This window comes from Anomalospiza imberbis, chromosome Z, assembly GCF_031753505.1.
Source record: "Anomalospiza imberbis isolate Cuckoo-Finch-1a 21T00152 chromosome Z, ASM3175350v1, whole genome shotgun sequence".
In the NCBI taxonomy this organism is placed as follows: Eukaryota; Metazoa; Chordata; class Aves; order Passeriformes; family Viduidae; genus Anomalospiza; species Anomalospiza imberbis.
In genome coordinates, this window is record NC_089721.1 from 21175855 (window position 1) to 21320033 (window position 144179).

At 39.1% G+C, this 144179-nt stretch overlaps 1 protein-coding gene across 4 annotated transcripts; it reads left to right on the forward strand.

Annotated features, from left to right (window-relative positions):
- The first annotated feature begins 34092 nt into the window (after positions 1 to 34092).
- On the forward strand, positions 34093 to 102416 carry PIK3R1 (phosphoinositide-3-kinase regulatory subunit 1). Of its 4 annotated transcripts, none has more exons than XM_068176122.1 (16): positions 34093 to 34316; positions 38858 to 39609; positions 65380 to 65472; positions 66851 to 66925; positions 69734 to 69865; positions 70753 to 70954; positions 71150 to 71229; positions 89991 to 90093; positions 90774 to 90872; positions 90998 to 91178; positions 91641 to 91766; positions 92762 to 92904; positions 93174 to 93350; positions 93448 to 93516; positions 97207 to 97377; positions 97836 to 102416. In XM_068176122.1, exons 2-16 carry the CDS (start codon positions 39276 to 39278, stop codon positions 98023 to 98025), a joined length of 2175 nt encoding a protein of 724 aa, XP_068032223.1. In that variant the 5' UTR covers positions 34093 to 34316; positions 38858 to 39275; the 3' UTR covers positions 98026 to 102416. The 4 variants fall into 4 exon arrangements, with proteins under 4 accessions (XP_068032223.1, XP_068032224.1, XP_068032226.1 ...); XM_068176123.1 differs by lacking the exon at positions 34093 to 34316 and adding an exon at positions 38521 to 38592; XM_068176125.1 differs by lacking the exons at positions 34093 to 34316; positions 38858 to 39609; positions 65380 to 65472; ... (2 more) ...; positions 70753 to 70954; positions 71150 to 71229 and adding an exon at positions 77445 to 77732.
- The last annotated feature ends 41763 nt before the right edge of the window (positions 102417 to 144179 follow it).

A 144179-nucleotide genomic window follows, 5' to 3' on the forward strand; every position in this document is an offset into this window, starting at 1 on the left:
CTAGAGATTGTATTTTGAAGAAACGTGTGAAGAAATGTCTCTGTGAAGGAAGCTGGCTAGCCATATGTATTCATAACATGTATACAAAGCTCAAACACCTGCAACTCAGATACTTAAGGTTTTTCAAAAATCCCTTAGTGAATCTGATTCCATGGGGTAAAGCTGAGTTACATTGAGTCCAACTTCCATATGCTGTCTGACAATACTGCTTCAAGAGAAACTCTTCTCACATGTCTTAAATCAACACAGAGAAGAAGTTCAACAGGAATCTGTAAGATCAGAAGAATAATTTGGTGTCACCTTGAGTGCTGTCAAGCACAAAGGATGACCAAAATAGATACAGCTCTGTTCCAGTACATTATGGTTACCATATGTGACTTAGGAAGTATATCATAATATCTCATGACAATGTCTACCAAAGCACAAACAACAGGAACCTTTCCCACCAATATATTATTACAACTCATGAGCTGATTTCTTAGCTGCAACTGCAACCATTGCATGTTCTTACTCCATGAATAACCAAACTCTTGCCTGTAAAAATACAGGTATTAATTAAAAGTGAATCTACAGTTCATTCGCTGTTGGTGCTGGTTTTAATGCTGTTATCTAATAATGGGATTTCAAATACAGGATAGGGATGATGAGTTAACTACATGTGGCAAGGTCTATTGCCAGGTCACAGCCAGGGTGAAAGGTTTTGGGGCTACAGTCTGGAGAGACAAAGGTCAGCCAGCAAAGGGCATGGTTACACGCAGCTCATTAGCCTCCTAGGAAGCAGCCTGCAGCAGCAGAGAAGGAGAAAAAGAGGAAGGGAGCTCCTCGTGAAATTCATAGGGTAAGGTTTGATCTTAAACTGTAACGAAGAGTTTCTAAAGATTTGTTGTTGTTGTTGTTTCATGCTATTCCTAAATTAAAAATATGCTTAAACAATGTTCCTATCTTGCTGTGGCTTTCTAAGAACTTGTGGCAAAAATCACAGAGAACTATTTTTCCATATGGATAGGAAACTATATGGGATGTTACAGGTTTCAGATCATTACTTTGAAATTTTAGTCTTCCCAAACTGGATATTTACAATTATGATTTAAAAGATAGGGGAAGTATTGTATAGAAATCATGTCTTCAAGACTTGTTTGTTACAGTGGAGATTCTGCAGGTCTTCAAAGAAGCAGATTTTATTTTCACCAAAGACCAAAGGTATTAGTAGACTGCAACTAGATTTGTCTTATAGGCCGAGTTCTGGGTGTGGTTTCTTCAAAGGATAATGGATTCAGACATTTCCTAGCAAGAGCAGATGAAGGAACTTGCAGAGATTGTGCAGCAACTTGCTTTTAGTTAGTATGTAGCACAGATCTGTAGCAAGTCACATCATACTATCATTGCAAGCAGAAGTCTGATAAATGCTGTAGCATGATGGCTGTAATGCATCCAGCATCTTGGGAGCCTGCTTGAGCTAACCCTGTGCATGGCTGGAGTATAGGCATATCATGCTTGTTGTTCAACTATGCCATTGCCACCAAGTAAAATACAAGGGAACACTTCAATAAATGTCAGAGTTTGGCATCTACAAAACTAGCACAGCATTGTCAGGAACGGGACCACACTCCCGGTACTAAAAGTGATTTCAGCATTTATTGTAATAAAAAAGAAAGGCCTAAAGCATGGGGGCCCGCGGGCTGAGCAGGAGCGTTCCCATCGAGGATGCTGCAGCTCTGGCACTGAGTCTTCTGAGCAACAATGTCCCCGGTGTTCCACGTGAAGCGGCACGGCTTCAGTGGTGAGAAGCCCCTTTTTTATCCTGTTTTTTTTTCCGTTTGGATTGGTTTCTTTTTGGATCCTTCATTTGCATGAAGGTTTAAGGCGCGTGATTGGCCCATTACAGTTCTGTCCAGTGGGGGGTGGTGCACTTAAGTACGGTATGTTGAGTACCATATTTCTTACAACTACCCCTTCAAACCCCTTTTACCATAACCAAACTAAAAGTACATGCTTAACAACTATCAGCTATTTTACAATAGTTTCTAACCTATTTTTAACAGCATGAAGTATACTGTAAGAACGGGAAGATAAAAGAAAAGGAGCTGTTTTCATAAAAGTCTGTGTCTTGTCTTGGCATGGGATTAAAACAGGTAGACAGAGGTACATATTGAAAATTGCTCCCAGCCATGCTGGTACAGACACAGTTGTAGAAAATATCTGCAACTATACCTGTAAAAGAGATTATAATTTTGTTAGGAATATGATTTTATTGCAATTCTGCTGAAATTAGTGTGCGAGTTTATCAAAGACAAAACACCTCACATATGTAGTCTGCACCCACTTCATAAATACAGGTCCGTTTTACTCAATCCCTTAGAAATTCAGTCTGTTTTTCTAGCTTTAAGTTACCTTTTGCTAAGCAAAGACTCGCACAAAAACTTCAGTGGTCATCTCAAGTCGTTTGCACATGCTTCCGTAGACATGTGAAACAAGATCAGAGCCAATTTACAAAACAAAGTGGGGGACATATTTGAAAGATAAGAAGTAAGAACCAAAAGATTTTGTTTTCTTGCTCACAGACAAGAAAAAGCTGTGAATTATCTGGGGCCTGGTTTAGAGCCCTCAGGCTATAGCAGCGAAAATACAGGTTTTTTTGTCTGCAAACTGTGAACCTGGACAGAAGAGTAGTACAGAAAAATTCACACAGTTTACGTGAAACCCAAAATGATAGACAAATTTTAGTCAGGTAAGAAAGCCTGATCTCCATGCTTAACTTAAAGGCATTAAGGGCTTCTTATTTACAGATCAGACTGCTCAGGAAAATAATTGCTCACCCTTTAATGACAAACTCAGAGAGATATATTCAATTCTACAGGAATCTTTCAAGGAACAAGAACAGCTGAAGAAAAGGATAAAGGAATAACTCTGGTTGGTATGGAACAAGAGCAAAGGTAAGCAGGGGAAGAAGGAAGAAGCATGAGGTAAAGAAAGCAGGATGGAGATGTGGTGATCCACAGTGTTTGGAGGAAAAAATCACCTTGCCCTGTGGCACAGGAAAAAAGGAGCAGCATCTGCAGTGTCTGCCAGCCTTAACTGCCATATTTATGATTATAACACCTGATCAGCAAACTATTTGATTGCAGCTGGATTGGGAAACCAGCTGCCGTTACTGCTGAGATAAGCAGCAGTATTCATGTGGTGGCATGTGGCTGAGAACTGGTGAGGTGTGTTCTGAGGCCAGTGGGCAACTGCTAGCTATTGATAGGAAACCCGCAAAATGAGAAGTGTTGCTGCAGATACCATCATAGCTGGCACACAGAGAGTTTCCTTCTGTGCTGAGCAGCAGTGCAGTGTGAACTCTGATCACAGCAGAACACCAAAACATCCTAGGGAGTATTGCTTTAGTTTCTGAGTAGTATGCTGCCAAATAGAAAACAAAATTTTAGAGGGAATGATTCAATCCAGAATTGCCTTAGCTTTGGCAGATACACCTGAGGCTAGTTTCAGCTGCAGTTCTGACTCTGTAGAGGTTTTAATCTTACACATCCAAGCCCGTGATGAAGGCACTTCTTGTAATTTGTATTCTTGAACTACATGAAGACTGATTCTTGGGTTATTAAGTCCCATTTAAAACTGTCTGCTTAACTACACTGCATGCAGTTAGCATTATCACCTCAACAGCAGTATGGAAAACTCCAGGTCAGGTAAGTGCTGACTTAAACACATCACTGAACTGAGCGTGGAAGACAGTTGCTAGTTCAGGACAGAAGCACTGACAGTGCAATGGCAAATGGTTTATACACTCTGTTTTGCAAGTGCCACTGGGTACACTGCCAGCTTGGAGACCCTTGCCATACAAGAGGTACCTGCTCAGCTACATGGATCTGTCACTTGGAGGACAAGTAACTGGCATCCAGTACTAGGCTAACATTTGTCTACATAAGAGGATGTCAAGGGGTAATGATGCACATGCTTATCACAAGTGTCTGCTGATGATGGAGAAGCAGTAATATGTCTTTCCCTTTTTTTTTTTTTTTTTTTTCAGGAGGTGGGCAGAAAGAGAAGAAAACAGGACAGTGGGACAGTGTAGCTTATGATTTAGATGAAATTTCACTATAAGGGCATGGTTTTTACTTCCTGAATTGCATCCTGAGTTGTTTACTGGAATCAACAATATAGAAGAGGTTGGAGAACTTGGGTTATTCTTCAAATGAAGAAACTTTATTGTACTTGCATTTTTGCTGGCGCAATTCTGCCATTTTGTCAGCTAAGTCTCCTACTGTGGACTGTAGAAAAAAGGAAAGCATTAGAAAAAAGTTGACTCTTCATGCATAACAGGAGGTGACTGAGGGGGAGAGAAATTTTTAGGAATGTTAATAATTTATATGTGACATGAAGTGAGGAAGAACATTTTGTATTCCATCCATTTCTGCCTGAACAAGCCTCAAGTTGTCACCCTGCTCTCTGCTAAAATAAATGCTAAGCATTACTAATGATCAATGAACTTCATTGCTCAGAGCATTTGTGAAATCCAGTTTTTGGATCCACTGAGAAGTGAAGCTGTATTTGTTTCCCAGAAAAAATTCCAAAGTTTTTCACCAAAAGAAGACTCAAAATCCTACTGTTTCTACAATGAAAACAAAGCTAAAGAATTTAAGTAGCTAATGAATTGTATTAATAAGTAACCAAGAGATTATAACATTATGACTGGCTTATGTGGTAAGAAAGAGTTAATGCTGTTTCTGCAATTCTGCATTAAAAATTACACAGCAGCCAAGGAATGGTAAAAAGCTGACAATACTGAGTTACTAAAGGTTTATTAACCTTTTCAACAGAAATAAAAATGAGTCAAATATTGGGAAGAAGGAATAGAAATATCAGTGTTGGTATAGAAGTATGATAAGCAAATTGTATTTAAATGCTGGCCTTATTTTATCATTGAAGATCGTGTTAAAATGTCATAGCATGAAAAAAACTCCAAAGAATTTGGAAATTTCAAGTATAATTTCTTATAGTTACCTTTCAAAATTTCTTGTAGCTGAGTAAATTATAGTAGTCACAATACCTCTTTAATAAGAGATATTGAGAAAAGCACATGAAAACAATATGAATAGAAAACTTTAAACTAGGTTCTCTCTTGGTGAATGTGTCTCTGGGCTTTGAAAACTTAAGACCTTCTCCTTTTTTAGGCAATGAACATCTTTGGTGAATGGTTCTATTGAAAGATCCAAAAGTGTTTCAAAGAACTTTTAATTTGAGTATTAAAAAGATTAAAAATACTTCAGCTCAAGCCACTTACAGTTACAGCTTAAAACACCCAAGAATGCACAGAGACTAACATCTGGGCTAGGGTAAATGTGGTACTTTCAAAGAAACTAGCTAAGGGCTCTATACCCTGACTTCACATCTCTTAATTAGCATTGCCTCTGTCCAGGGACAGAGTAATTGATGTGGATTTGCCTTGTGTCAACAAAGCAATTCATAGGTCATGCTGCAAGATGGATTCAGTTATGTCCACACAATTTTAAAAGGGTGTTTCTTTTGATTTCAATCAAGAGAAAGATGTGCAAATACTTATGTCAGTTGTACACTTCACACAGTGTGGAGGTGTAATAACCTACTGAGCATAGGTTCTCTGTCTTAGCTACATATGCAAAGTTTGCTGCAACTCCCAGTTTAGATAACTTAGGCCCAGATGCCCAGAGCTGGAAGTACTTTACACTCTTAGAGGTGATGAGAACTTATATAAATATCTGCAATCCATGTTTATTGTCGAGATGCATAGCCAGATTCATCCACTTAGGTCCTGCAGATTCAATCCCAAGCTTTTCATGGGGACTAGATTTGATGTGGCTGTCCTTTAATTATTTATGGATATGCAGGAAAATGAAGCTAATTTTGGACAATACCTCAGAACGGACTAAGCCAGGGACTCAAGCCATTCATTGTTACTCATTCATTTGGGCAAGTTAAATGCAATACAAAGTGTGCTAGATAGTGTCTTTTTGTATGCTCTCTAACAGCAATGGGATATGTGCCAATGACTTCAGTGGGTGGGGAATGCACCCCAAATCCCCATTTTCCAGTTTCAATTTCTTCAGTTGAATTTGTGAGCTTTACCTAGAAATGAGAACTCATGTTCTCATTGCAACTCTTTTTTCCATATAATGGAAATTATATATTTTAAATCCACCATTCAGATTAATATGCAAAGGGAGGATAAATGTATCACACTTTGCAGATAATGAGAGTTGCCTTGCCTTTTACAAACAGGGTTCCAGCTACTGGAAGCATCCATAACTACAAAGAGATATTTGCTGTAGAACAACTTAACTGTTCTGAGAGCAATTACTTCTGATAGCTGATGCCATATAGGACAGCTCACTGATACAAAAATCATTCAATTTGGGAGACCAAGGTACCAAGAAGACCAACAGGTTTAGTATTGCCAAGGGAATATGCTGCCTTCTGCCTCACTTTGCTCTTCTGTTAGTGATATCAGTAAGCGCTCAGTGATGGAAGACCTTTCAAAAGCCTAGAGAGATTGACTTTCAAAAGTTATTTCAGCTAAAGTAGAAATGAATTTATTAAATGGAACTAAAGAACTTCTTTTGGAACTTGCTGTTCACTGATGCCAAGGTTTCCAAGTAGTTTGATCCAGAAAAAAAAAAAAAAATGTTAAATAGGAGGTCACATTTGAACCTTCTGTCTTTTAGGGTACGTAAGACAAAAATTATTCCTAGTATAGTGATATAAGATGTGAAGCTTCCTCACTGACTTATGCTGTGTCAAAATATGCTGATTCAATTAAAGCAAGATATTTTATTTGGATTTCATTGTGCTTCTGCAGTTTTCTACTCTAACAATTGGATTTTGTACTAAGCATTTAATATTTACTATTTTCTATTTACAAAAAAAATATCCAAATTATAATAAATGATTGTCACAACACCAAAATTTACACAGTGATAGAAGCAATCATCTGGGGTTTAAGACTTCATTCCACGAGAAATTTAAAGTATTTTACCTTATTTCCTTCTACAGTCTGATTCTCACCTCTCTTGATGAGCTGTGCTTCTGGCCTCTGGCCATCATTTTTTTACTGGGGATGTTTCCAAACTCACTTTGAGTCAGCACTTAAAAAGCCATCTTCTAGTTGGTTGCTTAGTACATCTTGTTTTGTCATCTGTTTCTGTAGTGAATAAAACTCCGTAATCTTACAGTTACCCTGTTGCAGAAAGGAACAGGCAAAAGTTCATTTTGGTTTGAAATTGTAAAGCTCCATTAATTTAATTTTTTAGTGCCAGTAAATCATAGGCATTTTTCAAACAGACTTTTTAAATAACAGCAGCTTATTTTATAAGGGGTATTTATAGCATCTATCAAAACTATTGAAGTCACATTCTTCCATCTGACAAGCTCAACATTCAATGTGTTCTGAAAACTGAACATATTTTGTAGCAGCTTTCTTCTACAGACTGAAAATGGAAACTCCTGATGATGGAGCCAAATGAGAAAAAAATCTAAACAGAGGAGTATCTGCTCAAGAAGCAATAGTAAATCTGAGGCAGAAATACAGCCAGCAGTGGACTGAGATGTAAAATGCTCTGCAGTGGGAGCTGAGATTTAGTGTCATTTCATTGTATCTGAAAAAAAACCTTACCTTTGAAGATGGGGTTGAACAATCCAGGTTAGAGCCAACATCTACTCCTTATAAAGATCCAGCTCTCTATGCACAAATCCTGAGTGAACATGCATAGGATTGACCTTCTCTATGCCTTGAAACCTGCCTGGACTACAACCTGCCCAGTGGGGCACAGGTACAGTTAATCAGTCTCCCAGGTCCAGAGGCTTCATTCTGCTTTACCTATGACCGTACAACAGGATCACAAAGATCTGATACAATAGAAACTATAAACATATTTAGAAAATCAAATCGAGTATACTGATCATTTGACATTTCTGACTTAGAACAGAAAAAATGAAACCAAACAAAAAACCCAGCCTTGGCACAAATTTTGGTACTAAAAAAGAGAGTCTTTTATGTGAGAGGAAGAGAGGCTTTCTCTTTATCCAGCATTGATGTATTAATAACATTTGTTTATTACTCAGTGATTACTGTATCTGCAATTTGACCTATTTTTTTCCCAGAGCCATAAATAGGCTTATAAGACTGAAGTAGTTGTGGGATAGCAATTAGAAGATGAAGTATATAACACTCCCTAAATGACAGTTCTTGTTCCATGGTTGAAAGATTTGCATAGATTTAACTGTATGTGCTTGACTGGGATTGGATAAGTGTATTTCTTTTAGTTCTCTTTTACTGAAATACTCTTAACACTAGACAGGGAAGTTACATATGACTCCCTACCTGAAAGTTGTAATATTCTTTGGAGAAGTTGAAGTATACTGTAGGAATTTTCTTGCTTATGTGGCTCTAGAAGCATCTTCCAATGGGATTCTAAATGGTGTTTGCTAAAATGCAGAGCAAAGCATGCTGTGAAGAGAGGTGTTTTACACATGTATACCAGTGGGTGGATGAACTGTTTAAAGTCAACAAGAGATAAAAAGTGAGGGTATATATCTGTGCATGCATACAGTTAATATTCACAAATACCCTTCTAAGTGTTTCAGATGAGAGTACTTTAATTTATTTATAAACCTCATGTACTCTGGAATTTTATTAGTCTGCATTCCACTCCCAGGAATGAGTTCCAAAGAGCTCCAGGAGTACAGAAAAATATGAAGGAGGCCGTTGTTTAAGACTGACCACGGAGGCTATGAAGTCATGCCACTGAATGTGTGGTGCTACCCTCTGAAAGAGGATACGGCGTCAAGTACCGGAGAGAACTGTTCACTTTGCAGTTAGAGGCACAATGCAGAAAAACATATATGAGAGAAAGGACCAAAGCAGTTGTTAAAACTAGGGTCTGAATAAGAGATACAAGTCACTAAAGTTAGGTAGTAGAAGTGGGTGGTAAAACATTAAGTGGCATCTGTGACCACTTGTATGGAGTGAGCCCAACCCCAGTTAAGAACCTAAACATTCTGCCTGCTGCCTCTCTCATCCATATGCAGAAATCCACCTAACAATTCAAGGACAAAACATGTCATTTTTCTTGGACCTTCTAGACCTATTTAAAATATTAAAAAACCAAAAACAAAAACCAAAACAAAACAAAAAAACCACAAGCACACAAACAAAAAACTCACCAAAACAAAAATAAACTCTAAACCAACAATCTCCATTCTGCCACATATCCATGCTTGAATTTTTCTCTAAGCAACTTAAAATTTCCATACCTGCATTTGTTTCTCAGTATACAGTCAAAAGAGTACAATGGTAGAATTCCTTATCCAACAAAGAAAAAAATAACTATTACTCTTTCTACTTAGCTCAAATTCTCAGGCTAAAGCTTTATTTTCGTTATCATATCTGAAGAGCAGTGACCTTTAAACAAACAACCTATAGACCCATTCTTCTGGAGCTATTTATCTCAAAATATTATTCTTCCTTACCTAACTACAAATGTTTTATTCTGAAACTCTTTTTAAGCCATTAATAACCACCTGTTGTGATGGCCAACAGCAGGCCTGGAGGCCTCACAGTCATAGGTAGCCCTAACTATAACTCAACCAGTCTATGCTGCTAAGGAAAAGAAGCAAACATTCCTAGGAGGAAAGCACTGAGAAGCCGGGAGATTCAGATTAAAACAACACTAGCCAATCCCTGACAAGCATGGATGCAGACAGCTGTTGGCCAGTGAGCTGGGTCGTAACCAAAATTTAGCCAATTGGGATTGACTGCAGGATTTTTTGAAAACTATATAAAAGAGATCTGCAATAAATAAAAATTCACTGTTGCCACATGAACCACAGAGTGTCGTGTTGTGTCCATCTCAACTGTGACAAGTGGTGATCCCAACATGACTGGCAGCAGCCTGCTACATGAAGAGCGGGAGATGGAGCCCATGGGAGAGGAAGCCTGGAGAGCTGCCGATGGTGTGTATAGCTGCAAGAGTGCAGACCACTGTAAATATCCACTGGGGACATGGGGACCAGAGTCCTGACAGAGGAAAAAGCCATAGTGCAGGCATGGACCCTCTTTTGATGCAAATGAGGGATAAAATATGATAAACATGCTCTGCAAACCTTACTGTCATGGTGTAAGAGCCATGGACTAGGCACAACCGCAGAAGTTGCTTTTAATGTGCAAACATGGGAGCAGGCTGGTGAACTGATATTTAAGTTGGCCTCTCAAGGTGACAACATGGGTAAAGACATTTTAATGACCTGGTGGCTGGTGTTGGACACTTTAAAACAGATAAAAGCTGACTGGAGTGTGAAAGCCACAACTGAGGTGCCATGGACACTGCCCACCAGAACATCGAGCAAGGATGGAGGCAGGGGGAAGCGATGTGGGGAGTGGATGCCACCTCAGGTGCATGGGTAGAATGGCCACACAAGAAGCTGGGGGGTAGCAGCCATTATCCAAGTTCCCTAACCCTGTGGCACCTTCCTGCCATGCTGCTGCCAGAGCTCTCCCACCTGGCATCGGGTGTGTCTGTGTCATGCGTGGGTTCACTCACGCTGCAGCCGCTCAAGCCATTGCTTTGTTCCAGGCCCCATATCGCCATTAGCCCGCTTGGCCTGGCGCTGCCTGTGGCTGGTTGGACAGCCCAGCCACCACTTGGCACGCCCACTCACACGTTTGGCATGCAAGCGAAAGCCAGAAGCCAAACAGGGGGCTGCTGGCGCACAGAGCCATGGAACACCACATTCTACTGCATCCACAGCCAGGGCTCAAAAAGCTTGAGGAATATACCAAGACCGTGCTTTGTGTTGATGCTACTGGTGATCTTCTTCTCACTCATCTACAGACCATACCTGTAAAGTCTGGAATCTGGTAACTGGACAAGGGATTATGTCTTTAGGGTGTCATCCAAATACTGTAGTAAATTAAATATTGCACCTACACTATCCTGGTCTTGACAATTTCAACCTCCTACATCAAGCTGCGAAACATACTCTCAATAACTGTGGAATTGTTGCCATCCCTCTTGGACTGCTTACTTCTCTTTATGTGGCTACACTGTATGAAAATGACCTGTGGTTTTCCAATATCAAGAGAAATTTCATTCAGAACCAACTCTGGACTTTATTATTCCTACTACAAACAGATGATTCAGGCTGCTTCCATACAACAAGGTTTACATGGTTTGGTATATGACAATAAAACTGAATCTGAGGACAATTAACATACTTGAAAGAATGAATGCTTACCAGAAAGTGTTTCTCAGCATTCTGTTTAGGATTCTTCCAATTCAGCAATACCTAGTGCCTGTTTACTTTTATATCTACACTTTGTTTGGACTCCAAGCAGTTTAGGTCATTGGTCTGTATGTAACAAGCTGGCTTCTTAGTAGAAGATGTCTTTCAGGGTTGGCAGCTTGTTGGTATATTACAAACAAATTTAGTGAAGCTGAAGTACATTATTTGAGATGGAGAAACAATGGATAACTTGCAGAATCTTCATAGTGATTTCTTTTCAAAGCCAGAGTAGATAATATAAGCAGTAGAATTCACCATCCCTTTAAGGGAAAACTGGGCACTGCCATTCTTTGCTGTTCAGCTAGCAGCCATCACATACTTACTCAGAACTTATTTACAGCCTACTCAAGAAAGGCTCACACTCATAGCTGTATTCATAGCAATGTTTCTCTTTAGTCTGACTTGGCAATTTAACCAGTTTATGATGGTGATACAAGCACTGGCATTGTTCATACTGGAATGGACTGAAAATGCATGAACTCTTCCACTGGACCTGCTGTCCTTGGAATGTGTGCTGTATTTAATAACCTCTTGGTGGCATGCTTAAGTCTCAACAGTCACATAAATGTCTATATATTATGGCTGAATTTATATAAGTATATATATACTTATATATATATATATATATACATATACTTTATATAAGTATATCTAATACTTACAGTTTAATTAACTAGAATTCAGTATTCTCTAATGACCACCTCAAAATTATAACCTGGTCATTTCAACATTTTCAAAAGAATTTCTCTCTGTGGGAACTTGAAAAGCATTTCTTGAAAATTTATTAAAGACCACAGTTTAAAATATTTTTCTGCCCAAAGAATCTCAGGTGATGCCATTAAGACAGCATAAAATACAACAAAATACCAGGAGAGCAAACGGACTAGCAATTATCAAATGCATTTTCCTGGTATCCAAATCTGCCTTTTGGTAGTGCTAACTCAATAAATAATTACTATACATAAACAAAGTATGAGCTGTAACTCTCAAAAAACTTAGAATTTTCTTCAAGGTGTTTTGCTTCATTTGAAGACGTTATGTGTGGGGTACAGAGTTTATATCTTACAGACTGCCTTAAAAATAAGAGATACTACTACCCCACAAAATCAGATCAACCAAGGCACTCCTAATCTATTAATAATAATTAACAAAGTCTGAAGTCATATTTTCTATCTCAAGGCTTTGTATATATATCCATCCACACAAAACCACTGTAATTAACTACAACTGACATGGGTGCAAACTGCATGTGCCTGAATGAGATACTCAGGTGCTCAGCCTGACAGTGAACCCTACACAGTGCACTGTATAAAACTGTCAAGCATGATGACCAATATAGAAACACTAACCAAAGCAAGCGACTAGTCATCTCTCCCTCCCTTTCGTCTCCTGACTAAATATGCTACCTCTTCTAAATTTCTGTGCAAGTATTCGAAGGGCAGCAAGTCTGAGCCAGTTGTGAGGGATTAACTGAATTTACAGGGGGATTGTGCTGTGTGCAACATTTCAATTAACTTACTTGTTGAACAGGTAATGGCACTTGACTGTTAAGTTGTTAAGGAACTTGTTAAATGGATATTGGTACTTATTTAAAGGATATGGTCTATGGTCTGGCTAAATAACTAGGACTCCGAAGTGTGTAGGAACCTAAACAGTATAATAGGCAAGGCTAGATGACAAAACAAGCCCTGCCACCTCGTTCAGATACTTTCATCTACTTCACAGTACTTGAATTAGACACCATTTTTTTCTCAGATTTGAAACGCTGTTGACCAAGGTTGTGCAGCTGTGTATACTGCTCAGGACTAGGATTCAAATACCTGATGTGATGGGTTAGCTAGTCTGGACAGCTCCACAACCAGACACATGCAGTACTGGAAAAACTACTTTCATCTTTGGGTAAGGCAGCTGGCACATATCTGTCACTATTATATCCATGGACCAACAGGAAATTAAGCTAATGCTGTAACAAAAGACAAAAGCCCTTTCAACAACATCGACATTCAGATTTCAATGTTTGAAAATGAAAAATATTCATTATTTGCACCGCTGCCATTGAATTATGATGTAAAGTATACTATTGAAAAAATAAAGAAGGGGGAGGGCGTGGATGGTATATACCTGCCACAAAAGCCTTGGATTTCTTAAAATTCTCAATCACATTCAACATGACCTAACAAACCAATAGTTATTGGATGTTGTCAACAACTGGAAGACAATTCACCCATTACTACACTTAAACTTGAAGAATCAAACAATTTAAGGACATTACTAGCAAAAGGACATGTAAATTTTAATTATACACCTGGACATGACCTGTAAGACCAAATTGAGACAAGACAATGAAATGTTACCTCTTACATTTTTGAATGTTACCTTTGACAGTTTTTTGAGTTGACTTGTTTGTAACTTCCTTTAGTTTGAGCAGTTCAGCCATAAATGTGAACAGTGTGCAGCATACCACCCTGTAAAACTGTGCTCATTTTTGATAGCTCCTGGACACGACTGTAAAAACTTTTGATGGCATGTGGGATAGAGCAATGGCTGGTAAGGCTAGGCTTGTCAAGTTGGGTGAAGAGCCTCCTTCAAACTAAGCTTATCATTTGTGCAATCATAATTATTTCACACATTGTGCTGTGTTCGTTATCCTGTCTGCAAGGGCCCTGCAGAGGGTGACAGACACTGCCCTTGTATTTAAAAACAAAAATGGAGAACTGTGACGGCCAACAGCAGGTCTGGAGGCCTCACAGTCATAGGTAGCCCTAACTATAACTCAACCAGTCTATGCTGTTAAGGAAAAGAAGTAAACATTCCTAGGAGGAAGGCACTGAGAAGCTGGGACATTCAAATTCAAACAACACTAGCCAATCCCTGACAAGCATGGATGCAGGCAGCTATTGGCCAGTGAGCTGAGTGGTCACCAACATTTAGTCAATGGGGATAAACTGCAAGATTATTTGAAAACCATATAAAAGAGAGCTATAATCAGTAAAAATTCACTGTCACTGCTTGAACAGAATATCATGTCATGTCCATCTCAACTGCAACAACTTGTGAGTCAAAGAACTTGAGTTTATGAAATCTGGATGGTTAAGTATTGATCAAGGATACCTGTCATTTTAAGAACTCTGTGTAAGAAACCTGGCACTCAGTATGTGGAAAGGCTATTGAAATGTGACAAAGAGTTCAGTGGCCCAATAACCACTATATGGAGCAACAGCAATGGAAAGAAGAGGAGCAGACTTTGCTTTTTGATATCATGTCTGCCCACAGAATGCTGTCTGGTTTTTGTTTATCACATGTATAAAGCATCCAAAAAATTTGGCAGGATTTATGATAACTTCTCTTGGCACTTGGTGACTTCAAAGTGAATTCATGTTAGTTTGTTGTCCATCCTGAATAGCTGTCAGTTCTTGGATACAGTTCCATCTTTTGTAGATACTTGACAGGAGGATGCCTAGAATTCATAAGTAAAAGGTACACTGAATAAAGTGAAATGAGTCGCCTATCTTGGAAATGTTATGCCCAGCACAGAATTCAGATCTGCTGCACAGTTCTGTGTTATTGGTAAAGACTGGTCTTGAATTTGCTTAGCTGCAAACATATCAAATATCAATTCATCAGACATCTATTATTGGCAAGGCAATACAAATCCTGAACTAGGATTTGCACTGAGGAAAGAAGAAAATGCATCTCTACATCAACGAATTAACTTGTTGGCAATAGAGTGACAGTGATCCAAGAAGAGACAAATACCATTTCCTTTCCTGCATTTTAATTTCCGATTAATGAATTTCTGACAGAAAATTAGACAGTACTTTAATTTTAATTAATTGTATTTTTGCTTTTTCATCAAAGAAAGATGTAGGAACACAGGGAAGCTGCCTCCAACAATATAATCAACATAAAGGAAATAGGAAAGGATTCTCAATATTCTTCAATATTTTGCTTCAAAGTAGGAGAAATATGATTTCATTGTTTATAAAAAATGTTTGCTTTCATGTTCAATAGAATGCATGGTGGGACTTAAAGGAGAATAGCAGAAAGAAATGCTCTTCTCAGATGCTGTCTAAGAACTGAATGAGATTATGAACTCCACTATAAATTTCTATCTTTGGAGATAACTATGTAGTAAAACATTAATCTCATGTCTTAACACTAATTCCTGTCATACTTCTTTGGTCCATTCCCTTCCCATTCAAAATTTTTCATTACTGAAGATGTGACTCAGTTTCTCAATTTCTTCGCACTTTTCTTAGCAGAGTTTATGTCATATTCACTCTACAGATGGCTACAGAAATTGACAGACAGAAAAAACAATTTAAGTTCAAAGGGGAAGAAGTCATAGGATACTTTATTTCTGAATCTGTTTGTGGACAGAAGAGGAAGGAAATATTAATGTTATGTAGCTATTGCTACACCCAGCTTGACATCTTGCTTTTTTATTGGTGTTACTACTTCTAGTAAAACTTCACCCACTGTCCACTATTTTGGGTCTTCTGGTCCTTCTCCCTGGACTCAGAAGATGTAGATTTTTCCCCAGTATCTTCTTACATTGTTTATTACCTTACATGGTTTAAGTGCTGTAAGTTCATCATTAAGCAAAAAAAAAAAAAAAAAAAAAAAAAAAAAAAAAAAAAAAACCATGATTTCTGAAAGCCTTTTGAAGCTCTCTTAAGTTAGCTATGCACATGCAAAGATCTAAAATCAGTTAAAAATTGTGTTGCCTTCCATTAGAAAGCTAACACTTATCTGAGCTGTACTCCCTACAGAATCCAAACAAAAATTGCACTCAATTCTTCTTCTTCTTCTTTATGGATGATTTATATAAGTCCTTGATTTTTTTATACATCTGAAAGCCCACAAACATGTTTATGGCTCACTATCCAAAATGTAGTACTGTAACAGTCAAATAGCTCATCGCATACAAAAAGGTTTACCTCTAGTAATAAAACCAAGCATGTCATGATAAGGTCCCCTTGTCATATAACCAGACCAACACCGAATGTGCTAAGCTGTCTGGCTTTTAGAAATACAATACTTTCCATGAACTTTATTTCACCTGTGTTAACACTATTGAAATCAAGTAGCTGACAAATGAGCTAATAAGGCACACTTAATTCAGTTCCTTAAAAAATATCACAAATACTGAAGCAAAGCCAACAATAAATATCTTCAGAAGCTTAAAATTATATGTTCGACCTCCCTTTCCTTCAGAATGATGGCATGGAAAGAATTGTGTTTAAGCAAGGAAAAGCTTTGTGATTTTTTTCTTTGAAATAGAAATACTATTTAAATCCTTCAGATAAAAAGTAATTTATTGCATGTTGCACATTTAAAATAGTACTATTTGGAGAACTGCTCCTACTCTCAGTAAAAGTAAAACCTCATTACTTCTGTAGCATTCAATGAAGCAGTAATAAAACTTTCAGTGATGATATATGATGCACATCCAGCTATCACATTTGTATTAGCACATCTATACATAGCATACTGTTAGCAATTTAACACCATTCCTAATTACTGTGAGTCTCAGTGAAGGTGTTTATTTCCAATTTATGACTAAATAATTGGTATAGAAGCCAATGGAATCAGCTTAGATTTGATGAGACCAAAATTTCTTAGTCTTAGCTATTCTGGTAAAAGATCTATTCTCACAAATAAATAGACTGGGAAAAGAAAAAAAGAAAACCTTTCACATGGCTAAATTTAATCAGAAGCATAAGTAGCACCTCAGCCAAAGAGGCGTCATTAATGACATGACAGATTAAAGACAGGAATATCACTTAAAAAAAAAAAAATCAGTCTTCTAATATTGACCTAGCATATTTTCTTTCCTTCATTTTTTGTGCAGAGGTAAGTGTGTAATTATTGACAGCCCTAGCCAATATTCATTTTAAAAATTTTTCTTCTTTTCTGCAGTGCACAGCCTCAGAAAATAGTACCATACCTTTGGAAAATAGGATTAATAAGAGCATATTCAGAGGATGAAAAAATTCTCTTAACAAAATTGTGTAGGAGTAACTGCTTACCTCAGCAACTGTATGTTCCTGGGAGTAGACAAACCAAGGGACTGCCTTTATAAAGGGATTTTAGCTTGCATTTCTTTGAATAAATATGATTCACACTGTATCTGTCCATCTGCAGGATAATGCCCAAAGATGATCTGTGCTTGATGTGCAAATACTAGGTCTATCATTTGCATGCATAAGTGATATGCAGGGACCCATTTTCACTTACATATGTAGAAGATGACATTTGAAAAACTGGCTTCTAGAATCATTCCTTCTGTGAATGTTATGCAGCCATCTGTACAAAAGTAGCAACCAAATACTTTGCCATCAGCAGAGTATTGGCCTTTCAGATATTACTGCTTGAGAGTGGTTTTTTTTGTGCAAACTTCATTTCAACAGAAAATTGTTTTTTCAACTACTTTTAAACACAGTGTTGATTTTCAGCTGAATATTTCTACTGTCAACATTGCCAAATTTGATTGATCTGATATATGCTAATGTTCATGTCCTGTGACTTCAGTTTTCTCCACAGTACTATGATCAGGGATTCTTGTAATACATTCTAGCAGCTCAGTGAGGGAAATAAGGGTCTGTAGCTTGTGATAGGACCTAAAATTTCCATTTGCAGGGAAAAGGCCCCACCACGTTTCTTTTTCTTACTCCACTTCAGAAAGCCTAAAAAATTCAACAAGGAAATAATTTCTCTCTAGTCCATCCAGTGAATCTGAAAATCCAAACTTGCCATATAATGGGACATCATTGTTCTAGGTGGGAATTGTCCCAGGACAAAAGTCCTATTCAGAGAAAGTTTTTGGGACAAATTGTCAAAAAGATTTCTTTGTCTTAAGATCAATATTAAGCCAGCTGCTCAAACCAGGTGCAAATTGGTCAGCACTGTTTTCAATGAAGCCCATTGCCACTTGATCAATGGAGTGGATGGACAAAGTACACAATGAGGGAGGCATGAAGGGCAAGACCTCAGATGATGAGAAGCACATATGGAATCCATGGGTCATGCACTATACAAAATATTCAGTATGTTAAATCTATCAGAGGCTATGCTGTTGAGACACTACAGTATGTCCAGTTACAGACATTAAAATACCTATGCTGCATGTTAGATTACATCTGACTCTAATAATATAAAACCAGGTGATAGCCAATGGGAGAACCCATAAAAGAGTCATGAAAACAAGCATGTGGCAATATTCCACAATCTGCTGAAATAGCATACATGCCAGGACATGTGTTCTGCCTTCACACACTGTGCCAGAGAAGTTAATTAAAAAGTGGAAGTGACTTGTATTCATTATATTACTCTGTGTAAATACTCATTCTGTGTTATCCTTCCTCACTCTTTTATATGAGACCAAGATCATGTGTACACATGCATATACAGATTGGAGACACGAATAAGATATTTTCAATGAAGTCTTTCGATCTTTTGCTGGGAAAAAGAAGAGGCTTTTAAGTTTTCCCTACATCTTTAGAAACAATTTTGCTCTCAGCTGTAAATACTACTATCTATTGAACCAACTGTAATTTTACCCATGAATCAGAAAAAACCTACACAACACCAATCTACTCAGCCTAAGGGAATGCTCCTGCAAAATGATAGCTTTCAGAGAGAAACGTTGCATTAGACCTTACTTGCGAAAACTCTATGGAGAGGCAATGTTCCCTTGGGAGAACAATGTCTATGCTCCCCTTAAGAGCAGATATTTGAAATTTGTCAGTTTTTTGCCCTTCTTTCCTTCTCACCTTGCCGGGTTGTTTACAGAGAACAATGACGCAATCTTGTCCCATTTTGATAATGCTTTATTCACCCATCCTACTTTCATAGCATTTGATATACTCTTTCTGATCTGGTGAATTGTTGCATTTGATGCAAGACAATAACCAAATCAGGATCAAGAAGCCAGTGAACCTGGGATTTTCTTCTGTATATACTTGAAAAATGTATTTTGGTAAATTTGGTCCTCAACAAGCAGAACCCATTCAGCAGTTCTTTTGTTTTGCTACCAAAAACCATTTTAAGTCAGATTTCAGTGATAAAGGACACCTGATAAGTAACAGCTTCCATGAAGAATATGTTTAAAATAATTCCCTGCTCTTCAGGTTGGCATCCATTTCCATGGAAAAAGAGGTGGACATGGACCATTAGCATCAATGAGTCAAATTAAACTACTAGTGGTCAGATTTTTTCACTTAAAAAAGGGTAGAATTAGCAAAAAAAAAAGGAGTTTTAAGATTACCTCTAAAAAAAGTCTTAACATATTCTTCTGCTCTTGTCATACTGGGTCTTTGTGGAATGCAGTCACAAATCATTCAGAGCCAGCAGGGAAGCAGAGAAGGAGGAGAACTCCAGATTACATGCAACAGCTGGAAGTAAAACGCAAAAAAAACCACAGATGAAACATTGGGGTTCTGAAGCCCCCAGAATTAAAATGTTAATTTAAAATTGCATGTTTTAAAACACTGACTTTTTTATACCCTTTAACAACTGCAAAGAGACTCTTCAGGAATTCACTTACCTTGGAGAGAAGTAGTTATCTCTAGGTCACAGGGATATGTAGTTACTAATCATATATTCTATGATATCTTGTTTTACCAGTGCACACTATATCCAAAGACATGAAATAAGGAAGTCCAAAGTATCTTTTCCTACATAATTGCAAAATGCTGAGCTAGGTTTAAAGTCTCTTGGGATTAGTGTTTAACAGCATGGTACAGATACTGACCCTCACATTTCTTTTATTGTGGTGAAGATCCTTTTCCATTAATGATATTCATCCAGTTTTCTAAGCATGAGAAGTTTCCTTTGTGGGAAATCAGGGCAACCAAAACCAGTTTTTCAGTGTCTGCTTTCAAGCCTAAGTGTGCATGTGCTCTGCTTTATTTGCACATTACATGAAAAACAATATTCGACTGTAATTTTTTGCTCCTTTGTCTTTATATGCAGTTGAAAATCTATCTACCTGTTCTTTCTAGAGTTCATACCCACTGCACAAGGCTTTAAAGGCTCCTCTAGGAGTTTGTGCTGCAAAATCATCCTTCTGTTTGAAGACAGAGCAGCAGCATTTCTTCACAGCAGTGTGGATGCCTAGGGCTCAGTAGCTTCTCCTCTCTTTGGATGAGTTTCATCCCCTCACAGATGGTTAAAGGATGAAAATTACATGCTTATTATTTTTTTTTCAGGAATTCTGCCTTATTTCTACAGTGCATTGATATAAAGGTCAAATTCCATCAGCTTCTGCCAGAGAATTTTCTGAATTTTTTTCTTTTCTTTCCAGAACACCCAATTAAGCAGTACGCTTGCCTTTAAAATATTTCGTCTTTTGGGGGTTTTGTTAATTTATTTTCTTCCAAAATAAATGTTACCTTTGTAAGTCTTTTGTTGATTTCTTTATTTAGCTCCATTATTTCAGCATTTAGTCTGCAGCAATGGGTTGAGTCCTTTCTTTCATTCTCCAAAGCTCTCAGGAGTGAAAAAGAACATCATGTTCCTGTGGACTGCCCAGGACACATGCTGCACAGCTGTGCCAAATTTGCAGCTGACCAATTGGCCTATGCTGCAAGAAGAGTCATTTTCAAAATTTACAATAGTTTATTTTAATGCGTGCCAGATAGGCCAATTCACTGTGAGAATTCTTTGATTTTATTGATGCTTAGAGACTCATCCAGTTCCCACTGAAGTCAAAGGATATCCTTCCAGTCCTTATAGCGGGACTTGGATGAATGTCTAAGCAGGCAGAACTGCTTCCTGTCACCTATTTTGCTCACTGAGACATACAAAAGCTTACCAATCCCCATTCTGTACCATCTTATAATGGCATTTATCCTGGAATTTGAAGGAATTGCATGGTTTTTAATGGTAGGTAGCAAATTCAAGGGGGTAACTGATTTAAACCAACAAAATCCCCAGTGATAAGCTTGTCTTGGAAAGAATAAAAATGGCATATTTTATTTGTTTTTTTTTTTCAAAAATAACATCCCTTTTCGAGTCCTAAGCCCTGCTCAACTGAATATGGTGGTTTGTCTATTTATATCTAAAATATAATGATGTGATTTCACTAGCAGAATTTTTAAAAGAGTAGAAGTAGGCATAACTCAACCATAAAATGTTTTGATTAGCATTTTATGTCTGAAACTATTTCAGACTGAATATTTCAGTTTACAGTGCATATAAACAGCCTTATGAAAACTAGAATTTACAGAGATGAAATCATAATCTGGAAGACTCCAAATCCAGATGACATTTGAGTCTGAAGCCAATAATAGCATCTCCTCTGCAGTGTAAAATCCACAGGGCAGTAGCAATGTTCATATACTTACTTGTATATTACTTTAGAAGTATAAAAAACATGTATACTCTACATGCTCTGATGCCATTTTCTGGTGCATGCAAAAAGAAAGAACATCTAGACTGTTCAGAGTTTTTATGCACCAATCTAGAAAGTTATTGGAATAAGACTCCATAAAACAAAAAGACAGAAAGTTGCCTATTGTAATTACAAAGGTAGGTGACTTGTCAGAACTGAATCTAAATTATTGCGACATATCAAGAAAGGTGTTTAGTGGGGAAGTGTACAGGAATGTAAATGCTACCTTCATAGAAGAGTGGGAGAACCACTGACAATGTTATTACTCAAGGAGCTTGAGAATATCTATATGCAACAATTTTGGTATGAAGAGCATCAACTAGAATTATAATGGGGCATTTCCATTCCAACTTTCACTACAATCTAACATAATTGAAAGCACATTGTTTGAAAAAGTACAAAATATTATTCTACATTTCTGTAAAAAAATGAAATTCTATGAAATCGGTAAAGGGAAACACTACATTTAAAGCCAAACAAATACAGAAGTAGTCATGTTAGGCCGCAAGAAGAAAGGAAGAATGGACTTTCCTCTAAAAAAGAAGAAAGGGAAGAATAAAAATCTATACCACTGTATATGTTAAAATTTGATACTTTTCTTACTAAAATGGTTTTAATTTCCAGTTGTATTATTTTCCAAAGAGAAAACAAAGTCAGTCATAAAGAGTTGACAAGATCGTGTGGGACAGGTTGACCCTGACTGGATGACAGGTACCACTCTATCACTCCTCTCCACAACTGGAAAGGGGAGAGAAAATATAACAAAGGCTTATGGGGTAAGAACTGAGAGAGATCACAAACAGATTACTGTCATAGGAAAAACAGGTTTGACTTGGGGAAATTAAATTAATTTATTACCAATCAAATTCAAAGCAGAATAATGAGAAGTAAAATAAATCTTAAAAACACCTTTCCCCCACCCCTTCCTGCAATCTACCTCCTCCCTGGGATCTACTTCCTCCCCTCCAGTGGTGCAGGGAGATGGAGAATGGGGGTTATGATCAGTTCATCACAGATTGTTTCTGATGCTTCTCAGGGAGAAGAGTCCTTCCCCTGCTACCGCATGGGGTCCCTCCACAGGAGACAGTTCTCCACAAACCTCTCCAGTATGAGTCATTGCCATGGGCTGCAGCTCTTTATGAAGGTGCAGCTGGCTCCAGTGCTAATGGTCAACAGGGTCGCAGCTACCAGCAAACCTGATGTGTGGGCTTCTCTATCCACAGGATCTGCCAGGAGCCTGTTACAGCACAGGCTTCCCACAGGGTCACAGCCTTCTTTTTGGCATTCCTCTGCTTCAGTGTAGGTCTCTCCAGGGGCTGCAGGTAGATCTCTGCATCCTCAGGGACCTTTGTGGACTGCAGAGGCACAGCTTCCTCACCATGGTCTCACTACAGGCTGCAAGGGAACCTCAGGTCTGGCACCTGGAGCACCTTCTGTCCCTCTTTCACCAACCTTGATGTCTGCAGGTTGCTCCTCTTACCTATTCTAACTCTGCTCTTCTCTGAGCCCAATTACATCTGCACTGTAACTTCTCTTTTGCTTCTTAAGTATGATATCACAGAGGCATTACAACCTCCTATGGCTAGTTTGGCTTTGGCCACCGGTGGGTCCATCACACTCCTCTTTGCAGCTCTTGCTGAACCACAAACAAAAGAAGACAGCTGTAATGAGAAGGACCAATAAACTACTTTTCATGAGTCGCTGTATCTGGGAATCTACAAACTCTAATTTTGTCACTATAGGAGGGATGCAAAGATAGGAAAAGAATGGAAATCTGCCTCAGCTACTGGAGTTAGTGCAGTGGCTAGCTAAGATAGCACTCACCACTTATTCATACTAAAACATCATTAAGAAGGTTTGAGTGGACAGAAGTTTCACAATCCTAGGTGCTATATAAGCACAAATAGAAGTATCCTCTTATTGGGGCAGGAATTGAAGGTAGAATGAATGCTCTGGAAATGTGAGGTGCAAGAGAAGAACAGAGACACCGCAGCTAGATCACACAAATGAAAGATGATGAGAAACAGTTCTTAAGTTGTTGCTTCTGCCTTAGAAAATAATGGCCACTTTTCTTATTGGAATTCCAATTGTAATAGAATTCTTAGTCTCATTATCTAAATGGGATTAGCAGCACATTTAGTCATTTCAGTTCTTGTCTGAACAAAAGAGTAACTTGTACAGGAGAAGATCATGAAAATGGCAGAGTGTGAAAATGATGTAGGTAATATGGATGAGTATGCATGTGCATAAGGGGCAAGTCTTGTCATTGTTCTTGGGTTTTGCTAGGAAGATTTCCTGACTATTTCTTTACTGACTACTATATCATCAACAGTAGTACCAAAAGACCTTGAGGGGTATTGCTTTAAATTAATTATCCTCTATAAGCTGTGATTCACTGAGTGAGATAGGTAGTAGATCCAATGTCAATGACTTTTAATTATTTCTTGGAAGTACACAGGTGGAAGAATGTTCCTGGACTACACATCTGACCAACAGAGCTGGGACTGCTGGAGATGACCAGGGCTTCATTCTTTATTCTGCCTACCTTCAACTAGACTGATTAAAAAGGAGACTGCATAAAAATATGCTTAAGGTATTGCAGCAGGCAGTGCTGGTGATGAGAACAGAACACTAATTTGCCCCTGCAATCACCAGGTCTGATTTTCAATCACATTGGTGAACTTTCAATGGAAGCATTAACCAAAGAGTAGGGCACAGGGAAATGGCCCCAGAATACAAAAAGACGACCACCTTTTCTGAAATCCTAATTAAAGTAGCAATGACTCTCATATTAGTCATTAAGTCAGCTTTTTGAGAATGTTGATTAAAAATGAGCCAAATTGCTCTTTTACCTTGTTTGTAACAATGGACTTTTGTGTCCTATAACAGAAGCAATTAATGTTCAATTAATAAATAAATGGTTTAGATCTGTTTCATATCAGCTAACAATTTGCTTAGAGAGTTCTTGATAAGGATCTTAGATACAGAAGAGGAAATTTTTACTAGATCCTTGTTCAATAATTTTTACTTTCAACGTTGCCTCAATAATATTCACAGACTGCCCACTGAAGAAGTCCAACTCTCTTTCTCAGAGATAAGCATACCAACACTCAAGATGTTCTCATAAGAGATTAAAATTCCTTCCCATATTAACAACAAATTAGTCATTCATTTTCACATTCTTGCACACTGGAATCAGAAAAAATAAATTATTAACTACTGTTACACTCCATTTAAAAGAGCAACTATTGGTGCTCTTTTAAATGGAGTGGATTATAAACAAATGAGTAAATGCACTGTAAATTTTAGCACTCAAGTACATAAAGTGGATTATACCAGGAACAATATTAGCACTTAGTCGGGAGATTTAGGGAATAATTATTTAAAGGAATAACTCTTAATATGAAAAAGATTTGCTGAAGACTTCATTTTCCTACATAGTAGTATAAAAATGGATCAACGTGTTTAGGATACTATTTCTGTGGTATTTAGTGCTTATAAGTATTTTCTTACCTCCTATAGTGGAGAGTACTTTTATTTGTAGATACAGGAATATGTTTACATGCATTTGTGAGTATTTAATAGGTCTGTGTGGTAATTTAATAATAAAATTCAATTAAATCTTGCCTATTGACTGGATGAATAATTATGCCAGGAATATTTAACACTTCAATTCATAACATTCCAGAAAGGGAATCCTTTAAACAGATTTTTCCGCATTGTTTTACTATCAATAAACTCAAATACATAAATAAAGTAATGGCTTCAATAAATATGTGCTGGTTCACCTCAGGTGAGAATCTACAAGTAAGCTTTCATGGGACTCAACACAAGGACATGGGACTATGTGGTTTGATTCCTTTGTGGGACAAAATATGACAATAATTCTCTAAGGAGTAAAATAACTTTTCACACAGGTAAAGTAGGTCCTGAAATTACAAGGAATGTTCAGTGAAATGTACTCCATCAAGAATTATCATGCAAGGTATTGGACATATGTAAATATATGTAAATATGCAAATAGAATCAGCTAGCAATTTTCTGGTATGACAGAGGGCTGCACCTGCTTCTTAGGGGTTTAGATCTATGAATTAAAAACTGTATTGGAACATTAAAGTTGGAGAATGTTCTTTTTTCTTTCTTTCACAAGGTCCTAATGGACTGAATTAGTGATACATCACAGTAACCCATCAGGATCTTGTTCACCTCTTCTGCAGATGAGAAGACTAGCATACAAGCAGTAGCCGGGTTTGTTGGACATGATGGACTGCAAGTACAGAACTTAAAGCTTTCTGCTCAGATTATAATAAAAATAAAGGCTGGTGAAACATTAGGACTGTTGAATTGGAAAAGCTGTAGACCTGCTAACTGTGGTCTATGTTCTGTGAGCACATATGGGAAGAAACATTTTGCAGACTTACTCTACTGCTATAAGATAAAGTTATTATGCAAACTGTGAACTCACTGGCCAAAGACCAGGCTCTGCAGAATCCTAGCAGGTTTCTCAGCATTGCACTACTCTTCTATATTGGATCTGTGTATTTCTTGATGCATTACGGAACAGAAGTAACTGCCACTAGCTGGAATCTGACTTCAGGGAAAGCACTGAGACTCAAGCTTTTCATTATGGAAGTCCCCAGCTTGATTCTAAGCCTGACTGTCCAGTCCGAGCAACAACCCTGAGGGATACCATGCTTCCCTGCCCTGCCACACAGCAACACTGAATCAAGGTCAAGGTGTGCAAGCCAACAGAGGAAGAATGAAGCCACAAAGAGAAGGAGCGCTCCAACAGTACTGAGCACAGAGGTAGGCACTGGTTGACCTAAGCCATTTACCTGCCTCTCACACAGCTCTCCAGAGTGGGCCTCTTTTCACGATGCCTGTTCAAAGATAAGCATAGCAGGGGCTTGGATCCCACTCATACATCTAACTACAGGATATAATCCAACAAAAATTAGGAGCTATGGATCACATATATTTCTGTGAAGACACCCCTGCAACAAAGCTACTATAAAGGTCTCTTTCATCTCGTTCACAATTTGTGAAAGAAAATTTTTTTCCTTTTCTATAAGCACTCTGGCCTCATCACCAGCATAAGTGACTTAATGATATGTCCTTTGACAGAGACAGTCATGGTAACAAACTGAATATCCTACTGTCTTCATGGAAGTAGGGTCAACTTTTCGAGAAATACTGAAGCTTCAGAATTAATACTCCTATTGAAAGGGATGTCTACCTCAGCCTACCTCCAAAAATTGCCTCCCCTTCTTGCCAAGGCTCACTGAGATTCCATGGAGTGGCCATAAAAATGAAATTAGCACTGTGCAGAAAACAAATTCACCAGGCTAAATGGAATTACTTCATTTCCATTTAATTTTTACATTAATGTATGGGACTGTGATACATAGATGATTCAGCCTGACCTCTACTACAAGTAGTGGAAGCAGATTAAGGTTGCATTGTATGAAAGCAGAGAATTGAAATGTTATTTTAAAAATTCAGTACACATGACACTGTCCAGCTTGAAATAAAGGAAGACTCCCAGCTCGCAGCAAAGACTCTAGCTCCTTGTAGACTATAAGCTCCTTGACTTTTCTTTTGAATAAGGTTTCTTCCTGCTCCTTTCTCTATCAAAGAAATGCTATTCTAGCATATTTGCAACATTTTGCAAACCATTTGCAACAACACATGCGCACACACACAGAAAAAAAATAGGGGAAGTTTTCAGTAAAACTGAGATATTTGATGGTGAAGTCAACAAGCCCCATATTTCCCCAGCTCTCCTGATTTTAACACTGTAGAGCAGTACATGAAACACTATACACAGTGTTCATTCAGACCTCCCTCTGTCTCTCTCTACTCAAAGAAGAAATGCTCTCCAAAGACAACTGCTTACAACTTTTTTTTCAGAGATCAATGTACCACACTTATCCCTGTACCTCAATTTTCCTGTGGACCTGTATAAGCCACAGTTTTGCTCTCCAGCTTCTTCCATTTTCTTTCCATTTTGAGAAACCATTGTGGCTACACTAAGGCACATAATTTGAGCAAGGCACACCATGGGCTCACTCATATTGGAGTTTCTCTGTGTGGCACTTTAGTTGTGAATCTATTAATGTATCTGTGCTGAGTGAGCACTGTGAAAAGACAACTCTGCAGAGATACTGGCCCTCCTTGGACCACCATTTTCTACTTCCTGACCTTCCAGAAAAATTGTAGACTGTGGTCCTCAGGTGCTGTGGCTCAATTTGAGACAAGAGATTATCTTCCCACAGTTCAGACCCTTGTCAGTAATTCAATTCAAACTCATGCAAGAATAGCGACAGTTTCAGAACATGTCACACTGTTTTAATAGCACTTCCTCTCATCATGTTCCAAGCAAATGTTTTGCTGCAGCAGCAATTCTTCTGTCCTGCATTTAACCATGATGTTTCCTATGGTTACCTCACCATATCTCTTTGTTCCCACAGCCTATACATTTAACATCGTTTTTCCCAAACTCAAGCCATCAGCATTTCTGCTTCTTTTAAGACTTTCTAGTATGACTCATAAATGTCAGGTTTTTTCTGTGTCACATTTTATGGTGGATATTGTCTCAATCCACTCCTGTACTGAGTTCAGCTAGTTCATACATCCTCAAGGCTATCACAAGATCCCTCTGAGATCTGATTTACGATATGACACAGATGATGAACTACAAGTTCCCAAAATTGCTTTGCTTTAGAAAACTAAGTTTAAGAAAACAGGCCATAGAGCAGTAGTGTCTCTTAAGAGGCTGGTGACCCTACCATAAGCTCCAGTTGCATAACATTGAGGGAGTACTTTTCAGCAGAAAGTTGCATGAATACATTGCCCTTTGTAACATAGATTCTGCTTCAGGCAGCTGGCACACTCAAACAAGGATGGTGAGAGCAACAACATAACCAATTTTCATCATGATTTGCAGAGGGTTATGGTGCCTTTGCACCAGACATTGATTTTTGTTTTCCATCTAAACCTATCCTTGTTCAAAACCAACAAATCAAACAAATCCCATACACCAGTAACAAATACTGCTGGAGACTACATGGCTTTGTTCAAGGTTCATTTTCCTGTCTTGTGAAGGTTATTGAGAAGTGCTTCTTTTCCCAAATACATTCTGTTTCCAAAATCATAGAGAAGTGAAATACTTGTTCTCATATGAAACACACAACAGCAATGTACAAATTGGTGGGTAATGGGTAGACAGTACCATCCTTATCTTCCAATTTCCATTATTTTTCTTAAACCCAAAACCTTGCTTTAAAACTGTGGTTTGCTCTCTCTCCCCCAAGGCTCCCCTCGCTTTTCTTTGTGGCTTAACAGATAAAGTCAGAACAGGAGGAGGTTTCACCACTTTCACTGCATGTAAAAAACATTAAATAATTCTGTTATTCTGAGGCTTGCTGATAGTATGAAAATGACAACTGAACAGCAAGGATAGCATTTTCTTTTTCTGCTAGCAACTGAGGGCTTCTCTGGTTGGGTTTTTCAGTTTAGTAAATTCTCGATAAAATTATCTTGATATGAGCCTTTCAAAAAAATATTTTTTCCCTATTTTTTACAATTTAAACATTTATTTAAACATTTATTCCATTTATATTGAAATATATTAGCTCCCATGCATTGTAAAATCCTATTTTTATCTCATTAAAAAGATTTCCTAGCAGTACATACTAAATAAATACTCTTCTAGACATGTTATATATAATATATTCACTCTACTACATTCCAAGTCAAAATGAAAGAAATTAAAATTTCATAGAATCACTGACTCACAGAATAATTTAGGTTGGAAAGGACCACTGGGGGCTATTCGGTCCATTCTTTGTAATTTGCTCCAAGCATGGCTAGCTTCAAATTTAGATCCTGTAAACAGAAAAAAAATCCAAACACCAATTGTTCTTATATTGTTTATTTTACAGTGACATTCATTTAATAGCTTTGTGACATTTTTACAGTAAGACATATCTTTTTTTAGTACAGTAACTATGCTGTTGCCATCAAATGACACAAATGCCCTACTCAGATGGCAGGCACAAATAATGATCAGTTATATGTGCATATGTGTTGGATGGTATGCATGTGCACTGAGGAGACCCATGATGAATCATCCTGTCCTATAGCTGAAAGGTAGGACTGAAAATCTTCTGTTTGCTGTTCCTTTGGAAGAGGACTAGGTAGGGGTAATAAAGGCAATTTGCTGCCATGCATTTTCCCACAAAAAAGTGAAAGGCAAATGCTCACCGCCTTTTCAACTGAGATTTAAGGAAGCCTAACTTTCTAAGGTGCAGCTCACGGCTCCTGCATTATCATTTTGAGCTTGCTCAGAGGACAGCTGTCATGTAGTGTGATAATATTTGCAATAAAAAGCTTGACATTTTGGACTGTACCCTTAGTTAGCAGTAGAATGCATTGACACATCTAATTAATCACATTGCAAATTTCTATCATAATTTAAAAATATGATAGCTCTGACCCATCAGTTTAAACACCAAGAAATCATTTATTAATTGCTGCAACAAAACAAACAAACCAACCGACCAAACAAAACCCCCCCAAAAACCAAACAAAAAACCCAACCAACCAAACAAAAAACCCACCTCCTTTCCTAGTCCAGGAAGCAAGAAGATACTAAATACTAAAGAGGATACTAAATACTTTTCTTTTGGCCCTGAACTCCTGAACTCCTACTAGCTTCACAGGATGAGCCCTAAATTTGTATTTGCTTCCTAGTACTGTAATTGCTGGATTTGTCACTTTAGATGCATTTTATGTAGGAGCAACAGCACATGTTCCCGCCTGGCAGAATCTGGATTATTCATGCACATATTGCAGTGGGTTTCACAAGCTCTACAAAAACACATCTAAATTGGCAAGCTTTCTGACGCTTGGTCTTGCATCTTATCCACTTTGAAAGAGAAGGGAGTGTACCACCTATCAAATATCCATACTGAGATGTACTGTGATGAGTGACTCCTCTGAGTAATTGATTTAAGAGGCCAGGATATCTCAGAAAATTGTAACAATATGTGACACCTTCCACCTTGACGTTATTGGAAGAAACTACACAACTTTTACTCTGTAAAAACTGATAAAAAATTACTAAATGGTCTCAACCCAAGCTGAGCATCATCCTTTTCTGAGTTTATTTCTGCAGAATTAAAATTGCCCTGCGATCAGTGTCAATACTGAAAACTACAAATAGCATTTTTAGGAAAACAGTCTCAATAGAAAATGCAGCTACAAATGACCCTAGATATTTAGATACATGGAGATCTTATTATTCCTAGCTGTCTTACTCAGACAGAGATGTTGGTGCCTGAGAAAATTCCTAACATTTTTGTTCACTCTGCATCACTTCTTGTCTACACAGAAGACATGAGTTTTACATGGCTGTCAAACCTGACTTTTCTATCATTGATCATACAAGCACTGAAAGAGCAGAGGAGGAATTACTCATAGATTTCATAAAAAGCTGAATCTTTGTTTATGTAATTTTATATGGTTGAAAGATAAACACAGATGTTGCATTTGCAGATATGATATTTATAACACTATTTTATCAATTATGCTGTGCTTCAGACATGGAAAAACACTATATAATTCTTAATTCTTACAGATTTTTAAAAGTTTCTTGACAAAATGCATATTTTCATACACTTAGTCAAAATTATGAGACTAAAGAAAAAAAATTAAATAAAAAGTCAATTTTCAGATAACTGAAAGTAGTTTGGGGTTTTTTTAAGCAAAATATTTTGAAGACTTTTCATGGACATAAAGTATTTCCTACATGTGATTAGCACACAAAAATCTTATTTTCCACTACTTTTGTGTTCTAAAAATGTGACCTAAAGCAGGCTGGTGAAACTCCTTGCTAAAAGATCTTATTGCTGAAAAAACAGCCCTATTTATTTTGCAACTGCAGTCATCTGTCTTTCAGATATCAGGTGGGAGCAGGGGGAGCAAATTTGGGCCGCTTTAATTCTCATGGGAAAATTTATTTAAGAGACAGTATAATTTCTCAGGGTTTGTGCCTCCTTCTCATAATTTGTATATATGTCCACTTACAGAATTGCAGAAGGCCTCCAGTGGCCACCTCTCTTTGGCTGAGTCAGGACAACCACTGTCTCAACCGGGCAGATATTTGACTACCTTTCTAAAAAACATTTAATGATAGAGATTCCATTGCCTCCTCAAGTGCCTTGTATCTTGAAGAGTGGAAAACAGCCTTAGATGTCAACCATGACATGAATATAAAGCAGAAATGTCTAAGGCAGATTTCTCTGATTAGCTGAGATATCAAAATTTATTGCTGATGTCAGAGTTTTGGTGAGAGAGAAACCATTCTATCCTTCCTACAGAACAGAAATAAATTCAAACCAAATCACATTGTGATGCCCAGCATGATTAGCATGCTGCTAATCAGCTTCCTCCCAGTTTTAAAATGAAAGTTGTCAGGCTTACTTCTCTGATTCGTAATGAGATAGCAAGTTTTGCTTCTTTATTTCCTGAATTTCTCTTATTTTTAGCTCATTCTTTTCCCCTACATGATAGAAAGCTTTTAAGCAGTGAAGGAACTTGCTTTTCATGCTGCTGTTTTGACTTCTGAAACACACTTAAAGCTACATTTCTGAAGAGCAATGTTTCTTTGTCCTGGCTATGACAGGAAAACGTCACCATTCACAGTCTTTGATGCTTGTCCTTCTCATGAGCCATTGTATTTATTTTGCATTTAATGCATGTCTGCAGTAACTGTGGATAGTTTTTCCTGTTGTTTTCGTGACTCCCGTTCCTTTGGGAATTTTACATGAGTCATTTAGTAATGTGTGCTAGTAGAACAGTACAACTACACTGTATGAAATAATTTTTATCTTTGGAAGTAAAATGGATGTATGCATTGATTCCCCTCCAATTCCTTCCCTGAAATCAGCTGCCTGAAAACCCCGTTGCTGCAGGATGGTATGATAATATGTCATAAATCACAGGACCCTCTTCTGAACTTAGCAAATGTGCCATTAGCACATTTACTCCTCTGCACAGTCTCTTCCACCTTTGTCTATCTGTTCCAGGAGATCAGATTCAGCACTGATAGAATCATAGAATTATTTAGATTGGAAAAGATGTTTAGGATCATTGAGTCCAACCATGAACTTAACACTGTCCATTAATCTAGGCATCTTACTTTACAAATGGATTTGCCTTGACATCCTATAAGAAACAGAAGGAAATTTTCCTGCTTAAAATGTGCCAGTAAAGAAAAAAAAAAAATTAAGTTAGTTGAAGTGGAAGAGATCTTATACTCTGGAAACTCTGCTTTCCCCACAAATCCTCTGATGAGCAAGTTTTTTCCTCTCAGTTTCCATACTTTAAAATTTCCTTTGTAAGATCTAGCTTAACTTTTTCCTAAGATGCAAAGGCTCATATCATTCAGCTGCTACTAGAAAAAAGGACCTGCCCACTTTTTATTGCATTGTCCTAAGCAGCTTCTAGCAGAAATGCTCAAAAGGTCTCCTGACAGATGGAGACTACAGTTGTCTTAGCAAAAACGTGTGTGTATGGCCTGTACCTTGATGATCCTGCCCTCTTACCCATATTTTACCCTTCTGTCTTCTGTTTTTCACTGACCATTGCCTTGGAAATCCCTCCTGTTTACATGCTGCCTCAATAACTTAACCTTTCAATTTCTCAAGAACATCCTTCTTAACAAACTTGGAACTAATCAAACACATGCATTAAAGCCCACTGAAAACTTAATATGCAAAAACTTTATGCAGTCCTTAAGACCCCCTGAAAAGTACCTGATAGTAGGAATATGGTTTTTAATTTGTGCATTGTCTTTTTTGTCTCCTGGGTACTGCTTTGCAACATTCCTAGGGCAAACCTTGATGTGTAATTTTCACCAACCAAGATTAAACATAGGAAATTATTCCTGGAAACACTGGGATACTGCTGGGATTTATGGAGAAAGAGGTGTGAAAGAACTGGAGTGACCTTGAGACCTTGAGGTGGGGCGGGAAAGAAAGGAGAGGAGGAAAATCCCCAACGAGGAACTAGGCAGAAGCACGTGCTCCTCTCGCTGCTGCCTCCCAGCCTGGACTGGCCTCCTCAGGCTGAGGCGGCGCCCGAGGTTTGCAGGCATCTCTGGGCGCCGCGCCCGAGGACGGCGACCCAAAGGCCACTGGCCACCGCGGGCAGCTGTGGGAAGGCCGACGGCACCCGAGCCCTGGACCGGGCTGTGCCGAGGTCCCGGCTGAGCGAGAGGCGGGCGGTGCCGCCGTCAGTCAGCGGCAGCGAAAGGCGGTGCCTGACTGGGTTGGCGGAGGCGCCGGGGGCGGGGCGGGGGCAGAGCCGGCGGCGGGCACGGCACCGCCGAGGAGCTGAGGCGGCGAGCGCGATCGGGAGCGCGGCGGGACAGGCGCACGACGGAGAGCGGGGTGTCGGGGCGGCAGCTGCTGTCCGGCGGTGAGAGGGAGGAGGTGACAGCCCCGCTGCTCTTGCTGCTGCTGCCACCGCTGCTGCCACCGCTGCTGCCACCGCTGCTGCCACCGCTGCTGCCACCGCTGCTGCCACCGCTGCTGCCGCAGAGGTAAAGCGAGTCCCGCTGCATCCGCTGCAGCTGATGCTGCCCCTCGGGCGGCTGCCGGGGCACGAGAGCGGGGCGGGAGGGGGCGGTGAGGGGCCGTGCCACCGCCCGGAGCCCGGGCACCGGCCGCTCCTGCGGGGTGACAGTCCGAGCGGCAGCGCCGCCCCGCGCAACTTTTTCGCCCGTGCCGGGGAGGGCCTTCCGCTGCGGCCGAGGCCGAGCCTCAGGATGGTGCAGCCTCTCCCCTCGCGGCCAGGGGCGGCTCGGCCCGGCGCTTCCTGTACGGGCACGGCGAGCGGCACGCCGCGGCCACCGCGGGGCTGCCCGGGAGCCCCCGCCCCGAGTGGCGTGGGGAGCCAGGCTGGTGCCCGCGCCGGGACACAGCCCCCAGGGCGGCGGAAGGGTGCCCATAGGGAGCGCTGGGGCGGGAGCTGTCGGCGCGGCGTCCTCCGTGCCCGGGGCTCTGCCATCGTCCCCGCGCTGCCGGGGAGCGCCAGCTCGGTGCAGCCCTGCCCCGGCGGTGGAGGGGCTGCAACCCCCTGGGCACCGTCCCCGGAGAGCGGCTGCTCTGCGGCGGGGACTGCATGTCGGCGCAGGGCTCCGGAGTGGTTAACCTGCCTAACCTGCCGGCCTCTTCAACGGGACGAAGTTCAGACTGTACTGCTTTCCTAAGTTTTTTAATTATCACCGGCCTTCGTCCATAGTTTGCAGCCTTTATAAGGTCTTTGAGATGTTTCAGAATGAGATATGGTGTACAGTGCTTAGAGTACTTATTGAATGTGTATATATTTGGATTCGTTCAAAGACTTGTGATAGAATCTCCACAGATTCAAAATAATTATTTCAGACTGGGAGCGGTATAAAGGCATTACTTCATGATACATCACGGACCTCACTTTCTTGCAGAAAATAATGTTCTAATGTGGTACTTGGTCGTCTCCACTTGGAGAGCATATTTCAGAGAAAGCTGCAGTTTGAGTTACAGGTGTGTAGACACCTAGTGGGGAGAAGACTTGGTCTCCAAGCAAATTCCCCTGTTTATCCCTCAGTTCTCATTATTTCAGTGTCCCCTTGAGTGTGTTAGTCAGCTCTTCGATCTATCAAGCTTATCCTGCAGTGGAAGGGAGCTTGTCTTAGGCACTATTTCTCTTGGGATTTTTGGAATTAGTATTAGAGAGATTGCAGTGCAAGGAAATATGGTTATTACATTTGTTAATAAAAAGGTGAAGAAAATCTTTGCATCATGTACTAGGCACGCTGTACCAGAAAACAGCCCACCCCTCTGGTATCACTGTGCATGTATATTCAGTGTAGAAGTTTTTATTCTCCAGCAGCAAAGTCATGATAGCTTGTGTGGGAGGAAACCCTTGGGTACCAGTGAAATGGGAGCCAGATGTCGTTTTTAACAGGGGAAGAAGGAGAGGGTGAAGGGAAAGATTTCACGTCCCCTTTGTTTTCCACCTAAATTTGTAGGAATGTCTTGAGTTTTTCTGATGAATTTTAAATTTTATTCCTGCTGAAATGCTCAATGTAAACCATTCTGCTGAGAGACTGGAATTCTGCCTGAACTCAGGAATCTTTTAGTGGCATCATGCTCTTAGACAGTAAATAAAAGACAAATGAAAATTTATTCACTTACAATACTTCTTCCTCCTTTTCCATTTGACCAGCCAAATGGAAATCCAGTAATAAAACCATCTCAAATATAAGAGTATTTTCTTCCCTGAAGTGTTTGGTTTGTTTGTTTTAATCTATTTATGATGGTGTCCAAGCTATATATTTTAGGACCAGTCAGCTTAAGTCAGTTTGAGTCAAAATACCTGAATGTAGAGCCTGTATAATTTCAGTGGGGGTAAAGGGAATTTTTTTATACAGGATCTTAACCAAGCACTCTAAGAGGGCATTTTGGATACACTGTGGCGATACTGAGCAGGTGTGGAAAACTGGTGTTTGTCCCTGTGTTAGATCTATCTGCAAGGTTCTTGAACTCTGAGTCTTAGTTCATCCCTGAACCTGACACATAGTAACAATAGAAAAAGGCATAAATCCAAGGAGTTCAGAATGGCTGACTCACAGGAGTGTCTCCAGGTACATGAACCATAGATCAGGAGGTCACATGCTGCTCAGTACTCTGTACTGAGGGTGGTGCTGATAAGTGAGTTTGAACAGCTACTGTAGCTCTGAGCCCCAGGGAAACTGGACCTAAGGAAACTTTGTTGAGTTTTTCTAAAGGTTTGAGTTTTTAAAATATGCTTTAAAATTTTCATAAGAAGTTGTACTACAGCATTTCCAGTTCTGTATTTTCAAGAGATGCATAAGAGACAGAAGTACTCATTTTAAATAGATGGCCATAAAGTTGCTATCATATGTTTAAAAATAAAAGATCAGAGGAGTAGGTCAAGTCAGTTGAATTATGCAGTGTTTAGAAGACTTCATTGGCTGCCAAAATGCCCATAGGCAGTAGGAGTTAAATAAGTAGTTGTAGCAGAGCACTTGTTGAACCCTCCTTAAAAAGAAAATAAATATTTCAAAGTATTTAAAGTAGTCAAAGTGGTAATTTTCTAGCAGGCTTTGCTGTGTGCATACTTGGTTTTGATTGGAAACATTTTTATTAATCATAACACTTGGATCAAAATTGTTTAAGTGCATTTTTTTTCTCTTGCTACATGAAACAGGAGAAATCCATGCTTTCATATGGCTTTTCTGCTATTTAGTTGATACAGCGATACTTGTACTTTTTCCCCGGTTTTTGTCAGTAGACTTTTCTCTGGTAGAAGAGGTAAAATTAAATATCAGTGAAACTATTCATGCTAATTACAAAGTCTGTGATATTTGGTAGCATCAGATAGGCAACATAGTTTGGTTTTTCAGAAGTGGCTGCAGAAATTTCTAATTAAAATTTTGGTGGGAGCTGGATGCTTAATACATCTGGATAGATTTGCAAGTTGTTAAAATAAATACTTATGTGCAAGCTTTTAAAATAGGAAGTCTATTTCAGGATCACATAATTCTTTCCTACAACAAAAACTGGTTGCAAGGGATGATAAGGAAGTTCTTCAAGAACTTAACAAAATTTTCTTCTGGGTTCTGTCACAAGAGATGTTGTGCAACATGCTGCAGGGACCTGATGGGCTGAAGAGGAGCCACAGACAAATTAGGGATCAGGTTCATTCACTGGCACAGAAAGCCCATATGCATTCTTATAAACACTTCTTAGTTTGTCAGTTAGCCACATTTCAAAGGACTTAATGACTGAGGCATTAGAAAAAATGGTGTGGAAAAGAACTGTCAGATGTTCCCTGTTCCAGCCCTGTCTACTGATGTCGCTTTACAGTGTAAAAAGGGAGTGTTTCACAAAAAAAAAAAAAAAAAAAAAAAAAAAAAAAAAAAAAAAAAAAAAATTAAAAAAAATTGAGCTTTCTACACATTGAATACGAAGTACATAGTCAATATTTACCTGCTGGTATTACACAGCTCTCTCAGGTCTTTTATTCAAATGTAGTTTAGGACTTTCAGTGCAGCTTTATGTAGTTAGTACTTTCTGGTTTCCAGTGTAGCATTTCAAATTATGATTTGGCTCGTCTTCTTAAGTAGATGAAAATGAGTAACAATTGAAATAATATTTAGAAAGTTTTCACTGTTCTGTATGTCTTCAAGTAACTGTTCTCTAAATAGATTTAGGTTTTAGTCATATTTTTGCTTTTACTTTATGGTTGAGCAACCTTGAGCTAAAAGTTCAGGCCTGTGTTCTCTTGCCTTTAATTTAATTTAAGCATGCACCCTGATATTTTACTCCTGCTAGGGCTGCTTAGGTGGTCTGGGTGTGCCTGTTTCAGTTGTTGATTGTTTTTCTCTAGTATTATACCATAAACACATTAAAAGACATGTGGAAAATGGGGGAGTGGTAAAGTCCCTCTTTTAAAAAGAAAAAGGGGAAACATGGTAGTCATCAAGTAAAAGTTCTTTTGAGTCTTTGGTTCTTCAACAGATTACAAGAAGACACATTCCTCCAAAAGGTTTTGAAATACAGGCTTTAGGATGGGGATTGTTGCCCATCCTCACCCTTGTCATGAACAGGAGGAGACTGGATACCCCTGTGGTTAATGCTAATTACAGTAAGCTCCTCCTCTGTCTTGACAGACTTTTTGTGGAGAAGGGGTGTGGCTGTCTGGCTTCAGGGAGATAATATATAAAATCTTGATGCCAGGTTAGATACTGCACCAGAGGAATAGCTCCAGGAATAGCTCCAGCCCTCTAACCCTGAGACTTTTCAGTAGCCGTAAGTCACAGAGGAGGAAGCGTGCCTCATACTGCAGGGGTACAAATTTGGTTCAAGTATTTTGACACATATCCTTTATAAAAATGCAACCACTAGCTGGAGATATTTTTTGTGCTCTTGCTTGATTTTATTGTCACATAGGATTCTTGTGTGGGACACAGTCTTTGCCATGGTTGCAGAAAGCTTAACTTGTAGGTAGAATACCAAGTTCACAATCATCAAGAGAATGTGAAATTATTTCATCAGATTTCTCTTCTCTTTCCAGGAAAAGCATGTGTGCAGAGTTTGGTGGCAGAATATTTAAGGTATGTGGGCAGTCTGTGGCAAATATATCTGAAGAAAGCGTTACTGGCTAAAGAGTCAGCTGAACTTGTGTATGGAGATAAAGAAGTGCTGGGAAGCCCAGAAAAAGAACTAATTGGAAGAATATTGCTAGACACGGAAGAATTGGAATGCTTAACTTCTGCAACAGACAGTGACTAAGAATAAATACATTGGTAAAAACATCAGCAGTGAAAAGGCAGACTGTGTTTTTTCATTCTCTGTTGGATTTTATTACTTAAGAGACATTTTTATCATCCCATTTAATTCATCTTGAATTTCTTTGTACATAAAACTATAACTGGACAATTGCATTTTAACACTGTTTAGTAACACTTTTGAATGTTAAATCATTTGCCAAGATGAGTGCTGAGGGATATCAATACAGAGCTTTATATGACTACAAAAAAGAGCGAGAAGAAGATATTGACTTGCACTTAGGAGATATATTAACTGTGAATAAAGGTACCTTACTAGCACTTGGATTCAGTGAAGGGGAAGAAGCAAAGCCTGAGGAAATTGGTTGGTTGAATGGCTTTAATGAAACCACAGGGGAGAGGGGGGATTTCCCAGGAACTTATGTAGAGTACATTGGAAGAAAAAAAATATCTCCCCCCACTCCAAAGCCTCGTCCTCCTCGGCCTCTTCCAGTAGCACCAAGTCCTGCAAAAGCTGAATCAGAGAGTGAGCAACAAGGTCAGTATTCAGAAGGTGCATGGTTTCAGGTATTTTTGTTTCACAGTCTTGTCTGAGCATACTTTCATGTATATAGCACCTGCTGGTCAGCTTTTTTAGTGTACAGCTCATTTCAGTCAATTAAGAATTGTTTCTACATAGTAATGTTTAGCTCACACCCTTTGCAGTTTAGTGTGGTTTGTCTCAGGCACAGGGACCAGTGACTTACTGTGAGGTACATCTCACAGGTCAGAAAGTATGTTTCTAATTCTCCACTGTAAAAACTTAAGTGGAAAATGAGCTGGTTAACATTTATTTTAGGTTTCTAAGAAACTGATGGAAATGTTTCCTTTTGTGGTTCATCAAACTCACTATCGAGAAAGTTCTCGGTGAGTCCAATACTATTCTAGATGTGCTTACCACAAATCTCTTGCCAGCAGCAAAATATATATTCTGGTCATGGGGGGTTACCTGTGGCATTAAAGGTAAAAATGAATATTTTAAAATTAACAATGAAATTATAATAAAGTGAAATTCAGATTTATCATTTTGAGGGTATGGCATGCGGTAGAAAAATATAGCCTTATATAAAAAAAGTTTAAACAGAGGAAATACCTTCCTAAGTTGCTTTTTAACCTGTATTTGCAACAGTATGTTAGGCACAAGTCAGAATTTTATCAGAGCTCTTCTGTTAAGATACAAGTCTTGTCTTTTATAATTAGAAAAGCTTTGGGGTAAAAAACCAAAAGAAACAAAAAAAACACCCCTTCCTCCAAGTAATTTTATCTTTTACCTACTCACATTCAGATAGTTGGGTTTTACAGATCAATAAGCCAAGTACATTTTAGAATAGACTTTACAGCTTATTGGAGAAGTCTAGAGTGGCTTATATTTCTTCAACTTATAATATTTCATAAATTCTCTGGGTTTCTAACTGTAAATAATAAGAGTTGTAGTATGTGGTCATGACTTTCGCAGTGACACCATAGTAATGAATAGTATCATCACACTGCCTACACAGAAATGTTTTCAGCATCACTTGCAAATTTGTAGTATCAGTTTATGAACTTTCATCCCTCTGTGCATATTATAAGTTTATATTCAGCTGTGCTGATAACCAGTAAAGATAAGGGCAGAAATATACAAAAATGTATGTGGCAACTAAGTTAACCTGGCAGAAGCATTTCTTGGGTTGTGGGGACTTAATAAAGAATGAATCTGCACTGGTTTATATAGCAGTATTCTGAAGCACTGTAGCAAGTGTTGCTTACAAGTCTGCAGTGCCTAGATGTAAATCATTGTTAGGATGAAGTTGAGGTCAGATGAAACTGTAGGGACATTTTAAGTTATACTGTCCCTATCTCTGAAGTCATTGAACTCTTAACTGCTAGTCATTAGAGCCTCATGTTTTCTCTTTCATTGGCATAGTTCTGAAAATGGAGTATTTCCTTTTAAAAGAAAAACTATTACATCTTTGGTAATTCCTTGTATCAGGTATTAATTTGGCTGCTCAGGTGACACTGGCTCTTTTCTTAACCCACCTGTGGAGACAGTTATCACCATCCTATGTAACTGCAGAAGAAACGTGTTTTTTTGGATAGACACCTCAATGCTGACAGGTCATTTTGAGCAGCAGAAAATGGAAAGAAAATCTCATTCTTTACATGTGCATGCTGTGGTGAAGCAACCAGCATCCTAGCTTTGATGTTTATTGGTTTAAAAAGGAGCACTTTGTAATGTCTTCGGTTTCTGTACGCATGCTTGCTCAATGCTTCTGTTCACAGCACCATGCTGTGAGCTGGCCACAGCACTGCGCTGGGAAGTCCTGGTGTTAATCTTGCTATTTCCAAGCCTGTGCCAGGACTGTGTTTGTAACAGACATTTATGGGAGTTTCAGCTGCTGGGAGTTACTTTGGGAAATTCTGCTGCAGATTTGGGGAGGCTCTGCTTGTATGTAACCTCCTATGTGAGATTTATTGCCTTTAGACAAAGTACTGTTTACATGCCATGTGCTTATTTTTAATACTGTGGGACTCTGGGAATTGGAAACAAGAAAATATTCTGATTAAACTGGAATCTTCATCTCAAAGCCCGCACACATAATCCTTCTGTGCTCTAAAATGTTTAAGAATCAGCTTGCAGTCTAACCTTGTTTTCTTCTGATCAAAAGAAAAAAAAAAAAAAGGAGTTCCCATAGCTGGTTTTGAATTAAAGATTTTAAGCTTCATATAAGAGGCTAGACACCTCCATAATGCCCTAAGACCAGGGATTAGACTCTTCTGAATGAAAATTTGAACTTCAGGCTTAATTACTGTTAAAATAAAGTATGCTTTCCTAAAAGAAATTAGGAAAAGTAATAAGTAGTCTCTTTACAGATCTTTTTTTCTGAAGAGATTTAAGCAGAGAGTGCTTTGAATCTTAGAAACAGATTTGGAAATGTACTGAAAGAATATTACAAAAATCAAAATGAAGGTGAAATTTTTAAGTTAGCAGAATGCTGCAAAAATTAGGGTAAAACCAGAGGTGAGGGCAGAAATCCAGTTCAGATAAAGAACAATGTAGCAATATATGTTTGACTTTCAGGTGGCTTCACTATTTTTGTGTGTGTTATTTGGGGCAAGGAATAGCACAGTTAACATTGTCCAGCAGCCAATGTAATGGGCAGTAGGCCAAAAGATTCTTGCCAAGAATCTTCTCTCTACACCCTTCGAGTGTATTTCAAATAAATTAATGTGTAGTGTGAAGCTTGCCTGGCCAAATGCATTCAAGTTTACATTTTCACTACTTGATTAATTGAAAGTACTGTGGATTAAAATGACAAATTAATGGGGAACTGTAACTTAAGACTTCTTAAACGTACCTCATTTATTTGTAATCTGTAAACTTTCTTAATTCTGTAAAGAGTCAATTCTGTATGTACTCCTGTTGCATATATGTTGAATAAGAGTATCAGAAACTTGTGGTTTCAAAGAATATATATGAATAGTCAAAGAAGTTCCTTTAATTTTCCATATACCTAGTTTTATTATTTGAAGAAAAAACTTTTTAATTCTTTCAATACTCTTTAATACTAAATTATTCACTCTGAATGGTTTTTTTCCCTCAGCTTTATTAAGCCTGATGACTTGCTCGTCAATGTCCGGACTGCTTTGTATTAGATCTAATTTGCAGTATTTAAGCACAATGCTGCCGTACTCACAATGGCATATTACTCATACACAAATAATCATAAACATCTGAACACACTTTGCAGTCAATGAGGTTGGTGACATGGGCAGAGCTGTTCATCAGGCCCATGTCTATGCAGTCAGTTTTAGAAACAGGGAGCTTCCTAAATGTTAAAAGCCAATCTGAAAACAAAACCCCCTTGCTGGTGGTCTTAAGTTCCATTAAAACACTTAACTCTTTTCCCATATTTTTATTTTATTCATCACTTATTCATTTATTTAAGTTTGTTGAACCATTGGTGAAGACAAGAATTGGTATTCCTTGGCTGAAATTTTAGGACTGTTACATTTTGCCTGTCTTCCCCTTGTCTTTGTCAATAAAGAACTGTATTTAGTAGATTTTCTGGGGATTTTTTTTTTTTTTTAATTGCATCTGAGAGGATATGAAAAGAAAAGAGAAACAAAAGCCCCAAGAAGTCTCTAGCAGCTTCCAGTCTCAGGCCTGATAAAATGTCAGAGCTATGGCAAGGCAGATGTAATTCCTCTAACTGTTGAGAGGTTCCAAGTGACCCAGCATTCCACATTTTTTTTCCCACTAGCCAAGGGTGCCTGGCTGCTCCTGGGAGGATTGAGGAGGATTGCAACAGTGGAGACACAGCATAGTTTCATCTTTATTCCCCCCATTAGATATCTGAGGTTTATGTGAAGCAGTAAATATTTTACATGACTGGGCTTTTTCTCTTGGAATGATTTTTTTTTTTTAATTGAAGCTGCATTAGGCTGGTTCTTCTTGCTTATCCCAGTTTTCCTCAAATCTTTGCAAATGGAAAGTGCATAAGCTGTACAAAGTCCAGATATGTTTTTCAAACTTTGATTCAACTCATCTGATATGGTCATATACATTTAGTTTTGATTCATACAGTATCATTTCCCCACCTGCTTTCTGAAGGCTGATCTTAAGCAGGCTTTGGAGCATAAAGCTTTGATTGATGGACTGAAATACTTACAGATTTAACTTGGAATGCTAAATTCTCACTTTGAAATGAAGATCAGATTACAGAAGGGCTGACCAGAATTTTATATGAATAATTTGTATGTTCTGATGTTTTGGCACTTCCTGCAACTTCCTGTGTAACTTAAAAGGGTTGTTTATGTTGACACTTGGTAATATTTCAGCTGATTTTGGGCCTAAAAATAATCTGAAGGTCTTCCTTCTTGTGATGAAGCTATAAAACGGATTTTTTTTTTTTTAAAGAAAAAGCCCAAACTTTTTTTCACTCTTGTCCTAGAACAGATACAGATCAGCAAGTTACACTAAGATAATGACACGTAACGTTTGGAAACCCTTTCCTTTCACCAACCAGGTTATGCAATATCTGATAGAGCTCCAAACTGACAGAGGGCATAAAACCTTTTGTGCATGGTTTAACTGAATGTGTTGTAGGATTTGTTTCTTTAATTTTGCTGTAAAGCCAGTGTAGCAATCCATTTATGAAAATTCTTTAGATTTGTCTATTGAGGGACATAAGAGTGAGTGAAATGCAGTGAACCTGGAGCCTCCATTGGCAAGAAAACAGTCATCTTGCCTGATTTAGGCAAATGGAAAGAGGAAATTATAGGATGAAGTGATGAGTCACTATCTTATGACAAATACTAATGGTAAATATATTTACTATTCAAGCCAGAGCCCTTGATTTTTTTCTTTTTAGAACCAGTCTAAGCCTTTGCCCTACTGCAGTTGTCAGACCTGCGTTGCAGTCATCAATTTTCATGTCAGTTGAGTTTGACTTGCACTGAGAAATGGGGCAATTTCCTGCCATAAAGCCTTGCTGGCTGCTTGTGATAGCATTTCTAGGCAAATTTCTAGCTGCCAGATAAGTGCATGCATCTGAAAACGGAGTTCTTGCCAACTGCTTTATCACTGATGATGGCAAAAATTTTTGTAAGCTCCACTGAAGTGAGAGCATTTTTTTCCACAGAATTAGGGTTGATAGAATCAGTGTTGATAATAACTAAAAAAGCCTTTGTAAGCACCACAGGAAGCACAGGGATAGGCTTTGCAAGTACGAGTACAAACTGCACATGGATAAAGGGCCTGGGCAAGTTCATGGTTGATGCGTGGCCCCACCTGCTGGTACAGGAGGAAGGAAGCAAGAGGAAGGAAGAACCTTTAAAGCCAGCGTCTTCCGTGTTGCATTTTAATCCTCACAGAATAAAAATTAAAGTGAGAGAGAGAGCTTTTTGAAATAACACTTGAATTGAAAAATAGATAGTCCTATGAAAAATATATCACTTGGGGGTACACAGAACCCCCTTTTAATCCTCAAAGGTGATCTTAGTCAGAAAAGGCTTGTGTAACTGTAGTTAATCTCTTTTCCCTGACTGTATCAATCTAATTAATCTAATAAAATTTTAAAGCCTTATTTTGCACATTTTTGCATTAAACAGATGAAATAATAATACTCTCCTATTTTGATGCTGTAAAAAATATTTACCTGTTTTGTATCATACTGATATCATTATGCCTTTCTATGATTACAACAATGGCACTATGCTGAGTGATTTTGCTTACATTTTCTTAGCCTTCTGTTATAATGATTTAGTCTGCTGATACCTTGTGCTGACATGAAAGCTAGGGCAGATGTAAAGCTTGGCAAAGGTGAATTAGGCTACACCTCTCATTGGAATCATCTTGGTCCTGCAGCAGTGATCCAGGAACATCTGAAAAAAAACCTTCACTGGTTAGCAAATAGTTCATCCTTAGGCTTGCATGTGATAACATCAGTTTGTGAGTTTTAGCAATACATGGTACTAAGTGTTTGCCAAGAATGGATCATTCAGCATCCTGAGAAAAAAAACATGCCCACTTAAATAGTTGTGTGATGCCATATATGCATCCAGATTTTCTTGTGTGAAAGAACACAGGTCTGTAGCTGCAGCTGGCTGTGCACTGTTTCACATCTGTGTCTTACCAAAGCCACGGTCCATGATGAACACCCATAAAATCAATCTGAAGTCTAGAATACAAAGAACTTCTTTATTTTCCTAGCTAAGAATGACAAAGGGAATTACACAATATTAAAGACATGGTTATTTTAACTGGAGAAGGATATTAAGTCCTGAGAATACTTTGGTAAGAATCTAAGTACTTGAGAGAACTTAGAGAGAATTTCTGCCTTTAAAAGAAACAATAGTAACTCTGGTTAATAGTTGCTAATTTTTGTTCATGCCTTCAGCAAAATACATGTCTAAAATGCAATTCTATTTTATGATGGTTTCATTAAGAGAAGGCATTTGTGTGGATTTTTTGTTAGGGTTTTAATGTTTATTTGCTTTCTTTTTTCCACTGTGTTGTAGAAATGCTTGCATCCTTGGACATTGCCTGAAATCTTTTTCATAAAGTGTTAGCAGGTGTAACCTTTTGTACTAATGTGACTGCTTTTTGTTCAGTCTTTTATAAATGCTGTATGCCACAGTCCACAATAATAGCACCTAAATCTTGTTCTTTATTTGCACATATTGACCCACTTTTTAAAATACTTTGTATGTGAGACAGCATTAAAAAATTATATTTAAGCTGATGGCTTTTCAGGTAACAAGAGCCTCAAGGCAGATTTTCAAAAACCCACTACTGCCCTGATTCAAGGAAAGATGTGATTGCATATGGTTTATACACTTCAAAAATATCTTTTGAGACTATCTTATACTTCAAAACTACTATGTAAACTATGACATGAATGATGGAAAATGTCTTTAACAGTTCAGTTAGCTGTCAGACAATTTTCTTGTACGATCCACTAAGTCTGCTTGTATATGCACCTCATCATTTGCTATGTTGCTATTTATCATTTGCTATTTGCTATGTTTGCTATTTCCCAGAGGTCAGTATCTGAGATAATTTCTTCACTGGAGATTATGGATGTTGAGGGCAAGAAATAAGATCTGCTTGGTCTAAACATGCCAGTTTTCATCTGTGCTGGCAAATCACTTGGTGGCATCTGGGACGGAAAGATGCTCCTGCAGAATGGAGACCTCTTGCAGGAATGGCAGTTACTTTGAGTACATTCAGGATTCAGTTATTCAACTATCTTTCCAGTAAAATAGATGGGGTTGATTTTTCACAGAGGTTTTTTGCCTTTTTTTTTTCTTTTTAGTGTCTATGTTTTAGAAAAACAAAGTTAACTCTGCTTTCCTTGAATATTTTGATGCTTCTCTGCAAAACACATGCACACTTAAAGTTGTAAAGGTAGTGGCAAAAAGCCAAATTATTCCACTGAAGCACATTAGATTGGTATAATTCAGGTAGTCTCTACCTTGCTCTTTCTCCTCTCTGGGGTTGTATTTGCTGGATGCAGCATGTTTGAACACTCCAATTCCATAGCCTCCTGCTCACCACTTGGGAAGGAAGGAAGCATAGTGCAACCTGAGATCTGTAGTGTGAGACGGAATGCATCTCTGAGCTGGTTTTTGCTGGGATAGAGTTACCACAACAACCTAGCACAAGGCATGGCTGCACCAGGTTTGTATGTTTTGTTTACAGATATAACAGTAGAATTTATTTTTGGGGTTAGGAGAGAAAACTTAAGTGCTATTTTAAGTATCTATTTCTTCCAAGATCTCTTCATCCTGCTTGGATAACATTGGTAGATAGCAGATTAGATGGAGGACCATTAGCAAAGAAACTTTTGAATGGTACACTGCAAATCAATGTTTCAAAGCATGTTACAGTTTTGCAGTCTCTTTCAAAGAGAAACCTCTTAGTTTGCGAGGTTACTTTTTTATTTCCCAGTCCTCTTCCTCATTTTTTTTTTCTGGAGGTAGATGAAGGCACTTAAATTAGGGAATTAATAAAAGAAACCGCTAATTATGCATCATGATAGATAAGGCTGCATAGCTGTATGTGGTTTCATTATCTCTCTACCCAGGAACATTCCAGAAATAAGCAGTTAAGGGGAAAAAATTTCAGTCTTTTTCCTATTTGCACATGGTGTTCAACACTGTGAGCACACATTCCAGTCCTCTAGTGTTATTTTTTCATGCAAATTTCATTGCAATTTTTCCTGTGCTGTGCTTGGATGGAGGGAACAGGAAAATATCTCTGGTGTTTTTGACCTTACCCTTGAATTGTCTCCTTGCCAAGACACAGCTGCTTGGCACAGGTGAGCAGCAACAGAGACCATGGCAAAACCCTCCATTTCTGCTTTGCTCTTGGCTGACTGGCACATGCATGAGAGACATCTGCCCTGATGTGGTCAGCAGAGAGCTGTGAGGTGCCAGGACACCATGGGGTGCAGTGAGGTGTGATCTGTTCCTTGGCCTTTCAGTCTCTGCTGGTACATGGGTCTTCTGTGAAGGATTATTTTAGGTACTTTGGAGTAAAATCTGTACAGATGTTTAAGTACAATTTAGAATATATTCTGGCCAGTCCAAATTTACTCCATTGTTTTGAAGCCAGAATAGTGTAGCTAGTCAGTAGCTTAAATAAGCAATTTTCTTAATAGGAAAAAGATTAAGAGAGGCTTTTTTTGCTCCAGTGCAAGCCAGTTCTAGGCATAAACATTTTTCTATTCATTTTTCTAGTCATCCTTGTAATCTGGCCTAGGCAATTGATAGAATTTTAAGGAACGCATTCTAAACAGCAAGTAGCAAAATTTTTTTCTGAAATAACAGAAAAGAGGACCTCTGTTCATTGAATGAGGGCTTCTTAAGGGCACAGAATGATGAATGTTTGAATTCTCTTTGCTGTATTTATAGTTAATTACTCTTTGTTGAAAGATTAGCATGGGTTCCCTGCAACATCTATGTTTTTCTGACTGACTCTTGGATCAAACTTAGTGCTTACATCTCTAAAAACTTTCTGGTAGCCTGTGTAAACTGCAGTCCCCTACATGAAATAAGAGATTTTCACAATCCCATTATTGTCAGGATTTGGGGATAATATTAAACCATTGGTTGAACAATGTTGACTACAGAGCAACTAGAATAAAATCTTGCTTCTTAGCAAGGTGAAAGTCTCATCTATTTTTGATATTAAAACCTACACTGAAAAAGCTAGTGGGCTGCTGGTGCCTTCCAGAGTGATGTAGGATGCAGGACTTAGAGTTGCATGAACAGTTTAGCAAAAAACGGGAAGACAGTTACCAACTGTTATGCTTTTTCTCCAGATGTTTCCTCTAAGACAAATATGTAACGTTTTATTATGACACAGTAAGAACATGCCAATTAGATGAGAATGGTTATTTTGTTGTTTGTTGTTTGTTTGTTTTCTTTAATTCTCAATGTCTGTTTGAACTAAATAGCCAGTCAATCAAATACGGTGGTAAATTGTTTGGATGGAACATGCCCATGCTTGTTAATGTGAGCTGCTCTCTTCTAAGTAGAGTATTAAAGTACTTTCTTCAAAACCTTTTTGGATGCAAACTAAAAATAAAATTATTGTAAAGTACTGATGTTCTTAAAACTGCTATACACGATTGAGATTTTTTTTCTTTACTTCAAGAACTTGTTCATACAAGAAGCCATAGGTTACTATTCTGCTTTCCCTTAAATTGGTGGCAAAACCCATCTCAACTTCAGAAGGAACAGGATCAGACCTATAGTCAAGATTTAGCAGCATTCGGAAAAATCCCATAGTTCTTACTCTTAGTTCTGTTTGGCAAAATTCACGGTATCTTTATTAGTAATCTTAATATCTAAGATTATTAGAGCACAAATCTTATATCTTTTTGGAAGAGATTCCAGTATACCAGAATCATAGCATATGAATGTGCATTAAATACTACACCATAAATGCTGGCATAAAGAACAGAGTCTGACTGTCCTTTAATAAATTTTGAATACAAGTAAGGGAAACTCTATTGTGAGCATCTCTTCTGAGGTCCTGGGCTAATGCAGGGCATGTAATTTCACCCTGTTATTCCTGTTTTGAGCTCCTAACTTCTAGATGAATTTAAAGCCTATTACTAATTAGTCCAAACTGCTTCCTTTAGTACATATTTAGTGTATATTACTTAACTTTTTATCCCTGTAATGTCCATTACATGGTAAGAATTGTGAATTTAGTTGTAAAATGTTTTCATTTGGGAAACTACATATACTTAGTTGTATATGGTGATGACAGTATGGAAACTACTTTCACCAGGTTATTTTCTTTCAATATATTCAGAACTCTTCACTGATACATGTTAATAATTTGCTCTAGGCTGATAGATACTTTGGCAGGGCTGATATTTTCCTTAGGGCTGCCTGTTTGGGTAACTAATGTGACAGTAATAGGGGTTTCTTATAATTGAGGAAGTGATATGGTGACAGTTTTATTTGTATATTCTGTAACTGTAACAAATTATTTTATTTAGAATAAATACAGAGTTTTATCACCTTGATAATGTGTGTATTGACAGTGAGCTTCACACTACCAGTAGAAGAATATTAAGGTTTCAAAACTGCATCTAAATCTTGTGTTTATACACAGAAATATGAGTTCTTTCAGTGTATACAATCTGATACAATTTTTTTAGTGATATAATTCTTCCACCCTTTCCCCCACTTATTCTTGCTTTGTTTTGTCAAGATCTTCACTGAATTAAAATTGCTTCATTGAGGTTGATCAGTTTGTGGTATTAAGCCACCTGTTCTTCACAGCCTTCAGCCTTCTCTCTGGAAACAGGTTTTTTCATTGATACCTGTGCTCTTTCATGACATGACATGACTAATTAGTGTTTCACAGAACTTCATAACTTCATAATGACAAGTACTAAGTTGTGAGCAAAGCTGCTATCATGGTTCCTGTAAGGAATAAGTTAAACAAAACAGACAATTAAAAAACCAAACAAACAAACCTACTGCTTTAAGATAGTCTAAGGTTAATATTTTAATCATAGGGGGGCCATGTAGATTTCACTTCAAAAAGGTGATCCTAGGGAGTAACTTTTAAAAACTCCAAACATATGACAACCTTAGCAGTTACATTTCATTGAGATAAATAAAGCCCGGAACCAGAAATGGATTAGGTTTGACTATGTAAATCTTTATTTGTCCCAAGGAGTGAGTACCATATTCTCACTCTGTGTCTGGCTTCAGTTAATATGTTTTGGATGTCCAAAACAATTCCTTGCAGAACAAATCTTCCTGGCATACCTCTTCCTGCACCAGCTGTAATCCAAATATAAGCATCAAAATAAAAATAATTACTAGAATGTGAGTGCACAGATTCAACAAATATGGTAATATAATTTAGTGTTAGCTTACTTGTTTCATAATTTTTTAAATCCAGAGTTTAAAATTCTCAGTACTTTGTTATACATGTTAAACATGTCTCCCAATAGAACTTCTCAGTGACACATGTTTTAAGCACCTATTACTGTAGGTTTTTATGGTGCATCTCTATTCTTTTTGACATGCTTTTGTTGTATCAAAGTTGTGACTCACAGTACAGGAAGTTTTGCAAATGGTGACATTACATAGTAAATTACCATTCTTGAAACTTGATTTTTGTTCTTCTAATACTAATCAATAACTTACGTCCTTGAAAGACGCTTTTGCTCCCATCTTTATCTTGCCATGTAATAAACTGCAAACTTAATCAAGAGGTGCAGCAGCACAACTTTATCCTAGTATGACAAAGTTCAAAGGTTTTCCTGGGGTACTCTATTGCTAGCATCATACATTAGATTCCTCTTTCAGGAAACACTAGTTTAGAAAGTGGAAGTCAAGACATCAAGTGTGGATGATAGATGAATAATGGGGGAAATATGAAAAATACTCTTGACACCTGGAATGGTTATTCATTAACTTTCCAGATGCACTCAAAACGTGGAAAGAGTGTTCTGCCATGGAGGAATCTGTGCTGTCCTGAAGGAGACCTCTCTGCCAAATTGGAGAAATTGAAGGATATACTTACTCCATATGAAATTTTCTCCTCTTACTCCATATGAAGTTTTCTACACAAAAACCTTTGCATTTTTAAGTTTTTCTTTTTTCATATCTTTAGATGTTAATATGGAAATTGTGGGGTCATTGAGTTTGAGTGTACAAACAAGACAGAGAACTCTGGAGAGCCATGGCATTTGATCTTTGAAAACTATGTATGCAGGCTCCTCTGAAAACCCCAGATTGCAAATATCATTTGTAGTGGGCTAGAGAGGTATTTGACAGATTATGTGCAAGTACATACATGTGTGTTTCATTATTTGATTGCCTTAGGAGACTGGTGTTTAAGTTGGCAGATCTACTTACTAAAGCAAAGCTCTTTGGTTGGCAGGATTACAGAATGCCTGAAGGAGAGAGTCCAAATGCTGAAAGCAAAAGAGAGGGAACATGTAATGTGCAGAAAGCATGGGGAAGCTATAAAGCCAGCAGGAAAAAATAGACTTGAATATGGTTCCAATTTGTTCTGTTGAGCTCAAGTTGATAGCCATGCAGAAGTAAAAACATGAAATTCTCTTATTTCAGTATTGAGTTAATGTTCTGGAAAATACTGTGCTTTCTATCATGCTAAGCATTATTTGGTTACCTATTTGCAGCTTGTCAGAAATCTTTAATCCATGCTTATTTTCTGTTTTCTATAAAAAACATCACAGCTTGTACTGGATATTTACAGAGCACTGTCAGACTGTGACAGAAGTGGCCACTATAATAGGCTATGAAACTGTGTTCTTGTCTTTATTAGCATGACTCAAAACTGCACTATTGCCTCCCAGTATATGTTAAATTTCTGCATTTAATTTTGTGATATGTAATTTGTAGCTATTCTGGGAAAAAAAAAAAATTAACCCCCAACCCAGTCTTTAGACATACAAGTTTAGAACAAAACTATCCTGCAACGTTTTGTAATCAGCAGACAAACATGTTGAGTATGTGTAGCTAGAGGAGTCTACATCTGTGGCCTTGCACTTTCTTGATGTCTTGCTCCTCAACCTCAGACAACACAGATTAGCATTTTGACTTGGTCCTTTGCGTTGCTCACTCCTACCTGAATGTCATTATAGAATAACCAGCCACCTTGCTCTATCTCCTAAGCCTTACTTCTCAGTTTGAGAGAAGGTTTGAAATACGGGAAGCTGACAGGTGAAAAGCAGAGTGATGTACTGAAACAAGAAAAAGAGAAGCAGAAGGGCTGGCTCCCCTGAGAGATCAAGAAATAAGCTATTTGAAAAAACCCAAACCACCAAAAAAGCAAAAATAAAAGGGAATTTCCCTTTAAATAAGGCCACAGTTTAGATGATTGCTCATACTGGTACGTCTAAATTATTTTAGAGGCTACTAGTGGCGCATTTACCATGAAAGACTAGAATCCTTTGAGAAGTAATAGGTCCTGCAATAAATAGGTACCTGGTGGTAGCATTGAGCAGAGCTTAGGTGAGTTAGACCAGCTGTCTGCTGCCATTTTTGAGGAGTTTTATCTTGTAAAATCCTCAGTAAAGTTCTCTGAAGTTGCCACATCTGAGCCATTTAGGAGACAAGTTTTTCCAGCTTCATGCAGGCAGTACATGTGAACTGTGCTTAAAAACAAGGAGTCATATGCGTTTTAGAAAAATCAGGTCAGTTTAAAATTAATGTATTCCTCTTTTTCTTGTTCTCAGCACAGAACTGGTTCTTTTGGAATGATTTTCCTTCTGGGAGTCAAGTGAGGTATCCTTTTTCTTTCTGGCATGGCTGACATTCAAATAGATAGATAAATAAATAAATTTGAAAAGGCAAATGAAATGAAGAAAAGGTGTTCCCTTTTGCTAGGGCCAGATAAAGGTAACTGGTTCTTTCTTCTGGCAAGATGACCAAGGGATTCCTTTGGAGCACAATAATGAAAAGACCATAAATGTAAGACTTCCTTTCTTTCCTCTCTCTCTCTCTCTCTCTCTCTCTCTCTATCTCTCACTCTATCTCTCTCTCGCTTCCCCCCAACCCCTACACCACCCCACACACAGTAGGATAGCAGGAAAACAAGCAGGATATATCTGGCATTTTGACAGAACAGTCAATTCTCAGTCCTTGCTGGCCGGTGTGAAAGAAGGCTTACTCCAGTCAGCCAGCAGCCTTTCAGCCTCTCAATCCCCTGCCCATTTCTTAGTGAGTCCTAGCTAGAAGGCCTTTTTACATGTTTGATCACATCTTGCGCAAGTGAGGAATATATTTTTACTCCTTTATTGCATCCTATAAGTAACATTCCAAGTCAACTGAGTGATTTTTGCTTTAAGCTCTGTGGAAATGGAGATAAATATATAGATAGATAGTGCCACTATATTTTCAGATATGTATGGGTTAGAAGACAGCTAACTTTCTTAGCAGGAGCAGGATGATGGAAAAACTGATTTGGATGTTTTATGTGTGTGACCTTTAGAAGAGCTGTACACTAGCAATACTTAAATATTCACGACATTAGTTTTTCTTGTCATTCTCATGTATATACTTAGTAGTCCTCTAAGTTTAGAGAGAGCATTGATCCTGTTACTCATGAATTTTCTACAAGGAAGTTGGAGAATGTCTACAGCATATTCTGCTGTGCTGGAGCAGGTCAGTGAAGGGCATCTGCTGAGTAGGAGAAGTAAGAAATGGAAGCAATGGATCAGAATGCTCCTTACTCATCTCTTGGGTCTTTGTAGAGGACCTAAAAAGAGCTTCTGCTTCCCTCATTTATTTCATGAAAGAGCTGCTTTTATTTGATTCATGTGAGCTAAAGATCATAAGGAACATGTTGTCAGTTCTTAACCAGATTTATGTTTTTTCTAGTTTTGCCCTTCTGTAGCTTACACCTTCCAAGATCACTGGCAAAATATTTCTTTCAGTTATTTCATCCTATTCTCAGTTTCACTCTTCTATAATACACCACTGGTTTTCAAGAGTGAGACATTTTTCTTTGTTTTGGACCACAAGACAATCTAACAATGTAAGGTTACAAAAGGATTTCTTGGATTTGAAGTGTTTGGGTTTTCGTAGAGAGGCTTTGTCTCTTATTTTTGGTCTCCTTGCAAATGAATGCTCCCACTGCAAACTGAAATACCTTCTTCTATACCTTCTTCTATACCTTCTTACCCTGACTTCAGTTAATCTTTGGCTTCCAGATGATGATGTAAAAACAGCCAGTTTTTCATGAGCACCATCTTTGTTGTCATTTTCAATTTTCTTATGCACTTCCTATAAACAGGTTTTACATTTTATGAATTTCATAACACAGTGTGCTGGCCAGTACACAAATGAAGATTTTTTGCCAGCTAGAGTTAGTTAACCAGTTGGGACCCTGACGGCTCTCTAAAGGTTCATGAAATTCATTCATCTACTTAAATGCTAAGGTCTGAATTAAAGCTACCTCAGCAGAGGAGTGTGAACAGACAATGATTTATGAAAGAGAGATCTTTAGGTTCATGCATTAAATAGATGTACTTGATACATCCTTTTTGTTTAGGATCTTCGTATTGTGAAATATATTGGAATAAGAAAATAACACTAATATTGCTATGAAGAGAAATCTCCACATTAGAGTTTTCTAATCTATATCATTCCATGGGTCAAAAAATCTTATTACATATAGACTTAGAGTTTTCTTCTTCATCTGAAGGTAAAGAGGATGGTGGGATTACCTTTCTGGAGATTCAGTCCAGGATTTTCCTAATAATATTGTTTCTGTATCTATGTCAGATCACCCGATGTTTTAATGGCTGTAAGGATTAACCCAGTTTTACTTTCTCATAAGATTGCCTTTCAGCATTACTGTATTCTGTTGCTACAGCTACAGCTCTAAGCTTTTCTTTTTTTTTTTTTTTTAGAGGAGGAAACATGTTTGATTTGATTTGAAATACATTAAATTTTTGAACAAAAGTCGTGGTTCTGGAGAGCTGTTGCCATTGTTTGCATTTTTTTTCTGGGTGACTGCTATATACTCATTATTTTTAACTTCCTGTGTACTTAGAAATGTTTCCCATAATTCCCAAAAGATGAAGGAGCAATGTTGAATTCTATCTGTCAGCAGCTTCTGCCAGTTCTTTTATGTAAATCTTCCAGATCTAAACAACTTGACTTCTCAAGCATAGTAATACGCATTATCTTTTTCTTGCAGCTGTGAAGAGCCTATTCTTTTCCTCTAGATTTCTTGTCTGTGGATAGTTTGACAGGAATTTTTTTGCATTCTTCTCTCTTTAGTTTCTCTACAGCAGAAAGGTAACAAAACAAAGCATTACTTCAGAGCAAAACAACATACTGCCCTGAATTTTTATGTATTATGATTATTGAATAAAAAGAGAATGCTTTAAATTCTGCTCTTCTCAAGCAGAGATACTATCACAAACCAGTGTTTGCCTTGCATAAGAAACTTTATGTTACTAGAAAAAAGGAAACAGCCATAAGGAACAAGGATCCTTTAGAGATGGAACAGGTCATTCTCAACAGAGAATGAGCAGATGCTGCTGGAGCACTGTTTCTAACCATCACCATTTATATGTGGAAAGGAATTGAGGTTAGTAATCTTTGTAGGATAGCACCAGACTACTCAGAAGAAAATACATGTTACTACTTTTTAAATGAAAATGGTTCTAGCACATGAATTTGCTCTATCTGTGAAGTTTTATCTGATAGAGGTCATTGAAATAATCTCACAATGACTTTCCACTGGTTGGCCAGAACCAAAATTTTCAAGTGCTTCTTAAGATGGACCTCAGCATTCCTTCCCTTAAAGATAGACAACTGCCTCTTTCCTGTGTGTCAAATGTTTCCAGGAAAAACCAAATACGTATTTCCTCTCCCACTTGCTAGGAAGAACTCAAGAACAAATTGTGGACCAAAGTACTTTTACATGGGAAGCCATTCTGAGATGAGATGATAGAAGATTCAGGTTTGAAGAGGAAAATAAACAGGAGAATATAAGCCTACTGCATGACCATGTGTCCTTGTACAATCTAGATAATATTCCAGGTACTAAAGTACTCAGTTCTTCAGTTGAGTTTTATCCCTTGAGAGCTCTGATCTTTCTGCACTGAAATGGGCAGTGTAATTTCATGGGGAAAATTCGATGTCATTATATGAAAAAAGACAAAAGCATGAACTGAAATTGCACATGCAGCCTTAGTTCTTTGTGGTCTTAAGTTTTGAGTGCTTGACCTTGGTAGTGGTCTTGATGCTCTTGCAATATAGTTTTGTTAATGTGTCTGTGTAGTATAGCAGGCATCAGAGGGAGCTTTGCTGCTCATTCTTTATAGTGTGACTGTAGCAAAAGTACCTTGTAAATATATTAGCATACAACTAGTCACTTTACAATAAATTATATTTTTAGTGAATTTTCATTCTTGCTTTATTAAAAAAAAGTCTAGAGTGCAGAAGTTAATAGAAATCATGGCATAAATATCCTTGGGAACGATGCATAGTTTGTGGGAAGGCAGCTGGCAACAGTTCTAAGGGAATGCTTAGTTAATTATAATGCCAGTGAGGGAGGTTTTCTTTTGAGAACTACCAAAATTTTGTCTAATAAGGATTTCTATGTACCACCACTAAAATCTGGATGTTTAATGGCAATAATAACACTGAAGCACAAGGAACTTGATAAGTAAATCATAAGTTGCAGCTGCCAGTGGAATGTGCTATTTGTCCTCATGCCAGCACTATCCACACTACACTTGAACATTCAGTGATATATATTTCCCTTCTTGATAGCATGTATGGTTTCATGTCAAACCACTGCCAAAAGCTGAAATTGTCATTTAGTGTCTCTGAGGAGAACTGAACAGGCTGAGTTACTCAAATTCTTGCAGATCTCAGCTCTTTTCTAGTCCTGGAACAGCAATCCTGAAGGAAGGGGAGAGAATATAACAAGCCTCACTTCATGAAAAAGGCAGTTTTGCACTTTATTGGTTCAGCTACTTGGTTGACCCTGTCCTATTCCTTCCTTTCTGTCATCTCTGTCATCATCTCCTTGCATGTGGTGATGCAGTAACTTGGTACCTACATCACAGTTTACCTCTCATCTACTAGTATCTCTCTGACTGAAAACTGCTGGCAGGGAACCTGCAGATGTCAACAAGACATGAAAAACAGGTGTTGGCTTATTAAAATATTTTTTTCTCTGTCACTGGAATCATGCACTGAAATCTATGCTGGCTTGTTCTATTTAGAGACATTAACCTGTCCTTCCATTTAAAGTGATGCTTGTAGGGAATGTGAGAACACTACTACTGCTGTGCTTCTGCATATCACACAGGGCTTAGGTTGATCCCTGAGAGTGAAGGGTAAGAAAGAATTATTCACCAGTCTGCCACGCCTAAGAAAAGCATGAGAAGCCTCAAGCTGTGCCAGTGCTCCAGACCACTTGAGGGAGGTGAGATGTTTCTCTGCTGGAAGCCAGAAGTGTCCAAGTCCCAGTGCTGGCCTGCTTGGTTTTCTGCTCCAGCTAAGTCTATCCTGACCCAGATTCTATTCTCTTCATCTTTTTGAGTGCCTTCTCTACTTAGAAGCAGAAAGACATCTTTTAGTACGTTCTTGCTTATTTCTTTTTTTTTTTTTTTTTTTTTTCTGTTTATCTCACAGATCCTTGAAAGAAGACTTGAATAAGCAGGTGGTTTTCCCATCTCTTCCTTGCTTTCTGGGGGAGGGAATTTCTTTTGAAAAACTGTGTATGCATTATGTATGGCATTATGCAGTGTACTTCATGCCAGAACATTTTACTTAGTTGATGATTTTTTTTCTCTCAAAATAGTACTGCTCATGTTTTCTAATCATGCTAATAATAGTTTTAAATAGTTGCAGCCATTAAATTCAAGTCTGTTTGGAAAAAGAGTATTGCAAAAGCTCACCCATAGAGGGAAGCAGAATACTGTCTTAACTACAGGCTGCTTTTAAAAAATTATCCCTGTTTCATATGAAGCCAACAAAGAACATCTGTTGTCTTAATTATAGCTTCTATTTCTAAGAAGTATGTTCTGTAGCAAATGAGAAAAATGTCTGACAGCTCATAATTAATAAAGTTATTGAGGTTTAATCTGATAGAATATTATGTACAGAGTTTCTTCCCAGTACAGACATTATCACCTCCTTTCAACTGATGATAGAAACAGATCTTTATGAAATATTAAATTAATAAGTGTGAAACATGATTATCAGCCACTATTGAAAGTATTAAACTGTTATAAATGAATATAGTTCTCTATATTATGTTGCTTCTTGGTTTTGTTTTTTTGCTTATCTCTGCAACTAAACTTTCCTCAAGCCGGACACAATCTCTTTGTTCTTTCTTACCCTACTTTTATTTTGCTTTGTCTTAGTTGATTAATGCAGCAGGTCTAGGACAATATTATTTTTTGTGACAGAGAAGGGTAAAAAGATCCTGTTATTTCTTTCAGAGAATTGGTTTCTTATTGAGTAGGACTTTCAACATCTAATCAGAGCTTTTTTCTGCCTAGTCCTGCCATCTATTCTTTACTAATTATTTTCTTGTACTAATCTGTATATACCAGGGCTTGTTTCACCCCTTTTCACATGGTTGCCCCATGTTCTTTTTAGCCCTGAGAGTGCAGCTGGCACAACTTCATGAACTGGGATGAAGAGAGGAATTAGTTCTCCTGGCCCTCAAAATTCCCTGCATAGTCACCATGCACATGATACTTTATCAACCAGAGCATTGCTTGCATGTGTGCTGATAACCCTGGGAAGCATCTAGGCAAAGTAGGTCTCAGTTACATCATTGATTTATGCAGGTAACTTTGTCTTTTTGTCATACTATGTGTAATTAGGATAAAATGAAGTAACATTCAGTTTTTATTCTGACTGTCTTAGATTTAGTGGTTTAGACTATGAATGGTCCAATTTTAATATACGCGTGTTTGTCCTTGTGAAAAAATGACTGCCTTATTCTGTTAAGTGTCACAATATTATGACAAGTTTTGTACATTTTTCTATAAAAGTCGGTTTGAGATCCCTTTTTCAACTGTATAGTCTATGTTGTTAGTACCTACCTTACACAGAGGAATCTGGAGATGTTGGCTTTGTTTTGGGCAGTAAACTGGGACTGACAAGTCATGCTCATGAGAACTGCTGCTGTCATCCTTTTGATATAAGCCCCTTGGATAAGTTGTTGTCACTCGGTGTTACTGATGTAGGATCACAGCAGAACTGTGAATGCTTTAGAAAGATATTTGAAGTCTGAAAGTGTATTGCCAGGATACTGTTTTGCCATGAGGGTTAAATGTTGCCATTGTTGCCCTTGAAAGCCTTTATTCAATTCTGCTTTATTCAGGTGTTCCATCATTGAAGACAGAGTAAAAAGAGAAATGACAGCAGATGTAATAAATTATTTTCTCAGTAGAGATCTGTATATCCTGGCTGAAATCTTCAGTGTTCTGTTAACAGGAAACATGTAAATCAAGGTACTACTTTGTCCTCCAGTTCATACCCAACACATGTTAGCCAGTGGAAGAAGCAGACTGTACTGGGTACATAATATTCAAAGATTATAAAATAGTACTATTTTCATTCAGCTTTCCAGTTGTACCCAAGTAATTTAAAGTCAGCAGCAGGCATTATTTCCATATTTCTTTTCATAGCTCTGGGGTCATTCATAACACAATAAATCCCGAGTCTCAGACATTTTTTTGCCTCCATAATAAATGGACTTCTGAGCCCAAAGGCTGATAGTGTTGATGGGCATGGCCATTTATTTTTCTAGTGCTGCAATACTCTTTACCTGTCTTTGGTTCTCCTGAATCTAGTCTTCTCTACTGCCAAGGCTTCTGTGATATTCTGAGTCTGCAACCTGCCTGACTGATGACATCTCACAAAAGTAAGAGACAAGTAATAGTTGGCAGACTTATCAAGCCACTTGTAGTGATGTGTCAAATTCATTGAAGCTTAAATCGCTTTGATATTTTTCCATGTATGGCGTTTTGTTTTAAAAGCTTTCTAATGGAACCAGTACTAGAGAAAGTGGTTGAGCCCTGAACATCTCTTCCTCCTGACACTTTAAATGTTGCTTTCAATCTCCAGTACCATTTAACTATAGCCAAACTAAATCATCTCAGCAGGGTTAAGAAGAGGTATTCTCTACAAACAGTTGCAGCTGAATTTACTAGCTGTTACAGTCTTTGATTTATTTGAGACACACAGTAATATTGACTTTCTCTTCACTCTCACCTTTTTGTCTTTCATCTTTGCCCAGTGAAAACCTTTTGCTAATGGCAGATGGGCAGTTCTGAACATTGTTCTTTTGGTAAATACTGTTAGCTTATCTGAAAATGCAAATGTCAAGGCAAATGTCTTCAAATCTCAGGATGAGTTGCTCTTTGGTATTTAATAGTAATACCAGACTTATCTTTTGTGTTGGTCTGACACTGAACCCAAAGCACAGATGTCTATGGAAAACTTCTTCAGAGTTAGAGTTTAGGGTTTTTTTTTAGTCTTTCATACTGTTGTACTGAAACTTTTTGCAGGAACTCACTACTTTTTTAGACTGTTAAGAAACATTCAATGGATCACAGAATTTCCTCTCACTAAGAGTTAAGAGGTTTTTGTCAGTAAGACTTCTTTCACTCTGATGTATTGTGAGGCTCATGTGGCCTTTTCTTCTCCAGCTGATTACAGCAGGTGCTGAGAGGGCTGTGGTGGCTGAGGCTCAGCATCTGTACCAGCTGCCACCATAGGGCTAGGAGAAGCTTCAGGTTGTGCCATCATCTATGTGATGATGTACCTCGTAGTGCTTTCTACTTTTCCAGGGTCTGAACTTGTGTTTCCACAGGCATGGCTTTTGGTGTGTTCCCAGCACAATCTCCTCAAGCCCTGCTTGAGGAGAGGCACTAGCAGCCAGCACCCTGGAGGAGTACATGGGACAGCTCAATACATACCACTGCCTTAAAGGCCCTGCAGGACTGCCAAACTGCTCTCATTTTCAACACATCTTCACTGGAATTCAATATTGTATACTGATAATCTGTTGAATTCAGACATTATGGATCCTTATTGAAATTCAGAATCTGTTTCACGGAAGTTGGGTGATAATAGTGGAACATTGTTTGAATTCCATTTCCCACACGTAGTGGAGTACATAACTGCTGAAATAATAGTATTTCAATCAAGAAAGTAACCTCTTGTGTTCCCCAGAATTTTCAATGGCAAGCATGGGTGTTGAACTATGTAGGACCTCACCACATTGTCCACAGCTGGTAATGCATTATACTGATGGTGCCGCTGGTTTAAGTATTTTAGGTGCTTGAACAGCCATCATTTCTTTACAGTTTGTTGGCTAATCTTGTTGGAGCATTATCACAATTTGCGTGACCATGATCCTTACCTTGGCATTTCTTCTTCTGCATTAATTAATATATTTATGTTTAATATAGCTGATTTAAGTACTGGTAGAACCTTTCATGTCTGGGGTTATTGTATGACTTCCAAACAAGGACCTCTGTAAAACTACAGAAAATCATCATGTTAGTGGATACAATTGTATGCATAAAGAGTATATCTGCATGCACCATAAGTGTTAATGGAAGAAAGCACTGTGCTGCTCAATAGCCTAGATGGGCCATCCCCGAACTGCCAAGCTGCCACTTGATAAGGTTCAACTGTCTGTTAGTTTTGACTTCCATCCTCTGTCTCTATTTATCCTTCTTTGTCTCTTTCCTCTGTTTCAGTTTAGGCTGCTGACTGTGGCTGCTTGCTGCCTCCATCTGGAATTAGGAAATTAGCATCTTTGTTCAGAGATGTTGTTCAGTAATTTTGTTGATGTTATGAAAGAGGTAGGAATTTAATGTAACTAGCTCCCTCAGGGACCAGAAAGTTACTTTCATAGGTAAAAATATGTAAACTCTGTTCTTAAAACCTGTTCTTCCTCTGCTACCATATAAGGGATCCATTTTAAGCCCTTAACATTCTCTTGACTCTATTAGTATCTCACATTTTCATAGTATACCCTTTGATACTACACTAATCTTTCATTTATTATTTCAATAGATTTGTCCATATCTTAAGATAGATACATAGTTTGGGGTTGAAAAGGATCTATTTGATTTGAATATTACAAACCTGTTGGTTTGTATTATGCCTCAGCAGAGGCTACTTAGAGTGCAGCATTTTCCATTTGAGCCCATCTTGTGTTGATGAAGCAGATATAAAAGAGATGTTCCAAATGGAATCTGAAGTGATTTGAAGATGGAAAGAGTTGAAAAGTCCATTTGCTCCCTGAGTAACTTGTTCTGCATTAATGTACCTATATAACATGTTTGCATTGAATTTAGCTTTTAATCAGAGTGTTATACTAAATCAACTCTCTGGCAGAATTTTGGAGTTTATTATGTTCACTCATTGGCCTTTTTCAGCTCACAAAGGTGCCACTAAGGAAGTAACCTATTTTCTAAAAAGCTGTGCAGATGATCCTTAATTACAGTGCTGTCTGCTGTCTTTTGTTGTATTATATGAGCCTAGTTTTAGGTTTTTCTTTATTTTGTCCAGGACTTATAATGACACTAGCATGTAGGCATGTTACTTGTCCTTACAGAGTACAGATTGGGTATTAGAGCTCTTTGAATCTGTGGGAGCTGTTATTATTTTCCTCAAGTCATTAAAAAGAATCAGCAGGGCAGAGATCTGCATAAACAACTCTTTTGAAACTCCAGAATGGTTATCTTGCAGGCTTCCTAAGTTAAACTGTTACAACTAACAGATGTTTTTCTAATATCCTCAGTTATAAATGGGTTAGGAAGTATTTCCATCATTATGGTACCATAATTTTCCTTCTTTTTGCCAGTATGCTTCACTTCCATTACTACTATTGTCTTTCATTTCACTCCTCATCTCTTGACAATTCCAAACTTCTGTCTCTTCCTTGCTGTCCTACTGTTTTTTAAATTCGTGCTGGTTGTGACTGGAGTAGAAGTAATTTTCTTAATAGTAACTATCATTGGGCTGCATTTTGGATTCATGCTGAAAACAGTGCTAATAGCACAGGGATGTTTTAATTACTGCTGAGTGGGGTTTATACAGTGTAAAGGCCTTTTCCACTTCAGACCCCACCTCACAAGTGAGGAGACAGGGGGTGCACAAGAAGTTGATACGGGACACAGCCAGGACAGCTGACCACAACTGACACAGAGACATTCCATACCACAGAGCACTGTGCTCAGCAGTAAATCTGGGGGAAGAATAAGAAAGTGGGAGATGTACAAAGTGATGGTGTTTGCCTTCCCAAGCTGGCATTACCTAGTGATGAAACCCTGCTCTCCTGGAGATGGCTGAACATCTGCGTGCCCATGGGAAGTACTGAAATAATACCTTGATTTGCTTTGCTTTTGTATGTGGCTTTTGCTTTCCCTATTAACCTATGTAAACCTCAATCCAGTAATTTTCTCACTTTTACCCTTCTGACTATCACCCCTATCCCACCAGAGGAGAGTGCCTGAGCAGTTGTGTGGGACATGATTGCTGGCTAGGGTTAAACCACAGCAAAATTGTTTGCATTTTTATGAAGTTGTGTAATTCAAAATAGGGTGAATTACCAGCCAAAATTATCTGCTCTCTGTTTCTCTGTTGATATATATTCTTTCTCAGTTGATTTTTTTTTTTTTTTTGCTATCTCAAAGTTTTTCCTTAAAAATTCTATTCATCATTTTCTGGCGTTTTTTTCTCCTTCTACTTAGTTATCATAATTTTGTTTCAGTCTTCTGAAAATAGGGGCAGAGGGTGTGCATATATGTATTTATACATACCCATACAGGCACCTTTGTGTATGTGTGTTGAAGAATTGTTCTCTGTCCATGGTGAGTTTAATTGAGCAGAGATTACCATTGCTTAGGCAAATGGCAATTTTTGCTTCAATGATTAATTTTTGTTTATCAATCATAATCCATCAAACTATGCCAGATGGTTCTGGCAGTAGTTTAACATCATTATGTAAAGATTTTTGTTTCCAAGTGTTAAAGGACCACTCTAAAACTTTTGAATTATTATTTGGCAAAAATTGTGTATTTAGAGATAGATCTTACCTCACAGAGCTAGAACATGCCTTTAAGAGTATGTTCTCTCCATGAAGAAACCAGATTGCATGAAAACTGACTTTGTATAAAACCTGTGTGCAGTTTTGTCTGAATCTGCAAAGTGTCCCTTTCCAATTATACTGCTATTTATTCCTAACCAGTCCATGTAGAAAATTCTTGCTTCAAGTAAACAATACTGTTAATAGTATGATGCTTGAAAATTGAAATGCACAAAAGTCACTGAGCTTGTGTAAGAGTGTGAAATACTTGTTTCTACTGCTGTTTCAGGCCTTTTAAAGTCTGTTTTACCCAGAGGATCAGGCACTCATGGACACTTGTGCACAGTGTATGTAAACATCTCAGACGGAAAGATTTTTTCTTTCCTTACTTGCATTGTATTTCTGCACACCCATAGACTGCAAACTTCTATTGTGTTTTCATTTCCTAGGCAATATGGAGAGTGAATCTAGGACTGAGGTCCCTGAAAGAAAATGCTATAAAAAATGCAATTGTCATAATTTTTATTCCATCCATTTTTTGATTAAGTATATTGTTTTCTCATATAGCCCTGACAACTGGGTTTTTTGTTCTGTGATGAAAAATTAACTAGTTGCATTACATGTCATGATTTTCATAAAAGTAATTGCATTAATCTGCAGTTTGGCTTATTTTTCTTTGTTTTTTTACAGCTTTTTCACTTCCAGACCTTACAGAGCAGTTCACACCTCCTGATGTTGCTCCACCAATTCTTGTCAAGATAGTAGAGACAATTGAAAAGAAAGGTAGGCTGAAGAATGATCTACCAAAGTGTTCTGTTGCTTATGTGAACCAAGACTGCAGAACTGGATCCAGAGCTGGCATGTCCACTTTCTAGAGCTGATAATGCATTGCATTACTTAACATCCAAAATCATCTCCTTTAAAGTTTGTTGCACTGGTTTTTGCTCATTAGAGGCTGTTTGGAGTGTAGGAGCAAAACCAAAGCTTACCTCAACAGGCATTTAATAATTAATGTAAGTATTATTGGAAGGTAAGTGAGAAGGGTTTGATATTGTTTTCTTTTTTCTAATGAATAAGCACCTTTAGTTGGTTATGTAAATGCCAGCATAAAACATTGAGTTGGTGACATGGGGGAAAAAGTAATGTTTTGCCCCAAAGCAGGGGAAAAAAGAAAAGAATTAAATATGAAAAGGTTTCAAGAATTGGTTTTATTCTTCAGGAGCCAATTCTTTATTGCTGTTCTATAGTGGGCCAGACAGTGTTACTTTTATGTTCTTTTTCCCTCACCTGCTTTCCTGTGCTGATGTCTCTCCATCCTTTTGAGGCTTTCCTCCTTTTTTTAAGATGTCATACTTCTTTTGGCCTATTTATGTCTTCCTGGCACCTCCTCTGATGTGTCTTTTATAGTCCTGGTGAGGTAAGGAGCAGCTCTGTGAGTCCTGCTCATTTAGCGGCCTTAAGCTGGGGAATAAGAGCAAAAGTGGTATTCTGATGAGAATCAGGCTGCTGTCCTTGGGGACATGGTTCTAACATACTTCTCTGGCACTTTAAAAGAGTGTAAGCCTTTCCTAAAAGAGTAGGAGCCTGCTGATATCAATGTGAAGGGCCAGTATTTAGCACAAGTGTGCATAAGGAGCTGCTGCTTTCATGGGACACCACTGATACTGTTAAATCGTCAGTGCTCTGTATCCCTGCATATGGTCTCTTTCCTTGAGTCTTCTCTATTTTCACTAATGTAGGAAAGTTGTAAACAATATCTTTCATGTGAAAACACTTCACTGATATATTTTCTAACAAGTCAGGTGAATTATTAGACACATTATGCAATATATGCAGATCTTTTCTCTGACACCATTGTGAATCTGTTTCTTAGTCCTGGCCTTTTACAGTTGGCCAGTGGACAGTTCTGCAGAATATGTGGGACTACTGGCATCTCTGATCTTCTTTGGCCATCTCTTTCTGCAGACACAGCAGGCTGAGTGCACAAAGAGGTGTCTTACAGCCTTAAAAACAATCACATTCTGTAGTGTGGTAGGTGAAAGAATGTTGCTAGTTTATACTGTAAGTACTTACTGAACAAACAGAAATATGTTGCATCAGGGCAACAGTCACCAAAATATTAATGTTGTCCTGAACATGTCCTATCGATTTTGTTTTGAAGGTCTGGAGTACTCAACTTTGTATGGAGCACAAGGCTCAAGCAGTGCAGTAGAATTAAGACAAATTTTTGAATGTGGTAAGTACAGTTCTCTTCCTTAAAGCACTAGACAGATTTTGTGGTCAGACCACTCTCATTCATATGTGCTGGTTCTCAGTATTATACTATTAAAAAGACATATATAAATAAAAAAGTTTTCTAACTTTTACACTTGATACGAAAAGTATTTTTCACTTTTACAAGTTGCCTTTTTTCATGGCTCCACTGCACACTTTTTTTCTAAGAGTATTTATTTTAATCTCTTGTTGTCTTGCTTGTTCAAAGACTGACAGTCTAGCTGTACTGAGAAAAATGAGATGTTTTGTTCCGAATCAAGGTAAAAATACATTAGTCCTGAAAGGCTGCAGGTTATTATTTTGTAAACAAATGGCCAGTTGTTTACATACAGTTCTGTGGTGCATTTCTTTTGGTCCAGTAGGTGGGATGTCAATAGCAGCCCATTATGTACCTGCTGCAGAGTGATACTGAAGAGAAAGGGTCAACTTATTTAATATTGTAGGCTGCATTCTCAGATAGTAAAATGCAACTACACCACATACCCATTCAAGTTTCCTGAAATATATTTCCTCTTCTTTTTTTTGGTATACTTAATTTCTCTCTCAGGCCAGAATATACTGGCATGGCAGCACTGTTTCAGTAGGAGAGTAGGAGAGTTTGACCATAATTTGGCAAGCTGGGGTGCAATGTGTGGTGTGAGCGTCCATTTGCCTAAAAGAGTGCAAATATACAAGGGGTAGAAAATGAAAATGGTTACATGCCTTGTTGCCAAAGGGACAAAGAAAGAAAACTCATTCAGTGATTTAGTCTCCTTATCTTTAATAATTGCAAACATTAACAAAGCAAATAAGCGATGATACTCTGAGTTGTCTGTTTCTTTCAAAATAAAAGAGCATCCTGTCCTATGCTGATTATGGTAGGAGTGAAGAAGAGTATCTGTACAAGCAGGGAGAGAAGATAGGCATGTGGTGCTAGCAGCCTCATGATAGCAGTCACCTCTTTAGTGTTGCATTTATATTTCTCAGTCAAAAAAAATCCAGATTTTTGGTGGCACCAATATGATTGCATTTCTTGATTTATCTGAATCCTTTCTTAAGTCTCTAAACTGAGCTATAACTTTATGAAAGGTTTATCTGTCTCCTGAGATTAAAAACTCGTGGTTTACATGTATTCCTACTTAAAATGTAGTTAGGTTTGAGTAACAGAAACAGATTTTTACCTTTAGTAACAGTGTCTCTTTCTGACTTCTCTTTAAGATAGGATTAGGATCTTCAGGACAGAGCTGGTGCAGTGAGTATCCAGGTGCAGGGATAGAGACAGATCTCATTTCCTCTGCCTGCTCTCCTTGAATTAGCAGAATGCTAATTCAGAGGGCAAAGTCAGCTTTGGTCTCAAAGTTTTGAACTTGCATTTGTGTGCTGTTCTGCTAGTGGTTAAAATGCTCTGCATTTTTTAATTGGATAACTGTCTGTTAGCATCAACACAATACTATCTAGCTCCAAAATCAAAGCTGATTTACATCTTGTCAGCTCAGCAGATGGAAGAGTTTAGGTCTGTTTATGATATTACACCCACAGAGTTGCAGAGTAAGTATATTCTTACTGATGTATTCATTATAGTAATTTGGGACATACTTCAGAGAAATGGTCAACACTGAAGATGCATAATTTAACTTGGCTTATGAAATAAAAAACAGTCAGTAAGAAGCAAAAGTAATAAAAGCTATTTCTTTAAGAATTTGTGGATTCTCTGACATATAATTGCTCTTGCAGAAATCATTCTAAGACATTTATTACAAGACAGCTTTTTCTCTCATGCAAATTCTTGGATGTCTGAGAAGGTTTGAGCTCATACTGCAAGCTTTTTGTTGGGGAAAACAAAGGAGGTGGAAGACCACTAAGTTTCTCACTACCCCCTCTTGGCTGCCTTATTTCACAGTATTGGTAGACACACCATTTATTTGAGTCCTCTGCCTTCCTGTTCCCTTTGTTTAAAGTAGACAAACAGATTCAATAGTTACTTTACCAAGAACCTTGCTAGATAGGTTGATCAGCATTAATGCATGTAAATTATTGTACAAAATATGGATAGTTTTATATACACTTAGGGCTTGACTGTGCCAGAGTTTCATGTTATAGGATGAACCCTAACCTTGCTTTCACTAAATAAGGATTTCTGTATTTTCCCAGTTTTATTTTTACTGCTGATAATCTTTGCTCCAACACTAACAAGCAGTCCTTTATGTGACGCTCCCAAACCTTATCCCGAGTCATAACCATCCTGGAAGGGTATCAAGTTTTACAAGATAAATCTCAACAGCTGCATAAAACACCAAGCACATAGTTCTGCACGTGTATATTTGTTTCAACTTACTTACATAAATATTTGCAGACTTGGATCTCCAAGATGTTAATCAAACTTTTAGTCATAATAGAAGTAGAGAAGCTGCATTTGACCAAACCTTTGATTAGTACTTACTTCTTACACAAAATATTTACACATAAAACAGAGACCTGTTAAAAATATTCTGATGTTCCTTAACATTGCCAAGATGCAGCAAGTCACTACCATTACTCTGAGTTCAGCCCTCAATTGTATGTGACAGAAGACAGTTATGGAAACTATTTGGTTCATCAGATGCCAAGGGACTAGGCATGGTGTTGAACTCTGTGTGTTCTTCATCTCAAAGATGTTTGTTTCTTGGTGTCTTAGATTCTTATTAATTGTTCCCCATGAACCAGATATAAGTTAGCAATTTTGGCTTGTTATGAGTTTGTATATTTTTTCCACCTTATGAAGTCTAAAAAGCATATTGCTCTTTCCCTTTAGATGCCACTTCATTAGATTTAGAGACATTTGATGTTCACACTTTATCAGATGCCCTCAAGAGGTATATCCTGGACCTGCCGAATCCCATAATTCCAGCAGCTGTTTACAGTGATATGATTTCTCTAGCTCAAGGTATGATTATCACATTATTTCAAATGTCAAACAAAAAGGCTTTTATTAGAATTCTGGATGTCTGGTGGTTCAGCTGTCATCCACAGAACAGCAAAAATTCTACACAACCTGGCAGTGTCTCAGAAGCCATAAATATACCTTTACCCTTTCCTATGAAAGCTGTTTCAGTTTAGATCTAGACATTATTCTGCATTATTTGGTTACTTATTTAGGCAAACATAATGTAAAATATAAGGGATCACAGTTCTCTTCATTTTAGTAACTAGAAATACGATAGAAGAACTGGGGGAAAAAAATCAAGGACTTAACTGTATACAGAAAGCTAATTTTTAACTTTTTATCAGTGCTGACAAAGTAAATGTATTAGAGGTCATGTAGTGCTATGTTACATTGGAGATGCAGATTATGAAGTGAGAAATACATGCATTCATGGGATTTGTCATCTACAGTGGTCATTTCAAACAAGTACAGCTTATAGGCTTTAAGCACATGGGCCAAGTATTCTATTATATATCTCAGGACAGGATATTGTTACTGGTAACCTTCAAAGTTAGAACAGCACCTGTGAGACTTATCTAGTGCATCTCAGAATTACCCAATCATGTGTGACACTAAACACAAAACAGACTTCTACCAGTACACTCTGAACACATTGTGGTTTTTACCAAAATGCATATCTGTTTCCATTTGACTTTTAAATACTTGTTCTTTACTCTTCCCTGAGCATTTCTCTTATTTTAAAAGAAGAAAGATATCTTTTGGTTCTAAGGAAGGATAGGATTTTTTTTTTCTGTAAAATTGGTGTTTCTAAAGGAGTCACATATAGTTTCATTTTACTTGAACGTTCCTGTGATGGTTTCAAGAACCATTTATCTGTTTGCTTGCAGAAGTGCAGAGCTCAGAGGAATATGCTCAGTTGCTGAAGAAACTGATCAGATCTCCAAATATACCTCCTCAGTATTGGCTCACACTCCAGTATTTGCTCAAACATTTCCTCAGAGTTTGTCAAGCCTCCAGCAAAAATCTCTTGAATGCAAGGTCTCTGGCTGAAATTTTCAGCCCTCTGCTTTTCAAATTCCAGATAGCAAGGTATGTGGGTCATCTTTACGATATTTTGTACTGTAAATATGAATTAGTTATATACAAAATAAAATTAATTAAATAATTTTCTGACCTTATTTCTGATGTAAGGGCATTGTAGTAAATTCTTTCAATTTTTTTTAATAATTTAAAGTAAACTTTTGTATTTCTCCTAGTTCTTACTGCCTAATCCATCTCTTGCAGCTCTGATAATACAGAACACCACATAAAAATCCTAGAGGTTTTAATCACAAGTGAATGGAACGAGAGACAGCCTGTACCAGGTAAAAAATATTTTTAATTTAAAAAGTTATATGTTCTCTTAAATACTAAAATTCATCTTAATGACAGTAAATGCTTGCAGTTTTTCTATTTAAATCAAACTTAGTACGAAACAAAAGTGCACAATTACAGAACTAAGCAGAAGGTGTTTGTGTGTTTTATAGTGGTGTGCAATGTTTATTTTATAAGGAATAGTATTTTTCATTAAAATCATTTTAGTGCTAATAATTTGTACAGCCTTAGGACTTTTGTTCTCTTTCAGTAAACAGGAAATAGGATTTTGTGAATTTTTAAGGCCTGTAAACAAGTAGAATGCATATTATACAGTGGTGGGGGGCTAATTCTTGGGGTTTTATTGAGCTCTCAATTTACTCCCAGGCAAATTTTCTTAGATTTGCTATACCCTATGGAGACATTATTTGCATACATGTATTTTTTAATCTACATGCACAAAATATTTATTTATCAATATCAGTAAATAATATGAAAAATATTAAGAGCCCATCCAGGAAAGTTAGTTCTTACTTGTATTGCTTCTGTAAGTTAACATCTAATTAAGTCAACAAATAGTAAAGCACATCTCTAATTTATGCAAAATCCCTGGGTTTGAATCAAGTATTCAGCAGAAGCAAGGCCGAGTTGCTAACTATGTGCAAAGGAAATTATTAAAGCAGAGAACTTCACATATTAGTTTAAAGCAATTCCTTTCACAGCTTATTAACAGAGAATAACCTAAAAAAGGAAAGGGTGATTAGAACATTGGACATTCTGTATCTTTCCCATTTCTGTAGTCAAGGGACAAAATAATGTTCAGGGCAGTAGGATTTGTAGGGTTACTTAAGATCTGAAGAGCTAGAACACAGCAGAAAAGAGCTTTATTTGCTGTATCTCAGGTAGGCCTATTGTATAATCCTCTTCATCAGCTAATGAAGATTAATTTAAAATGGCTAAAATTTGTGTTCCTAATGCTCTGTTTGAAAGGCTTTTCTAATCTTACAAGTTTTGTTAGTTAGGAAACTTTCCCTAGCATTTTGTGTACATCTGTTTTCAGCTTGCTATTTAGTTTTGTTCAATTTTGGTGAAGTAGTTAACAGGGATTTCCATAACCACGGTGTATTTTTCTGCCTTATGCTTCATAACAACTAGGAGAGTCCAAATTTACAGTATTTGTCCTGTTTTACTAAGAATCAGCAAATAGCTGCTAATTGTTAAAGAATTATTGTCTTTGTCACATATTGCAAGCCTTAAAAAGCAAAACAGATTCTAATAGTCTGATACTAGTTGCATTTTTTGTAGTTACACGTTTGCAAATGATTTGGAATATGTACATATATATGTCTAGAAGCACTAGTTGGGAGGTTACAAAGGTAAGGTCAATAGTTCCTTCAGTTTCAAAGCAAGAATTTTAAAAGTTTCATTTAAGAGATCATTTGGTTGCTTATCTGCCCAAGTTGCTTAATGTGAGGAAAGAATAGAAGTGAAAGGTGTTGATGTTTAGAACTACTAATGAGGACAAGGAATCTAGTCATTTTGAGAGTGTCATTAGGGTGCTTGAAGAAATGCCTTTGTATCCATCAGGTTTAAATGATTTGACACTACATTAATAATTATAATGGCACACCTCATTGGTTTTAATATTACTTCTGCATTAATTAATAAAGCATGATGCAATAGTTTACTTTGATGGTGCTTCTAGAATTTTCATGTGATCTTTTACAGAAATAGAACTCCTTCCCTGTGCATTTAAGTCCATCATGTCTAGTAGAATGGTTTTTTAACAGAACATTTACACCTGTACTAATGTGCTGGAAAAAAAACCTCAGAGACAAATTTTCAGGTGTTCTGGTGTCTGGTTAGCTAGTCTCTGCCCCCAGGCCTTTAAAGAGTTTGATTAATTTTCTAAAGTTAAATCTTACTAATATGTTCTGTAAGTTTGCAAGATTACGCCATGAGTCCATTTCCACACCAATATCATTCATTGACCTGAACATCTGGAGTGGTCTGTTTTTATTGTTCTCATAGAACTATAAAAAGCACTCTAAGATGTGTTTTTCAGAATTGTCATCTTTAAGATTATTGCTTTTAGTGGCTTGATTTTCAATAAAGACTGTTTAGATAGACTGCAATAAAAAGAAGATCCCAATAAAATATTCCTTATTTATCATGTAAGTATTCTGAGAATTAAAATCTTAAATTGAACTTTACAAGTGGAGAATTTGAGAGGTCTTAAGGAGAAAGTTTACTTACTGAAAATAATGTCATGACAAATAAGTGGTAACAGGGAAGCCAGTGCTGCCAGGTTTCTTCTCTTTTACACAGGCTGGAGTGATAGCTTCATTTCTTCTTAATTCTTTTTGTTAAGATGAGAACATTCTGTCTAAAACAAGCTGTGCAGGAAGTTCTAGTGGTATCTTATGCAGTATATAAATACCTTAAATGTAGTGTTAAGAGATAACCAATTTGAATAGCAGGTAGATCTTTGCACAGCTGTGGGGTTTTTCCTTACCACATCACCCACTAATTATACTTCTTACCTGAAAAGTGTATTTTAAAATTAGTGTCTTAAATTAGGCATCTTCAGTTGGACATCTTTTACCTAGAGTGATGCTTCTTGATGTCATAGCACAAAAAGAAGAGTTACTCCTCGACTATTACTTGACTTACTGCAGAAGTAAGTCTGCAGTAAAAATGTAAAATATATGTAAAATATATGAAATATATATATAAAATAGTATAAAATATATGTAAAATATATGGATTGGGGTATTTTGTCTGTCATGGTGTTCATCAGCAAACTATAGATTCTAGTTTGTGGATTAAAATAGTGCTTAGTCCTACACAAAAAATACTAAAATTAACAATACCTATTAATAGAATCATAGAATTTTGTGTAGCAGATGAAGACAAAGTAATGTTGCAGGAGAAATGAGGCTGGAAAAAATTAGATCAATTTTCTGGTTTATGTCTCATTCTTCAAGTTTGTCAGGAAAGACAAAAAATGGTGTTGGTGGGCAAGGTAGGTGGTTTTTGTATCCCATCTGAACATCCCAGCTTCATGTACAGCTGCACATACTTTAAATTACAGAGTACAGTAAGAAACAAAGTATGAGTCTTTAAATGTGCTATCCAAAACAGAAAATATTATTAGAAGAAAATATCTTAATTGTAACAGATTTTAGCAAATAGCACTGCTCAGGTCTCACAGAATCTCACACATCACACAGACTTGTGAAGATAAATAGTTGAAAATAGGCTATATTAGGCTATATTTGTAGATATAGAAAATTGGGGTAGTTTTTCAGTTAATTGTCAAGGATTTTAAAGGCTCCGGTTTTTCTTCCTGGAGGTGGCCTGCCCTGGATGAAGATACCAGTGCTTCCCATAGTAGTAAGCTGCAGTAAGTGCTCAGAGCAACAGGGTCTGTTTAGCACTTGTAGCTGCAAAGGCAGGCCACACAGAGAAAGCTGGGAAGTAATTTTGGGTGGGGAGTTTAGGGAGATAGAGGTCCTTTCTGGAGCTGGGATGCGTGCGAATAATGTCTGTCTAAGGAAGGCAAAGAGGAAGTGGGATGTGGCGAGAGAGCAAGGGGATGTGGGGAGCTTGTAGCACTGCTGGTGAAGAGCAGAAGAGGAGCTACAGCAAAGAGCTGCCTTGTATCAATGAATCAAAGCCTCCAACAACCTATGCACTGACTAGAGCTGAGCTGCTTGGTCTGGGCTGTCTATCCCAGTTTATCATTGTTTCCAAGGCTTATATTGTAAATAACATCTCATTGTAAATTACAGCTCAGACTGAAATACTGCAGCCTGAAGAAGTATTATTACTCAGAGCACCATAAGTAAGAATGAGTGAGGTAATAAAGCTGCCTTATATGTAACTGCTCACTTGTTGGGGATGAGGTGAAAGTCCTGGTAGAATCACCAAGGTGCAGAAACTTTGCTTTTAGCTACAAAAAATATTTGCAAGAGTGGTGGCATAACAGCTACAGCAGGGCGATGTAAAGGCTGATCCAGTTCCTCCTGGAATTTGATTCCTCCTCAGAGATACCCTATGTTGTTACAGGCATTAGCCTAAGACCACAGTCCTGTTGGTAGTGTCCTGGGGACATAAACATATGTGTAGGAATGCTATCAGTTGTCAGGACTTATCTGCATCATGTCAGAGTCTTGGCTGGGCTGCCAGCAGCGCCAAGCGGGGTTTGGAGCATGCAGAAGGCTGCGAGTGCCAGGGACAGCAGATGTGATGCCCACGGCAGGGGGGGGCTGTGTGCATCCGTGTCCTACCCAGCAGAGGGCTCCCCTTCTAAGCTAATAAAAGTTATTCTTTATCCCTGACCTAACGGAAACCATAATGCTTGGCTAACCACTGTACTTTGGAATGCTGTATCCTTGGTTTAAGTTTTCACACAAGCCAGTGCTTTATGTTTCTCAATACCTAATTGCAAGAATTTGATAAAAGTGAAACAATATGTACAACATTATTAGCGTTTTTACAGATTGTTATGTCCATGTGCAGGTATGTATGTGTAAAACACATGGAAGCATGTCAAATCAGGTAAGTTCTTTCCCTGCTTCAGACATAATGTTTTAGAAAAAAATGTGCTATGTTAATAGAAGAACACTGTGAGTATGACTGCAAGGAATAGTAGACTGCAAACTGAATGGGCACTACTCAAGATTTTGAAATCTAGATAAAAAGACAAGACTTGGCAATATTTTAAAATACATATGTGTGCATGCCAGTATCTCTTTTTGACAAGACACTTGTATCTCTCCTGCAGGATAATGAGGAACTCATTATCTCTGTGTGGGTATCTGTGCTTTTTTAATTGATAAAAAAGTTCAGTGAACCAAGTTGGTATTGTCTTTTGTTCTCTGACTATATACATCTGTGTTGTGGTCCTAAAACCCAAGAAATGTTCTCAACTCCTTCTGTAATTTTAGCAGTAAAGAAGTATATCAAGTACAGTCTGAAGCTGAACTGGTTCAGAAGCACAAGTTTCCATCTCCACTTGAAGTAGGCTGTACCTTTATGACTCTGCTGATTTAAATTATAATTAGAACTGATAATTGTTCAAGTAGGCAGAGGCTAAAACTAGGGAAGAAAGTGATTGTTATAGGTAAAGCTAGTCAATGAAGTGCAAAACATCAAAATGTACTGCAGGTTTCAAAATGTACTGAGATTTCATTTCAGGTGCAAGTGGTGTTTCACAGCATAGGAGGATTTTGGTATGTGAAGTATTAAGGAGGCAAAAACTTTTCAATACTATTTGAGTGCCTTAAGGAGCAACAAGCAGATCTCAAAGAAATTCTCAGTGTTTTTATTAGAAATTCTCACTGTTTGCAAGAAGTGAGAGGAAAATATTAGTCCTCTCCTCCCCTTTTCTTAATGTGTCTGCTTCTTCTTTTACTTTGAATTTATTTCCTTGTAGAAGTTTAACTGTCAAAGAGGATAACCTCTGTAGGCAGAGGGAAGTAGGCTCTTTGGTTGCTGCTCTGTTCTTTTATTAAGTTTGATCTCCATCGAACACTAAGGCAAGGAAAATAGATTTAATCTAAGCTGCTCCCTTTCTGTACAGTTCCTTTTCCTACCTGCCTGCCCAAGAAATGAACAATCCTGATAATACTGGAAACCACCATGGATACAGACAGATTTTTTTAAAAAATATTTTTAGTATATAGGAAATGGATAAAAAGTCTCACAGCCTCAGATTAAGGGTCTTGAAGCAGCATCTATATTTGTGATCCAGCATGAGCATGTACACGGTGATGCTGTGCTTGCAAGCAGGCTATTTTGTTTACACAAGGCTGCTTCTAGAGATGTAGCTCTTTTCAAGGAAAATTTTTATTCTATTTTTTTTCTGCAGTTAGCCACTTCCTGTATTTAGCTGTTCATGGTGCTTTTCTCATCTTCCATGTTGCATGCAGCAGACAGCGATAGGGACTATTTTAAGGCTTCTTACAATCGCCTTCTCATTTACTTAGCTAAAATGAAAAAGTAAGCTCTGCATTGGCCACTTGTTAGTTGATGACAACTTTTACTTTGAATCTGGCTCCCATCCCCCAACTGAAATTCCTGGCTCAGCAAATATTTGAACCTACCCAAGTTAATCATGAAACTGAGATCTTTATCTGAGAGAGACGTGCAAGCTACTGAGGGTGGTGGTTTCTTTTTTTTTTTTTTCACTGTACTGAAGTCAGGTTCACTTTTTAATGATGAACCACAGTAAGTGGATACCTTCTGCACAGCACAGAGTAAGTTTAAGCAGTTGAGAGAGAAGGCTTGGATTTTCTCACTGCAAGTTACAACTCTTTTAGGGGATTTTATGGAACATTGGTTGGAAAGCAGAGCAATCTCTTTTTCTTCATTGCTACAGAGAAGCTTCCTAGTAAATGGAGGTTTTAGGGTTTATTTTTAAGCAAGATTTTTATGAGCGGAAACCAATATTGGATTGTATTTTTGACTGTTTTACAAGAGCGATCATTTGCAATGCATAATTTACAAAGTAAGTGATTTTGAATTTCTGTGGTTTTTTTCATCATCTTGTGGAAGTATTATACTGTAACTGATTACCAGGAAGAGCTTTAAAAGTCTTAAGATACATGAATTCAAGTCAAGTACTTCAGTACCTCTCCGGGTTATGTATGAAATGGGTAATAGCCTATCTGCCTCCTCTGTATTTTCTTGCCTGCAGGCTAGGCTAGTCTGAGCTGAGCACTAACCTGATTATACAAGTGTGCTCAGTCCTAGATTTGGCCACCAGTGAAACTCTAGAGAAGTAATTTTTCCTGAAAGTCTTTATTCAATGGAATTAAAAGAAATTACTGATACCATATGAAACCTAAAAGCAGCAATGCAGTTTTTGTAGGAAGTCTTTGTAAGTGAATTTAAATAATTACCTTAGCAAGTTAATTGTTTGGGTAGCAGGTGGGCTAAACCCCAAAGTTCAGTGTTTAGGCTTGTGTCTGGGGTGATTTTAAGTATCCTATTTTATTTTGGAAATTGAAAGAATCTTTGGAGCATATCTACCTTAACAGGAACGGAAAGGTCTACTTCAAAATGATGTTTTGTAATGTACAAAGCAAACTAGCTTGCATCTTTTTGTATATGTTTGTATTCCAGACATGCCCTTGTACATTGATGCTTGTCTGAAAGGGGTAACCTGCTCAGGGGCACGGACAGTGTTGGGGAGAGGGGGGCAGGCAGGGGCAAAATATTTGGAAATCATATAAATTGTGTTAATTTTTTTTAATGAGTATTTGTGGGATAGAGCGCATTTCAGCTGCTCCACAATTTCTTAAGGTGTAAGGCACAGATAGTTGCTACAGCTAGTCTTCATGGTAGTTATTTTTGGTCTCTGGTTTTCTCCCCCCATAGGTTATAGCGAGAATATTGCTTGACATAGCATTCTGCTCTGAAGTTAATAGTCTATTCTGTCCATGTTTCTTCCAAGAGGTCAAAGGGAGTTACAGTCAGTGATGGGGGGACTTAAGATGGGATATTTCTAAATGGTTGGAGGATGCTTCTGACATAAAGTCAAGGGGCAAAGGAGACACTGACAAGAGACTCTTGCTTTTAAAAACAATTAACTTGATAAATATATCAATGAGAATAGGGAAGATAAACTGTGTGAAAAGGCAGACTAAATCTTATTGTAGCCTCACAGCTTTTTTATGTTCAGCAAAACCATTTTTGATGATCTTGCTCAGTTATGACTTTCTTCCATTGTTTGAGTGAATCAGCTGAATGTAAGATTACAATATTTGAGGTTTAGATTTAAAAATTAATTAATATAGATTGATTTGAATAGTGTCTTATTATATAATGGTAAGAGAGAAAGACATTTTTGCAGTAAACACATTTATATTGTAATATAAACTTTATCAGACCTATGTGCCCATAAAAATAGTAGAAATATGCAGAGTTTAAAACCACAATCCATAATTCATTATGTGGATATATACTTCTGTGTGTTTGTGTAAAATGAGTGTGTAATAGATAAACATACAGTCATGCTCTATCGTGGCCTGGGGCCCCGGGGGTCCGTCTGGCCCCCCCGGGCAGCTGCCGCCGTAGGTGTCCCGGATAAGCGCTGTGCGGATGAGGCACAACCTCTCTGGGTCCCTCGGGCTAGCTCCCAGCCGCAAGCAACCTAAGCGAGCACTATTGAGTGATTGCAGCTCTGTGAGTTCAGCTCTTAATGATTCCAGCTCTGAGCTCGCAAAGGTGCCTCGGCAGACACAGGGATTGAGAGAGGAGAAGCCTGTGTAGAGTTCCACAGTGGTGTCTTTATGATCAGGCTCCTGCGAAGGGTCCCAGTGACAGCTCTTCCGCTGAACTGGGCAGAGATGGGGGTTTAAGTAGGCTACTGGGGTGTTGGAAATTGTCCAGTGTCCAGGGTTGAGGACAATACGACCTATAGCCTTACAGAGAGATAACAAGGGTCCGAAGATGGAAGAGGGGCTACTTTGGTCCACTCATCATGACTCTGCATTTCTTGTCTTAGGCGGGTAACCGCCAGGGAGGCCTTGCAGGGCCTCTGACTGCTACAACTCCACTTTCTATATTTAGTAAAAAGGCATGCCCTATAGTTCTTTTTAAACAGTAGACAAGGCATGAGAACATAGTTAACACATTGACAATTACAATGAAAATCCACAGTATTCCTTTAACCAAAGATGCAACCCGTCGCGTTAATCCCCATTGACCAAAAAGGTCATTGACCCAGTCTGGGTTGCTTTCTACTTTTACGTCCTTCACAAGTTCCTTCAGTTTCTGGATGTTTGCATGGATGGATTCCGAGCGTGAAGAGAGATTGAAGCAACACATCCCTTCAAAGTCTTCGCAGCCATGTCCGTGGGCTAGCAGTAGGAAGTCGATCACTGCTCGATTTTGAAGCGATGCATGTCTCGTGGTTTCTTCTTCCTTTAAAAGATCGCTTAGGGCGGCAGAGGTAGCATTGGCTTGCTTGCTGAGCCAGCGCCCTAAGTGATTTATTTCACAAAGAGCTTTAGCTGCAGCTACCCAGGGTAGGAATAGGGAGACTGCAATCTTTTTTGGTTTGTTCCAGTCGTATAATTTTGGATCGCAATTTTCATCAAATTCCATGTAGGATCTTTTGTGGCATTTTAATTAGCTTTCTTTTTTCCAATTATGTAACAAGGTAATATTTGGAATGAGGGTGGAAAGTTTTCCAAGGCTACAGGGACCTCCCTGGAGGCGGGAGGGAATCCCAGCCCATACTCTGTCACCAGAGATGAGAAATGTTCCCTTGGGTAATACTTTGAGGTGGAGAAAGGATACAGAGATCACCTGAGTGGTATAATTGCACCAATCTGGATAGTTATAGGCTTTGTTAATGGGTGATATGTCTTTTCTGTATGTGTTTTTTGTCTCGTCAATTTCTGGCCAGTTGTTCTTTGGATGTCTAAAGTAAAATTTGACGCAGTATGTTGCTTTGGAGGACCCCAACAGGTCCAATTCTTGGGGTTCCTCTTGAGCATTGGGCAACATTTTTGTCCACTCGTCCCAAGTATCTACCATGTTTGGGTCTCTTACCTGTGGTGCGGAGGAGCTCCGAATTATAGACGGGCCATTCATCTGCTGTGAAAGGAATCCCTACTAAACATGTGGAAAGTGGGTTATCAAGGCTTCCCATGGATAGGCACATGTTATCCTGTTTTAATGTTTTCGCTAAGATTACCCAAACATTGTGGCTAGGCTGTGGGCTAATCCAGCTGAAGGCATACGGTACGGTGAAGAGCATCCAGGCAGCAGTGAGGACAGCACCAACATAGATAATTTTCAACTTTGTCAAGGATGGGGCTTCTGATAGGGAATATAAGCAACATTTGTTATCTTTATAGTGGGAGGATAGGGTTTTCTCCCTTGTTCCTTTCCTCCTTTCCTTCCCTCCCCTTTTTTTTTTTTTTTCTATATTGGCTAAGGATGGCTAAGGATGGGGGAGTGGGTATAAGGTTAGAGGTTTTTGGTAAGGGTTAAGAAGGGAAAGTGATAGGGTTTATTAGGGTAAACAAGGGTAATAGAGGTAATAACATATCATTCAGAGAACAATATGTGTTTGGGCTATGTCTGACTTATGGCTTAACTGCTACAGCAGAATGTTATTCCACTTTCTGTTTTGTCTGCTGTCATGTGATGGGACGGTCTTTTCTTCTGTATGTGGATATTCGGTGACGTCTTTGTCTCCAGGCAGAACTTGTCTGATTTTGAGGAGATCTTGTATTTGACTCCGGGGAGTTCTTGTCACTGTTTGTGGGAGTAGTGTTTGCATTGCCTAGGTATGGTTTTATGTTTTTTCCTGGGTACCATCTTGGACCAGATGGTAGTAGAACACATGCATTCCCTCTACCCCAAGTAATCAACTGGAAAGGCCCAGAAATTCGATGTGTTTCCAGGTCCTTCACTAGCACTGGTGGTTTCTCAGTGAGCTTTGCTTGGGTGGTATTTGCAAAGTGCCGAAGTATTGGCGAGTCAGGCTCTGTACCATTTAGGAAGTTGATGACGTAGAGAGCCTTGCAAAGTCTCTCAACTGGAGATACAATTTTTGTTTCTTCTCGCTGCTGATTAAGGACTCTTTTGAGGGTTTGATGTGTCCTCTCCACAATTGATTGTCCTGTGGGATTTGCTGGTATGCCTTTCTTGTGTTCTATTCCCCATTCACTGAAGAACTGTTTTAACTTTTGAGAGGTATAGGCAGGTCCATTGTCTGTTTTGATTTGTTTTGGTAATCCCAGGGTAGCGAATGCAAGGAGGAAGTGCTTTATGGTGTGCTGTGTAGTTTCTCCTGGATGAGCTGATGCAAATATTGCTCCTGAAAATGTGTCGACCGATACATGCACATATTTTGACCTTCCAAAAGGTGGGAAGTGAGTTACATCTGTCTGCCACAGCTGGCAGCTGTTCAGTCCTTGGGGATTGACTCCTGTTCCCATAGAGGGTATCTGGTAATTTTGACAGTTTGGGCAAGTGGCGACAATAGCTTTTGCTTGATCTTTTGCAAGTTTGAACATTCTAATAAGAGCAGGTACATTTTGATGGTAAAATGCATGTGACAACTTTGCCTGGGCAAAGGTGTCAGGGACATTAGCAGTTTCTATTGCCATGGCCAATGCGTCCACTTTCCTGTTCCCTTCTGTGATGACACCTGGGAAATCAGTGTGTGACCTTACATGCATTATATGGTAAGGTTTCTTTCTATGAGAGATTAAGCGTGTTAATGCTGAAATCAATTGGTGTAACTTTGGATTGGAAACCTCTTTGAGAAGAGCGTGTTCTGCTCTCACAGCTATACCTGCGACATACACAGGATCTGTGACCAGATTAAAGGGTTCGTCTTTGAATTTCTCAAAGGCTGTGACAACAGCTGCTAATTCTGCAATCTGTGGAGATCCCTCCACTATATGGATGTCAGATTCCCAATTTTGAGTCCTAGGGTCCTTCCAAGTCATTACAGATTTGTGGGAAGACCCTGACCCGTCTGTAAAAATTGTTAGAGCTTTGAGTGTTTTACTTTGGACTAATTTTGGAGTCAGATTAAAGACTGCATTAAAAAGTTTATGTTTTGGGATATGATTGGAAATTTGGCCTGTACAGCTCTCTAGGGCAGATTGGAGGTTTTCATTGGTCTGGAGCAAATATTCCAGATCCCCAATGGTCAGTGGCAAATATATGCATGTGAACTCACACCCAGCAAGGGAGCGGAGGCGAGTTCTGGCTTTTTTATTAAATGTCCCATTATTTTCTGGAAGGTAGTAATTGTCTTTGAAGGTTGGTTGTTTGTAAAGATCCACTCCAGTATCAATAAAGGGTCTCGGAGTTGAAGACCCCATTGGAAAATCAGTCCATAGAACCAAAGAATGGTGGCTTTTCCAAGAATGATGAACTGGAAAGGCAGCTTGGGCTTGAAGCAATGGGCTTGGCATGAAGACACGGCTTCTTGGACCTTGGTGATGGTGTCCTGGGCTTCTGTTGTGAGCATGCGTGGAGAGTCTAGGTCCTCGTTGCCATGGAGAAGGTTGAACAGGGGAGCGAGGTCCTCTGTTGTAATTCCTAGCAAGGGGGGTATCCAGTTGATGGATCAGCACAGACTGTTAGTCTCTCAGGGTTTTTGAGTTGTCTCAGATGGCAAGTTGCTGGGGTACAATTGTCCTTTCTCGTATCAGGAATCCAAGATAAGTCCATGGGTTGGTGTATTGTATTATGTCCTCACTGATCTCGAACCTTGCTTTTTCTATGGTTTCGATTGTCCCTTTGACTGCTTTTTCTAAGTAAGGTTTTTCTGATGCACAGACCAGGATATCATCCATATAGTGGTAGATGATTGCCTCTGGAATAGATTCCGAACAGGAGACATGATGTGAGCGACGTACCACTGGCATATTACAGTAGGCGAGGCTTTTAGTCCTTGGGGGAGATACAACCAATGGTACATTTTGAGTGGAGCCTCTCTGTTAAGAGAGGGAATGGAGAAAGCAAAGCATGGAGCGTCCTGGGGGTGCAGTGGAATGCTGAAGAAACAGTCCTTGATATCTATGATGGCAAGTGCCCAGTCTTGAGGCAACATAGATGGTGAAGGCAGGCCAGGCTGGAGGGGGCCCATGTCCTCGATGACCTCATTGATTTTGTGAAGGTCGTGGAGGAGCCTCCACCTGTCGGTCCCAGGTTTTTTCAGTACGAAGACTGGAGAATTCCAAGGGCTGGTGGTCTCGACGATGTGACCTTTGGCAAGCTGTTCTTCCACAAGGGCTTGTAGTGTGCTCAGTTTTACTTTAGAAAGGGGCCACTGGTCAATCCAGATTGGGTCTTGGCTTTTCCAGGTGAGCCAAGGGGTATCTGGTAGTGTGTGCTTCTCAGTGGACCCAGTCAGAAATCTTGACTGGGAATACGTAGGGAAGCTCCCCATTGGGATAGGATGTCCCTACCCCAAAGGGTGATGGGGGCTCTTACCACAAACGGGCAGATGGTTGCCAGCTTGCTTTCAGGCCCTTCGACAAGAACGTTGTGCTTGCTTCGCATGGACACTGTGTCTCCACCGATCCCTGAAATCATTCCTGCTACTGGTTGTAGTTCCCAGTGTGCTGGCCATTCTGAGCAAGCGATGATGGTCACATCCGCACCAGTGTCCCTGGTAGGTGATCCCTGGTAGGTGGATCTTTTCTCCTCTGTAGGATAGACCGCACTCTATGGTAGGTTTACTTGGTCCCACAACTTGTGCCCACATTGCTGTTGGGTTGAGAGGAAGCTGTTCCCTGTGATTTTTTGGGAGCAAAAAGGCTTGTGCGATAGGAGTTCCCTTTGAAAGAAAAAATGGTACTGGACAGAGATTTCTTGTCCTGGGTGCACTGTTTGTACTTCCGGAACAACAAGATTTCCTCTGGGCCATGGAGAGTGTCCCCTGTAATTAAAATGTTAAAAGGACCATCTTTTGGCCCATGCTTGCCTGTGGGTACACGATAAACATCCTTATTATTAAAGTCAATGGATAAAGCGGTTACCAACTGGCACCATGTTCCCATCTGTATCACTCCGTGGGTTGGTTCCTCCCCATGTGGCCTGGAATCTGCTGGGATGACGCGTGACTGGATCTGGACGGCTTTTGATTTGTTGTCTTTGCGGGGGGCCTGGCCGCGCTCCGCTGGAAGTTTCCCGAACACTGTTGGTATCGCTGCTGGTTCTGGGGTCTTTGGTAGGTGTTAGGGGGGTTTCGGGTAGGTGACCTTCTGGACAGTCCTTTATAAAATGTCCAAATTCCCCACAGTGATAGCAGCAGGCCTGGTCTTTGGAAGTTACTACTGCAAATGCACCAGAAACTCCTTCTGCAGTACCCTTAGCAACTGCTTGGGCCACTGTGTTTTCAGTGGACATATGACGTGTACAGTTTTCCACCATTTGCTCTATGGTGAGTTCTGTATCCAAGGGTAGGGCCCTCAAAATTGTATTACATTGCTCGTTTGCATTCGACAAGAGAAGCTTGCACAACAGTTCTTTTCTTGCCTCTGTGCTCTCTATCTGTTTTTCCAGAGCATCTTTAAATCTGTCCACAAACTTGATAAAGCTTTCATCTACTCCTTGTTTAATACTAGAGAAGTGTTGGGTAGGGATAGAGTCATCTGGGGTAAGAATCAAGGAGGTTTTTGCTACAATAGCCAAGTCTTGTAGCACTGCCTTGGGTAAGGTTTCAGCTTGGTCAGAGATTTTCTGTAAATCCCCTTCTCCAGCCAGCTGTTGGACTGTAAAATCTGGCCTATTTGCGTCTTGAGCATAGGTGTCTGGTAGTGTTTTTAATTGCCTTTTTCACTATCTTTCCCATAGCATATATTCTGCCGAGGAAAGTAGGCAGTTGGCAATGTTTTTGAGGTTGTGAGGGACAAGGATATGCGAGGAAAAAAGTGCTTCGAGGAAGTTTCTGAAAATATGTGAACTTCTACCATGTTCTTTGGCTATATTTCGTAGTTGTACAAGTTCTTTATTTGTGTTAGGTTCCCACGTTGTTCTAGTGGTCCCCCCTCTTTTCCCCTTTATATAAATTACTGGGAAGGCAGTAATTCTCTGAGCTAGTTCCCAATCCCCTGCCCGAGTCGCTTCCATTTTAATTAGAGCCCATGGGTGAAATTCTTCTGTGTCAGATTCAGACTCACTGTCCTCTGACGAGGTGTGGTCCGGAGGTGCTCTATGCTTTTTTGGGCGTGTTGGAGCGACAGTTTGCAGGGGTGTGGGGGACTGGACAGAGTGAGGTGGGGCAGCTGGCTGGGCTTGGCTGGAGGGAGGCAGCAGTGGGGGGGTAATGGCAGCGCCACGTGTGGCACAGCCTGCGCAGGGCTGCGGCGTGTGGAGGAGTGGGGTGCCACCGTGGGGGGGTCTCGGAGGTGCCGTTAGAGGGGCACGGAGGGTGGGTGGGTGGATGCAGTGCTTGGGAATGCAGGCAAGGGAGAAGCGGGGGAGAGGAGGCGGTGGGGTTCGGGGGAGCTGCTGCCGCGGGCACTACGGGGGGTGCAGAGAGGTTCGCTGGGGCTGCGACAGGCAGGCAGGCAGGGGTGGTAGCGGGGGTGGGGAGACCCGCGGCGGGGGTGAGGGGCACGGCGGCGGGGGAGAGAGGAACGGCTGCGGGGGTCGGAGGAGACGCGGCGGGGAACGCGGCAGGCTGCGCGGCGGTGTTGGAGCAAGGCGGGGCGGACCCCATCGAGACCGACGCGATTACACCCGTGCATGAGGCGGGCGGGCAGTGCGAGCACCGTGTCGCGCACTGCGTAACCGAGGGAGCTGGGTTCGCGCTTGCCGCGTCCGGGAGAGGGGCGGAGGGATGGGGGCGCTCCGCGGATCCCGCAAGTGCAGGGAGGGTGGGTGGGGGCGGGATTCCCCTGTTCCCCATCCCAGGAAGGGGTACCGCGGCTGAGACTAGGCTGTTATCTGGTGAATTAGCATTTGAAGGGACAGTGCCTGCTGGTGATACAGATAACTGAATTTCCTCTGCTACTGTTGAGATGCTTCTGTTAGTTTTTTCTACTGCTTTAGTGATAGAGTGGAACAGAGGCAAGTATTTAGTTACCGAAAAATTTTCTTTAGTTTGGAAAGCATATATTTTTGTCCCTACTAAATCCCAAAAAGAGTCTGAAAAGTGTCTGAAGCGATCATACTTGTGTTAGCATCTGTAAATTGGGAAAGTATCCATGTTATAAATTTTTTTAAGTTAGTTTTTGAAACATTGCCTTTAGAGAAAGAAAAGTTGTTAGCAGTTAGGACTTATAGGATTTGTAAATATAAATATCTCTCGTTCTGGGATCGTTTAAATTTGCTGAATTTTGATCCCATTTCTGTAAGTTCCCTTGCCCTCCCCAGCAGAAAAAAGGCGGGAAAAAAAGAAAAGAAAAAAAAAAAAGGGACCCTAGATTAAGAGCGCGCAGAAAGGCTGTTTTAAACTTACACTTTTTTCAGCCGAGTGTGGGTCCAAGACTGCTGGGTTGTGGTCTGCTTGTCCAGCTCCAGTGGACGTTGTCCTAGATGGTGATATTCAGGTTCGTTGGACACCTCTTCCAGATAACTTCTGTAATGGAGAAGTTACCCTCCGAGGGTCGTAGCAGCCCGAGGCAGTAACCATCCACAAAGAGATGCTGCTCTCAGGAGGACCAGGATGCCAGTTCTCCCGTTTGGGCGGACACGTATCGCGGCCTGGGGCCCCGGGGGTCCGTCTGGCCCCCCGGGCAGCTGCCGCCGTAGGTGTTCCGGATAGCGCTGTGCGGATGAGGCACAACCTCTCTGGGTCCCTCGGGCTAGCTCCCAGCCGCAAGCACCCTAAGCGAGCACTCTTGAGTGATTGCAGCTCTGTGAGTTCAGCTCTTAATGATTCCAGCTCTGAGCTCGCAAAGGTGCCTCGGCAGACACAGGGATTGAGAGAGGAGAAGCCTGTGTAGAGTTCCACAGTGGTGTCTTTATGATCAGGGTCCTGCGAAGGGTCCCAGTGACAGCTCTTCCGCTGAACTGGGCAGAGATGGGGGTTTAAGTAGGCTACTGGGGTGTTGGAAATTGTCCAGTGTCCAGGGTTGAGGAGAATACGACCTATAGCCTTACAGAGAGATAACAAGGGTCCGAAGATGGAAGAGGGGCTACTTTGGTCCACTCATCATGACTCTGCATTTCTTGTCTTAGGCGGGTAACCGCCAGGGAGGCCTTGCAGGGCCTCTGACTGCTACCATGCTCTTCTCTAATGCATCTCTAATATGTGCAATAGTTATAGAAGCCTTTTAAATCTTTTTGAAAGGCAAACTTCAGGCATTCAAGCAGGAGAATGCACCTGAGATGTGACCAACTTGCTTCTGAAGGGAGCTGCCCTGTGTGTGAGTGTGGTGTGTGCCTGTGTCTAAGAGCTACGTGCTGCAGCATATCAGCCTTTTGTCATCCTGCCAGGATTGGACTGTACCATGCTGCATAGTCAGGAAAATGATCCAGGAATATGGGCAAGGAGAGTCCACTTGCTCCTTTTGTGTGTAATACCAGGTTTATATTGCAATTCTGCTAAATGTAGATTCTTCCCAAAACTGAAATGGTTTTAAGATTAATGTAGAACAAAATGAGAAAGCAGGAGTGGTTTGGTGACATTATTTTGACATGATTGGCTGAGGATTATGATGTAATAGGCTACAGTGCAGCCCCCTTATAGGTTTTAAAATGAATTCCAAGACACCATTACAAAGACAGCCTGACTCTTTTCTCGTATCTGAGCTTACTCAGTGAAACTCATACAAATGTACAATACTGTTTGGAATATGGAAGAACTGGATATAGAATATCCTAAGACAGATATAAATTGTGGCACAGACTTGATGTTTTACATAGAAATGGATCCACCAGGTAAAAGTCTTATTATAGAAGACTTAATTAATTTTGGTCTTTACAATAGCTGCTGAAAAATTCTTACTGGATATGTAGGATTTCTTTACTTTATTGATACAAATAGTTTTCCTTTTTTCATATATTAGAATAAAATTGTGGATTAGTGCATGGTTGTAGTAATTAGAATCTTACCATATTAAAATACCTGATTGCTTACTTAATTGAATTTGTACTGAATTGACCTGTTTCTGTTTTGATTTTATTATGTTAGATGTAGTTATAGTCCTGCTATTTTATCATGTAAAAATTGTATTTTTTTTATTGCTATTTTTGCTCTGTCTGTTCCAGTGGACATCTCCTTCCTAAAAGGAGATGCTGTAGTAACACTCATATTTCCTGAAACAGTGATTCCAAAGCATTGGCTTGGATTGTTTAAGGAAAAAACATTTTTAAAATCTAGCAGTACTAATTGAATGCCTGTTGTAGCATCATTTTTTCATATCATATGAAAGTATTACGCTATCCTGATATTCCTTGCAACTTTAAAAACATTGTCTTTTCAACCTGGTCATAATATACAGGACAGGAATAATGTACTTACTGGAGAACTGAAAGAGCTGAGTTGATTTTTAATCCTGATCCAGTGTAGTCCCCCTCGTTACTAAGTCAGTGCTGCAGTATCTTCTCTGGCACCCAATGGTATACATATGCAGCTTTGACATTGAAAAAGGGGCGGGGGGGGGGTGTTTTTCTAATCAGTCCTGGCATTTGGAACACAATTTATTCTGTAGGATACTAAGATTAACACAAGGGATATTTAGGTAACAGATGGGTTTCTTAAACTGGTGGGTTTGTGTTTTCTTTGGTTTTCTTCCAAATCATTGCACATAATGCTGAGGATCACAAAACCCTGATTCTTCTTCAAACATAATGTATTGCTATGGGTTTGCATCTTTTATTACTCAACATCTAGGTAAGAAAACAGCAATATTCCTCTAAGATAGTTAGATAAAAAGGAGGATAAAAAATAAAAAGTGGCATGTTTTATTAATTGTGTTCACCCAAAGATAGTGAAGGAAGGTTAAACAAACTTCAGATTTTTTTTTCTCAAATGCTTTCTTCACAGGGGCAGGAGTTGAACATGGTGTTATATTTTCCTTAAAATATATTATTGCAAGATAACATCATTTTTTGAAACAGTAAAACGTTGTTTTGAATTGTTTTGTTCTCAAATTTCTTGATTCCTCCTGGGCCTTTTAGACTCTGTTAATGATGGACAACTCTTATTTGGTAACTAGTTCTTTTTTTTAACACACTCAGAATTATAAAATATATGTAATAAAGTGTAATTTCAAGGAATATATGGTCATATTTTCAGTGAGTTACAACTTTTCTTCTCCCCTTTCATTTGCAGCACTGCCTCCTAAGCCACCGAAACCTAATACCGTAACTAACAATAGCATGAATAACAACATGTCATTACAAGACGCTGAATGGTACTGGGGGGATATCTCAAGGTAAATCACCTCAAGACATATATTTCTTATGTTTGGCTTTGTGCTATTCTTGCTGTGCTATTCTGTGTATATGTATTAGGTTTGAGTGTAGAAAATTCACAGTTGTAAGAGCAATTTTATGATAGTTTCCACCACAAACATATTACAGTTGATTTTATTCCAAATATGACTAAAAAGTTACTGGCAGTCACTTAGAATGTAGTATGCAAAATGATTGTTCTGTTACTTTAAGGCGTATATGAAATGCTAGCATGAAAAGATAGCACTAAGAAAGAATTTTGTTCTTGTCTTTCATTCAGAACCTCAGCTGTAGGCACCATAGTCAGCAAGTCAGATTAACAAGTGCCATATATTAGCAACATTTTTATCTGTACTATATATAGCTATATTAGACCAGCACTGGCTGCTCCAGTTGCATAGGCTTGTATGAACAAGCAGAAAGAGCTTTGCATGAATAATAATTTTGTCCAGTAGTGAGAGCACGGAGTATGCCATTTTTTATCCCACTTGTTCTCTAACAATATCAAATAAGGTAATATATAGTTGTGTTAATACGGAGACTTAGAAGGCTTCTAAAACACACTTATTTCAAAACATTTGAATTTGAATTTAGAGCACTGTGGAAGAATAAACGTGTGAGAACTGATTGAAATGATTGGCTACTTTTGCTTTCATTTTAGAGAAGAAGTAAATGAGAAGCTTCGAGACACAGCTGATGGTACCTTTTTGGTACGAGATGCTTCAACCAAAATGCATGGGGACTACACACTGACACTGAGGTAAGACTAGTTACGCTGGGTCTCTAATACTTGGTAGTAAAATGCAATAACTGCTCTTAAGGAGAGTATTCTTTAGGAAAGAGTACTTGAAGCATGCCTAACTTTTCAATATATTTTATTTGCAGGAAAGGAGGAAATAACAAATTAATCAAAATTTTTCACCGAGATGGAAAATACGGCTTTTCTGACCCATTAACATTCAACTCTGTGGTCGAGCTAATAAACCACTACCGGAATGAATCTCTAGCCCAGTATAATCCTAAACTGGATGTAAAATTACTCTATCCAGTATCAAAGTACCAGCAGGTAATTTAGTTTATTTTCTTTGAGTTTCACTTAAATACAGAGAAATTCTTGCCAAACTTGCCAAACATGATGAAGAACTTCAGCTCTGTTACTGTTTGACAGAATCATGTGGGTACAAAATCTCATATTTTTGTTTAAAACAAACTCCATGCTTTGCATGTAAATATTTAAAACTTTAAATAATGCAGATATACTGTTAGGAAATAAACATCTTAATAATTATCCCACTCAATGGTGAAATATGTAATTTTCATTATAAAGCTAAACACTTGCAATGCAAAATTCCTTTTTGTCATTAATATCTCATTTGCATATTATGCATTTAGTGTATCTCCATGTTGGTGAAATAGGAATCACATTTCCATGTAATTATCTAAGCATTTCTAAGCAGTTTTATCCAGAGAAGCTGTGCAATATAATTGTTTCTTTACAGAATATCTTTCTTTCTGCTCATCCTTCCAGGATCAAGTTGTAAAAGAGGATAGCATTGAAGCAGTAGGAAAGAAATTACATGAATATAATACCCAGTTCCAAGAAAAAAGCAGAGAATATGACAGACTCTATGAAGACTACACAAGAACATCTCAGGTAATCTGGATTTGAACCAAAGGGAGAATAGAAGTCCTTGCAGATTTTATTGTGAAGAATATTATTGTGAATTTGTACTGTTATCTTCCTACTGCTCTCTTCCACCACCACTGCATTGCCCTGACGTGCTTGCTCAGAATAGTGCAATTTCTTACTCATGTTTGAACAGACACCACCTGTAGACTAAGCCACCCTCTGCCCAAGTCTGACAGCTCCATCCAAAGCAAATACATAACTGTCTTGATTTACCACCACTTCTGCATACTGACCTCATCGAGCTGAGTTACAGTTTTTAAGGCACATTTTTAGGGAAGCATTGCATTTTATTTTGAGTTTTTGAAGGGTCTAGTTTACCTATGTAGGATAAAGAGATGATGTGTGTAGACAAAATGCAGGAATGAAAAGCTGCCTCTTTCAGCTTAATCAATCATTAGCTATGCCTTGAAGTGCCACTGAAAGTCCAGTTTTAAAGTCCCAGAATCAAGATTGTTTCTTAAAGTGTGCAGGAAATACACCTAAAAAGAATTGAAGAAAATTGGAGAATTGCTGCTAACTTGAACTAATGACTTAAGACTTGGCTACCAACTAGGTATGTAGGGGCAGGAGAGTAAACTAGATAACCTCCTGAGACCTGTCAAGGCCACCTTTATTTCAGAAAGCTAGGTGTGCCCCTAACAACTCGTATTCATACAAAGGGCAAAGTGCACTGCCATAAGGTTCTAAGCATCAATTTATTTATACAAAGCAAAGATTGTAACTGATTCTTTTCTTAGCAGTTCTATTTCTTGATAAACCTCATAATGGAAATCTTATGGTAACCTTTTGCACAGGCCTGTTGTCTCTATGACAGGAGGCTCAGCAGACAGAATATGTTTTCGTAAAGAGGTATTGAAAGGACATTCTTCTACAATGTACTGAAGTGTTTCTGTAACACAAGCCAATAAATCCTCCCCTTTATCTGATAACAACTGTAATAACAATTATTTTATTTTCAGGAAATTCAAATGAAAAGAACAGCCACTGAGGCATTTAATGAAACAATAAAAATATTTGAAGAGCAGTGCCAAACACAAGAAAGATACAGTAAGGAATACATTGAAAAATTTAAACGGGAAGGAAATGAAAAAGAAATACAAAGGTCAGTATTTGATTTTGAATATCAAATTGTATGATTTTTGAAAAAAACAATGCCAAGAATAGGTCTGCCTAAAATTGAAGCAAGATTACAAGTTTGATATTGTTCAGTTGTAATCTAAGAAGCCTCAAATAGGGTAGATGTGAACTGACAAAATGTATAACTACATCTAGAGAAATAATCTGTTCTGTTACGTGTCTACACCTCTAAATAGCAGACTATAAAGTTATGAATAAGAAATCAGAGTGTACTTACCACATTGTTCCATCTAGAATCATGCACAACTATGAAAAACTGAAGTCTCGGATAAGTGAAATTGTGGACAGCAGGCGTAGATTAGAAGAAGATTTAAAAAAGCAAGCAGCTGAATATAGAGAGATAGACAAGCGTATGAACAGCATTAAGCCAGACCTCATACAGCTGAGGAAGACAAGAGATCAGTACTTGATGTGAGTATCATGAATTAACAAATTTTGAGTTGTTTGGTTTTTAATGGTATCCAGCTTCTGTGACTAAAAATTAATTTCATTTGCAATTATTGTTCAGGTGGCTGACTCAAAAAGGCGTTCGGCAAAAGAAGCTAAATGAATGGCTTGGAAATGAAAATGCAGAAGAGTAAGTATTGAGAGATTTAGATATTTCTGGTGTTTCAAATCATCTAAATACAGAAGTGAGATAAGGCATATGTAATTTTGGACCACACAGAGGAAATCTCAAGCCTAGGTCTTCAGTAACGATGCCTACTATTAAGACATGACAGCCTACATAATGCAAGAATTAGAAAGGATGCTGTCTCTACTCTCCTCCTTTTTTCAGGGAAGTGCATAATCAAGTTACTGTAGCAAAGAACTGAAATGTAACCTGCGTCTTTTTTCTTATCAGCAAAATTAAGTTCAGAAGGTGTTAGTATTTTAGAGAGATGTCATACAATGGATAAATTATTCAGAAGGTCTCTTAGGCATGAGCAGGCTTTTTCCATATCTCAACTGTGGGTACCATAATGTTATCCAGTATAGGGGTACCCACATCATAGTGTCACATTGGTGTTGGAGATGATAAATTTGTATGTGCTGAGGAATAACCTCTGGTTTTATGGTCTTTTTTGTTTTTCTGGAAAACAGCAGGGTAGTGTTCTGTCATTTCAAACAGTTTAGTTTACTGTAGGTTCTGACAGAGGCTAGGCTGATGAATACATTTCATTTCATTCCTGGGAAAAAAGGTAAGAAGTGCTGTCATGGTTTGACATGGAAGTGAATTTTTTCAGGAAGTTGGGTTAAACCAATCAGTGGTCAGGTTTGGATATTGGCACCTGAAGTGACCACTGAAGATAGGGATACGCCTCTGAGAACACAGGGGATTAAAAGCAGGAACTCCCAAGAGCTCGCTCTCTTTGGTTCCGGTCAGGGTGCTGTGCAGACCTCCCCTGCCCAGCCATGGGGCTGGGTGGGGGAGGGGGAGCCATGAGGCCTGGTCGAGGTGAGCCGAGGGGTAGAAGGACTGGAACCGAGCCAGCTCCTGTGGACGGAAGGGTGGAGAGAAGCGGAGATGTCTTTGTCGTCGTCCCCCCCAGAGGGAAGAGACAGAGAGTCCGGACGGCACCTGTAACTTTGCCAGCGGAGGAGAAGGAGTTGGGGGAAGGTGCCCAGCCTTGGCCTTGGGAATCGGCTGCTGGGCACAGATATCAGCCGTCCAGGGAGTCTGAGCTTTTAACCCTTTCCTGGGAAATGACGGCTTTGTAAAATATTACTCCTCCTTGATTTGAAGTAGAAGAGAGACAGTCTGGGATCCGAGATGATGGAAGAGGAAATTCTTGAGTTGGAAGGAGATGATGGAGTGGCTTGTGGCTGGACTTTTCCTGTTAGCCATAGACTGAACCAAATTCTTCTGACAGAGGCTGCACTTAGGGGGATGCGCTGGTGGGCCAAGAGACTTGTTTCAGTTATTACCAACAGAGGAATGGAGAGAACAGAGGAAAGTTAAGGAGGATGTGAAGAGGCCCTCTGTCTTCAGAGAATAAGAAGAGAAAAAGAAGATCTCTGTTCTTGGACCCTCGGCCCCAGGGGGAAATGGGGGGGACTGTAGTCCCGAGATGAGAAACTGAACTGTTGTCTCTTTTGGTCCATGGCAAAGCATCCTTAAAGGAGCCCTGTGAGCAGTCTGTCCATGCACGGTGGTGAGAGCACTGTGACATGGAAAGGAGAGTGTCACACTGGCAGATTTTCTCCGGGCGGTTGCCATGTGTGACATGGAAACAAGGGTGGCAATTGTGTTTCCTAGGGGGTCTGTGGCACAGGAGAGACTCCTGTCTCCCTTGATAGACTGAGTATCGATTATCTGAAGGGTGGCAATTTGATCAGGATCCTGGGTGGTGTCACACTGTGGGTTTGTTTGGAAATTAGGTGGGAGGAGGAGGAGTGTTTTGGAAGGTCTTCATCCTGGATTTAATGTTTGTAGTTTTTATAGTAGTAGTAGTTTAATAAAGTTTTTCTTTGTTATTAAGCTTAGGCCTGCTCTGCTCTGTTCCTGATCACATCTCACAGCAATTATTTAGGAAGGTGCATTTTCATGGGGGCGCTGGCATTGCACCAGTGTCAAACCATAACAAGCGCTTGGGTTGTGGAAACATAGACCAAATATCTGAAGTGCAGTAACAGTGAAAAATGAACAAATAGAAAAATCAAAATTGTTTCAGTAGTATTTGTATCAACATCTGCCTATGTAGTTTCTTGTGCATCCCTTTTATGCTGCCTGGTTGAATATAATATGAAAGCAGCAGACTGACAATGACTCTAGTGCATTCTGCCTTGCATTCTGGCCTTGTCCATATCTATTTTAATTTGGCTTGGTTTATTTTTAATAAATAAATTCCTACTGTTATACTGGAAACTGTGCTTATCACTGTGGTAGAAGCAGGAGATAAAAATGATATACATTTTTTAAAGCCATGTTGGTTTCTCAGTCTTAGCACAACTCAAAGATGCGATGTTGTAAAATATGTAGGCACCTGTTCCCAATAGTGTTCCTATCACTTAAACAGTAGACAAAGAACACTCTGTGGGTTTAGTGTAGAATCAAAATAGTAAGTGAAACTGTTTGAAGAAAATCTTCATTTTCTCTCATTTTGATACGCCTTGCTCCAAGTCTGGTAACTGCTGAAAAATTAAACTTTTAGAATATGGCTTTTCTTCTGAAGTTTTATTGCAGAAAAAATCCCCCAATATAATAAGCAGGATGAAAAATAAGAATTGCTTTCTCTAGATGCTGGTTGGAAACAAAGCCACTACTGAATGTATGTGAATGTCGTGCAGGTCAAAAGAGTGATGGGATAAGGGACCTGGAGATAGTGTTATCTGAAAAAAAAGAACCTTTTCTCTTTATGAAAAATAGAATTCTGTGTGCGATTGCTGATTTCTGTAGGCTACTTTGAGAATCATCAGAAAAACAGAACCATGGATAAGTGAGAAGTCATCTTTTCCTAGACCAAGGGAAACTAATTAAAAGCCCATTACAGAGAGAATAAATGCATTAGCCTAACACAGATTTATTGCAAGTTGAACAGGAGAGGCAGGGCCAACCACTGCAGGCTGTTGTGGGATTGGGGAGCTCTGGAACTGCAGAATTCCAAAGTGATATCCACACAGCTGAACCAGATGCTTCTTTTTTCATGGTGGGCTTTAGCTGAGAAGGTTCTCTGTAACTCTGAATCAGCTTTATAGTTGGTGGCTGATTTAGTAGAGAAGCATGTATTGCATGCTATTTTCATAATCTCCTTATAAGGGATGGGAAGGAGAGAGACAGGGGGAGAGAGAGAGAGAGAGAGAGCACTCTACTCTTGCACCTTTTCACAAAGCCATTCCCCTATAAATAATTAATGCCTCCCTGTGCAACTGCTCAGAGGTTCTCCAGGCAGCAGCTGTAGTTGATACATTAAATGATTTTTCACTGCTGAACAAGTGTTCTGATCTTTGGAAATGAAGCTGACTCAGAACGTACTGATTTTGTTGGACTGGCTACTAACCAAAACAATGAGCAATAGCAGAAGTACTAAAGTGCTCACAGCATATTCTGAAAAATAACACATCATCTTTTTATATTCTTCCTAAAATTTACATGAGTGTTCTTCAAAGAAACAAGAAACAGAGCTTATATTTTACTTTTATCCAGTGGTTTAAATGGTGCAGTATTGCTTAGTTTAAATCCCTAGATTTACGAAGGAGGCATCCTGCTAACTGCTGTAATATGGAACACTATTTAATTAGTGGATTTTGTTCTGTGTTTCACAAACGCATTTTTTCTTTCCAACAGCCAATACTCTGTGGTAGAAGATGATGAGGACTTGCCCCATCATGATGAGAGAACGTGGAATGTGGGAAATATCAATAGAAGCCAAGCTGAAAATCTGCTGCGGGGAAAACGAGATGGAACGTTCCTTGTTCGAGAGAGTAGCAAACAAGGCTGCTATGCCTGCTCTGTTGTGTATGTACGCTAACTTGTGAATGATATAACCAACATGCAAGGGGCTACCCTCAGCTGGAGGCAGATAGTCACTTGAATAGGCACAATTACTCCTGGACCTTTAGGCTTAGAAGCAGGTCAAGGCGTCCTGAGGCCATTCTTATTGCTGCTCCATTTCCTACACAGCTCCAACCTTTGCTACTCCCATAGAGGAGCCTCAGTCAGAGGGGAAACCAAAACATGTGTGCTCTCCTTTCTGTGCAGCTGCTAAGTCCTGCTTATCTCCTTCTTCCCTAAGCTAGGATGACATTCATGAATTTGGACTAAACACAGGTTTTTACCACTATCCCACCACAAAACAGAGGAATTCTAAGTACTGACTAGCATCTTAAGATGTATTGCTAATACCTTATTTTCTATCTCAATTTTACTGTACTGAAAAACTAAAAACTGTTTGGTTTTGTTTTTTTTTTTTTTAGGGTGGATGGCGAAGTAAAGCACTGTGTGATAAACAAAACACCTACTGGGTATGGATTTGCAGAGCCATATAACTTGTACAACTCACTCAAAGAACTGGTGCTACATTACCAGCACACGTCACTTGTGCAGCACAATGACTCTCTCAATGTCACGCTAGCCTACCCAGTATATGCACAGCAGAGGCGATGAAGATCGTAATACTCTGGGTTGTTTGTTGGTTTTTTTAAAGAAAGGATTTGACAACATTGAGGCCTCTGGAGAGAAAAGGCTCATTTCAGCTTTACTCAAGAATTTGCAGTATCAAAGCTATTTGTCTTCAGATGGGACTAAAGATTTCCTTCACAACTGCAGTGGGAGAGCTCACAGTGTTATGCTGTGAATGTTTGTTTGTAATCTGAAGTGCTTTTTTTTTTGTAATTATAAAAGAAAAACACAAGAGAAAAATCCAAACCTGATCTCCCTGCAGGGACATCGAGGCCTTTAAGCATGGTGCTTGTTTACGACCACTTCTGAAGCTTTACCAGCTAGAACATTGGATTATCTGGACACAAGGTATAAGAGGTCTGTGTCATTCAGTTATTGGAATTTTGTGGTCACAATCTGACTTGGAATGGTGTTGCTGCACTCAGTGGATCCAGACATACAGCATTGTGGTTCTATTTTGGTTTCTGGTGAATGATATGTAGCAGAGTGGCACTTTCATTTCTAAGGGACACTTTAAAAGGACTTCAGTTACAGCATGTTGTTCAGAATAATTGTAATAGAAAGTGCCAGGAAGTGTTTTGTTTAGATGATTAAAAATCCTGTTTTAAGAATATATTTAAGACTGAAGAAAACAGGATTTTCAATGGCATACAGTGTATTATAATGTACATAGTACTGGATGACTTAACTGTCATTGATGGAAACTGTCAATACCAAACTGCTTTATTTTTTCCTTTTGTGTTCGCTGAAAGCTGAATTTTTAAACTATGCTATGCAATACTGAATTTTCTTTAGGCTGTAGTCTTCTCTCGAGCATATCTACAGATTAAGCTTGTTTTTCTTGGTTTCTTTCTTCATTTTTTAAAATTCCTTTTCCCTAAGGATATTTTTCCTAGTGATTACTTTTTGTTAATAATTTTCTTGTTTGGTTTTTGTTTTGTTTTGGTTTGGTTTTGGTTTTGTTTTGGTTTGTTTTGTTTTAATGTACAAGGAGCCAGCAAGAGTTGGCTTGAAAATTTAAACTATGAAATATTTTACAATTTTCATTGTATAGAATATTGAGCTACTAGCTCAAATTTTTAAAAGTTCTTTTTTTTTTTTTTTCCTAAATACTTTGTTGGGCAGTGCCTGATAAGCTTCAAAGCTGCTTAATTCAATATAATTATATGAACATTACAAAATATCACTGAGTCCAACAATACTGTTTCAGAGATAACTTTAGAATACGGTACCATGCTACATTTGCTTCTTGAAGCATTTTGAACTTCTATCATGATTGTCTTTATATATAGAAGACAAGAAAAATAGTGTATCTTTCTTTGATAGTGACTGCAGAAAAAAATGGGGATATTTTGCTACTGCAGTGTAGAGTGTAAATAGTTTGGATCTCAGAATGAATCCACCTTCACAGTAAATAAATGATTTCTTGACCTCCTGTGACAGAATTTTTGTCAGCCTATAAAGGTATTTTCATTTCACATGAAGGAAGTTTCTCTAATCTGTTGCCTAGGTTTGTTTTTTGTATTAGTATTGTGGAAAAAAAGCTTCCACCTCTACTGAGAACATTTGGATACAATATAGAACTAATTAAGACTGGAAGATACCTTTTTTAAAAATGATTAGGCTATGACATGTATTTTCAAAAGTCTGTAGGCTGAGGCAGTATCAAAGTGAACACTTCCATAATTTCAGGGCACCAGAGACTTACAAAATCATGTTTCAGTTAAGGGAAACAAATACATAAATCTCACTAAAATAGAGTTACTCATAATCCTGAGATAGTTCACTGTCAGTTGTTTGCAGTGGTTATTTATTGTCCTGACCACTGAGGAAATTCACACGTTGCAAATCAATAAAGTAATGACATTCAGAGAAATCTTGGAAAAGATTTGACTAAGTGAACTTATGAAATTATTCTTCCCCCAGGATGCAAAAGATAAGATCTACTACTATTAGAGAGAGTTGCACACACAATCAAAAGAATAAGACCCATGGAGTTCTCTCATAATAGCTCTGGTTAGAGATCCTTGTGTTTTATTTTGAAGTACGCAGTGCTTTATAAGCCATTGGAAATAATAGTAAGAAATTTGACAGTCTCCAATAATCTTTATATTATCTTTTCATTTTCACATTGTTACTTCAGTTCTGAGGCTGTAAGGCTTTTGATTTTATTTTGACTTTGTGGTCTATTTTTTTTTTTGGGGTGGGTTGTCTTTGCTTTCCTATTGGTGTATTTTCTTACTAGAATTTGTATCAGGAAACAAGATCCAACAAATATTGTTTCATGATAGTCATCACTTAGAAAATTATTCTGAATATTTTTCCTGAATAGAAGTTTAGTCTTCATGCCTTCCTTTTCTCATTCCACACTTTATTCAGGCCTGTAGGACCATGTGAATCTGTTATACTAATAACTGGTTTATACTACAAGAAACACCAACAATTACTCTAGCATGCCAGTTATACTACTGGGCTTGAAGTTACAGATTAGTTCAATATACAGCAGTTTAACGCTTATAGCAATCCAAGATATTCTTTGGACATATATTAATTTCTGAATGTTAAATATTTTAAGAGTAAAATCATATTTTTTCTCTGTAGGCAAAATATATGTAATCTGAAATGATGTTTCACGTAGCATTTGTCAAGAAATTTTATCATAGGTAAAGCATTTGGATCTAATTTTCCTCATGTTAAGAAAACCCCTGCTATGTCAGTGGGCCATATCCTTAGCATGCCCAGCCCAATATGGAATATAATTCATTCCTGTGTGCTGTGCAACTTCTCTTTGTGTGTGGCTGTAGCAGAAAAAAAATAGTGTGTGTGCAGATTTGACACTTGCTTTCCTTGCACAAGCAACAATGAGAAATAAGCCCTATGTTGTAAGGATGAGTGCTTAGGGCTTCTTAAGGGGATGTTCTGCCTACACAGGGTCTGTGCAATTTGCAGGGATCATTTACGCCCTCAAATTGGCATGAGTGGGTTTTCTTTGGTACTTACATATTGTGTGGCCTCTGTATTTCTCTCCTCCTTAATGCACAGAGCTAAGTCCTGCCAAAGGCCCTATTCACTGCAGAGTTGTTTGTCTTTAATGTACCATATTGTTCACTCCAGTTTTGATCTGATCTCAGACTACTATATACAGAAAAAAAGCATGGGGATATAACTGAAGAAACACAGTGTTTTTCTGTATTTCTATTGATGCATCATTTTTTTTCATCAAATATAATAAACGAATGGGCTTTATTTGGTTACTTTTTTTCTTTTTTTGATTTGCATAACTTTTTCTTTTATTTTAAATCCCTGAGTTACGCTGCACTGCAGCATCTCTTTCACAATGCCTTTGAAAGGCATGACACATAGCAAAGAGAACCAAAACTCACAGGCAAAATTAAGAGTTTCTGATTTAATTCAGTTGAAATATAAATTTGCAGGTTGGGGATGCATATCTGTGCATACTCATACACACTTGCTGTGTTTATGTATGAACAGTTCCCAATATAGATGCATTTTCACAGAACATGATCATTTTACTGAATTTAGTAAGTGATATCATTAATTTTGTTTAAAGACGCACACATGCACACTAGACTTTTGTGGGTGCAGCATGTTTCCAGATACAGTTAGAAAACTGAGTTTCTGTGTTGTTGGATAGTTTCTTTTTAGAAAAAAAGGAAAAAAAAAAAAGCTTGTCTGTATGGTTCTGTTACCTTGTCAAGCAATCTGTAAAACCAAATCTTCAGATTTTCTATTTGGTGTCAACTGTTCTGTAGTGAAAAAATGGCTTTGTCTTGTAATTGGCAATGAAATAATAATGCTTGGGAAAACATTCAGATGCTTCTAATGGGGAAAACTGCCGATTTTCACACAGTGCTTTTGCTATGCATGGTATTAAGTTGGGAAGGTGAATCCTGAAACTTTTTTTTTTTCAGGGTCACTTTAGAAATGGGCAGCTCAAAGCATAATGCCTCCCATGGGACAAGGTTACAAAGTGCAACATTTTATGTAGAGTCATGTTCTGTTTACTGCAGTTGAGACTAAACTGTAGGAGTTGGTAAGGTTACATTGCACTTGTCCTGATGAGATTGCATTAGCTGCCCAAGATGCTGCTATTTTTTTTTATTCTTGTTTTTTGAAAATAAAGCTCTGTTCTGTTACATGTCTTTAAAACATAAAGATTACTTTGTTTTAAAATTGTGGTTGGGGAGGTGGAGGGTAAAGCAGATTGTAAATTGCCTTTACAAGGCAACAGTGAAAACATGCCTCCTTAAAATTTTGTTAAAGCTGTAGAGTTGATGGAGCTGTGTCTTGTTTTTGAGTTGCTTTAAAAATTGTAATAAGTCTTCAAGCAGAATAAAGGTTGTTTTAAAACTGCAGTTCAGTTGTTGAGGCTTCAATAAGGACTGTGATATCTGTTTACCAGCATTCTTGCCTAACTCTTCCTGTTTATATGTGGCCGCCTTTGAAAATGATACCCAAATGCTCTTATTATTAGAGGATCTAGGGAGCACATAATTTCAGCTGACTCACAGCCATTTTGTGTCTTGAACTGAACGAGGTAGTTGAGTAGCTCCAAAATAATATCATGTCAAACAGTGACAAAATGACAGTTTTGCTCATTTCATACTATTGCAAAAACAGTACAGTACTCATGATCTGAGATCTGTCTCTTGCAGTGCAGATAAAGTTATGGTTCTTCTGAAAAGAGTGTGAGTTTTGTCACTGATTTCCATGAACCCAGCCTGTCAGCATTTGCAACTGAAAGTCATTTACCAGCTTCCTGTCTGCATCTAATTGTGAAACCCAGTATAAGACTGATGAAGAGGGAGGAAGTACCGGGGGGAGGGGATTTGGTAAGGGCAGTTGTGAACATTGTTTTCTTCCCCTCATTATTGGTATATGGTCTCTGACTTCTTCGAGTTCATTCATATCTTGCTCCAAGAGAGTTCCTCCAGGGAAGTCAGCCAGCTACCCTGGAAGAAGAAAGAGATTCCTATTCCCATTCTTTCCAAGGTTTCCATTCTAAAATTTGCTTACATATTGCTCACACTAATGTGGAAATACTCTGGACTGAGATATTCAGCACAGACTTAAACAATTTTTAACAACCACAAGATTGTCACTGGCCCTTAGAGATTCTTATAAGAAACTTAGACTAACGGCTATTACTGTATTCTTAGCCTGCTGAATAGCAAGTGGGGCTAGACCTCCAGCACTTGCATCTGTTGCAGTTTTTCTCAGAAGACTGATTATTTTATACTGACACTGAGTTTATCTCACTCCTGCCCTCTGAACCAATGTTGGGGTCCATAAAGGCTTCTGCAGCCACAGAATCATCATTGAAAAATAAGGTGAGGTAGGTGGTGAATCATGTGTCATGTATCATCATCTGTTGGAGAGAAATTAAGACTGATGGATCATAATCCAGAAAAATCTATGGACTGGCAGATTTCCTGCCAGTGTAATGTATTGTATAGAAATAATTTGGCAGATTAGAAAAGTAATTTGCAAAAATGCCATTCTGTTTTTACTGTCTGCAGACAAATACTCCCCCATTCTCCCTCTCTGCTTTCTTGCTAAACTTTGATGGTCACAGAATCATAGCAAAACTGCTTAAATCTTTTTTTGTGCAGATACAAATGGGTGTGATATTTTTAAAGGCCTGGGAATGCTCATGGGTTGGGAATTTTTCTCCCAAAGTTGCTTGATTCATGGAAAGTTGTGTGCAAGTAACTTCACACAAATCCCTTTATTTGAGCTGTGAAGCCAAAAAGGGGAGGGAAGTTTTGAAACTCACTGTTGCTATTTCCATGGCTCTGCATGGACCAACAGGTGCTCCCAGGGCTGCAGCCAGGCACAGAAGGGCAGGGGCAAAGAGAGCCGTTCTTCTGAAGCCCTGGGCCACCTATCACTGCTAACGGCCCTCCCAGGTGTCATGGGGGAAGAGCCTCATATGGACTTTTGAAGTGATTTCCTAGGATACACCTAACATTCACCATAGGGGGCCCATTCCCTCATTTAGAGGGTGCAAACTGAGGAAATAGCGAACAGCAGGGACTTACCAGCAAAGGAGGCTAAAAATAAATGGTTTTGCTTTCTCTGCTGGACAGCTTGCAAGGGAGGGAGGTCAGACATGCTTCCAGAAAAATGTGGGCTGTGTAAGAGACATCAGGCCTTCCCTATTGCCTCTGGTACAACAAAAAGCAGGAGCTGTGGGAACACCACATGGCTCTGGTGTCTCTTTTAATCTCTTTGAGGACCTATGTCCTCAAACACATCGACCACCAAAAAGAGAAATTCTGTTGGGACTTTCTAGATAAATGGATATTAATTGATTGGCCACTAATTAAACTTTGGATAATCTTTGCAGGACAAGCCTTTTGACCTCTGATCAAGCAATGAGATAATCAGAAATGCCCTTCTTTGAAAAAGTGGGCTTTTATCCATGGCTATTCCAGGGCTTGTTTTCTGCCAGAATGGCATTGCAAGGACACCACTTGTGCCATTCTGTCCTCTATGAAGAAATTACCTTTGCATACTAAAAATGGAGGCATTTAGGGCTACTGATTTAAATGTACAAATATTTACAGGAGTAAAATTTAACAGGGAGCATATAAAAGGATATAAAGCCTACCATTCTCAGGTCTTTGAACAAAAAATATTGACAAACTGGACATGAATATAGTTAATTCAGATGATGATTTCACTGTCCTGTGACTGGCATTCCTAACTCATTAGAAGTCCATAGCCTGAGAAGAAAGATAATGAATTCATACCTGAGAGCATTTCATCCTCTATAAATGTCTGTTTTCTACATGGTTTACTTTTTCTCCCCAGATCTTGTGCTTGGTATAAAACAAATACTGCTGGATTCATAATTTTCGCATTTTTGTTCATGTTGTAATCGGTGGAAGTCCTCCAGCAGTCATCCATGGGGTGTTAGGTGAAACAGACACACTGAGTCAATGTTTGGAGTCAATTCTGCAGGAATTGTATGTCTTGTATGTGTGACAGCGTCATCCATTACCCCTGCCTGCACAGTACCCATGGCAGTAGTTCATACAGGTGATGGCTTTCATGGGCCTGCCACTGCACTACAGCAACGAGCAATAAGCTTTACCTATCTAAAAGGTAGAGCAAATCTTAATAGCTTGTTTGTTGTAAGGATGAATGGGAGTAGAGACCTCATAGAGCATGATGTGGAAATACAAGAGGAATGCAAATCAGCAGGTGTCAGAACTGGAGCCAGACCTGGGAGCAAAGGTGAGAGGAGCAGCTTTGCACCTCTTACTGCAGACTGAGCAAGCACCTCTCACCCAGACTGCACTGTCCAGTTGCCTTCCACCCTGCCTGTGAAATCCATGTAGGATTGGCCTTGGGTAAAGGCTGTCCCTTTAGAACATCAGCTTTTTGCATTCTCATGCAATTTGCAGCTCTTCATTATTTCAGAAAGACAGTGAGTTTGAGAGGTGGGATTCATCTTATCTAATTTTAGGCACATAAAGAAAGGCTTGTCATTAAAGCTGTCTGACAAAGCTCTCTTCAGAGGAAGCCAGGCAATTTCCCAGAGTGATTCACCCCACCTACCTCAGGCACGATTCCTAGGATGCAGTGAATCACTCTATGGAATTGTTCCATTGACTGGAAGGAGAGCACAGGAAAACGGCTTGTGCTAGATGTGCACCTTTAATGTGGCTAAGGTTAGAAGAACTCAGTCTATTTCCTTCTGATAGGCAGTTCAGTTTTAGTCTTTCCAGTACCAACTGCACTGTCTTCTGCTCTTAGGCATAATGATAAAGGACAACTAATTTGGCTCTGGAATTTCAATTGGTTTGTAGAACTTGGGTTTTTCATAATAATTGCAAGAGTGACAGACAGGTTCAAAGAGATGCTGGCCCATATCTTCCTTGGAGATGTAATGCTGGACTCCACACAGAGGAATCCAGATAAGCAGTAATGATATTACCGCCTCCTCTGACTGCTTCAGGGAAAAACCTGGCCCTGCCTCAGACCTGGCTTATCAGTGCCTCCCAACAGCATGTCTACGTGAGGGCTATAGACCTGTCTTTTAAGGAATAATTTGGTCTCTTGCCATGGATGAAAAAGATGCTGCTGTTTTTCCAAGTAAGATCAGTTTGTTAGTCACCACATCTATATTTCCTTTCTTATCCAGGGGAAATCTAGGGAGCTTGACTTTTTTTCCTTCCAGTTGGTTCATAGCCAAGACCAGAGGGTGGGGTATTGTGATAGTAAAACTAAGATAGGAAGGACTTCAGTCAAATTACCTCCCAGTCAGACTGAGTTCTACCTCAGGGCAAGAGAACAGTGTGAAATCCCCCAGGCATCTACTAAATGAAAAATTCAAGGTGGCAGGTGCTATGGTGGTTTTTGGGTACATGAGTGAGTGCATACCTGCTCCAGTTAAACCAAACCTTTCAGTGCAGAGTGTTCTACTGGGAAGAATCTGCAGACAGCCTGGGGAGTTTCCCCATCCAATGAAATGGAAGATCAGGCCTTGAATAGTTTCAGTGGCCACAGCAGATCCAGTGTCAGGTCAAAGGCAGGAGCATTTTGGGGAGAAGCTTCAAAATTCTTGAGAAGAAAGAAGACAAGCTGCTATGCAAACAGCCTGTTGCTCTACTGATAAGAGGCAATGTAAACAAGAAAGCCAGGGATTGACAAACAACCCTTGAGCACTAGGATTTCTTGGGATATGTCAGTAAAATCCTCAGAGTGGGTTCACAGCATTGCACCTCTTTATGGTAGGCACTGTAGATTTCTGGGCAAGTGCATATTGCTTCTAGGTGAAAACAGACTGACCTAGTTAATGAGTGAATTTGTACAGCCACTCTTCTGCAGGGTTGTGAGTATTTTAGACAGAATGAGAGGACAAACTGATTTAAATAAAAAAAAAAAGGCCACCTGTGTACAAATACACACAATTAAATGACATTGATGTTTCAAAATGTCTTGATCTTCATTAGCAATAATAGTGTTACTAAAACTGAAATCTTGTCATGGCCTGTCAAATTTGCACTGTAATCTTGGCAAGCATGGCTGAGATAGGTCTTGTCCATGGTTCTCCAGTGAAAAAAATGCCTCTTATCTGGCTGGGCCACATGTACTTCCAGCAGGGTGTGGCTAGAGACCAGACACAATTTGCCTGTGTGCCCTTGTGAGGCAACTCCTGAGTAATCCTGACTCCAAATAGCCATTTCCAGAATATGGGAGCAGACAGGAAAAGAAAGGGACTGCTATTAACGTTTTGATAGTAATAATTTTCCTTATGGTGTCAAATACTGAAGAACATATCCTCTATTAAGATGTTTGAAGAGAGGTCCTTTTACTGGGGAAAGTGGTTAGCTGTGGCAATTACATGAACAAGTTCTCCCTTATTTTCACTATACCAGTGTATATGCACATGTTCCCTTCAGCATGTCTCTGTTGGAGACACAGTGACTGAAATGTCCATGACCTAAGGTTCACCTGACATTTCTTAGTGGAATACGCCCAATAACATGATCTCAGGTCTGAAGACAAATAACTTACGGAAAATGTGTTCAGCTTCTTAGCCAGGCCGTGCCAATGAATAGTCTTCCTTTCAAAATGCCACTCTTCCCAAATCTCTGAAATTTAAGCATCTTTTGAAATTTGTATAAAATTGAGGAAAAGCCTCTGGAGAAGCCAAAGAAATCCATGTCAATGCCTCAGTAACTATGAAGAAGTAACTATGCTGCCCAAGTGACATACGTTGCTGTAGGGGTTTTCCAGAATAGACACCTATGGATAGATCCTTCATAGATCCTATCCCTATTGTACATATTTGTTCGAGGCGAGGATTTTTCCTTTTTTGTTTTCTTTCTCTTAAGGCATTTTCTCCCATTTTGTTGCTAAAAAACAATAACAATCAGTATTTAGGAGAAAGAAAAGAAGTAACCATGGAGAAGAGGAAGGAGTGCAGCTGGCTTTACTATGGTAGCTGAGGGACATTCTCCTGGAAAGGGCAGAGATACCACAAGATTGGGGCTGGGGGAAAGGGCTGGGTGCAGCTCCTACCTCCGTCTCGCTCTCTCAGCATTCAGGGGTAAAAGAGGCTTTGGTTGCTGTCAGAAAAATTCACCACCACTGAGAGATTCTGTCTCCTGCTGCCTCCTACCATGACTGGAACTCTGCTCATAAGAGTGGCCATTGCACTGGGACTTTATTAACATCCTACCTCACCAGACAGGGGACCCTTCGCCATCTGCTGGGGTGCCTCAGGGCGCCCTGGGATCCCTGAGCCCCTTTCCCCCTCCAAGGGAACCTCCCCCTGCCATGTTCAGGAGCCAGGCTGCCACTGCCCAGCCCCTCTGCTTCTCTGCCACTGCTCTGGGTTTTTTTTTTTCCATTACACCATAGCCCCACACCCAGTGCCTGACAAGACCCCCTGTGGTTCCAGCTACAGCTGCAGAGTTTCTGATATATCTCGTCTACTACTCCAGGACTTTCCTCATTCCTGCCGTTCCAGCTGCTGCTCCGAGGTCCCTGCTACAACTCATTACACTATCCAGAGAGGCACCTGGATTGGTTGCCCCTGGGAATTTGTAAAGAAAACCTTTTTTCCATCCTTTCCCGCCTGGGCCAAGCCGCCATTACCGTGTGGTCCCTGAGCCCGCGCCACAGCGCCCCCTGCAGCCGCGGGGGAATAACCACACCCCCTGCCTGGCCGGGAGCCAGCTGCGCCCCCGCTGGCTGTGCCTGGAACTGCACCGAAGAGGAAACTGATTAAGCTGCAGGGAGGAGACTTGGTTGGATTTTCTGGTTGTGTTCGTTGTTATTGTTTGTTTGCCTTGTTATGCACATACATACCAGTAAAGAAGTGTTATTTCTTTTCCATATCTTTGCCTGAAAGCCCTGTAATGTCAAATTTACAATAATTTGGACAGAAGGGGGTCATATTCTCTATTTCAAGGGAGGTTCCCACCTTCCTTGCAAGACACCTGTCTTTCAAACCATGACTATTTATTATTTCTAGATCAATCTGATATATTTATCTCCAGTCAAAAAACAAGGGCTGCGTTCTTTTTGACTGTTCTCAAATTTTAGTGTTTTGGCCACTGATTGGGAAACCACCTGAAGCAGCCAAAGCTACTCCCACCCATGCACCTGGGTTGTTTTCTGTGGCAACAGAGCTGTGAGGGAAGGTGGTGGAGGACTTATGCCCTAATATGAAATCAGGATGCACATGAGATACAAGCCTGATCCAGAAACAAAAAAAAAAATACTCTCCCATCTGGTAATATATATGTAGCCCTTAACTGGTGTGTGTCCATGCCCAATTCAAAATGTATGTTTTCTTCTTTGAACTGACATCTTCAGAGTCTCAGCACATAATTCACATCTGAAGTTTATCTACATTTTCACCTCTAAGGCTTCTGATGCAAACCTAGCTTTGGAGCTCTGAGAACTAGCTTCCACTGTGAGAGGAGAACCACAAGACATGAAAAAACAAGTTTTCTTACATTATTTTCCTCAGCTACCCATTTGCAGTGAATTATATTCCTGGTGGATTTTCTTGAATGCAAGCAGAAGGGTAAAGGCACAAAAATATGTCCAGGTGTCCACACAGCCTTCTAAAACCTTAGACTGACTTATCTTTAATTTCACTCTGCAGATGATTGAGGATAAAGTTTTCCAGCCCAATATCCTTATCAATTCAAAGTTATTTGTTAATGCTGATGCATTTGATAATCCAAGGTTATATGCCTGTGTCATATAAATGACACACTTTGCAGCAAGATATGGTCATTGTCTGTCCTTTCCTAGAAACTAATTTAGTCATGAACCTTGAAAGACCCTAGGAAGGAAAGGCTCAATGTGCACAAATTAGAGTTGATCAAGAATCATTCTTCCATGGAAATTCTTATTTAAAAACCCTCACTTATTTTATATGAAATCCTCACAAGGGTTATGAATTTAGCAGAATTCTTTTACAGGTCACATAATCAGAGAATATTCTGAGTTGAAAGGGATTCACAAGGAACATCAAGTCCAACTCTGAAGTGAATGGCCCATATGGAGGTTCAAAACTAAAAGCAGGACTTCATTTTCCATCTAATAATGCCTCTTAGCCAACAGTGACCATCCTAGTAGTCACATAGCACATGTGAGATCTAGGAGAGTATTCAGTAAGCAGAGGCTGAAGTCAGAGAGAAGATGCTCTAGGGGAATGCTTTATGCAATTTGCACCACACTACATAAATAATTTCAATTCATTCGTGGTTTTTATTCCACCTATATAATAAAATAAATAAAAATATTCCTTTGGATAAAGAAAACTGATTATAATGTCTGACTATTTTGTCACTCAGCAGATAAAAAGGAAGATTGAATTCACATCCCTGCTTCAATGATTACTGCATGTCTAGAGCAAGAAAACTAGGCAGACTTTGGGTAGATATGGGTAACTGTATAGTTATAAAGGTGTGATATTTTTCTATAGGCAGTTTGAGTTCTTTGGTTTTTACTGAGTATTACAGATCAAGAAGTGATCTCTGGATCAGAACTATTTTTAGATCAATATCCACATTTTAAGGCTTAATTGTCTGCAATGTGAGTCTGGCTTTGGATGCCAAAGTATCAAAGTCTGGGAAATTTTTCGACCAGGAAAAACCAGCTCATGCAATCGTAGAAACAGCAGATCTGCTGCTTTGGACATATGTAACTTAAAAACAGAGCAGGAAACCAAACCTAACCAGATCTGAGAATGACACAGAAACCAGACTGGACTGGTATATTCATAATCATATCTTATCCATTCAGGTGTCAATGGTTTGGCTCCATTGTGCTGAAAAACTTAATGCTGCCTAGTCTTTTCGATCAGAAACACAAACATGTGAACACAGCAATTTAAAAAAAGGCCAGTGAATGCATTAGAATCTCCTATGGCTGCATAAAAGACTAACTATAAAGCATAACTAACTATTACACTGATTGGAAACTCAAGTTAGAAAAGACCCTTTGCTATTTGTTTCAGACCCCTTCCCTAAAGACTACTCCAATCACAACAGAAATTGGTGTGAACTAGAAATGGACAAATATACATGATGGAGCTGCATGTGCGAAAAATCTCTTTAGGTTCACTGATCCCATCTAATCCCAGCACAAAATGTCTCCCCAGAATGATCAACCCTATAGGTGGATATGGTTGCCATTCAGGTCACTATTTCTGGTGCTAAATTAAAGTGATTAGCCCTGCCTACCTGCTACACAGAATATTTTTTAATGGTTTCTGCTTTCTTTACCAACATTTTTAATTGTGGCTGAAATAAAACCACTGGTCAGGCCTCCCAGTCTTGAAAACATGCATAGTCTGTTAAGGAGAAAGTCTTCTATCACTTCCACGGGAGCAGTATCAAAATGCAAAAATTATGAGTGAGTGATAAAATTCCACCAGGGGTATTCATTTTAAAATGTTTAGCAGAAGGAAAGTCACATTAAAACTTAATTCAGACAATCCCTTTCACAAATTATTGGAGGAGCACTTGTTCAAATGCTGTTCAACCAGCAAAATAGTGATCATATCCATTAGGCTATTTATTTGACAACTTTTTCAATCATTTATCTAGATCTGATGATTCTACTTTTGTAAGTGCTTTCGTAAATTATCTGTTTCACCTAATTTTTCTGCCACAAATTCCTGTGGACTGCTTTTGTACTAGATTCATAGAAACCTTTTCCCCTTCTGTGCCTGACTGATTGCACCTACTGCACCTGAATATTTGCAATGGAGAACTTGTCTTTCCCAGTTAGAGAGCTTGACTGTTCTTACAGGTAATCAAGATTCTTAATCTCTTTGTCCTTTGAATCTGAACTATAAATTTTGTTTATACATTGTTCACACAAGGTGGATTTTGTCCTTTTAAGTTCTTCTGCATGTTCATCTCCCTGTCTGAAAAATAAACTGGTGGGAGTGAGGGAGAGAGTGCAAATTGAGAGTCTGATCAGATGCTTGTCTCACCCAGTCATCAGGAGCCCCACTCTTTCGGGATGGGGCAAGCAGTTGGTATAAGAGCAAATTTCTGGCGGTGGTGAGAACATTTTCTCTTGGTGGTTACCTTATTTTGGAGGGTTCAAAATTTTCTGTCTCTTGTTTCATTGTGGAGATAACTGGGGTGGGATGTGGGGAGGAAGTGGTATTTTTCATTAGTCATAAAGGCAAAGGGAAGTGTACCTTTCCTCTTCTAAAATTGCAATGCTTCTAAAAGCTGCTTGGTTTTGGTTGTGCTTATTGGTTTGTTTAGTTTGTTTTTTTGGTGGGTTTTTCGTAGGTGTTTATTCAGGCACATAGGACAAGTGAATAGATAAATGTCACTGCATGAAAAACTGCTGCTACAATAACAGGCAGTAAAATCTGTAGACTGCAGGTAGAACTGAAGGAATGATAAACCATAGAAGCTATTATACAGGGACTAATCAAGTATATAATAAAAAGATATTGAAATCATTCAGACCTGGATGCCAAATTTTTGAAGGTTTTGGGAGTTAGACCCTTTATAGCATCACCTGTGATTATCAACTCCACATAGTTCTACATTCAGAAATGTCAGGTCTTGTTATGCTTTGCCTTTTTTTCAGAATTTTGGTATTTTGGTTCACATTTACAATACTACTTTTTTTTTTTTCCCCTAAGTCTCCCAGAGCTCATGACTGTCATGACTGATTTCATAGAAGTTCTGGAGAAATCTGTAGGAATGCCATCTCTACAAGAGTGTGTGAGACTCACTTTCAAACTCTGGAATGTGCAGTACCATAACTACATGTACTAAAATCACACCACATATTTGTTAACATAAACAAATAAGGCAATATTATTATTTCATTCTTATGACCTTTTGCTTCAAGGGTAAATGCAATCTTAAATTCTAACAATTCTCAGCTTTTACAGAGGCATTCTAAGAGGCTCAGTTTTAAACAAGATGGAACATGTTCACAGCTGAAATCTAAATGGGTTCTGCATCCCTGTTGAAATGTTCTGCTTAAATGTTTGATCCTTAATGCAGTCTACACTCTGCCCACAGCAAATGTTCCTCCCAGCTGCTGTTCTTCCCATTAACAGGAAGGGGAAGAAGAATTAAGGTACTACTCTATCCTAACATGTTGAAGCCAAGCGTTCATTAGATACTATCCAGTATGGATGGGACTATAATACATTTAGTATTTGCCTGCCCATATATTCAGAACTCATGCTGCATGAAAATAACATTTACTTGGTTAGAAACATTTTCCTGATAATTTAGTCCTTTAAATTTTCAGTCATTCAAACAGGGCTTCCTCCTCCTTTCCATTCTGGAAAACACTCATCAAGTAGAATAAATAAGAGGAATTTTTTTTTCATTATTTCCCTATGTTTAGCTGTAAGGGAAAGTTTTGTCTTGAAATGAAAGGAAATAAAACAAAAGCCCTAGGATCATGCTGGATTAAACCTATTAATCCCTGAATTGTCACAGCTTAGTCACTGCATTTCCACCTGATTAATTTCTAAATTTTTATTCCCTTCTGCCCTCCATCTCCTTTGTCACTCTTCATTACTTGAACAAGTATGAGGAAAATAGAATCTCCTTCTATTTCCACACACTGCAGGTACAAAAAAACAAAACAAACCCAAAAACCAAAATGAACAAAAAACAATAACAAAGAGATGAAACTAAAAAAACTCACATTTAGACAAAGCTAAAAAATAAAAGTAACAACTTTCAGATTAACACAGGGACAAGCCAATTTTTCCCTCCAGCCTTTTAGATACTAGTACAAAGTTATATCATCCTGAATAATTTTCAAGGCAGATATTGCAATTCCTCCTGTTCAGTGGAATGCAGATACATGTGGAATTCATTCCAGGCACAAGACGAAGCTCTGTCAGAAGACCCACTGTGCTACATGAGCCTGTTAAACTCTGTCTATCCCTTGATTCCTCAGTCTCACCCAGTAGCCTTAGAGCCACCATACTTTGTATTTGGCCTTACGTTAATAGAAGTTAATTGGGAGGACACTTTTCTGTCAGACTAGGCTGCTTGTAGAAAGCTTGATGACTCTCATTAGCCTGTCTCCTTTCATCTGGATGACTCTGGGAAGGTGACATAATTTACTTAAAATATTTGGGTACTAAAAATTTACTCAATCCTCCCTGGGAGTATGGGCGGGTTCTTCCCTGCTCGGATTCTTTCTTTTTCCTTCTGTTTTAATTTTCTTGTGGCCATCTGACTACTGCACTGACTAACACAGCATATTAGGCAAGCAAAATTCATGTAAGTGTGTATTAAATTACCCAGTGCAATCTTGTTATTGCAATTGGTCACGTTTCTTCTTTTCTGTGTTTTAGCAGAGCCTTATCTCTTAGCTTTCTGCCACAAGCTTCTTTGAGGTGGGGAGGAAAGGCATGAGAGAACACTCAATCCATAGATTTTAAAAGTGAACAGTTGTTTCTCACAAAGTCAAGAACTGTTGTAAATGGATTTTGAAGTCCTCTGAAATGGGCTTTGTTTGTGGGAGCAATTCAGCAGTGTGGCATCATCTTGACTCGTTCAGGGAAAACAAACCCAAGAGAAAACATCCAAGCCATTACAAGCTCTGGGTTAGGGTGGAGGGGCCAAGAGCTCTGGCCCCAGTACTAAGGCCTGTGGAGTAGACTTTGTTACAAATCAGCTTAGCTGGGGAAAAAAAAATCAGTTTTTTGAGGATTACTGAGAAGAGCTAACAGCAGGATAATTTGATTAGACACATGGAATTAGGTGAAGGAGTGGCTTAAAATAAACTGCTTAGATATTTTAAGGCTATGACTAATAAGAGAGACTGAAAGAGTGATCTGGATTATTTTTGTGTTAGATTTTTGAAGAAAGCACTCAAGAAAATTTGCTGGTGGCGAAGGCTGTGTCGAGGAGGACATCATGTGAGTATGAGCACAAGACACCAGGCACGGGTACAGGACCACAAAGGGCTGCTACAGGAGTCTCTCTCATGGGAAAGGGTACTTGGCAGGCTATGCCTTAGGAAATGCTCTGTACACACGGATTATTATTACAGTTTGGACTAGGAAATATTTTTCTTAGTTTTAATAATGTATTGTGGTTGCAGTTTATCTCAAACAGAAACTGAAACACTGATACAGCAAGCCCTATCAGCTGTCAAAAAACCTCTGGGAGGCACAAAATCAGTATTACATTTTATACCTGGAATGGGCTTGCAGCAGTACCAATACTCCAATTCATCCATCACTAGGCAGTATGCCACCATTATAACTGCACAGAAATGTAGAAAACAATAATAATTTTTTTAAAATATAACCAAAAAAAAAAGGGCAAGCAAAATGGCAGTCAAATTGTCCCAGTAAGTGATCAGAAATCAGAGAATAGTTACTGTGGTTACTGTGCCCCAGGCCTCAGTAACCCCCGAAGAAGTATTTAAGTTTTAGTGTAATGAGGCAGGGAGTAAGTTAAATTTTGAGAAGAACTCATTTGAGCAGTGGAGAACCTTTTGCCAGAGTAGTCCTGCCACACCAGGCAAGTCAGATGTCCAAAACTGCACGGCCCTGCCAGGCCCTCAGTTTTTCAGCTCTGCTTCTCACATTTACAGGGGTGAAACTGGGACAATGCACAAGATGTTGACATTCCAGCTTCTCCCTGCCCTCCTCCGTGGGCCCCTGGCTCTCCACAGCCCTGCTTTGTTTCTCTGACAGTGAAATTCTCTGTGGCAATTGTTCTCCTGATTTGTGCATGGAATCAATTCCTTCAGAGGACAAGAACAAGGTGTCCATGTGCACGTGACGGGCACCATCACCATGCTCATTGTTAGACCACTGCCACTTGCTGTTCAGTTGTTGGTTACACCACGCCAGCGTCAGGCTATGCTACAGGTGGGGCTTAGGTTTGTAGCAGTGCTCTCCTTTTGAAAAGAAAAGCATTAGCAATTCCAAAATTTTAAAGCATGGTAGTTGCAGTGGGCAGGGGAATCCAACTCAGAATATTCAGAAAGGTAACAGCACCAGGGAAAGGTAAGCCGTGCTTTGCTTGATCTTCTGAGGATCCTGACCTCTGCTTGGCCTGATGTAAAGCAGCCCTGACCATGACTTACTTCCAGCACAAATGAGGGGTGATTAGAACAAAAGCCTCGTCTTGTAGTTTTTTTAAAACTCTCTTGGAGGCTGGGTGGTGGGAGAGAGTGGAGAGGGAGGAACCCTGCACCAAGAACCTTGCAGTGCAAGGACTTAGAGATTAGAGAGGTTCATTGCAGTTCTCTCTCAGGAAAGATGCACAGTCATAATCACATAAAATTCCGCACTTTAGACACTTCACTTGCAATAGAGCATCTCTTCAAGGAAGACAAAAATTGAGAATATGGCATAAGCCATGATGACCTCATGAGCCATTATAACTAAGGAATAGACCTAATTCCGTTCCGTGATAAATCAAGAATTGATCTTCTGTTTACGTCCTCTTTTTAAAAACAGCAGTGTGGCTGTGAAATGACAGCCATGAAATTACTGTCTCATGGATGGTAATTTTGTTGCTGTTTCTGTGTTTCATTTGTCCCTTCCCAGCCCCCTGCCCTGTGCCTTGGATGCCAACACAGAGCAGCCAGCACTGTGTCCTGCCCCGTGGCTGCAGCCACCTGTGGTTTGGAGCAGCTCTAACCATCAAGTGGTTAGATTGAACTGGGGAGACACACTGTGTGGAAAGGAGCTTGAGGATGTGGCAGCTTTCCATGCTTGAGAGCGTCCATTTGCTGCAGGGGTGGTGAGCAACGCTGTGTCCCCAGTGCAGCAGGAAAGCTTCCCGTGGCTCCTCCAGGCTCCGACTGCGGTGGCGACGAGGTGATGCGGTGACCGAATTTGCAGTGAGCCCTCTGAGCTCAGGTGCACGCCAGCACTGCTGGCCAGCATGACTCGCCTGGCATTCCTTGCAGGCTCTGCACTCACAGGGGGTGTCTGGAAACCATCCAAGCAACTCCTGTTCCTGCAACCAGGGCCAGCGCTGACTGGGCCTGGCTTTTTCAAGCCCTGTGTTAGTGCTCCTGTGTCCATAAACCGAGGTGGCAGTCAGCTGCAACACAGAGCATGGCTTAATTGGCAAGCAAGACCTTCTCATCAGAGCGTGAGGGCTGTGTGCCCTTCCTCCTGAGCCCCCTTGCAGCAGGTAGGCCGAGGGAACACACTCTGCCCAGGCACGAGGGCTGGCCAGCTCAGAGCAAGGACAGCCCTGCCTTTCCTTTTGGCTGTAGGACATTATGGGCACAGATGCTATGTGAGCACCCAAACAGAGGCACCAAACAGGATTGCATTGCCCAACACATCCTCCAAGTGCAGAGGAAGCCCCAGATAAGCCAGACACAGAGTGGACACCCAGAGAAGGATGCAGCTGGAGACACGACAGGGACCGGCAGGAGTGCCGGGGCGGCACTGCCAGTCTGTGCGGCTGCAGGAGCTGCAGAGTGGGGCCAAAGAGCTCTGTTTTCTCTTTAGCCTTACAAAGGAAAGCTTCAGTTTGAAGGATAATCAGTGAACTTTATATTGCCCCATTCCCGCAAGTGTTCAAAGCCAGTCTAAATGGAGCTTTGAGCAACCTGGTCTACTGAAAGTTGTCTCTGACTATGGCAGGGGAGCTGCAACAGGATATTTTTTAGGATCCCTTCTAATCCCAACCATTCTATGATTTTATGATCCTAAATCCTTTGACAAATGAGGCGTGATTCTTAGTCTGGGTTTGAAATCAGAAAGCAGGAAGCAAACCCCTGCACAAGTTTACTTCCATCAAGCTGCTATATGCTTTAGGACCAATAGGAAATAATGTATCTTGTATAAAGCAAGCAAGCAAAACAGAGCTATCTGATTTACCCTGACTATTCAGTCAGATGAATGTCATTTATCACAGGTCAGCAATAAGGAAGAGGTATCTTTGATCATGAGTGTTTCATTTGTTAGGAGTAGAAAAGGTGCAGCTAGGTTAACTTAGGGTGATTGAAAATCCCAGTGCAGTACACAGATGAAACTTTCAAATATTTTAGTAACTGTCTTATATCTTGTAGCTTTTTTGTGGGCTCTCATATCACTGTTTTGAATATCACTGGAAAGTTGCTAGAGAAGTTAGATAGTGAACCTTTATGCACATCTATCTGCATACATACATATCAGTGACACTTAGTCTCTTGGAACATATTTATACGTATATTGTTTCTTGGTTCTATTTATACTACATTAAGAACAAAGCAAAGTTTGAAGGTGTACAATGAATTGTAGCCTACACCACCCTCCCAGCCAAATATGAACAGCTAACAAGTTTTTGAACATATTAGCCTGCAGCTTAACATAACAGTCTTTGAACTGCATGATTTGCATTGCTTGAGCTAATATGAATGAAAAAATTTACCTTTTAGCATGCTGAAACAGGATCTCTGGGGAAGCAGGAACAGACTTCAAAATTAAACTTATGTTGGAGATTGATTTTTCTGCACAACAAAATAATCAGAAGAGATCCTGAAGGTTTGTGAATAATTGAAGGTTTTGATCATAACTGTCATATAGATGTGGTGCAAAAACTACTTGCTCTTTGCTCTACACAGTGAGATTTCTAGTCCTGAAATTATATCATATCCTTAGACAACCAGTGAAGTGTGGCATACTTTGTAATGCTGCAGTGAAGAAGACTTTGGAAAACTTGTTTTGTAGCTGGCATGCATAGGATCACCATGGTTGGATGGGACTTCAATCACACACTCTCTCCAGCCAAGTCCAGCTCTCTATTACACAGAGCCAAACTGCTGCATTGTCTCAGGACAGCATCTGAGTCTACATGAAGAGGTGTTGATCAGTGAGGTTATAGACATTTCAGCCTCTGCCCACCAGCAGGTTATCACTTCTCTACCAGCATTGCCCTGGGTTCTGATTTGCAGTGAGCCTGTTGATTCAGTCCTCTCAGAGAAGAGATGCTGAGCACCTACTGATCCTTTTAACTTCTTGGGATTCAAAGACCACCACTAGGAATTATGCAACAGCTGGCAAGGTCTAAAAGAGGAAACACTGAATATTTCTCTGTTACACCTCTGCTAAGAGCTGCACATAATGTCAGGCCATGTACAGGTTTAATGTACAATTGGTGATTCAAAACCATGGCTAGTATTCAGAAACCCTTCACTACATATTTGTCAGCTCTCTGCTCACTCACTGCACTCATAAATTATCATTCTCAATACAGATGCTTCTACTTGACATTTCTTCTCAAAGAAGGAAAAACTTGTCTTTATTACACACTTCAAAGCTGTAACTCCTTGAGGTTGTTTCCCATTATATCTAGAATAATGTGGGCGAAAAAAAGAGATGTTGAAAGCTGCTTGTCTATTATGACCAATCTGTTCTACAGGCCTCATTAGTTCTTGGGTGTACTGATTCTCACTAAAACATCAAGCTGAAATGCTTAAAATAATTTCTAACTGTAGACCATTACTCTACAACTGTGCAGACAAGATTGTTTTGTATTCTTGGCTTTCTCTTGCCCCATCCTGACTCCACCTTGACCCCATGAGAATGACAGCCCATAGCTACACAGAAATGAAAGAGACACTTCTAACAACTTTTTAATGCTAGTTCTTAATTATTTTTTAATGGGAAAGAGCTGTAATTCTACTGTTCATTACATAATTTCCCTATCCCTTGGAAGTCTTCAACAATAGATAGACATTTGATAGCCTGCCTTATCTCCTGGAAATCTGGAGAGAAGCAACACCTCCTCATGGACAGTTTGGAGATTATTAAATACCTCTCTACAGTATTTAGCAAAATAATAATTAAAATAATAAATCTTCCCTTCATCTTCAGCTTCAGAAATGACCTCAAAAGCAATAAGCAGTAAGCATTAATCCTTAAAATATCCTCTCAACGAAGCCAATAGTGTAAGTATTGCTCTCTCCTATATCACCACCCTGCCTCCACCTATTGCTTTTCCTCTCTGATCCTCATCCAGTGAGGAAATAATCTGAAGGACTGAGACAGGTAATGGGAGAACCAGCTCACTGAGGACATGATTTAGGCTTGAAGATAAGGACCAGAAAAACCTCCAGAAATGTTGGAGATTTTTTTCTATGTACATTTTCACATGACTATACTTAGCTCATTTCCCACCTTCCAATTTTCTCTTTAACACACCCTGGCAACTTGTACACTTGATTGCTTTATTTTGTAGCTGTAGCAGATCTGAAAGGCCTAGTTCCTGTAGGCAGGAACAATCACTGGGTAGCTCAGTGCCATTTCTGATCTGTACTCTTTATTTCAAGTTCCTTAAGACTTCATGCCTCTTATCTGCTGCTATAGAGGATACTTGATATTCCTAGGGAGCCTCTTACCCTGCACTAGACATGGGACTAGGCTGTGCACTTGAAGGCTGTGCACTTATGGCTTAACTTCTAATTGGTACTGGGACCATCAGAACTGGGACAACCCCAAAGCTCTTTGAAGCAACAGAACAATTTTTAGTCTTCTGGAGTGTAAAACTTGTAAATGGGAAAGCTGGAATCTGGTAAGATTGAGCGAATGCAAAGTCAGAAACATCATGTTTGATTTACTTAGAAATACATATATACTTTAAAGCTAGGCCTTTCTCTACTAATTTGTCTTCATTAATCTTCAGGTGTATCCCACAACTGTGAGTTTTTCACTTTCTTGATGGTATAAATCTGTGAGAAAGTAGAACAGGATGAAATACATTCAACAATTAAAGTTCAGCTCTTAAAGACATTTTACACATATGGTTAACTAAGTGCAATGAGCTCTCTTTTGAATACATGTACATATTTGTCAAAATCAGATGTAGACTTGTAAGATTATTATCTAATTTATCTACTGTAGTATAAACACAGTCACTACATCAGCAAATCTCTTTTATGTAGTCTCACCAGACTGCAATTTGACAGAATCTGGGCTGGTTCTTAAAAGAACCAAGAGGGTTACAAATCCCTGAAATGGAGTTAGCTGCCAGAAGAACTGTCTATGCCATATAGGATACTCTGCATGCAGGTGATCCTGATCGTCTTTTCTCCTTTGATGTGGTGGTATCAATGTCTTAATTTGCAGTTTAGGGGAAAGATGGGAGTTCACAGATCAGACATCCAGAACGAGACAGTCAGAACTGGAAAGTCAAACATTAAGTGAAACAGTAAACATTTGTAAGTACAGGGAGTCCACACACACCAGACATCCCAGTTCTGAAATACCCTTTTCCTGTTTAGATTTCATAGAAATGCAACTCAGTGCAAATTAACACTTCTTTTAGATAAGATAACCCTCTTATGAGAGTAGAGATACTCTGTCAAGAGTTAGATGTTCAGTGTTCAAATGTTCATCCCAAAACTTACCACGGTTTTCAATCTCCAAATTTGTTTGCACCATATATACGGATTTCATTAGCCTTTACCTGCTGTGCTGAAGATAAAATGCTATTCAGAAAGAAGCTAGTTTTACCGTCAGTTGAGGATTAGGTCATTACCTGGCACATCCCTGAGCTCTGTTATTACCCAGGTCCATGGGTTTCATCTTTGTCAGGGGATCTGTTATGGCTCATTCCTACACCACAGCACCACTTCAAATACTGATCTCACAAGCATTAGTTAGAGCTGAAGAGCAGAGCCAGAAGAAACCCCATACAGCCTGATAGGTGTTACACACAGAGATGTAAAAGAGCAAGAACTCAGAGAAACTTGCATTTGTCCTGTCATGTGGGTAGCAGCTGTGAGATATAACCAAGACCAGACAAAAATTGTGATACTGGGCATTACCTTGAACTCCAAGAAATTAAATTTCTCCTTCTCATGTACCTCTTGTTTTTAGCTGAATGGTTTCATTCAGTGCATTTAGAAAACTTGCCTCAGAAATAACCTAACAAAAACTTTGCTTCTTGTTCTACTGATCAATTAAAGTAGCAGCTATCGATCTCCAAAGTCTTGAAGTTGCGGCTTTTTAGTCCCCACCTTTGCTGTCTAACTGCAATGCCTGTAGCAAAGTTTCAGATGCAGGATGGGCTACATTGTTCAGTTGAAGGGCTTTGTCATCCATTTGACCAAACAGCTTTTCCAGTAACTGGTTTCACTTGGATAGTAAAAGCTAAGATAAAAGGTAGCATTTATAGCTTATTGCATCACCAACCACAGCAAGAGGCCCCATTAACAGCCACCTAGCTCAGGGAGAGCTGCAATCCCAAATGTAAATCAGTTAAATGAGAAGGACTGGCATCTAATGGCAGATAAAATTATTTGACATTGACAAGGTCACAATTGCCTGTCTGTTTTTAAAAGATACTGCTATCAAATTTAAAAGATGTAAAAGGTCAAGTGTACCATTTTAGGAAATACAAGGTTAAGGGAAGAACCAGAGAAGGAGATATAGCTGCATGCTCCTTAGCTAATGATATTCATAGATTATTCTTCCATTAACTACAGATCAGGTGAGAAAGGACAATACTTGTTTGGTTTTTTCTTGCAACTGTCTTTCTCTACTGCATAGACTCCCCAAGCTATAATCCAGATTCAAGTAGAGAAACTTGTCTCATACTTCTGATGGGATCAGAACTTTGCTCCCAGTAACCAGGAGTTTACTGGGTCTATAAAGTTTAGAAATCTCTCACTGGGGATGGGTCATCTGTGGAAATCTTTGTGCCTTGACACCTTGAAGTTTCGTTTGAACCACTATTAGACAACAATACCTATGTCATAGTCCAAGTGCAAAACTCAACTAGCCTCCTACCGGGGAATTAAAGCAGTTGTAAAAATAGTCAGACTGGAGTGGGGAACCAGAAGATTATTCCCTTACATATTCCACTTTTCAATGTGAAATGGGAAGCTTAAAACGTGTCTATAGATATATTTCCTTTGAATTAAATAAAAATTTAAGGTAGTTTTCATTGAGTCTCACACAACATGGTTTCCAACACAGGAATTTATTTGTGATCTTTTATTTTGTTTCATTGATATGAAGATTCAAAACTGTCCATGCAGTTCACATTTGTTCTGTTCAAGGCATGAACAAGGAAACAGTGTAGCTGTACATGTGAATTAATTAGGCCATCAGTGGAAGAAAAACTGTTTCCTTTTCGGACATATGTTAGGGACAGTCTGATCACCTGATTAACAATCCTGTCCTCTGCAAAATGACTTAAATATTTTTTTCTTTTGGCTTGCTAGCATGTTGTATAGCTATCTGGCTGGATCTCTGCTGAGAGACTGATGGAGAAGATGGAGACTGCTGGACTGCTTCAGCACTGTCCATTAGGGTCAGGCTACTGGGCAATCAGACAGTTTCTAACAAACCTGTGAGCCCAGCCCAGTCTTCAATGGTACCTTGAATCCATTCCCACTTGTGTTGGACATCAGGTCTTTATAAAATGTTCTCAGAACAATGCTGATCACAGAGCCTGCGTCGATTTGTTTGAGATGCATTGTATGCTCACAGTTGAGTGGGAACAAGCTGTCAGAGCACAATAAGCAAAATAATCAGCAGGACACAGTTTAGACACTTTCAAAATACCCTATTCTAAAACATGTGGCCCTTCTTTTTAACTAGAATGCCTCAATCGAAACAGCTTAGTAAAAAATAATATTTAAAAATCATGTTACAGCAGGTAAAAGAAAACCATTTTTAAAAATCTACACACCATGTAGAAAGTAAACAGTTTTACCGATAAAAGAGAAATATATGTGAGATCTGCAGTGTAACACAATTGCCATTGATTTTACATGAAAGGTTTTCAGGTACTTTGCTAATGGTTATCTACAGAAAATCCTGAGACAAAGAGTTGTAGATGTATCTCAGTGAAAAAGTTGCTTTGTCCTGAAGTCTTGCATTGTTTCTCTGCATAACAAAACTTCAGATTGTGAAATTACCAGACTTGTAGATATCTGTAGTCTCATGAAGTGGACACAGCTTCTCTTGGGAACACTGCCTTGAACAAGAAATGTCTCCATGAAGTACAACAAGGACTTGTGACAGCAGCTCTTTCCTTTTCCTTCAAAAAATCCTGAGACTCCTTTACATAACAAACACGTTTCACATAAGCAAAGCAATCTGCTATGTATTGGCTTCTATTTTTCTGTAACAATAACCAAAAGAGCTGCATGAGGCAAAAGAAGGAATTGCTCTGGCTTTGTCTTGTTCTAAACAGATACAAAAACCATTGCCATGAAAATCATCCCTCAGTGGCTGATAAAAATAGAACTGCAATTTATGCTCCCTAATACTACCTTTATCTTAAGGCTCTTAAGGAGCATTTTCAGTAATAATGGCTGATTTAGATGGATTCCCAGGGTGCTGGATCATTGCCAATGACATTAATGGTTTAAGGCTCCCTGAATTTTGATTGATTGCTGTAATCTGCAGAAACTATTTCAGGACATAGATTTATTGTTATTAAGCCTATAAAATGGTGTCAGGGTCAAAGCAAGTTGATGATTTGTGTTGCAATGCAAACATAGCACAGGGGAAGATGAAATCTTTTAATAAATGTGAAATTTGTGAGAGAACAATGTTTCATCTTCTTTGAAGAATCAGGGGCCAGCCAATTCAGATTGCAGCAGCAGGAGAGTGTATTTAGGCTAAGGCTACACTGCAAAAATTATTCTTCAACAGCACACTGATTCCATTGAGTGCTATTCCACACAGTGATTGAGGTATTTCACTTCTTTTACAAAGTTAAAATGTGCTCATCTCCCCTTCCACATTCTCTGTTTACATAATCTGATATGATATCCTTTATTTCACTAAATATTGTGGTCCTAAATCCATCTAATAGCACGCAACATTTCAAAGATGGTTAAATTTTTCCCCATAGGGCTCATAGCTAGATAAAAGGGAGACAAACTACACTCTAACACCTCCCGAACATAATGGAAAAGGCCATAACTGAATCTAGAGATCACTGGGGGGGTTTATTCTATTTAAATGGGTGCTCATAGGCAGAATCAGAGCATATGATTTCTTGTAAAAAGGAGAAACAGGACTATAACAAAGGAATTCACAACATTGCATGTAGTAAAAATATCCTCATTTGCTTTTCCCCTTGGGACTGGATTACAAAATGTTGTCAGATTGAGGACTAGTAGTACAGCCAAGGAGAATGAGAGAAACAGATTCTCTTAAAAATGAGGTGACATGTGGTTGTTTTGAAGTAGTCCAGCCTGCATGCTGATGGGTTAATGGTTCTTTATTTAACTGATTAACTTCAGGCAAAAGTTTGTTTTCTGCAGTTGACAGGATAGCCGCTGAAACACTGAGAAATCCACAAAATCTGATAATTCATTTATTCTGGTGGTTCTGATCAACTAATGACTTGGATGAGAGATTGCCATTTGGATGAGAGCTCCAAAAATCATGGCATTTATTTCATGCTGGTGCTGTTTAACTTCATTTTGTCCTATTGTGTATAAAACCATTGTCATCTCACTAACAATTTACTATATCATTGTGAACATGATCCACTATCATCAACAAGATGCAAAACCAGAATTGAAAAGCCATCTTTATCCCTATTAGTTTACAGAAGTAACTTAAAAAGCAGAAAGACCTAAAAAAATAGGATTCAGGAAAAAACAAGCAAAGTGCTTGTTCTTTTTAATTCTACAGTAGATTGTGAGGTGTTGTAAATATTTGTAACTTCTATGTTTTCTGTCATTATACAGTGTTCACTGGAGTTGAGGCAGGATATTGGAGGAGGGGGAGAGAAGAGGCATGGTCAGGGCAAAGTGCAGAAAGGCCACTACAACAGGATTTAGATATGACCAAAAGCCAGTACCTGCACAGCATATAAGCAACTACCTAAAACAGAAGCTATTTCTGGAATTGTAGCTGCTGAATAAGAAACCCTCAAAGATTAAACTGTATTTGATAATGAGGATCACAGATGAGGAGTGGAGAGAGAAAAGGAAGGGTACTTATGGGTGGGTGGGACTAAGAGGAACCTTTTGCACTGGTTCCTGTGGTTGGGAAGTAGCAAGAAATGTAAACCTGTTGAAAATGGCCATAGGTACTCTCAATCCCTGTTCACTAAAAAATGTTATACAAAACTGACAGTTTCATGAAGACATCAAGTTTTTTTTATTTGAAATGATAAAATTCTTCCGAAACAAAAATTTTCCCAGTTTTCATAGTTACTGTAGTATCTATTGCATCGTTTGTAGCAGTCTGTTTAGAGTGTGTCTTTCATGCTCTGAAAAAAAAGTCAATTTAAACTGCTTCATCCAAAGGCAATGAAATACTTTATTTGTGCCAAGCCATATATACAAGGTGCTGAATTCCTTCAATATTCTGTAATATCACTGGAGTCAGGCTGGAACCCCTGGCAAGGATAGTGCTCAGGAATACATGAAGATGACAAGCAGTCTGTCTAAACAGTTTGGTCCTGCATCTTCAGCCACTTTTGGGAGTTATGTCCATAAAAATTTCAGATGGAGAAGTAACACTACTGGGTATCTCTTTAGTGAGAATGTCCCCAGAAAATGCAGTCAGTCCTATGACCACTGCTGAAAATGTGCTAGCAGTCCAGCGCTGGAGAGCTGAGGGAACAGTTCTGGTTCCTTTCACAGAGAATCTGAGCAAGAATTTGGGGATAAGCTTCCTCAGTGACAGCAAGTAATATGTCCACATTTTTCTTCAGAATACAAAAAAACTTAATTATCCCATGTAGATAATAATGCAAAATAGTCCTGTAATTATGATTAATTAGAAGAAATAAACACTCTGTGTCAAAACAAAACAGGACAATATAATAATTTAATGATTTTGCCCTTTTCCCATATTCTTCATTGTTTCTGACAATCTCTTTTTGTGTATTTATGTGCTCAACTTTCATGGTACTCTTTGGTGGATTTTTGGGGCAATGTAAGGAAAGGCCTTACTGTCTATTTTATGTTAGGACTTGATGATCTTAGCAGTCTTTTCCAAACTGTATAATTCCATGATTCTCAGTATTGGCTGAAAGGCAACTGAGAAGTTGTTCATTTAAAGTTGAGTCCTGTATCAGGCAGTCTTTCCAAAGTGAGAAGTCATGTTTGAGACCATACTACAGACCAAGGAGCTGGATGCAGCAATGGCTCAGAGGCTTAATTTGAAAAATGCTTGTAAACCAAGATAAAGCTGCTAAGTAGGGAGGAGCTGATCAAATGTATCACTAACTTGAGTCTGAGGCTATGCTGACTTTTAACGGGTTCTTTCATAAGTTGTTCTAAACAGTAAAAAGTAAAGGGGCAGAGGTTTGGAAAAAAGTGTGAAAAGATCAATAAATAATCTAGTGAAGTTAGAGTGTAGAAAGGTAAACAAATTGATAGAGCATTTTTTCTGTAAAATTGTTTTAAAATAATTACTTATTCAAATGGTAGAGTGTGAGCACCATAAAAGTCTTTGGAAGTCTAAGCTTGATTTTTGGCTTGGTTTTCTAAAGTAATGAAGATTATGTTGTTGGTCTGCTATCTCTTCAGTATGTTTTGAGTAGATTGGTTAATTTCTACCCCCTTTAGAAAGGCAGAGGGTTAAACTTGTGCTGATTTTGTGTTTGTTTTGAGTTTTTTTCAGTTAAGACCTTTAATATACTAGAATATATAGATTATCCTAGAATATTATACTGGTCTTCACTCCTTTATAACAGAAAAAAACAGATATACACATCTAAGGGAGTGTGTGAATCTGCAATTATGCTTGTATAGAGCTATATGCATAAATAAACTATTGAGGTTTAAACTATCTTAAAATGGCAACCTATGTTTATAATTACAACTATATAACTATACAGCTTTTTCATTAAAACATTTAAATATTAACGTGATCCGATAAATGCTAAAACATTTCAACAGGCTCCAGGTAGGTGAAAGACTAGATGGAACTTTCTAGAAGGTTGTGTCTTCTTTTTCTGTGCTCCCCAGTGGTATGCTGAAGCTTTGCAGACCTTATCTGTGTTTTTCACTCACTGCATTACTTCTTATCGTGTTATGGGGACATAATAATTTCTGCATCTGAAAGGGCAAAACATTAAATCCCCTCACTTTGCTGTTATTTCATCTCACTGCATTACAGCCAGAAGAAGGGATTTACTCACAGCTGCAGATGATCTTAGTAGCAAAGTGTGGAACAGACACCAGATCTTTTGAGTCACAACCCAACTAAAACAATTTTGGCAATCTAGCTCAATGCAAAAACTGTACAGCCCTGATGATAAGATTACTGATGAATGTTTGGAAGCAAAAGGTAATATTTGGAAAACTGAACAGCATTTCCAAGGTTACATTCCTGAGCTCATAAGCAGAAAAGTCAAAGTAATAGGGCTGCAATTATATCTCTTTAAGGAGATGATCCCACACCCACATTCACCAGAGTCTGATAGCTGTGATTTCTGAGCAGTGCCATCACTGGTGCCACCTCCCAGCAGGACCACTCCACACTGCACCACATCAGTCTGGAGACACTGCACCATAGAGGAATTAGAATTGGGCTGGTCTCAGGGACAAAGAGACAGCTCTGGAAACAGCTCCTGGGATCCTGAGATCCAGGGATAAGCAGGACTCTCTCTGTAAGTAGCCAACTCCCTCCCCAAAAGACCCAAATGATTTCCTGGAAAAAAAGCCACTTGACTTTCAAAACTGAGTCAAGCAAAAACACCTTCAACTTTGCCATACCTCACTCCTCTGTATGCCTTCTTTGATGTTTTGGTGGATTAATTTCAGGTCATTAGAAGAAAGCAAGAACTTATGTCTGAGAATTTTCTGGGAAAGGGACCTGTCATAGGTTCTCAGAATCATGTGCAAGACACAAGTGCAGAATGACCTAGTGGGCCACGAGCAGCCTCACTTTGTAGCACAGAACCCACTGCAGGATACCCCTTCCCCACAGGAGTGGACCTGAAGCTGTCCATGGCAAAGAAGTTCATGCTCTCCAAAACCACAAGAGACACCACCATCTAGGTCTGAAGGTAAGTACTGCTCCTGAGTATTAAGGGTGCATATAGCCCATAAGGATGAACATCAGCCTTCCTCCCTGCAGTACTGGACTCCCTGCACTTTCCTCCTAAGGCAGCTGGGAGACAAATGACTGGGAAACCACTGCTGGCCTATGAACAAGAAGTATTTAATGGAAAAATGGGCATAGAGCAAGGAATGCGGAAGTGGAAGCTGAGAAACAGAGGAGCTATCATTAGTCACCCACCCTCATCTCTCATACATGAAGAATCTTTATTACCAGACCTAAAATATTCTGGTAAGCAACCAAAAAAATCTTAGGACTGGTGGTGGTGGGAGCTACATATTCAATTCTGCAGTGAGTGTGGGGTACAACAACAAAGGAGGCCAATGTACAGGAGAGCTGTGATAATGGGAGGAGGATTAACATGACCTATTGCAGGCTGAAAGGCCACACAGAGAGCCTCAAGTACAAGCTGGATCTGAAGGGGCGTTCTGGGGGGAGCTGTCCCTCACAGACGAATAGGCAGGTCTAGCAGGCTAGAGGCAGTTAGCCGTGGCAATCAGAACCAAGAGCAAAGTTTTGTCTCCCCTTTCTCAGAAGCAGCAGACTGCTCTGGGTGGCCTGACTTCCAGGCAAAAGCTGTTTGATTTGCTGTAATCTCACTTTATTGCAAAGTTAGATGGGGCAGAAAGTAAAGCTTTCCTAAACAGTTTGAAGAGGAGATGAATTTTTATACTGCACTTTTTTTTTTTTTAAACCAACCTTGCTCTGACTGATTCCTAGCACCAAAGGTAGGGCTCTCGCAGGACAGCAGTTCTTTTTCTGTGCAGTATCGTAGGATAAATAAATTAGCCAGCAGTTCCTGCTTTCCTTTGCTGGACTGAAAGGACACCATCACTTAACAGCTCTCTTTGGTTCAGATCAACCTTGCAAAAACATCTCACCTTTGTCAGTAAAGATACATCTGCTTTATTTTGTCTAAACTCAGAGTTTTCTGAGTAAAGTTCAGGGAGAGTTGAACTGGGTCTATACAAGCCAAAGTGAGATACAGACTTTTAATTGTGCAGGTAAGCAACTGACAAGGTTTCTTATAAAGGGTCAGAGCTAGTCATGTGGTTGTTTCAGAGGCACATCTGAATTATTTCTTTGTGTAATGTAATCTTTGTCAAATGCCCTTGGGCAGGAAGCCACTGTAATCAAGTTGACTAATTTACCTTGTCCCTTTATCAAAATGCCTTACCTAAGTAACCAGTTCTGAATTTACCGGTGAGGTCTGTGATAAATACAAAATGGGCTACAAAGATAAACAGACTTTTTAATCATCCAGGTGGAAAGAGTAATTCATGGTTAATAACTTATCCAGTTAAATCAGCCTGTTTGTCTGCTTCCAGAATATCCATAACGAGACCACAGCTCCCCCTCACTTATTCTGTTTGCATTTTCCCCATGAGTATGTTGCAAAACTATACTCAGTGACCTGCTCCCTTCCTCCTCCTGCCAGGAGACTCTTCTTTGTAAGAGCCTTAAATGGCTCTTCTTTCCCCAAGACTCTGCATCTCATGTCCCCAGCAACTCCCCTTTTCTCACTGAAATCCTCTGTCTCCTTTTCTGAGTAATACTGGGTATTTTAACAAGAGACTTTGGAGGCTGCTACTGGCCTCAGGGCATTTTTTCCTCTATTTTTTGACCGAATGGTCCATAGTGAGGACAGAAGAGAGTATGAAGTTGCTGTGAAGCAGCTGTAATGAAGAATTAAAGCGTCTTACAAATTTTTTGTTTAAAGTCACCTGGTCTTCTTGCTCAAACTCTTTCATGAGAGTGAGAGTCTGTTTAGTTGGGTGAAGTCCTAACAGTCCATCCCCTCCTCTTCCTCTGTTTAAGATCATGTGGTTTTCTGGAGAATATACCTCATTTAGGAGGGTTTAATTGGAAAACTCTTGACTAGTTTACCTTGTAAAAGGATACCCACGTGCAAACTTCTGAGCCCAAACAGACCTTCACAACAGTCAGACCATGCAGATGTCAGACCTCATGCACCTGCAGGACCACCTCTATGTCAGGATGGCATCAAAAAGTTCTGGAAGGTTTTTCCTTCTTTTTTTCCTAGTGTCAGTATGATCTATTTAAAATATTACAGCTGTATATTAATGACTGCTCTGGAAATTTTTTTTGCTTCTAAGTGACACAAAATAAACAAGTGTGCATGAACCCATGATCACCAGTTTCTCCTCATCTCTCTACCAAAAAAAAGGAGGAAGTTGAATGTCTTTTGCACCAGAAGCCAAAATCTAGAGCCTGCTGCCTCCCATGGATTGTTGATGGATGCACAGATTGTCATTTGTGCATATTTCACCAACAGGAAAAATGTTGCTGTGTTCCCATTAAGTTGTGGTACCATCCAGAATGATTAATATAATTCATTAAAGCATTTATATCCTCCAGAAAGCAAAGAGAATTATATGGATTTGGCATATGAAATCAGTACTACAGGCTTGACCTCATGTGGAAACACAGAAGTGCACAGGTATTGCAAAAGTGCATGGACCCACAAATAGATAAGCTTATTTCCAGTGTGTCTGAGACTTGTTTTAAGGCTGTGGCGTTTATTTGCGACTATTCTAATACATTTGTTCCACAAGGCCAAGTTTGGTGCAACCAAGAACTAAGTTGAAGAGATCTATTTATCACGGAATGGTTAAAGTTGAAAGGAGCCCTTGGAAGTCATCTTGACCAACCTCCCTGCTCAAGTAGAGTCCCCTAGACCACATTACTTAGGACTGTGCCTAGAAAAATTTTAATACCTCCAGGGAAGGAGACTATACAGCCTCTGTGGGCCTCATGTTCCAGTGTTCAATCACTCTCACATCAGTGCAATGAAGTTTATTGTGATGTGAATGATAAAGTAAAGAGATTTGACTGTCTGCATAAGATTTGTATTGGTAAGTGATCCGCCTTCAGATACCCATCAAATTTTAACTTTCCCCTTCCTTAAAATGCTCCCAATCTGAAATTGCAGTGAGAACTATTAGTGAGAACTATTACATATATTTGGCATAATTGTCCTCTGTCCCATTCTATTGCATTTTTTCTGCTCTGTTTCCATGGAAATGGGAGAAAGAAGGTCAGGTATATGGTATAGGCAATTGTTTTAAAGGAGCTTGAAAGGGTTTATTATTCCCTGATCTAATTTTCATTTGAGAATGGTGGTGGGAATAAAAGTCAGACACTTCACTTGTTATTTTTGGTGGTATTTAATTTCAGTCTGTATTCCCACAAAGCCATGAAAGGCCATTTTGCTTCCTTCTGCACCTAGGAAGAAGATTGTTCTTGAGGGAAAGTGATGTGATGAGATGAGATAGGCATCTCATATAAGAATCTATTCATGATCATATTAATATAGTCCTGTCATGTCACATGCTGCATGACATTGCTATGTAGTGTCTGAAAGGCCCAGTCTCAAACAAGGATGCTCACACTTGCATGGGAAGGGAGCCCAAAAACCTGTTTGTCCATTAGGAAATGAGAGGACTATTTCCTCATCGTCATTTTGAGGCTAGCTGTAGTTACTCTTGGAAAGAATTTTGACATCCAACACTGGAAATTGCTCTAGATGGAAAGCATTTGCCTTCTTGCTACTACTAAATAAAAGTAAGATAAAGGTGTTCAACTGCTCTCTTTTGATAGTTTTCTCCTGTTTTATTGTCATGCTGTTAGCTTTCATTTCCATGGAAACAGAGAGGTAGTTTTTAGCAGTGTGCGAGTCTTATTTGCAAATTACACATGCAGATTTTAGCTGCTGGATTTTGGCTGATAACTATAAAATGAAGGCACAATACAAGGTGAATGACAAAAAAGAAAAGATGAACAAAAGAAGGAGATCCAGACATTTCAGGGGCCATGAGCACCCCTTCTTCCTAGAAAAGGTTCTGGACATTTTGTGTTTTTCTTCTGCTCTACTACGTTCATTTTCCAGGCCTGTACTTGGACCTGGCCTCCTTTCTGTTACTTCTGTTTCAGTAAGGTAATATTTCATTGCCATGGTTTCTGGAGGCCCCAGGAAACCTGAGGCTCTCCTGTGCTGGAGCCATGCTGCTGTGGCTTAGGAATGGTACTTCCCAGTTCAGTGCTCCATGGTTGGGACCATATGCTTCTCCTACTGGAGGCACAAAAGGCAAGGGTCATGGGCTGAATGAGATAAGAACAATTTACTGGAAACAGCAATGAGATAAGAAAACAAATAGTAACAACAAAAATATTATTAACAAAGGCTATAAGAAAATAAGGTATTCACATGGACAAACATCCTCAATAATAGAAAATACTGTACATCTCCCTTCACCACGTTTTCTTGACTAAGAGCAACCCCTTTTCTCTGGAAGTGAAAGTTCCTTTCCCCTGCTCCTGGCAATGACATGACATGGTATGGAATAACCTCTGTGTTCCACCTATACTCCACTACAGTTACTGCAAAAAATTATATCCTGGCTGGAACCAGGACGCATGCAAACCTGGTGCAAGAGACATTACCATAGTGTGCAGGAAAAAAAAAAAATACAGGAGAGATTAAATTATTTGGGTATTATTACACACAGGAAGTTGGCAAAGCAAACCTGGATTTTTTCAGAGCTCATTGCATACCTCTCTCCTCTTACTAACTGTTCACTATACCAGTGCTGAGGGAGACATGCCCTTTCCACTTCTTTCTTCAATTTTTCTGTGCTTCTTCTGAACCTGTTCATTTCTTCCAGAAAATGTCTTTCCTACTTGCCTATTCATTTTGAGTTGTTCTTCCATGGCTGCAGCTGTCTACAGACCACTTCTTCACTGTCCCTCCCACCTGGAGTAGAGATTCCATCCCAGCCCTGTTCAGGCAGAGCACTGTCTCAACTAAACCTGATGTGGAGGAGGCATCTTTCCTCTTCCCAGTGTATGCTAGAATACACCCATCTGCCCAAGCTACCTGTAGTCCTTCAGAGAGAAGTTTTGCCAATTAATTAATTATATCTTGAAAACCCCTGATCAAAGTGTTCCTCGTCTTAGAAGTAGTGAGAGGTTGCAACAGTAGAGCAAATCTCTAACTGCCAACTCCTTATTAGCTATGGATACTTCACCTTTCAATTTCTCAGTCTGATAATACACAGGCTGTTCCACCTATCTACTGAGTTCTGTGATCAGTTACCCTCTTTGCTATTATGACCCTTGGTTAGGAGCCACAAGTTTCCTAAGGACACCACTATTTCTGAATGAAATTTCATGATGGAATTATTGCATTTTAATTACTTCATTTTAAAAAAGGTCTTCTGACTAAAATACATTACCGTGAATTAACAAATATTTCATTGTTCACAAGGCAGCAGGTGCATCACCCTATTGTCAGCTTGACAATTTTTCTGTTGAAGAAGAGTTTTGCCACTAGTTACACTGGTTCACTGAGATACATAACCTTTAACTCACCAGGACTGCAGGAAGCAAAGTGCTGCAGGGAAAGAGGACACAGCCCAAAGACCAGACTCCTAAAGGAGGACTGAGCTAGTCTTGCTGATGATATGGGAAAGGACTGTATTTGGGCCAAGCAGAAGGGAAGAATTGTGTTTTGGATGTTTTAGTCCCTGTGCTAAAGGCTTGATCAGGCTCAAGAGATACAAGATATTAATTACTGCATTAATACAGCTGACTAGATCGTCTACTAATAAAGCAAAGGAACAGTAGGATGAGGGACATTAATGTGAAGTCACTCTCTATTGAAAAGTGTATTAAAGACTGTGTTTATGAGAAACAAATTTACTGACTGAAATCAGTGTGCTTATTCAGCTTTTCTGCTTCTCTCAAGACTTTTACTCTTTGGGTACTCCAAATTTAATTTACAATCCAGGTCATCACCCCAAACTTTATTTTTTCATTGAATTCTCAGGCTCTGACTCTCAGTGTATGACTCTCTTCAGTTAAGAATAGGAAGACTGAAATACCCAAAGTATCCAGCCAAATCAAAAAGCTTCTTGTGTAATTACTTGAACAAGAAGGTAACTAGCCTTCCTCTATGTTTTTAGAAAGGATTGGTATTCATAATGTTAAGGCAGGCAGCATAAAATCTCCTAACAATCCTAGTGTGTCAGATTTTTACTTTTTTGGTTGGTTGGTTGGTTGGTTGGTTTGGGTTTTGGGGCTTGGGGTTTTTTGTTTTGTTGGTTTGGGTTTTTTTATTTGTTTGGTTTGGTCTGGTTTGGTTTCATTTGGTGGGGGTTCTTTAGTTTGGCTTGGTTTGGGTTTTGGGGTTTTTTTGTTTGTTTGTTTGCTTTGTTTTCATTGTTGTTGGGCTTTTTGTTTTGATTTGGGATTTTTTGACATTTATTTAGTGGACCAGGGCTCTTTTAATCATTTGCTGTTCTTCTTTTTATACTTTCCAAAAGAAGAGAAGCACTTCGGGCATTTTATACTACAGGAAGAGTGAATGAAGAGGTATGATACAGCAGCATTCCCTTTGCACCTTAGAACTCAACAGAGTAATACTTTGTCTCTGTGTGTTAACTTCTTCCACCTTCAGCCACAAACTTTCATTGCTTCACATTTGAAGTCTACACTGTAGGACTGTTGTCCCCTTCTTTAAGCACCTAAAAACTGATTATAGCTAAATACCAACAAGGACTGCTATCACTGGAGTGCAAGGTGTCCCCAAACCACTCCTGCAGAAGAAATCATTTTTAAACATGAAAATACGGAACAAAACAAAAAGTATGGAAAAGTTTACCAGATTCAGACATGCTTCAAATGTTTCCCACATCCTCTAAAATGAGGGTGTTAAAGGTAGGGTGAAGTTTCAGTTCTGTTTGCAGGAGTCGAATTTTTTTCCACAATCCAGACTGTCCCAAAATTTACATCCACTTTTCAGCCTTGAGTGCTCCCTATTGTCTCCACAGATCAGCTTAGCACAATGTCAGGGACTTTGCACATTGTCAATGATACATACAAGTGATAGGCATTCTTGGCACTGCAGAAGACCTTTCCATCTAGGAGACCTCATTGGAAATACACAAAACCATATGTTTCCCCTTCTTTCACATTTCAGCATGTTAACAGAGCCATGCATCAGAGAAGTGCTGCAAGGAATCAGTGACCACATGGAAGTTGAAACCATCCCAGCCATAGCTAATGAAAAATACCTATTAACAGCATTACCTACCAACAGACTTTGTCTGCACTGCCATGAGGTAGGTGGTTCTCCTGAACCAGAACTTGGAATCTCCTGGAAAAATTTTTTGTACATGACTGATTCTATAAATTGTGCTTGTCACCAAAACACTTCTCAGTAATGGGATTATGAAGCAACTAGAGAAATATTTTCTTTTAAATCTTTTGGCCACCAGGTAAACCCCTGAGATGAAATCATAGTTTTGCAACATATTAACGTGCTAACATGTTAACATCTACTTATAGTCTGTTAAAAAATATTTATTCTTACTCATAGGATTTGACAGTTATGTCTATTCAAAAATTGTTCAGAAAGGGTTGAAGGAGAAACTTCTGAAAAACATTAGTTCTGATCAGCACCAAAATAACAGGAAGGGCATGAACTTTAAGTGAAGACCAAATAGAAATAATAAAAATACCTGAATACAAATACTGTAGATGAGCAAACAACATTGTCACATGCCTCTGCATCAAAGGAGTTTGTTCCTACAGCATCAGAATGGATTATAATTCAGCAGGCTGTCTCTTTCAGACTGTTCAGAGTTTGCCTGAGCCAAACACTGTGTTAGACGAACATTGGATTCATATGAAGAGCAGTGAGTGCTGCATTTTGGCAACCCCAAAATGTGTTTAATATCTTGCAACTGGAAGCAAACAAGCAGAAGCCATCCTATGGTACCATACTTGTGAGTCTTATTGTACTTGTGGCAACCACTCTTCACTCTCTTACCACATTGCAGATGTGCCACAGGGTGGCAAAGCAAAAGGTTCAGGGAAATGTAGATGACCTAATCATCTTGGATATGCCTAATGACTTCATTGCCCCAAAAAGCTGAACCCAGAAGAGAGTTTTATGAAGAAAACAAAGCTCCTGAATACAGTTATTACAAGACAAATGGCATTACATTTGACAGACAGGCTATTTCTCATTTAATCAGATCTAATGGGTAGAACCTTTGCCCATCACTGGGAATTTGGAATTAAATTATCATTAAGGTCCCTTCCAACCCTAACCATTCTCCGATTTGATGATTTCATTTGTACTTCTTTGAAAGCCTTTTCTCTTATAGCCCCGAGACTAGAAAAGCCTACAGGAAATTGTAAGAGGGAAGAAAACAATTCCTCTGGGGAAGTTATACTTTCTTGAAATGATCTTCCACCAAATGTTCCATTGTACATAGATATAGCATTGCACAAAGACATAGCATTGCACTCTTTTTATTAGCCTCAACTATGTTTCTTTTTCTTGTGTATGTGTATGAATAAAAAAAAAAATTATTTACAATCAAGCCATGTCCAAATATTTTCCTTCTTAGCCCTCTCATTGAGACAGGAAAGCAAAGCACAGAGAGCATATCCCAGAAACGAAAGAGTTAAGTTCTGGCCAGCTCATCCAAGGAAAACAGCAGTGTCCTTACACTTCTGGAAAGTGCTCTGTTTCCCTGGTACCATTTCATATGCAGATATCTTCCTGACAACCAGTCTGCCTCTATCTCTTCCAGTCTACCTCTATCTCCTCAGCCATGCTTGCAGGCCAGCTGGAAACAGAATTAGGAAAAAAAAAAAAAAAAAGCTGGATCCGGGAAATGATAAGAAGTGTTGGCCCAGAAAATAACAGGGAGCCTATTAAGAATCCCTCATCACCCTAGGCTTGAATCATTCTAGCTTTCTTTCACAGATATCTCTGGTAATATTTCTTTTCCACTGCAATGAATTATATTAAATATTTCCTACTGTAGATTTCCTAGCTTAAATATTTTAAAGTAGATTAAACCTCTTTCTACTTGAAGAACAGGATCCCTGCATTATTTAAACTTTCCTTACCCTACTAATTTCTCTTTATTTCCTTATTTAGGTCATGGGTTTGGGAATTTTTTCTTTACTTCCCCTCACTTTCTTTGTTTGAAATCTGACTCAAATTGAGCACTTCAGGAAATAAAGATAACATCTATTCTGCACCATGTCCCTCTAATTTTATCAAAGAACTTGGTTAGTCAAATCTTGGTCTTTGTCGGGAGTTGGCACACTGTTCTCCTGACTTGTGAAAGGCTCTGGAAGCACATATACAGGCAGTTAGGACTGATCATTGCATTCATTATCTAAGACCCCTCACAAAACTATTTATCAAAAATAGTAAATATATCCACAGAGCTCATGGGATAAGTGCATAGAGCATAAGAATAGGTACCAAAATGGCATGGTTTCAGAATGGCACAGAAGATTACATTTTTAATGGCAGCACCAAGAAGGAACTTTAGAAACATTAGGAACATAATTTCCTAATGATAGTTCACATTTTGTTGAACTCTTAAAATTGTGTCCTTAATGTCTTCAAACATCAGGAAAAATGGCTTTACAATCTTCCCTGTGGTGGAGCAATTATGACCTACTATTGAAAAAGCAACCTGTTTTCTTCACCCAAGCAGATGTCATCTGATGGACAGGAAGAAGAATCACCTGTTCCTGCAATCAGTGTCTGACTTTGTGTGGCTGAAGAAAAATCATGTGACCTTTCTGTGATGTAATTTCCTCATCCATGGAAATAAGATAATTCCTGTTCATGCTTAGAGATCATGCAAATGCAAATTTTGTGAAGTGCATTGTGAACAGCAGAATGGAGAGCTGCATTGCATGAATGTGAAGATTCATTTATACAATGCAAGTACCTTACTAATAACTGACTACATTTGGCAGGACCTCAAGTCCTGAAGGTCTGAAGTCCACTTCAGACCCTTGGTGTCCACAAATTCTTTCCACATGCTTACAAGAATGGGCCATGCTTCTGGAGTTACGAGAGACAAAATCAACTTCAGTTGAATGTTCCAGTTTTATCTTCTTATGTATTTTGCTTGCTCCTTTTATTTGGAGACTTCGTCTTAGGAAAGGGTAGAATGGTCAGCTGTTTTGGATTGTGTACTCTGTTTACACAGAAGAACACACTGACCTCCAGACCCCACCTTTCTGCAGCAGAATTGTACCTATATGTGGCTCATACTTCAATAATGGCTATAGAGTTAAAAGCTGGGGCTGGATGCTAGCAGGTTATTTTTGTCACAGTCAGTTATACTTGCAGCTGTGCATGGTCATGAAGATAAATCGGAGTTTATGCTTTGTGGCAAAGCAGAAAGTTTGTGGGACTAGATTTCAAAAGAATTCTCAATGAATCAGTCACCTTGAGGGACAACGCTGGCAGTTGCTGGTTGTGTATACTGAGCTGGATAGGAAGAAGGATGTCTATCTTTGACATACATAATTAAGGTAGTAATTTTGGCATAAAATAAGCAAAGGGCAGGTTAACATCATTTACTGTTTGCGTGCTGAGGGCCTGTCCTAACGTCTTCTCTTGATTAAAGACAACAGCTCCTCAAACAGATGGAGGCTTATCAAGTCTTGCAAATAATCACTCTGAGGTCTTCTCCATGGGAAGATAGAGATCAAGGGAGAGATGCATCCTCAGAGACAGTCCTGCCTATCCCTGTGTGTGCATCTGGCTCTCACAGTAGCAAGTAGAGCATTGTTGGCATTGTTTGTTGAGCTCCTTTCCCCCATCAACACTGCAGCTTGCATCTAGCCCCACTGTACCAGGTGTTCTAACTGTTTACCAGCAGTCAACAATTATAACTGTTATTGTTAAGACCTATAATATCATCTGAAACAGCAAACCTGAAGGGGAAAGCCGACACAAAAAGGGATATATTCCTTTTCATGCAGAAAAGAAATTAATAATTGGTCTTGCACAAAAAAATAATAAAGCAAGCTATAAATCATACCAAGAGGGAAATTGCAAGAGAAAAAAAATACCACTGAAACTAACAACCCAAAATCTTGTGATCACCTGTAAGTACAGGCAACTCAGAGGACACCTCACAGCACAGTTTTCACATCATCACCAACTGTTGCCTTGAGAGAGGCACAAATCAGGTAAACTGGTAGAAACTCAGACAGTAACAATGAAAACAGGAGACGCAGAGACACTTCAGTCTTGAGAAGGTGCATCCTTATTCATGAGCTGCAAAGGCAGGAAGACACTTTTGGTGGCTTGGTCAGCAGGTTGGATATCCTAAAACATCACTGCTGTTTTTATACTGCTTATTCTGGCCACTCTAAAGCAGAGATCATCTATTCTAAGGTCTCTAGACCCTATAACTGTACATAACATATCCACATAAAATAAGCATATATAGCAACATATGAGGAAAACCCACTCAGTTCCATACGACCACGACAGTACTTCATCAGACTTCTCCCTTTCACTTTTCCTTCTTTCATTCTTTTTTTTTTTTTTTGTTTTGCCTCATAGCAGTGCTAATCCCTTATCTCCCTTGCACCCAAGATTAACCTCCACCATTCCAAATTTAGTGCTGCTCTCTGGCCTTGAGGACATCACTGTCTGATCCTTTGTGCTTATAGCTCAGTTTGAGATTTCATTAGTTTGAATAAAAGATATCATTTGCTTTCCAATGTATTGATCTGTGGTGGACAGTCCTTAGTTTGGGATAAAAAGATGTTTAATGAAAACTGTGTTGTCTCCTCCCACACAGAGAAGGATGAAGTCTGCAATTGGACATGACACTATATTGCTCTGCTATCCCTCAGTGACCACAGAGGTAAATCTAAACAGATACAGACATTTGTAGTGATGCAGCCTGTCCACACTATAGAGTATTCCAGCATTCCACGGTCCATTGATGGACTTCTTCTCACCAGCCTTCCTGAAAGAGGCAGTTTTGGGCAATCTAGCCATACTCTTCTGCTTCATGTAGAAGAGATAGACAGCTAAAATGGGTTGTCCCTTTACCAGTAGATTCACGAGAATTTTTCTTCCACAGATGGGTCATTATATAATGGCTTTCCTGCAGAGTAATGTATATTCCTATTCTTGAGATGCTAAAAAAGTCAAATAATACTGCTTAGTACTGCTTAGTCCTAAACATTTATCAGGTTTTGCTTCAATATGTTAGAAATCTGTTGCATAGCAGGAGCCTAGGACACTTGGAAATGAAAGGTAGATTATAACTGACATCAGAAATGGTAAAAGAAATCTGCTTGCAAGGGTAGTGTGCCACAGGGGATTTATGAGTAAAGCTGTGTATGATTTCTTAGGATGGAATTATTTTCTCAGTCTCTTAAATGAGCACAGAAAGACCCTGGAGAGAAACAGATCCACCTAGGTGAAAAGGAACAGCTTGTAGGAAAACTTTCTAGAAGTCTACAAGGGAAGGAGGAGAGAACTACTTTTAGTAGGGTCAGGACAGGGAGGATACTGAAGGACTCCAGTACCTCTGGAGGTAAAAGCCCCAGGAGGGGTGCCATGTAGGGCTGGAAAGGCAGTTGAGCAGGGCATTAGGTCGATGTTGAGCTCCATGTCGAAGGTCTGCTCCCTCCTGCATGCACAGGACTGGGGCTGTTCTATCAGAATTAGTGTCTGGAACAGAAGTGGGGTCCACACACCTACAAACAGCTGGTTAGCTGCAGCAAACACTGTGTCTCAACAGTGTGGTGCATACTGAAAGGACGTGGAGAAAGAGGGAAGGCTTCTATGTTACTGCTCTTCACTGCATGAGCCTAACATTTAGACCCTCAGGCTTGAACTGTGGTTGCTGAGAGCTGATGCTGGCCACAGCTGTAATGCAATCTGAAAATGGTATCTTTATCTGCACTCAAATCCAAAGCCAATGCAATCACCAGTGTTGCGTTCTTAATGTGGGTCTGTATTTGACCCTATACTCTGCTACTGTCCTTTATTGGCTAATGTCAGTACTCTTGGAGCTGTGCAATTGGAAGAATAAACATAATTCCTGGTCTTATGTTCCCTCAACTGCTTTGCAGTAGTGTAAGAATCTCTACAGAGGCTTTACTGCTTTAAACTGCATGTGAGAAGCTCTAATTACCCATGAGCTTTTGCATGAAGGCTGCAGTAAGACCACAAGGCAGTTTTGAGTCTGAAAAGCATTCACTTTTTCAGCTTAAAATGTTCATCTCTGATTTCCAACCAGAAAGAAATTATTTTAGTGGGCTGTATCTCTTCTATTGTTACTGCGCTATGGCAGAATACATAAAACATATTTTTCCTTGTGTTACAAAATAAATTCTTGCAATGCTGCTGTGCTGTTGTTGGTGGGGTTGAGGATAAGCAACAGCAAAAACAGCTGAACTCTAAGAAATAAAACCTGACAAGGCCCAGTTCAGCTAAGGATTGATCTTTCTGTCAGTCCTTGCTCAGGAAAATAATTTAGCATGGACAGCAAGTTGAGTATGTGCTCACATCCCCTTCAGGTCAGTGCTAAAGTTACTGTTAAGTATGTGATGAAGTACTGTGTGGTATAGGAATTGTTCACTGAATTTTGACTGAGCTATATTTCTTGCCTGGAAAATTAAATGTCTAAGCAGGAGCTGAGGAAAAGCATTTCAAAACTAGATTCTCAGGACACAGAAGAGACAGACCAAGTCTGCAGAGGCATACTTAAGCATGAGGGTCAGATATCTAGGACACTGCAAGCAAGACTTCCTCCAAGGTGTCACTGCACTTAGCAAGTCCCAGAGCTGGAGAATTTGGGAGGGGAAGATGAAATGGTTCCATTGTGTGGGACTTGCTGGCCCAGCACTACCCACAAAACTTTTCCAGAATTCAGGCAGGCTAGGATGGACAGACAGTACTATTAGACATTTTTTCCTCTTCAGATCCTCCCGTCTTGCCCACCACATTCTGCTGCCCAAGCTCCATCACAGACCAGAGAGCCACTGAGCTGCTCTGATCCTTGGACCCTGCATATGCCCCACCATCAGTTTAACTGCATCTGCTTCACACTACTAAGGGAATCACAAAACATTCTAAAATACCAAAATTAAAATTCAGTCTTCACAGTCCAAGTCTAACACTTCTGCTGCTATTGTGCCCCTTATCTTTATTTCATTTTTAATACTTAATACTGATAAATTACAACAATCAGCAAGTCTCTATCTTTCTCTCTCTCTCTCTCTCTCTCTTTCTCTCTCTCTCTCTTATTTACATGTAAAAATAGACCATATTGATGTACTAACAATAAACACCAATATGTCTGGGTTTTTTTCCATGGAAGAATATTCTTGAGAACTTGTAGATGCTCTATTGGCATGGTGTGCTTTTTCAGGTAAGCAACTCTTTTCAGGCTTGCTGCACTCCTGCACCAGGATTTGGAAATATTTTTGTATATCTAATGTGACTTTCCAATTCATCATGGTTCTTCTCAGTCAGTAAAATCTTAATTTCAGGACAGTGCACTTCATTTGGAACCACAAGCCATTCTTAGCATGCTAAGCCTGCACCTGATGTGAACTTGCTAACTAACATGACCTAAGCAAAGCATCATCAGGTTGCCTCCTGAACTGGCAGCAGGAGGTCACATTGTCAAGTCTGCAGAGTCCAAAAGCAATGTGAGCAAAGCTTTCCTGTAAAATAGAGATACATTAACTCAAGGTTCAGAGTACAGAGCAGCCATATGAATGGAAACCTCTGATTAGGGATTGCAAAAAAAGAGGTTAATGTTTAGCTGGCTTATCTGCTGACGAAACATTGCCAAAGATCTTCCTTAGCTCCTGATTTCTAAATGGTACACAGCAGAATTTGGGTATCACAGGGCAATTTGTCTGGGTCTTAGTGAATGTGAGTGAACAATGATGACTATATTTTGTTTAGATTTAGCTTCTCTGTTTTTTATTCTGTCCCCTACTTCAGTGTTCAATAATGCATACAAGGTATCTGTTCTTTCAACATCAGAATGAAGCAGGGAGCTGAAAATGGTTTAAAGCTTTTTCAATTGCTGAAACCTTGTAAGTGTGAGATTTAAAAATAGCAGATAAATACTTCTGAGCAAATAAATTAAAAGCCTGCTGAAGACTGAATTAGGAGATGAGAGTGTGCATTGCTGCAGTCAGCCCAGCAGCTCTGTATGCAAACACCAGAGCTCCCTTTTGTGTTTGAAGTGCACTTTGTTGCACTGCCAGGGGATATGCAACATGC

Bases quoted from the DNA above. Each gene is read 5' to 3' on its own strand.
- PIK3R1 (XM_068176122.1), top strand. From the start codon at position 39,276: ATGAGTGCTGAGGGATATCAATACAGAGCTTTATATGACTACAAAAAA. The intron at 69,866-70,752 runs GTATGATTATCA...GTTTGCTTGCAG, and splicing joins TATGATTTCTCTAGCTCAAG to AAGTGCAGAGCTCAGAGGAA. The intron at 93,517-97,206 runs GTAAGTATTGAG...TCTTTCCAACAG, and splicing joins GGAAATGAAAATGCAGAAGA to CCAATACTCTGTGGTAGAAG.